We start from the raw sequence: 118,637 nt of genomic DNA on the forward strand, positions 1-118,637 counted from the left end.
TCCCATGACGAACATCAAAAAGTCACATTTCGACTTATGGACAGTCTGGGCTGTAGAAAATAGGCAGAAAACAACACATTGATGTCGTTATAACTAAACTTTAATCAATGATATGCTTAAGGTGTTTAATTCATCAGGTTCAAATAATGTTACCCATGTTAAGCTTTATTTTTTGGTCCAGACAATATTGTCAATTTTCTATTTTCTGCCTGTCTTGGCATAGATCTAACACTTAGCATACATTTCCAAACCTAAGCAGCTGTTCGCCCCTTTGAATCTTTTGTTGAGGCTTTTCTCTGCATTAGCTGGCTGACTATATTCTATACACAGTGTGCTAACTTAAGGTGGGATGAGGCTTGGCATAGTAGACAGAGAGTGTTCTGTTTCCTTTCACAAGCAAACACTTAACATCAGAGCAATGAATACAAATAACACCAGAGAGAGGGAGAGCCTCTTCTTTAATTAGCTAGCTTTGATCATAGAGATCCTCCTCCGTGCCATGGTCCTTCCAACCTGGAGAGATCAATCATAGCTCAAACAGACCACCGGCAGCCAAACAGCATTTTCCTAAAAGCATTTCTCTCTGAACATTGGAAGACAAAGGCTCGTCAACAGTCACAGGACAAAGTTTGTCTTTGAAAAGAAAAGATGGAGTCAGATTAGATGCATATATTTGGCAATTAGATGAAATGTTAGCACATTAACAAAATGTGTGCAGCATAGTAATGAAGAGAAAAGATAATATTTTATACGTTAGTTAGTCTCCATTACGAGAATGAGCTAAGATCCATCCCAGGGAGTTAAGGAGCAATCGAACATCTTAAAAAGATAATGTAAAAATCAGATTCATGAGGACACATGACTCATCTCTGTTGAGTGCAGCATCATTACATGAAGCAGCACAAGGCTTACTGTGCACCTAGTGATCTATACAAACATAAACAGAGGCCATTTGACTCTTCTTGAAAGAAGCAGAGCAGTTTTGTTCTCATCATTCAGAACAGTGCAGAGCAGCTGGAGAGGTTGTAGAGTACACTGCCCACTGAACTAGAATGTGGACAGGGACATAGGATGTGACACTAATTGAGACAAGTGGTCATAAGAGGTCCCTCGTTGACTTAACACACATTCACATACTTTTCTGTACTGCATGCTGTCAGGGCGTTGGACACATTGTGAGTTCATTTGTTTTGTCTCTGCATCCAAATGACTGATTTCATAAACATCTAATTATGTATCCGGATGCATATTATACCGTATGTTCCAGTGTTATGAGCTTTATATGTGATTATAATCAAAAAACCTTAGTGGAGGCCTGGTGACTGTTGTGGTTAACAGTGCTGCTATTAAACTAAGTACCTTTACTTAATGACTAAACAGTTGTGAGCTAATTGAACTGTGTTTAGTTCCTCGATCTCTGCTACACTACAGTTACCACTGACTTTACACATTAATACATTAGTGTATTTACTAAATACATAACATGAAATCAGCTTACAAAATAATAAAATGCTTGAAAATAATGTATAACATACAGTAGTTTACATCCTAAATTAGATCCTAACCATTTGCAACATGAAAACCCTGTTTACACTGACAGGAGCTTCCCTGCCTGCACAATGTGTTCTTTTACTTTCAATACTTGAAGCGTCTGTGGCTTAGTCATTTTATTTTAGTCATAATTTAAATGCAGGAACTTACTTGTGAGGCAGTGTGTTATTTGCCTTTTGCTGTGTCACATCAACAGTCTGAATACATCTTTCACCACTGGGGTAAAATAAGCATTACTGACCTTTTTATGGCTAAAGAGAGTTTACTTATGGAGAATTGTATTGTTGTAAATATTTCTACCATACAGTAATAGGATAGAATGCAATCAGAGTGACCCCACTCTACCAGCATTATTTAAAATATATTTTCTGATTTATGCTTACATTTGCTGCAGGTAAGTTATCGTGCCAGGCAGAGTATGACTCATCAAGCCATAATCAAGATGATCGCTGTCTGGGTGTTAGCCTTTGTCCTGTATGGCCCAGCTATCATTTTCTGGGAGCTGGCTGTGGGTAGGAGCCGCGTGCCAAAGGATGAGTGCTTTGCAGAGTTCTATTACTCTTGGTACTTCCTGCTGAGTGCCTCAATGCTGGAGTTTTTCTCTCCTTTCATCTCGGTGGCTTTCTTCAACCTCAGCATTTACCTCAGCATACGCAGGAGGAGGTTCAACAGCAGGGATGCACAGCTACACCTTCAAATGAGCGAACCTGCCTCTGCCCAGGGGGAAGGTATCCCCCTGTCCCACAACTGGGGGTTTGGGATGAAACTGGCTGTAAGAGGCTCTATCCGCTCCCAGACCTCCTCTCCCAGTTTCGGTAAACTAGATCCCTCAACCAGCAGGGCGGCCCAGCCTAGCCGTCTGTCCAGGGATAAGAAAATTGCTAAGTCCCTGGCCATCATAGTGTGTGTGTTTGCCATCTGCTGGGCACCGTACACCCTACTGATGATCATCCGTGCTGCCTGCAGAGGGCGGTGCATCCAGCATCACTGGTACGAGGTCACCTTCTGGCTCCTGTGGCTCAACTCTGCTATTAACCCATTCCTGTACCCGCTTTGCCACAGTAGCTTCCGCAGGGCCTTTAGTAAGATTCTCTGCCCGAAGCGGCACACAACTCCCCCGTCATCTGTCCTTCGTGCTGGCCAGTGACAAGCGGGTGGATGGTGACAAACAATGTGCCAAAGCCATGGATGGAAGTATTCAAACTCTTTAACACATACATTCCCCAGTGTTAACCAATGAAGCTATAAACTGTGCTACACAGATTGTATTATAGATCACAATCAGTGGCTCTGAAAGGTGTTTGGATGTATAAGGTTGGTTCTATACAGTGTAATGTAACTGACTGTCAGTCAGTTCACTATTAGACATTGGTCATAAGTGTGGAAATGATTATCCTGCCACAAGTACTGTAATCATAATGCCAACAAAAGTATTGTGGTAATTAAGTTAGAATACTTTTCACTTACTGTAAGAACTGGACATGTTCACCAGTGCGCTGCTGGTTTGGATAGGAGAAAATAACAATAAAGCTTGAAACAGATCCAGATGTAATAATGAGACCTGTTAGCTATGTCTTATGTACTGTACTGTGTGCATCTGTTGAAATAAGGTCAAGAAACATTCTTCAGCAGATTAATTGTCCACCAATGATGGTAGATAGATACATAATGATTGCTGGCTTAATAGAAAAGTGTTATGTTTACTTCTTTCTGTTGATCAGCTTGTATTTTAAATTTACTCACACGATTTTGAGCATTTATGTTCAGTGTTCAAATGATGGACCCACTGTGACGTCGATGCTGCAGCTGAGGTAAAACAGATCACTATCACCCTCTGCTGTCAGAAAGTTTACTGCTATTTTCTACTCTTCCTATTTCACAAAAACAGTGATGGAAACACAAAGTGCCATTAAGTATACCTGTATGTACTGTATAATGTAATGTTTTATCAAAGCCAAGCAAGGGGCTGTTTTCCCATGTTTAATTTAAAAATACGCTACATTACATCACATTACATTGAATAGTAAAGGTAGTGCAGGATTGCATTCACCTAATGTATTTATAAATAATTTGTTTTTATAGCAACAATGCAAACAAAACATTATTCACCATACCATACCATACCATACCATACCATAGCATACCATACTCTTCTATACGATTGATTATCAATCATATTGCCACTCCAGAGAAATACCAGCATTTCTTTTTTTTTTTGGTTTTCATTTATTTAGTTAGTTTTACGGTAAATGTTTTGAGAGATGTAACCTGTTTACAAACAATGCCAAAACACCAAGACTGTGAAGAGCAGGTGTGTATATGCTTGTGCCACTAGATGTCACCGTTAACCTTTGCAGCATCCCGTGTGCGCAGTGCTTGTAGGATTGAGCTTCCATTCATCATGGAGTGAAGACAGTCTTTGAGATTTTCTATGGTTTCCATGAACTGTTTCATTTTATTGTTTGTGCTTGAATTGTCAGTTAAATATTGCTGCGCCCTGACTGATTCAGATTGTGATAGGCGAATGTAACCTAATAACCACAGGTCTATAAAATTGGATGGTGCTCTCTTCAGATTTACTCTCAGTGATTCATTTCACTACTTACTGTCGCATAAAAATAAAAGAGACAATAGTCGCAGTATGCCCTGTGTTTTAGCAATTGTTATATATACCCCATACTGTTTTGCTACTAAGCACAGTTTGTGTAAATGATTTACTAGAATAGATTCTTAAATCTTGAAAATTATTGTATGAACGTGTAAATTATTGTTTCATTTCAAGTGATTTCACTGTAGAATTTTCACAAATAAATACATCTCTGTAACTGGCTCCTAGTCTTTAAGACATGAAGTAAAACACCATTTTGTTCATGTGTTGCATTGTAACACATAAATGAAAGCACACAGAAGGCTGCATTATGACCTGTGGTTGCTGTCTACCTGACGGCTAACTGGGTCAGTGCCAAGTGCCGAGTGGCTTTTGTTTGATGTGCAGATGAAAAGCTGAGAGTGCAATTCAATTTTTGTATTGTTCTCCGGTCTGGGTAGGTTTGATTTGATAGATTAAACAAGTTCTTTCCAGATGTAGACTTATTAAACCTGTAATTACGCCATCATGTTAGATAGTGGGGTTACATTTTGCAGGTGCCTGGGTCCCACAGGGGAGTTACATTGCTCAAATTGTTGCTGTTGCCTGTGTGCACATCTGGGCCCCTGGTCAGGTGCTAGGAATAAGGGCACAGCTGCAGGGAACAGGCCACTGCCGCCCACCCCCACCTCTCCTCGCTCCCTCTCCGCCTGTGGCGTGATGGGGGGACAGAAGCACACTTCTGACCAGAGGGATGCAGGCACATTTCCCTTGGGATGACAGAACTGCATTTATCAGCAGAATGGCAAGCCTGGGTTTACTCCCTGTGTATCTAAATGCGACAGCAAGAGCCATATCACTGTGAGGAGTGCTTGCACTGTGCGCAGTTGTATTAGGAGTACTGCTATTGATTTTGTTGATAGATTGAAATGTCATGGCATGCGTGCCAAACTGATTGGCTACTGGCTGCGCATGTATCGGGGATCATGCCAGTTTGTCCACGAGGGGAAACACCATGAAAAACACAGATGAGAAATAATAATATTGTTCTTACATACTGTATGTGTGTGTGTGTGTGTGTGTGTGTGTGTGTGTGTATCTTTGTGATCATATTCTGTGTGTATGTGTGAAAGTGTTTATGGAGGGGTTTGGATTTCTATGACCCTAAGCAATGTATCTAAAAGCTGTGACCCCAAATGGAGTGCACCTGTGCCCCCAAAGTTTATGGAGCCCCATTAGCAGGGACTCAGTCAGTGATCAGAGGGAGGAGAGTGCCTATATAACCTTCCCATGAGAATCCCTGCATAGCTAAAGTCTTAGAGATTCCCCTTTAGCACTTTCTTGGAATGACTTAATGCTGAAATCTCTTGTTTTCAAACCAAATTACACCTCAGTGCCACGCAATAGATAATAAAAGGCGACAGATGTATAATGAAGCCACTGTAATGTTTGGCATAAGAAAGAACACAAAAGATGGCAGCATTCTCACATACCGAGCTCTTAACAACAAAGCAACGACCAATACGCTGACTGCACTTTCATTTTGGAGTGAAGCTGAAACATAAAAGTGAACCTGCGCACAAAACCAAACCACTTTAATCTGCGGATACAGGTCAGAACTCTGACCTCTTTTGAAAATATAGCATCACTTAGTGTACATTTTCCCCTGCGTAGGCTGTTCACTTTCTCAGCTAACTAAATGTACACCACAGTTAATATTTCATGAGGAACATACTCAAAAAGAAAAAAACTGACTATTTCTGCTTGATTTTTGCCTTTTTCCGTTCTTCCGTTTTTTCCCTCTGCTTTTTCCTGCAGTGTACTTCCTGACTAGAGATTAAATAATTCCATTGGAATCCTCTTAGGATGGGTTCCCAGCACTTGGCAATTAAACAATTACATTTAATCAGCATGGGGCGACGCTTCAAGTCACCCTCATTTCAGACGTTGATTAAAAGCAATTCTGCAGTGGTTATTGCCGTCGACTTTAGAAACTGTGGTTCACTTAGGTTTACTGCATCTGTGGGGTCAGGTTGGATAGCAATATGGCAGGTTCAGTGGTGGTCGGGAGCTGTATCTGCCTCTGGTGGGTAAAACAGTAATGACAGAACTCATGGCAGACCATATATTGTCCCTTAAGTCAGAGCTAGTTAGATTACTTAGAGACATCTTGACCCTACAGCGAAGAAGACTCGACGAACAATGGAAAGGAGAGGGGCATTAAGTTATGCATGTGGGAGTCTGAATCCTGTGTGAGTTTTTTTTTTTAATATTACACGTGTATATTTTACTGTGTGTATGCACAGCTGTTTCTTTTTGCATTTGCATTTTAGTGCATTTGACTTGAATGAAATGCACCTTGACACATACAATTTCATCATGCCATGCAATAACATCTCCCTCTGTGATGGCAAACAAGCTGAGAGAGGGCGCACACGGAGGTGGGATGGAGGGGTGGGGGCTTCTATGCGAGTTGTATCTGACATTATGCTTGAGTGAAAGAGTGCTACGTGGCATCGGGCTGAAGCAAACTATAGTCCTCCCAGTGCAACACAGATGAGTTGTGATGGATATCCAGCCCCCCTCTTGTGAAACCCAGGTGCCCCTGTTTCATAAGGCACCCCACCGCCTCTCCAGCCCTCTTAATTAGCAGCTTCCGTCAGCTGGCACCCAGGCCTTCAAGCACCAGTCACTGGCCTCTGCTGCTGAAGGAATCCAGTTCACTCCAGATCTTCATCTTTTCTAACACATGGACACACACATGGGCGGACTGAGCAAGAAGCATTAGTTTTTTTTTTGTTTTTTTTGCAAACCTGGTGTCCAGATTAGATGAAAGCTGGGGGGATGAGAAAATACTGTTGCATGCTTTACCCTGTGTGTTACTCCGTCTTTAATAATGATGGGCATCTGCAAAGAGTTGGCCGTGAGTTATGAGTCTCAGCTGCAGATACGCTGTAAGAAGACATTGATGATTTTTATATGATGAAGTCAAATATAGATAAAAGGTTTCAGCAGGACGAGAATGTAGCCTTTTTCCTGGCGCAGTATCATAGCTGCGCTGTAACAATAGTCTCTTCTAATGACATTCCCCTAGTAACTTCTTGCCTCTACAAATCTCAGGGGGGAAGCGCTACAAAAAGTGATAATTACATGAAATATACATAGAGAATAAAGGGAGCATGTTTACATAACCAGGCCCATAAATATCTGACTGAGAAGACATTGTTCTCCGACTCCTTTTAAGCTGATCTCCCAGGGATGCCATTTTAATGACATGATGGTTTAAAGAGATGCTGCTCCATCTCGTTCCATATTTAATTAACTTTTGCTTTTCTGACGCAGAGGAAAAACAGAATAAAGAAAGCGTGATAGAGACAAACACAAACGATAGCGAGGAGACAATAACAAATAGCTGGGAGAACAGGGAGGGAGGCAGGGGGAACATGAGCAGAGACCTTGTCATGCTTTTGTGAGCTGTTTACAATACAAGAGATGCAATGGGAGAGGAGGGGTGGTGGAAGAGCGAGAGCGAGGGAAGACTGACATGGGTGAGAAAGTGATGAGAGTGAAGGATGAGGAAGAGAGGAAAAAGTGAACGGGAAGCCCCAGATTTAAGGGAAAAAAGAAGAGTGAGATGAAATTAAGAAGAAGGAAAAGAGAAATAGTGGGGAAAGAATACAGGGGGAATGGGGCCCTTGTTTTCCCATGGGGCTCCATTATGGAGCATTTTTTAGTTCATCACCAACAAGCAAACAAGAGGAAATAAATCTGAAACTGACAGCACGAGGCAACATGTTTAACTGATTGTCTAGATTTCACAAAAATACCGGTAGTAAGTAAAATAAACATTAACAAACATACAATGAAAAAAAGAAGCTCCCTTTTTTGTATTCTGCTTCAGTCTCCTTCTCCACATTTGTTTTTGCAAGGCGCACCAATGTTTATCTGCCACGTGTTCATTAAATAAACTAACGGCAGTATTAACATAATGTACAAAAATATACAAAGATTTCTGCCAGTTTTAAAACACGGTTAAAGAGATTTAATACACTACATACTGCAGAAATCTATTTTGACATTTCTGCTCGTGAAGTCACCCAGTGCACTGAAGCATTTGAACTGAGTGCAATAAACTCGAATCATTTAACCAATGAATTCATGCTCTGGCACTTAGAAACAAGGGACTGTCCAGAATTTGGATTGCCCTCCTCTCTCTCAGGCAGTGTGTTTTCCATTTTTCTGTCAGCTGTATACAGTGTATGCTGCATTATTGATACTTTCTTTCCCTTCTTCTCTCCTCTTGTTAGACTCTTCCCTTGTCCTCATCTCATCACAACAGCCACACTGGCTGCGGAGCCTGGAGAGTTGCCGTGAATTTGACCCCACCTGGTCTATATTTTATTGCTTGGTGTTTAATACATTTTTGAAAATCCTCCCCCATCCCATCCAAAAAAAAGAAAGATATAGTGCCTTGTCTATTTCAAGTGTCTGTCTTGCTGAAGCAGAGGGAGATGACTGGAGGGGGATACTCACCTTCAGCTCTCCCAGTTCAGGAGACAGGGGGGATCATTAGGAGGGGCTATAAAGGAGGGATGAGTGTGAATGTGTTTGTTTGTCTATATGTGTGTTAGCTCGGTGATGGACTGACGACTCGTCCTGGTCGTACCCTGCTTCTTGCCCAGTAGTGTGCTGGGATAGGCTGGAGTCCCCAGTGACCCTGTAGAGGATAAATGGTTTTTTAAATGGATGGAGAGATGAAAGATGCATCTCCCCAACACAGATCAACTCCAAATAAATATTTTATTTTAAAATCCACTTTTATTTACATGTGCTGGTTTTGAACTTGTGCAGTTTGAGACAATAAAGATGAGGGTAAAGATTCAGAATCACCAGACCTGAGGGTGACGTTCATATCTCCAGCCATATCCATTCCCTCTTTTTGATCTATTACCTGGCAACTACTGTACTGTATCAGAAAAAAGTAAAGTAACTTTACTCCATAGAGAATAATGCATAACTTTTCTATTTAGTGTTACTATTATTACCCACAATTGCATTATTTCATGACATAGAAATAGGGTGTACACAGAATTACACAGGGAATACACAATAGACAATAACAAAGGCCCTTGTGCTCGACCCATAAACACTGTGGCGGGGCAACATACTTAGGTTGAGGCGTCCATTTTGCTGACACAGTTTTGAAGTGAAAAGATGGCTCTCTGGATGTGGAGTGCCGGTGTGAGAGATTGGGTTACCCCAGACACTCCCAGCGGATCTCCCGGCCAAATGGATCTGGATCTCATGCTTGGGCGCACATATTGAATGCCATAAGAGGTCTCTGAGGTCTCCTTCAGTGGGAGGAATGCACAGCCTAACAATGTGGAGTTTTCACCAAACTAAATTTTGCACCAAAGAAGAGCGACATCAAGGACACAGGAACAAAAGGGACGAGCACCGAATGCATACTTAGTATATAGATTTTCAGCTTCCTGGGTAGCAACATACTGCACAGGTTCAGGAGGATCTCATAATTCTTTAATAAAGTCTTAACATGAGGCTGCCATTTTTTTCCCTCCAGAGGATTATGGGTATTATAGGCTGTCAAATAAAACAAAAAAAACAAAATGCCATTTCGCACATAACCTGGACAAGAACAATGGCATTTCAGCAACTCCCAACATCTGGCCCAGCTGCTCAGTTTCACTGAAGGCTGGCCAGGCTCTTAGCAGCACTCAGTGCCAATTGCATCGAGGTTACGTTCAGGCGACGACACTGTGGAGGATCAGCCAGGCTAAGTTATCTCTGAACAAGCCATCCATTCTGCTGCTTTCTGATGGAAGAATACTTGGGGGCTGTGTAATTATATTGCTTTAAATGAACCCCTGAGAATGCGCCTGCCAAAGCGCCCACAAAGTCTCACACTTGGGCGAGTGTCAGAAACACAACGCTTGTGTATGCACTCATGTGTGTAGCCGTGTGTGTGTGTGTGTGTTTTGCTGCTTAGGCTGGCTTTAAAAGGGAGGCCGCAGTGGTTCTGATACGCCTCACAAGTGAATTTAATTAAATCATAAATATGAGCTGGAGGCCGCCACCCAATTTAATGTAATGGATGATGTGGGCCAGTCTATCTCTGGCAAAGCAAAGTTCTGGACCCGTTCAAATGCCCTTGAAGCTTATTAAAAGTGCCTGGCACAGGGAGATGCTAGCAAAGTTGTTTAATGGATGCCCAGCTAGCATTCAGTATGACAGTTAATGGTGGGCCGTACCATCTCTGATGCGGACGAGGGGTTGAGTCTTCATTGTGGAAGACTGTCACTGCATGAGGCCCTGCCCATTCCTCATCTGATCCTCGTTATAGTAATGCAATAAATGCTAATAGATGACAGACAACATGCACATTTGATGTTATGCTAGAAATGAGAAAATTCAATAAGATAAGCTTCACAAAACCCGATTACACTGCTTTATAAAACACTGTATGTGATCATTTCTTGTGACAAATCAGCTTCAATATTATCATCCGGAGGGATCACATCTATGGATTTATGTATGTTTTGCCCATAATGGATCAAATCTGCATATGCAGGAATACCATTGTGCTTCCTTTATTACTTTTATTTATGTAGAATAGGCATACAATGTGTGGTAAATATGCAGTAAATCTTATATATAGTATATAATGGACTACAGTATCTGCTTTGTATTTCAAATGAACAGTCATTTGTTACTCAGAGTATAACCTAGTTACAGTGCTATCAGATGCAGCACTGAGCCTTTTCAAAACAAAACTGAAAGCTTCAACAAATGTTATGCTGCTCGTGTGTCACCATTGATGAATCATTTGCTGAGACAGACAGATGTTGTTGCATGGGTTTTGTCCCATTCGGCAAAGGCAGAAGAATCTTTTCCTCGGTCTCCCGGAGAGCTGGAGGCTCCCTAAATAGACCTAGCGCAAGGGTGTGTAGAATGGGACCGCACAGGGTGATGGGTAATGGAGTCATTAATAACACAGACCTCCCTTAAGATGCTCAGATGTTCGTTAGTGAGAGCCACGAGGGAGTGAGGAAAAATAGGATGCAATTTGATACAATGAAAAAAAAAGCAGTGTAAGCTTTTGATGATGATTGCGTTTATGCTGTCATAGGTCTTGTCTGATGGGTTAATTGTATACACAGACACACACACATTCACGCACACAAACACGCGCGCCTCCTAGATAGATAATGAAGAAACCTGGAAGCCATTTCCTCATACAGTTTTTAATATTTCCATCACATGTGCAACACAAAAAAACGAGGTCTGCCAAATACAGAACTCCATATTTGTACAATACATTTTAATAACATTGGAGATAACTGTCCTTCTAGCTGCAGGAGATGGTGATTTCCTGTAAACTGTGTACGAACAAGTCTCAATCAAAATGTCAAAACATTAAAGTTTCATACAAAAGTGCATCTCAGGTTCAATGAATGCAAAACATTTACATAACAGAATGGTTTAAAGTTTGGATGATGCCACAATGGCTTCCAGCTTGAGCAGTGAGCAATGGGATACTGCGGAGAAACAAGAAGAGTACTTGGGCACTCTCCAGGAGAGCCAGGGAGTTTTGTCACTACGGTATATCCCCGAGACAGACTGAAATTGCGTTCAGTCTTCATGACCCCAAATCCAAATGGGTTTACTCCCCCCATTGAAAAAAAAACAAAACATATGTAGAGATAACAAAAAAAAGAAAAGAAAAATTCCAGTAATCTCCAGGCTTCAAAGAGCAGTAAACATTAACAACAGAAATGTACAGGTTGAGTCAGTGGGCTGGAGATTTCCCCCTTGCTCTGAGAGCCACATGGGAGCTTCTGTTCACGAGCCAACCAGAGGAACTAGCCTTTTCCAAATCTGTGTCACTGCGTTTGCATATATCAGCATCCTGTCCTGTTTTTCTGTTCTCTGTGTTGTTGTTTTTTTCTTTTTTTTTTCCTCCCTCCTCTTTTCATCTGAACCCCAGCGCAGGCAGTGCAGATTAGTCGCACCGCTGTTCTCAGCTGGTCCTCTGGTAGCCATGTTTACGACAGACATACAGACAAGATCTCAGCCTATGCTGGTGAATCAAGCTTTTCTATCTCATAATGATTGACCATGTCAGGATACAGAGTGACATACTTCGCAGTAGGAGTGGCGCTGATGAAAAGAGTCCTCCTGACAACACTTGCCGGTTCCTACGGTTTCCTACACTCTCAGTGGCACCCTGTTTCTCCTTTACACAACTGGTTGAGTCCCATCTGGTCTGATTGACAATGTCATTGATCTTTTTTTCCCCCTCCTTCTCTTTTTTTGGACAAACATTTTGAACTGTACATTGGCAAATACTGTATAAGATTGCAATATAGCTGTAGTTAAGCAACACATGAAGAATTCTATGTACAAACAAGTTGGCTTTTTCTTATTTTTGAAATAATGGTCAGTAAAGAACTGAGAGGGTTCTTTTATGTTCTTTCCCCCTCTTTCTTTTATTTTTCTTTGCTCTTCTTTTTTCTTGCTGTGGCATGGTTCCTTGTGGTGTGACTGAATTGAATGTTCAGTGCAAGACAGTCAGTGGAAAAACTGCACTGACGGTAATTGGTGGTCAGACATTATTCTCTGCGTCATGTGGTCCTTGTTCTCGGCCACGGAGCTGATCTTTGCCATGTTAGCTGCTGTGCTGAGTCAACGTGTGGTTCTGTGAGGACAAAAAAGAAAACAGGGGAAACATTATGATCACATACAGTATATCCATACTTCGTGCCTGTTATTAAACAGACATTATTCCTGTTGCACCTTACAATTCATTTTAAAAAGCTAGGATAGACGGGCGACTGTCTTTTGATTATCTTGACATTTGAACATCATCATTATTAGACTTTCATTATCCAGATCCAATTAACTTGCACATGAGTCAAATCTGTCTGTGGATCAATAGCAGTTGGCTTTGGGATTACAGACAGTTAAGTCCTGGTCCAACACAAAGGCATGAGACCACTGACAGATAACATCCCGTTCCTCAGAAATCCTGCCTCCCGATCAAAGGCTGTATCCATGGAAACAAATCCATAACAAGGCGGTAACACACCTGATAGAATATCTTCCTAGGAGTCTTGTTTATCTAGTACCTACATGAATTGAATGTGCTGTATACAGTGCAGGAGAAAAAAAAAGTTTGTGGTGGTGCTGCTTTTTTTAATGCTGCGATTGTCCACATTTGTGTGTATATATGTAAGGGTGCGCAATTCGCCATGATGCGATAACAAGCTGACAGCAACGCTCTGTTTTGCTGTATCTCCCAAATTTATGCAGGCACACACACAGACCATTGAGAGTGGTTGTAGTGGGGCAGCTGTGCCAGGTTCTTTAAAGGGAGTGTGGACCAGGGGGTGTGTAACTGGTGTCCCTGGTGGGCTGAATCCAGGTCATCTTTTGAAGTGACTGCTAATCCTTTTAATGCAAACTACATGCCCCACTTGCTGCGCTCTGTTTAAAACACGGCCTTGGACTCTCTAAACTGGCATGGACTAGACACACCTGTCACAGAGTCATCATCACGCATGCATGCACAAATACACACACACCTCAGTGCACACATACATTTTGTCCTGCGCATAGGTGCAAAATTAACCAAACAAGCATATGAAATAACATTTCCACCGCTGTTATAGTATAACTGAGAGATACGGCTGATCTAAAATGATTACTGCAACCTCAGTGAGAAGGTTCAGCAAAGCAGTCACCTTCAGTCCTGTTGGTGCAGAGTCCCTCAGGCAGCGCTAGGAGATGACTATTAGCCCCCGTTGCATTCATTCCTTCCCTCTTTACCCTTTCAGCTGCTTCCATGTAAAGCATTTAAACACCTCGACAGCTTTCCTTTCAGCTAGGGCGATTACTTCTCGACAGGTGGGGTAATAAGCTGTTTGACGGGGAGCAGGAGTGTGACCCCTGTAAGGGTTAGCGTGGCTCGCCTGGGCCCTGCTCTCCCTTTTTTAAAGAGGTGGCCCCGGACAGCTCCTCTGCCTTCCTCTCTCCTCTCTTGCTGAAATAAAGCTCCTTTAAGTGAGTCTGGGAGGAGACTCCCCACGGGACGCTTTCTCTCTCTCTCTCTCTCTCTCTTTCTCTCTCTCTCCCCGGCTCACCTCCTCCCCCCACCTCACACTCCACCAACCCCCTACCCCCCGGTGAAGACATCCTTGGCGTTGCAGAGAAGGGACAGGAGCACGGCAACCTTATTAATGAATGCGGCCCATTACCCGTCAGCCTGGCTCCTCGGCGACTCCCAGAAGCCCCTGCAGTACGTGACTTCAAATGGCAGGATATTGACACGGGGAGAGCAAAGCAGCTAGGACTGAGTGTGTGTGTGTGTGTGTGTGTGTGTGTGTGTGTGTGCCGTGTGTTTTTGTGTGCCTGTGTGTATGTGGAAGAGAGAGAAACAGAGAGAGAAAATTTGTGCTCAACTGAGTGTGCATGCCTTTGTGTGAGTGTGCCAGTGCGTCTAGGTGTGTGTGTGTGTCTGTGGACCCCAAAGGAACGTAGCTCCTTGGATATAATGTAGGGCTCGTAACAGCTATTAGAGGGGAAAATAACCCCTCTGGGGAATGGCTCCCCCCCTCTGCATGTCCCAGCTCTGTCTGACACACACTGCATTCTACCTTTTCCTTAAACATGCCAGGAGTTTTCTCACTGAGGGCTTTCTCAAGGACGGTGTTAAACGACTTCAGTGGCTGTGGCAGCCATGCAGACTAAAGGGAAATAGAGGAAAAGAGGGGGAAAAATGTTAAAAGAAAATGAAACTGATACCTTTATCTCTGTGGATAGTGAACTCCGCAGAGTCGCTATAAACTGTTCTGTGTATGAGTACAGAGGATAGAAGAGAAGGGAAGGAGAAGGGAGGGAGAGTGCAAATGCACTTTCCAATCTTCATCCTTGTCAAGTTCTTCAAGTACCTCTGCACCAGCACTGGATAAGTTAAATAGGCCTAGCTGCGCCCACAAATATCATATTAAATGTGAAACACACAATTAACACCTTATGCACAAAATTGTCCAAAATGTCCTGCGCTACATCTAGGAGGATGTCACTAATGGTGTCACACCAGAATCACTGCAATTTAGGATTAGATGCCCTCCATTAAGCCTTTTAGCTCTCATCCTAACTCCCTCCTTCAATGCCGTCCTATTCCCCCTGAAACTCTGCCATTCCCCTTATCATCCATTTCCTTCCCTTCTATCCAACCCTTAATCTCCTCCTCGATCCTTTCAACCACCTGCTGGCCACACAGGCCTGCTGCAGGGCCCAGTTAGCAGCAGTATTCAGGTAAACCATAGCAGTCAATTCTCCACTAAATTAAATTTTGCTCTGATCAATAATGCGCACCCGCTTCTCCCTTATGAAGACTGGCTGCATTGGCTCGGAGCGAGCCTCTTCCTCCTCTCCTGTTCTCTCACCGGCTCTGTGCCACCATTAAACCACCACTTTCATCTGATTACATCACCCTACTGCAACGCCCTCAGGGGTAGTGGAAGAGGAGGGAGAACACCCGGCAGGGGTCTTGTGTACCCATGCAAACAGGTGCAATATGTCTTAGGAATTTAACGCCGCTGCAGACAGGGAAAGGGTGAGAAAAAATGGGGAACGATTGGGGAAGAGCAGAGAGTGGGAAAGTGCAAGCAGGCTGGGGAGTTGATTTATTAACTAATCATTCTTTATGTTGTTCCCCATTGCTCTGGTCTCCATCGATAGCACCCGGTCTCCAGTGAGGCAACAGAGGTGCATGTCTTACATCAGCCCTACAGAGGAAGACTTGTGGACTAGCAGACACACTCGCTCTTTCATCTGATCTCACTGTATTAAAGACAATCTTCACATTGTCCAACATCACAGAGAGAGGATGTAAAGCTTAATCGCAACGCTAACAATGTTTGATTAGTGCAATGTTAATACCTGCAGTGCACATGCTAAGTACATTGTGTCTGCTCCTGTCTGCACCTGGTGTTATCCAGTATGTAACGTTAAACCCTGGCTTTATTGAGTGGTTAGAGAGCTGAGTGAGCAATAACAGCTTTTTAAGCCATAGTCGTTGCAAGGATTCTCAAAGAAACGGAGCAGTGTGCATTTTAAACAAAAGCAAACCTGACCAGTGAACTGACCACAATCTGTCGCATTATGTCGCCCTTAATTTCCATGTTGTGTACATTAAAATTATGACAATCTATACCTGATTATGTATTACGACTACTGCATAATATTTCCAAATTTATTTTAGTGTAGTAAATTGATACATAAATGCACAAATGTTTACAAAGAAACCAATTCAATTGAAAATGCTGTAATTATGAGTTCTTTTCATGTCAGGATTTTTTGCTCAAAGTAAAAACAGCAAAACACAAAATGGTTCTTAACTGGGGCTCATTATGATTTAGAAGTTATAAACTTTACACAGCGCATCATAAAACTGGCTTTACCCTGAAGTGTAATTAATGTGTTAACAACAAGACAGGAAGAACTGCAACTATGGAGCTGATTATTACACGGTTATTTACAATGCCTCATTCTGTGCTTTTAAATACGAAGAAGGCAACTTGAAATAAAACCTCTGAGTGCAAGCAAAAAAGTCATAATAGCACATGAAGTAGCAAAAACACTGTAAATGTCCCAGTTAAGGACGGTTTTTTGGTATTTTTTGGGAATATTGTACTCATAAATCAGTGCTGAGAAAAGGCAACTCATAACAAAATGTCAAATATAATGGTAATGTCTGTTGACACGTCACCCAGTAGTGCATGAGTGAGTCAAGTGAGTGTTACTTACAGTAAAGATTACTCATTAGTGAAACAATTTAATTAGAAGAGTTAAGCACATTCATTTTAACCCCTGCAGCTAAAAGTGTCTCATTTAGTTTATCTATAATCAAAATGTGAAAGAGCAGTGGAATTATGTAAACATCGCCCTCTAAACTCTGATAAAAGGTCTTATTAGGCAGTCCTGAGTTTTGCTCTTACCCTGCATGGCTGACGTGCACTAAGTCTACATGGCTGCATCTGGAGCACGGGGAGTGTGCACAAAACCACTGAGACCGGCGCATACCCGTAGTCATCACTCAGGAATTTAATTAACACGCCAGAAAACGTCACCTAATGATACTAAAACAAAGAACCTGTGGTCTTTTTCTTTGAAAGCTCCAAACTGCGGGGTGACTTTAAGTGCGGAAATCGGGATATTTAAGCTCATTTATGTTTGCGGAGTGACTGAAAGATGAACAATAGGCTTGAATCGGTAATGACTCCACTGCGGCGGCCTGGTTTATTTTGTGCAAATGCTGCCAACACGCGAAGTGTTTTCTTATCATTCAAAACTGCTGCGGAGAAAGACAAGAGTGCTCCATTCTGCCTTGATTTTTAATGGTGTGTTGAACTCGGTCCAGTATTGACTCAATCCTCCCTTTGTGCATTCCCTACTGTTGACCAGTCCACTGAGGGAGTAATCCTTTCCTGCTTTGACCTCAGGCCAGGCTTACTGCTGGCTAGTTTAGCCAATGAAGAACACAATCAAATAAATAAATAATACAGCAGTTGGCATTCTCCACAGTCATCACTTATCAGGCCGTAGGGAGGGTTGACCCCAAACACTGTTGTGCCACAACCGGCCCTGTCTCCTTGGTAACAGACTGTCTTGTTTGAAGTGCGGTGCCCGGGGAGTCATGGTCATACAGTAACAGCACTGGGCAATGGTGGAGTTGACAACAGCGATACATTTCAATGTCCTCCATGTGTGTCATTTCATGTCTGCTGATATCGACACTGTATGCTTGTGATATATAAATATGAAGTGAAATATATAATAAATCCATATGGCTTGAAATGCTTTGATTACATGTCTAACTACCCCGACCAAGTACTTCTGAGGTGTAACCGGAGATGACGGACCACCCTTTTTGTGGGCTAGTGTTTTGTAGCTCCAAATGATACTCATTACCTTGTCTAAGTAGACAAGTGAATGGTACTAGAAACACACTATGCAGTGATCCCGCTGTTTGACTGAGGTAGCAAAACAACTGCACAACTGCTGTGTTATTATGGGGCCTCATTAAGTGAGGAGAGAGTGGGAGACGGGGGGAGGTGGAGGGAGAGAGGGAAAGCAATAGAGAGAGGGCCAGTGAGAGGGAGAGGAAAGAAAGGAGGAAAAAAAACACAAGAGAGTGATACAAACTGTATTCTGAGGTGATAGCAACACACAGATGCCTTTCCAGCCAAAATGAAGACTATGACTAAAGAACCCAATTAAGGGCTTTCTTTGGGGAGCCATCTTGGGAGGGGGATGGGTCTTCCTGGGACATGAGCCCTGGGCTACATCCTCTAATTAGACAGAGCGAGGGGGGAGGATCTCTGCCTGTCACTGGGAGGGAGATGGGGTCCATGGGGTTCCACATGTCAGTCCCAGAAACAAAACACAATTACTCTCACATTTAACCACTTCAGTCAGGGACAGACTTTGACTAGGGATGCTACAGAGCATCCAGCCACCCCCGCCCCCACCCGCCAGCTCCCCATGCCTCCACCCTTGCGTGTGCCACTTCACAAATGCGGAGGGTAGTTTTGAGGACTAAATTTTCTCCCCTGCATTTCCACCCGTCTGATCTGCACTCTCATGTTTTCCCACTGAAATGGAGGAGCGATTCAGAAAATTAGCTTTTAATTGTCCCGCAATTGGTGTCATTCAGCCGCCTTTTCCAAAACTGAAGAGTTAAATTACTTTGGTGTTGCGATGTGTGAATATAAAATTCGAGAGGGAATAATTGTTCTAATGCTGTTTATTTTGGCCTCTGCTGCATTTTGTTAACATCAACAGCATAAGAGACACTCGAAAATCAAATCACTACATGCAGTAAATTAAACCTGTGGTGAATTTCCCGAGAAGCGCTTAAAATGCCATTTATCAAAGTTGCTGAAAAAGTCAACTAAGAAAAGTAAAGGAGACATGTTTGAGGGAGAGATCCAGTGATGGATTCTAGCACTGTACACCAAGCGTCTCCTCTTTGTTTGGATTTAACTTTCCCCAGTGGTGAAACAGAGGAAAAAGAAAAAAAGAACAGCTCAAAGGCTTCTGGGAGTTTTTGTCATGTCTCCCTCCAGACAATGTGTTTGCATGCACATATCAGACCCTGGGAGAGACAGAGACAAAGACAAATACATACAGCACGCACACAGATGTATACGCACAAACACATTTCCACGCACACAGGCGCGCACAGAGAGACAGAGAGAGAATATCCTCCCAGGATCATTAGGTCTGTCATGCTGTCTAATTCTGATCCACCTACAAAACTAGAACACTACTATTGTGATACATCACTAGTCATCTAAGGGTGTTTATGTCCCCATTTACAGTGCGAAGCAGTGTGTGTACAGTGTTGCACATAATTATAAATAAGCTTAAATATTAATGATGTTGCCTCACAAGCAGCTGTTTTTTCTTTCTTTCTAATTCACTGTTCTTTTATTTTGTAGTGCAACTTTTTGAAATGGTGACAGAAATCTGAGCACCTGGGGTGATGAAGAAAAAAACAAGTTGTCAAATAAAAGGAAATAAATATATATACAACTTTCAAAAGCATGAAGAGCTGTCACACTTGGCACATCAAGATATTCAGAGGAAATGGGGTGTTTGAGAGCCACTTAGGGACAAACACACGAAGCTTTGCTTTAGTGCGACACATTTGGGACACGGGGCAGTTGGGGCGTTTTCGGGGGCATATTTTAAAATTCATAAATTTCTTTTTTAGAAGAGAAAGAAAGGAAAACTTCTGGGGAAGAAGTCTTTATATGGAAGATATAGGATATAACACACTCGAGCAATGCGTTATAATAAGATGATAATAACATCGTAAAATGCATAACACAGATTTCTGTGCATACGTTTCATGCACTTGTTTCCTCTATTGCTGTCTCTCGTCCTCCCTGCTTTCTCTCAGACTGTCCATTCCCCACTATCCTCTGTCTTGGCCCAACGTTATGACATGCATGGCTGTTTACACTGACCTGGTGACCGTGAAGCCTATAAATATGCTTAATTAAAACAGTGGAATTGGTCACAGCTTGGCAATAATGGCTATCACACGGGGAGAGGAGAATCTCATTTGTGTGGGGAAGTAGAACATGATGCAGATGTGCTCTTGTCACTTTCAGCACTCATTAAGGCCAGGGAGCTTTGGATTGTCTTTGAAGGAATCCTTTTAAAAGACACTCCAATTAAGGTACGTGTCCTGCGGGCGTCTGAGGAGAGGGAGAAGTCATACAGTACCCCAGTCCTTCCATTCCTCTGTCGATCGCTGCACGACTTAACACATGACTTACAATCTCGTGTCACTTCCAAGGAATGATAATGAAATTGGAGGATGGAGGGAATAAAAGACAGCCCAGCTTAAAAGGAACAAGGGAATCTCACACAGAAAATGTCATCCTCGCTGTTGTGTAACTTCAATCTCATTGTCTTGTCTTTGGAGGAATTGGGATCATTGGGAGTGGAGCCTCCGACTGCAGCTCTCCAGCACACCGCGTCGCTAGAGGAGCCGAACTTGTGCATTTCCTCACAAATGAACTGCGCTTAGAGAAATGTCAGATTTAAGCTGTGGCTAATACTGTGCATCCATCAGTTAATGAATCTGGTTAATTAATCCAGCCTAGCAGCATTGTCAGCAGCTCAGTTCCTTCTGCAATGTGAAAAGCTACTGTATCTGAAGCCAATGCGAAAGGAAAGAGGAAGTTTATTATCAAGTTTCACATTGAAATGTGGCCTTTGCAAGAACCCTGGGACATTTTTTCCCCTCATAAGGGGGCAGTTGCTTTTAAAATGAGAGGACAGTGGGTTTTATTTGGGGGAGAGTATATAGTGAGGCTTTGCCTTGTAGTTGCTCAAGGGGTGGGCAGCAGCTGAGGGTCAGAGAGAGCACTGCAGAGCCAGCCCACTTGCCCTCCCCATCAGCACCTCATGAAATATCTAGACTTTGCTCCATATTTTAATGGGGTGAGGGAGAGGGATGCGCAGGGTGGAGGCTGTGTGAGTGTGTGTGTACGTGTGATGGTGGTGAGAAGTCCTCTGGAGAGTGTTGAGGGGAATGGTGGTCTATGCATGTCAGTGCTTACTTTTTCTTTTTTTTTGTCTGCGAAAGAAAGGGGAAAGAGAGAAATGGAGGGAGAGAGAGAGGGAGAGCAAGAGAGATTATTCTCCTTTGGAATCTGGATTCTGGGGCACACAGGCCCAGGAGTCAGTCAATCTGGCTGGTCTGAGGGGGGCGGCTGGGCGGGGGGTCCTAGGAGGGCTGATTAGACGGATGCTCTCCCATCATCCATCTCGACAGGCTGGCGAAAATTGGCTAGCCCCTCGCAGGGTAGAGTTCATGGGGGGAGGCGGTGGGGGAGGATGTGGAGCGGTGCACTGGATACCTGTCACAGCCTTTGGTCTGTTTCAGGATCTCAGCAGCAAATTAATAAAATATCGTTCCTGCTTCCCTTTACCTGCCGTGGCAGCTCTCCCTCTCGCCGCTCCTTCTCCCAGCTTGCACTGGCCCTTTGACCCCTCCGACTACTGTGAGAGATGAGGAGCCCAGGCAGCCGGCGAGCAGGCCAGAGTGTCAGGGAGAAATAGGGAGAAACTCCAAACTCAAGACCCAGCAAAGAGAGAGCGCTTCCACTTCTCTCGCTGCTGGAAGACAGCTCCACTTCAGACAGACTGACAAACGACTGCCCCGTGTCAGTGAGACATTTTGAAGTGTGATGCATGGGAAATGGCAACTGCAAACAAACAACAACTAAACACAGGACTCCAACCTGCAATGTTTGTTGAAGACTTAAACTATAGATAGAGAAAAAGGCAAGTCTAACATTGCCAAGTTAAAATAAAGACGGACCTTTGAAACAACCCTAAACCTGAAATGGCTTTGAGCTGGTCATAGTAGAATAAGCTGTGACAACGTGGATCTTTCTGAGAATGTGATAAGAAACACTATACCTGTACTCTACTCTATATGTACTATGAAGTACTAGGAGAGAGTGTGAGCATGAATTCACATGGGACTACCTTTAGAGCATGGCACAGGTTGAGCATAATGATCGTCTTATCCCCCAAGCTCGCTCCTGCTCTCCTTTCATAACCCCCTGTTTCACAACAAAGTGCCATAGGTCTTTCATGTTCGGCTCTTGTCTCTTCACACAGAGTGTAAAACAATATAATCATGCATGAAACAACACCTGCGGGAGGTGGAGATCACTTCATTCCAAAAAATGTCAAACAAAAAAAAGTAGGAAAACATCCCCAGGTTATTTGAGATTGTTTACAGGTACCTGCAACAACCTTTGCTATATAGAGAACACTCGTACCAATGAGGGATGAAAATGTGATAAATACGAGGCCTTGGCATGAATGAAAAGACTCCACGTTGGCAGTCTGGTGGAGTGCGAGGCTTGTTAAATAACCTTCTCTGTGTTGGAGTTGCATGTTGGCGGATCAGGACGTGTTTTATTCATGGTTGCGGTGCTCAAATGACCAGCAGATAATGATCACATTCACCTTCCTCCTGGCAGACACACGCCTCTGTGTTTACAACCTGAATCTCAATATGAAAATCGTTGCCGATCAATAGGCAGCCAAGCCCTGGGTACTTCCTCTGGCTACCTGCTAATACATAGTGCTGCTAATCCAAGTTTCAGATAGCTGTACTTGGAAGACGTGGTCAGGAGCTATTAGTTTCTCTATGCGCTTTAGGCAAATTAAGAATAATTTCAGTGATTGGATTGAACACGATGGTTACAGACTACTCATATTTTAATGATGTAGTTTCAAAAGGTAATAGAAAAAGATCTGGATATGAGAAGTGTGCCATGTGTACGGTAGAGAATCCCCCAAACAAAACAGAGCTGCTTGAAAACACCACCACAGTGAAATAATATAATAAGGTCTGTTTCATTTTTTCAGGTTCTCCAAGGACCGCAGAAAAAGATTGCTAGAAAATGGATTATCTCTCTAACATTGCGAGTTCATAAGTCCAACTACTAACTTTGTTGAAGGGCAGATACGGTCTCCCACAGGACAAAGCTCATATTTAGCCATGAGGCCTCCTCTGTGATTAGGAGGGGAGATGCAGGCATATTGACTCAACCGTGTTTTTGCCTCTGCACTGTATGTAATTACAGCTTCAAAAACGAACATTCCACTAATCCTCTAATTCCAGATATTTTAGTGCTCTGCTGGTCTAATAAGCAAATCAAATCATATCTGCACATCACAAATGAGTTTTGGAAACGGTCTGAAATAATTCCTTCTGAGTCTCTCACCCCAGCCGGGATAGGAGGGGATGGCTAGAGTGAAGCGGTGAGTGTTTAGTGTTAGTTAAGCTGTCATGTGTGATTAGCGGTCGCAGATTCTGCTGGTGGCCCTCTATTTTTATTTATTTAGTTTAGTACTTTTTTCTTTTTTTTTGCTCCACCAATGCCTGAAGCTCACCTGTAACTCTGTCTGGAAGAAGAACTTCTGTGGGCACTGCGAGCAGTCGTAGATCTTATCCTCCTGGCCGTGGGCAGAGAAGATGTGCTGCTGGAGCTTATTGGCCTGGACAAACACTGCTCACATGCAGGAAAGAGGAGACACAGGGACAAAGAGGATATTCATAAATGTTAGTACAAATTTTACAGCCTTTCCAAACGTTGTGTCTAAAAAAAAACTAAAAGAAAGAACTGTAAGATGCCTCTATCCTTTGCCTCTGTGCTACATTAAAGTTAGGCCTTATTGCCTCCATTAAGGGAACAAAGGCATCATTGAAATTACATCTGCTCGAATAAAAATTGACTATTTTAAATGGCAAGGACAATTACTTAATTACAAACAAATGGATGCCTTATCAACAATAGAGAAGAAAAACAATGTTATGAAATGTGTAATTGAAAAAAAAGAGAGAACAATAAAGATGTTAAAAGTGAAACTAGAGTGGTCACATTCATGGCACTAGAGCTAGCGAATGCATAATGTTTTGGGAATAATGATGCTCTTTATTTAGCTCTACTGTGGGGACAACAAGCCGGAAAATAAACAACCACAAAAATTTGGCATGGCTTCAAGTGCAAAACATGGCCTCCATTAGTCTACATCGCTAATTATATTGACAATATAAATATTCATGGTGTTGCACTACTTATTCATGCAGACCCAGACTGCATTCACCATCATATAAACACACAACTCACTGGCACTTAAAACATATACCATACATTTGTGCTTTAATTAAGCCATAGTCCACGCTTGAAAGCTAAGGGGATGCAATTGTGTGCGTCTTGAGTGCATGTGTCTCGCATGTGTGGGTGTCTGTGTGTGTGTGTGCGTGCATCTCTGCACTCTCCAAGGAGCACTTCAAACATGCCGTTTGTTATCCCAGACCCTTGTGCTTTAAGGATGGCTGTCTAATCTCAAAGGTCTGGATGCTCTGGAAAAGTTAGCATGTGGGGGCTTCATTTGAATTTCTTACAGCTCAAAATAACTTTTCCTCTAATGCGTGCACTGAGGGGCCACATGGAGAGGGAGGGGGAGAGAAAAAAAAAGCACAGCCACAAAAGGTGAGGTGTCTGTTGGAGATGGCTTTGGGGTCGCGGCAGCCCCGTGGCGGAGCTCTGCAACATTAACGTGTCCCAATTTGGGCTCACCTGGGAGAGTGGTTATTAATTATTGAGCTGCGTACACTTGAGACGCACTCGGCTTCATTGAATGTCACACTCCTGACCTGGGAAATAAAAGTTTTGATCCAAAGTAGACACACTGTGGCGATGCGCTCAGACTGCTAATGCCTAGGTGACAGCTGTCTCTGGAACATGGCAGCCTGTTAACCAGAAATGAACAAACCTCCTCTAATGAACAAACAACAACTCCATGGTCCATTTCTGAAACTAATGACCACAGCAATGTGAAGACAAACATAATTGCAGATAGATGGCTGGTTTTGCAGTCTGTTACAAAACATTTCAGCTCAAGGTTAAGGCCCCGGCTATCATGCATATTTGTTATGCTCCAAAAACGGTGACAATTTTCCTTGTGGGGAATACATGCTCGGAAAGAGAGAGAGAAAAAAAACACACTGATAAACAATAGCTTTTTTCTGTTAGCTGTGTTTTATCTGCATATACTGTACAGAAGCAGGTCACAGTAGCTGCAGGAAGCCTTCATTATGTCTTTGGCGAGAGGAGAAAAAAGTCAATACAGCAAAAATAAAAATGGATTTGAGACTTGGGGGGCCTTCAAATACTGTACAATAGGGCTAAACACAACTGAGATGTCATGATAGCTGTTTCTCCCTGTTTACATGTGTATCTGGTCCAGTTCCAGTCAGAGACACATTTAATCAGCTGTGCATTTATCAAATTACATTCACAGCCAAAGTGCCTGAGTGCCAGAGCTTAAAATGCATTAATGGCACCTTCAAGCCCTTTTATAAGACCAGTAAATTCTGGCCAGACGAAAGCAAAGATGCTAATGAGAGCTACACAACTTTTTCTTTTTTTTAAAGCAAATTTATGTGGTTCAGTTTTGACATCCATCAAATCTTAGGATTAATAAAGATGATTGCAAAATTCAATTTGCAGATATAAACCGTGGTTATTATGTAATTTAAGTTACAGTTTAAACACTTTGTTTTGTCTCCCTCAACGTTCTTTAAATTAGCATGCAACTAGTAATGAAGGGATAAGCTGAGACGGGCAAAAGGGGGAGGGGGTGGGGGCATTGCATTGGCATTTGGTAGCATGAGTCACATATGAAAAATGCTATTGCAATGCCCATTTAGCAAAGGAGGAGAGACATGTCTTCCTAGAGGGTTAAAATGAGGACAGAGAGAAACAGGGAAGAAATAATCCAAAACCACATCCAAACAGGATCAGTGGCTGGCCATTGTGTCTCTCCCTGCTGAGAATGAGAGAGAGAGAGAGAGAGAGAGAGAGAGAGAGAGAGAGAGAGAGAGAGAGAGAGAGAGAGAGAGGGAACTTTGTGGAGTTTGTTGGCCATGGAGCCAGAGTGGAGCTGAACAGAGCGCTGAGCCGGGTTGAGCGTCAGGGGTGTCAGGGCTGAGGGGGCTGAGGGGCCAAGGTCTCCTCGCTGTGGGGGATATTAAGCCCTCTGATTAGATCTCAGGGGCCGCCCATGGCAGACGTCTCCTTTACTACAGGCCCCAGCTCATCTTTATTTTGGCAGGGTGGTGCTCTCTGCAGGCTGCACTGCACCAATACTAAGCTGTTTGTGCAGGGAGGAAAAAAAAGTTTATCCTTTTTTCCCCCTTTCTCCTTTTCATTTATTTATTCGTCTAGCCTACATGTGTTCGTTTCTGCTTAATCTGAGAGTTCACAATGCAGAGGCTGATCCAAGGTTTCCGAGGCAACACAAACAAGTCGGCTGTGAGTTGATTTGGTGCTATGAGCTGATAACTACTAATTTTTGAATTAAAGCTAAGCCTCTGTCAGTTTTTGGGATGTTAGCTGTCACAATTTGAACATCACACACGAGCATGTGGGCAGCAACTAAAAAAAAACAAAAAACAACTAATTAAACTACTGTATTTGTCAGACTCTTGCAGATTTGAAAGCAGTGCATCCTGTAGTTTTTCAAGTTTATACTTCATGCTGTGACATAAGTAAAAAAAAACAAAAACAAAACCAGGATGCACACACATATGCACACGCATGCACACACACACACACACACACACACACACACACACACACACACACACACACACACACATACAGCAACTTTCATCAGGCACACTTTCTTCTGTTTTGTTTGTCTTAAGCACATATTCCCAATCACAATTTCCACACCAGCCCTCACTACGGCTCCTAAGGGTGCAGGCAGACACTTCTAGCTGCAGGCTCCCCCACTTCTGAAACCTGTCAAATCTGTCCTGAGAGAGTCAGCCTCTCTCTCATCATCCAGGGGCTTATGGACCTCTCTCCATTTACCCTCCCTCCCCTACACAGTTCTCTTTTCCTCCTCCTCTTCCCCACTTTCATCTCACATCCAAACTTGCCAGTTGCAACCTTCTCAGCTTCCTCCAAGTTTTGTCTCCTTTTCTCCTCTATTTTGTCTCCCCCTCATCTGCTGTCTATGACCCCCCCCCCCAAAAAAAGGGTTAAAGGAAAAAAAAAACTTTCCTGTGGTCTGTTTGGTTGTATGATTTCTTCCTCTCTCCGTTCCCTTTGGTACGGATTGAGGATAATCAGGGATGTCAAAGAATGAAAGTCACTTCCTGCCTCCCACTGAGCTTTAGGTCATGGGTGGGCAGATCAAACTAAAACATCATCGTAACCTTGTTAATCACATGAACTCAGTGACCCGACCACTATCACTGCTGCCACCTAGTTTGTTCAAACTTGTTGTTTTATATCTCTGTGAATGAAAATTCTGGCATGTCAGCCACACAGAGTAAACAAAATTGTTCTAAAAAGAAAAGAAAAAAAAACCTGAAGGGAGAACCTCATATAGAGAATGAATGCACAACAACCCAAGAAGTTGTTTGAGCAAGCAGGTTACAATTACATTTTATTGTCAGGTGACCTCCAGCGGTTGAAGTGGTTATGACTAGAGCAGAGGAGGAAGCTGTAGGACACAGGTACTGTATCTCATACAGGAGACCAATTGGTTTCCTGTGTGATACTTGTAGTTTTTATAATAGTTATTATTATGTGGTCATTTAGTTTTGAGGACTTGTTTGGTGAATTACAGGAAATGCAAAAAATCTTAAATTAATATAGAAAATAACAATGTGCATTAACTGAAGTATAGAATAATTTTAATATGCTTTATACTTTGACTCCACTACATCTTACAGAGAAATATTTTAGTCCGTGGAAATATTAATTAGTTTGCATTTTAAGGTAATAATTACGAGCATCTTAAACAATATGATTCACATCTATTGCTTAGTTAAATTAGCGATAAACTACAACATAAACATGCTGCTTATGTGTTAATGCACAATAATCTGATAATATACAACACATACATGTATAAACAGTCAATGTAAATCTACGTATGTAATGAGTATTTCTTTGCACATCTTATTTACTTCTTGATAATTCTTTCCCCCCGGTCCCGTCTCTCAGATGTCATGTTTATATACCACTGATGTGTGTTGCCTATTACACTGTGAGGGAAATCGGGGTCAGGTATAATGAGTTCTGTGTGTGGTTAGGTTTATGCAATTACTGACTGTGGCTTTGGTTGTGTTAACAAAATAATCACGTCTTATCTTGTGCTTTACGTCAGTGTTGACTTCTTCAATAGTTAATAGAGACCACTATCTTTTCCTGACCTTAACCAAGTGCTGTGATTACCTAAAGATGACCATAAAAACTTAATGATACTATTGTTGAAAATATTCTAAACTAATGAATAGCTACGGAACATTCAGTTTTCCCATTATGTGGCTTGCCATATTAGCTAATGAACATTTTGTTATTATCTTGATAAAAACTATAATTTGCACAGTTCATGTTTCCGTCAAAATATATTATTTACTTCTACAGAAAATTTGTGTAATATAATTTCAAAGTCTCTCTCTCTGACTTTGCTGCGTAAAAATCTTGATGAAGATCTTGGTATGGAGTCTTTTAAAATCCTAGTATTAATTTGAAAAAGGAGCCTGCAAACACTGCACACATTTATTAGACAATAGACAGTTAGTTTGTTTATGTTAGGGTGCTAAACTAGTGTCTGTTCTGTAATTTATGCCAGACTCAACTTGAAGAAATATATTCAAGGACAGCTGTCAGCCAATCTCTCAGTTCCTCTTTTTCCTCTGAGTGCTCTGACTTCAGTCTGCCTGTCCCCTGCATCCCCAACAGAGGGAGGCCTTTCTGTCCATCCTAGCCTGCCTTCCCCGCTACCACAGGCCTTAGCCCATCTGTCTGTCTGCTCTGCGACCACTGTCCTGAGGGTGTACTCTGTCTCTCCCTCCTCCCTTCTCCCTCCCAGCATCCCTCTCATGTGCCGTGATCGATATGGACGCGGAGGGAGAGGGGGGACCTGTCTGTCAAAGCCGGCGGTGGAAAATGAAGGCTCAGATGAAGGAGGCATGCTCTGTATATTAAATGCTCAGACCCCTGCGAGGGGTGGAGGTGGGGGGAAGAGAGGGGGGTGGGGGGGTGTCGAGGAGGGGATATATCAATAGGCTTCTGCTAAAAGAGAGATAAGGCCAAAACACCGATGAGGGAAGTAGAAGTCAGTAGAGGGAGGGGGAGGAGAGAGAGAAAGAAAGAGAAAGAGATGAAGAAAATGAATACGGAGCTCAATAGTAAGGTGAGTGAAGAGGTAAAAAATACGAACAAAGATATCTGAGCAAAATGCAAAATGCAAAATGGGAGGTAATGATATTAATTGATATAACAAGTGGAGGAGAGACAAATGAGCTTTTTTTTTAGGGGGGTGATGGGCGGACACGGAGGAGGAGGATGTGGGGGGGGGGGGAGCGCAAGCGAGGGAAATGAGCTGAGGACCCAAAAAGTGCGAGGAAGAGTAAAGAGCTGAGAAGGGAGAAAGAGTGAAGAGCTGAAGTTAACGACTTTGCAGATTTCATTATAGAGATAGTTAACCCTGTTGACACTGAAGGAGGGCACTATCCTCTCAGGAGGAGTCCAGTCCTTCCACCTCCACGCACAGAGACAGATGAGATCATTACAGCTATCAGCACCACTGCCATCCACAATTAGCACATCTCCTTTTCTTTCCCCACTCCTCCACCCCCCCCCATCTCCCCTCTGCTCACACTGTCCCCCCCCACCCCCTCTGCTCTCTCCCCCCTCTCACCTCATGACACTTCTTTGGCCTTGATTTGGAGGCAATTTGACTAAATAAAAAGCCACATGCAGCAAACTACTCTCAGCTTCAGCCGACCTGCTTGTTTGACATTTACCAACTCATTTAGAAATCATTTGCCTTTTCACATTGGGAAAAAAAAAATGCTTGGGATGCAAAGCTTTGCATATTGAGGATGTAAATGTCTCGGGAAAGTTAACATGTACACAAAAGCTAACACTGCCTTTCAGTTGACTGGGTTGCAAATCCATGACACACAAGACACACACTGAACTCATACGCATGCACGATACACACCTGTAAAGCAGACAGGACACTTGAAGGTTCCTCCCATGCCCTCAAAGCTGTGCTCGATCAGGTGGCATTGAAGCTTCGCTGGTGAGTCGAATGACTGACTACAGAGCTTGCATTCATGGTTCAATCCTTCCTCTGTGGAGAAGAAACACACACGCACACGTACGCACACACACACAAACACACAAAAACACAGGAAATCATAAATGGGAAAATAAACAGAGGGTGAATAGCAAAGGTCTCATTCTCACACTTTTCTTTTCTACTTTACTTTTCACAATTTAAATTGAACAAAGTTGCGGTAAAGACTCCTGCCTGCAATTTTCATGACTCAGACAGGAAATAATATGACGTGTGATCTGCTCCCATCAGGCATAAATTGGATGACCAGCCGGGGTCCTAATCGCTGAGACGAGGCCTTTCACTTTGAACATGGTGAGCTTAATCTTTTTGATTAACTAACATGCAAAATAATTTATATTTAGCGTCTTCAAATTAAAGCAGATTTGAAGGAAGTCTAAATGAAGGACCAGTCATTTGTGCTTTGCAGAAGATGAATCAAAAATATGTATCAAGAATGTGCAAAATGCCTCATTTAAAACAGGGCAGAGGGTTATTACTGTTACCACAAAGACAGAAAAATGATGGAAGATACTCTATCCAAATCAAACCATCACTTGCACAGTGTGCATAAACTGACTGTCAAGGCTGCCAAAACACTCTCTCCTTTGCAACATCCTCACATGTCAACATTTTTAATACAGTGATAGGACAGTCATTTCAAGCAAGACAGAGTCCCAGTTTATTTGCTTGGCATTAGAATTCCCCACACATCTATCTTGACATTAAACTACCTCAGCCATGGCCAGAGATAGCTTAAATAAATGTCGTTCAGACTCCGAACCTGCATGCTCATTTGCAGCACAACGATCTGCTGACTCAGACTTCCAGAGAAGTGCCCATCTCCTGTGCGTCAATAAACGGCCTATACACTCTGCCATGGGGCAGAACTAGTGCTCGATCAAGCTCCTGCCAAGCCCCACATTAGGGCCAGCTACTGCAAGGGGAGGGGGGGGGGTATGCAACGGGGACTCATCTAGAGTTTATCCCAGGTCTCTACAGCCCAGTGCCCACCGCATAGGCGCCCTGGGTACCAAAAAAGCACGAAAACACAATCTACCTAACCACCTGTGCCCGGCTCGAGTCTGGGAGGAACCAAAGCAGAGGGTTAATCGAAGGTGCTTTAGGCAAATCTGGCAAAACAAGTGCACTGGAAAGACAGTGCAGTTTTATGTTGTTGTTTTTTTGTAATTACTATTAATGCTTGACTCATAAAAAAGACATTTGACGAACAGTTAAATAAAAACACATATCGAGAATGTGATTTTTTTGCTCATATATACAGAATTTTTCACCTGATGAGAAGTATAAAAAAAACAGGTAGCGCAGTATCTCACTCTCTGCACCTATAGATTGACACTGAGTAACTGTGACACATGGAACCCAGTGACCTCTGATATTCAAGAAGAAAAAGGAATGGAAACATCTCCCGCAGTGCCAAGAGAAACAGGGTGGGCGTATACTTATTGAACTTTTTACAGTAACATATCACCACATGTTCTTTTACAAGCTTTTCTCAATAACATAAACATATGGCATGGTATATCACATAAGGTGGTGTCTCCAGCATGTGAAAACAAACCGCAAGTTGTCGAGCTCACAGACTACCTTCCCTCACGACCGTCTGGCAAAGAGGTAAAGGCCGATCAAAGCAGAGAGAGAAAGACTTGACGGTGCGTTCTGCAGTCATGCATTCGACAGGTGAGCTTTTCTCTAGCCTACATGTGCGTCTGAGTGTAGCAGCAGGCATCAGTGAAAGAGGGGGGAGGAGGAGGAGGATAGCACGAGAGCATCCACATAGCCGTGCAAGAGGATCACTGCCCTCTTTGATCACCATTCTGTTTGCTTATCTGTGCGAGGGTGTACGCTAAGGTCAAGCTTGCTGCAGGGTTCACAGATCTGTTTCTCTGCCATATGTGCAGCCCTCATTTGACCCCAGCGCACAATGCTGTCCCTTTGGAGACTTGGCCTGCTTCATTATGCAGATAACTCTGCACCTGCCTGACTGACCTTGTGTGTGTGTGCGTGTATGTGTTTACGTCTGTGAGCAGGTGCATTGGGGCAAAACAGCAAAAAGATATAAATATGGTATATACTCCACATTTGAAAAATAAGGCTGGTGTTAGTCTATATTTTTCTTAATGTCATCAAATCCCATTAATAGACCAAAAACCAACAATGTCTCATTCTGTTCTCTCCATACTTCCCTATACCCTGCTGCGCCTCATTCCTATTGAAGATGCAAACATTTACAAGCTAATTAAAAAAGGCTCAGTAATGTTTTGTAGTTTTCACCAGACATTACAAAAAACATGCAAATTATATATTTACTGGGACTGTAGGCCATTGATGTGTTTTAGTATTTCTTGGATGGCTGTTGCATACTCTTCAGTTACATTCATTCAGTGTTTGGTCTCTATCATCGACAAAAAATGCACTGGAATATATAGTTGTATAATCCTGTATGAATATACATTGTATATAATTCAATTACACAGTTCATATATTTATATACTACCCTAGGCTGAAAGAGTGCTGCGTAACATATAAATAAATATAAAGGGATGAAAAGAAAACAGAGCTTGAGAGCGGAATAGAGGTTTGAGTCTATTATGAGCAGTCTGTGCAAGGCTGGGTTTCTATTCAGCGGAGTAACAGGGGTTGAATCAGGCTGGCAGCCTGTTTCTTAGTGAGAGCCAAGGGAGGAAGTCAGCTAGCTCACCCCTACAGCTGCCTCACTGGGCTGAGGTCACTTCCTGTCGCTACCCCAGCCCTTCTCCAGGGCTGCCCAATCAGCATGGCCCTGCGTGAGCCCCCACCCCTCTCTATGCACTGAGCAGACTCTGGATATAGTTACAGGGCCACAGGGGACTGTCAGCTCTCTCTCCCTCTATCCTCATCTCTCTCTCTCTCTCTCTCTCTCTCTCCCTCCTCCCACTCTCTGTTTCCGAGTCTCCCGAGTGTTCTCCGCTGCCACCACCCTGTCCCTCTGCACTCCTAAGAAAATCCTTTAGATGAGAACTGCTCCTGTGCCTGCTCCCTCTAAGCATCCCTGACACCAGCAAAGTAAGCCCATCTGCATATCCACAGGGCCTCGCGTTCCTGTGGCTCATGGTTTATGTATTTCACAGCTCCTTAAAACACAAACGCCTAATATCTCTCCCATGTGGAGGACAGGAGAGGGAGAGAGGAAAAAACTACTCTTAGAAAGAATGGTCTTTATTTCTCTGCGCTGTTTACTTCTTCATCCGGGCTGAAGTTCATGTGCTGTTGAAGGTTGTTTGGGACGCTGGGGCCTGCAGGTTTGTCTTGCATAGTTTAGTGAACTCTTTATGTAACATCGACACAGCTGCAGCATATTGAATTCTGTCAGTTTAAGGCGGGGATAAAGGTGTCAGTGAATTTGATAGAGACGTCTTACCTCGCTTGAGAGTGTAAAAGAGTGAAACTAAAGGAACTAAAGACGGTCTAACTTTCTGATAATAGTGTGTAGTTAAGTATAACACAGGGCATTGCTTAATTAAAAACACTCCCTCAGCTTATTCCATTCCAACACCACCGCTCCCCACACCACCACCACTGCCCCTTACTCTATTTAAACAACTCTGCTGAGGAGCAGTTTGAATTGGAGGGGAATTCAGGATCACTTGTAGCATTTGGCTTCGGAAGAGAAAAATCTGATACTTAGATTTACACACCTCTCTGGGGCATAGTGAATGGTTCTCTGAGGCTCACTCCCATGCTGATTGTGTCGCCAAAGCAGCACACTCTAACAAATGATATTAAGGACATCAATCAAGGCTGTTCTTTGCTGAAAGTAATGAGTAAACAAGTGGGAGAACAAATTGAGAATATTTAGCAGGCGGGAATGGGTTGTAGCGGAAGCCACCGACAGGACGACCATAGTAATCAAAGCTGGTCGAGTCAGACTAACAGGTCAATGATATACTGAGTTTCTAAACGGCTTAACTGCGCTATAAAATGGAAATATTTGCTTGTAGTTATCTTCTTTATGATAAATTTCACCTTTAGCAAGAGTTTGCTTTCTGTACCATCTGTCTCATACTATTCCTCCTGATGTTTTAGTTGTATGTTAATAAACCAAGAAGATTTGGTTTTCAGCAGACTCACTGCTGTATATACAACCCACTACGGGATTGTGGATGGTAGCAGAGTAGACAGCTTCAGGCCTGTAAACAGTAGGTGGGTTTACTTCTCTCTTCTCTCCGCGGGAACTATCCATTAACAGATAATGGAGGGAAAATCAGAGTGATTAAGGCCCAGGGAATTATGGGTGAATACAAATTGACTCCACCTCCGTGCGGTGTGCTCTCTTGAGGTAGAAGCACTGCTCATAAGGAACAAACTCATTTCAGAGATACTACAAGGCCCATTAAAGGCCTGGAGAATGCAGAGGATGGGACTGGCAAGGTGGTGGGTGGGAGCGCAAAGGGATGGACTCCCCCTGGACCAGAGCTGATTGGAGAACTGGCGCCTGGGGGGGAACATTACTAATATCTATTTCCTGCCTCTGCAGTTTGAGAAGGACAGAGTGAATCAAGTGCAAAATGTCGAAATTAAAGTACAAGATTTAATCATGGCACCTGGAAAATTCACCCCCATTCTATCAAAGAGTTACTATATTACAGGAACAGTGATTGAAATGTGTTAGACTCCTCGCCAATAAAATCAAAGAGATTGGAAAACTACCACAGCATGAAAGGATAAGCTTTACTGCAGTTTGCCTGTAGGGAAGTGGGCATGTAAAAGACATATACTGTGTGTGAAAGATGAGCTAAGCGAGGTACCAAAGCCCTCATGTCAGGGTCCCAGGTTCGGTGCATGCCTGATGCTGTTTTCCAGCCTCCACAGGGAGAAGGAGGGGTGAGGTGAGATTGTTGGCTGTGACATGTCAGTGGCGACGCCCTCGCACAGCAAGAGCAAAGGATTCTGGGGGAACAACGTCTCTGGGAGAATGTCAGCTCTGATGCATGGCAGCTCGTTGGAGGTGCTAATCAGAGCAGGGCTAGGCTCCTGCTAGGATCAGCCACTCTGTGCCTACATTAACCGCCTCACAGCTCCCCTGGCTGCTGGGCCAGAGGTAGAAACACCAAACTGACAGGTTTTTGTGTCGAGATAAACATGCGTAACGCTTGAATGGATGTTACAAAAGGTTTAGTCGACTAGAACACCTTTTGGAGTTCACAAAACATAGGGGACAAAAACATAAGGACACTTCTCCTTCTCCTTAACATAAACGCACTGAGGAGACATTTCCAGTTGAGCTATTTGCCAAGAGTCCCTGTGCATGTGTTCAGCGATATTCAGATTTTTTTTTTCTCTTTCACTGCATAACAGAAAATGCTGAAGCTAAAGCCAGTAGCCATTATTGGAGAATCAAAGACATAAGAGGAAAAGTAAAATGCATAATTATTACAGGATGTTCAAGAGTTTTAAAAAGAAGACCTGAGGACAGACATATAATTGACAGGCTCACAGTAAATCAGTGCATGTGTCTTCTTCCTGCATGGAGTCTAGTATTTATTAAGAGCCTGCTGTGCTCTGTGTTTGTCTGTGTGATGCTTACATTAAGACTATAAATGCTTTTATGACTCCATCTCATGGCAACATGGCAAACAGCCATGTAATATCAAAATCAAAACTCAATTAGTAAATCTGATCTTTCACATTCGCTGTAGCCTGTTACATCACATTCAATAATATTTCTAAATGATGTGTGGGCTTTTCTGTTTTATAGATAAGTAAATGACTAAGAAAGGCTTTTCTTAGCATTAGTTAAGTGGTTAAGTAACATCAGACATGGCGAGATATGTCCTTTATGAGATTTATTGTCAGATTTTTTTTTTCATGTGGTGTTTCAGCAGGATCTGGTGCTACCGTGTGCTTTGAAGGATAGTCTACCATTTTGTGTTTTCCCTTCACCACTTCACCTGCTATTCTTACAGCTGAAACCCACAATGGCTAAAACTCGGTCAAATGAGCAGCACGTAGGTCACAGAGGCAGAGGAAAAGGAAAAAAAAGAGAAGGTAGAAATCCACAACAACAAAGGCAAAAGCTGAATACTTGTTAACGAATGATGTGTAGGCGCTGCAGCTGCAGGCAGGTATGGAGGTCCATTGGGGACAAACAGTGCAGGCTGCTGAGATGGATTGCATGGGAGCGCCGGACCCCCTGCAGCCACACAAACACCATTCTGCGCTGAAATGCTCTAATTTACTCTATACATGCCTATTCTAAACTGCTGGGCTTTTTCTTGTTCGAAGGAAATAAAGGTCAAGTGCCTACGCCCTGACTTTCGAAGACTCTTGTGTTCGATGAAAGTTGTTGTGCAAAAGTGATTAAAAAAGGAGAAAGAAAACGGAAAGAAACTGTAAAATAGGCAAAGGAAAACTTTTTGGCAACCAAAGAGGAGAGAAAAAATGAGGTGTGAATCTAACCAGAATCTCTTTCAGGTCTCAAAAGAGTGAGTGGCCTGAATGTAAAAAGTTAATTACGGGCACATGCCCGGCTTTTTTCACCAGCCTCACTGTGGCATTGTCAGGCTGAGGTATGTGGCTCTGTGGAGTCTGTGGTCCACACAAAGGAGCAGGGAAAGAGAGCGTTGTGGAGAGGCCCCTTGGCTGGGCTCGCGGCATGGAACACTGTACAATTAGCCAGCCCCTGCGTTCTGCCGGCTTATAATTATCAGTGCTTGCCTTAATTGACTCCCTTAGCCTGCTGCAGAGGGACCCCCCCCCACACACACACCCCATACCCCCTTCCCCCTTGCTCGACGCAGGCCGCCGAGCGCCACGCCGGGCTCTCCAAAGTCATTTAGAAAAGCGCTCATATTTTCGACACAAAAAAGGGGGAACATTTGGTGAGAGAGAATTCATCATCAGGTGTCTAGAGGTTTTCCTTAATAGAAAAGCTGAGTCCCACTGAGCGCGCTCCGTGTAGCGGCCAGCCACGCATGCTCAGGACCAGCAAGCCGTCATTCGCAGCGGGCCACGAGACATTAGCATAATTTTATATAACACAGGCACCCGCACTGGAAATTTAATATATCTCAGCAAATACGAGACAGGCGTTTTGCATAATTTTTTTTCTCATTCTCCACCTAGCTTCATCTCTCCCTTCTATCTCTCTGTCCTCACTCCATGTCTCTCTCTTGTCTTGTCTTCATCTTGCCTCCCCCTCTCTCTCTTGCTACCACTCTCCTTTGCCCCCTCCCCTCCCCACCTGCCCTCCTACACAACCACCCCTCTCTCCTCGCCCCATGGTGCTGCTCTCACTAGGAGAGGGGAAGTTCATTACCTCAGCTAAATCAGAATTAGTCCCTTCATTTTGACGGGGCGAACTTCATTAGAAAGGCCCTTCCTTAATCCAGCAGGGAGAACTGATGAATCTACATGGGGGCAATAATTTGCTTCACACAGCACATTCAGCCACTTCCTCCACACTGTTTTCCCTTTCCTTTTCTCCGTCTATCCGGCTTCATGTATTCACGGTTACATTTTTATAAGATCTACAGCGCAAAACCTGAGAAAGGAAAACACCTGCATATAATTAACTAATGGCAGCAGAGAGGGTGTAAAGAATGAGTTATGCTGTTTGGAATGTCCCGTCTCCCAAACAGGCTTCAGGGCCTCTGGAGCAGCCATAGCTGACTTGGCCGACATTCAAACACAGGCTGAGTGAGCACGGCCGACGAGGCTGGGTCTCTGGGTCTGAGGTAACTATTCATGATTATTTTACAATGCCATGATAATGTTTTAGTGTTTAGGATACAAAAACCTTTCCTGTCCATGTGGTTAGAACAGGCAGGAGTGAAAAACAGACATAAGAATAAGTAATTTGCCGCTACGGCAGTGAGAACGCTGCACCTTTTGTTTTGCTTTTGTTTCCCTGAAACCTGTACAACACAGTTTTGAGAAGATCTCTAAAGACACAGAGCTTCGGCAGTTGTTCAGATTCTTAGAACAAACTAGGAAGCGGAGAGATGTGAATCAGGACAGACAGCCCCTGACTGCCATACCACAGCGCCTGGTGTCAAGCAGATGTGCAGCTTGGCAGCTACGCTCCCCAGAAAACAGAGAGTCCACGGATTCCAGGGTGGTGTTGAGTCGTGCTGCTCTCCCCCGCTCTCGACACTCCACCGTATCCCAACAGTCCCAACTCCCCCACACTCTGCCCCTGCCGTCTCCCTCCCTCATCATCTCCACACAGGGGTCCCCTGACTGGTAATCTTGTCCCTCGAATGTGAAATCTCCGACAGTGATGCCCCGCACTTTTACCCCCTGCCTCTGTGGCTGATGGGTAAATTGGAATGGCGCACCCTGCTGGCGCCGAGAGCTCCGAACAGACAGCAGTACACACATGCTGAGGCACCCCCTCGCACGCTCCCGTCTAATATAGTGGACATGCACACTCTCTCCAAAGCTGCAATACCCATGCACAGACACATGTCCACGCACAGATGCACACGAGGGAAGAAGGAAACACACATACGTACATACAGTCACGCACCCACAAAAGCTTCAGGTGAGACGCATACGCAGCCTCGTGAGCAGCCACACAAACAGATGCAAGGTAAGTGTTCCATGCATGATCTGTTCACCCTCATCTGCATGAAGATTGAATCCATGATAAATAAACAGGTACTAGAGGAACTGAGTCAATATATGTTCAAATTTAAATGTGCATCATCTGGAATGGCTCAGCGTGGCTCCTTTTACAGAAACTGCATTTGACTTCTGCTTTATACACGACACACCTGACAGAGGAGCACTTCCAATTCTGTGTTTTTCAATAAGCATACTGCACAACATTAATAAACACCATCAGAGCAGAGGGCTATCTGGTTTTTTTTTTTATTATTATTATTTTTTTTTAAATGCGACCAGGCATCAGAGAAGGATTTCCCAGAGGGCCGGTTTAGCTGTCCGAGGCTTCCACTCCATCGCTCTGTCTATTTTTCTCCTCAGTCAATGCTCTGAAGCATGCGTGAACGGTTGAGTCCACCCTCAAATCGCAGGGACGTCCTGAAATAGTCAATGGGACCTGAAGGGGCTAAAGATCACTGCAGAAGAAGCCACAGAGGCCTTCCTGTCAAAGGCAGTGCTTTCAGGGGGCCAGGGGTGAGGGGAAGCCAGAGGGAGAGAGCCAGAGACATGACATACATTTCATTACACTTAAACCAACTGTGGGTTCAACTCAGAGCCCTGGATTTCCAATGGCGTCTCAAAGGATGGAGTAAGTGGAGGTATAAGAGAATGGTTTTTACAAAGAACACAATGGGTAGGTGGACAAAGGCAGGCAGCTGGATTAATTGCTTGGGGGCTCGTAGGAATATTTTTCTAAGTACTTCTGTTTAAAGCTCAAATTAGTGGCGTACGTCACTCTGGCGAACATTTAACGCCTAAAATGTATGTAAATCTCCAAACTCCAACTGCAATTAGCACAATTAGTAGAGTATTATGATTAAGATTCATATTTCACAACTTTATATGTCTAATAGATCTTTTAAAGTCTTTCTGTAATTGCAGAGTCTGTCACATTTCTACAGATTGCGTTATTTATGTTAAATACAGCAACAAAGGAAGCTCCTCTCCTCCCTCCTCTTCTGTGTTTGCTGCTGTCTGACAGCTCCGTTTAATTCCTGCCCATAAACACAACCTTAGACAAGAGAGAGAGAGAGAGAGGAGAAAACACTACTTATCCCAGACATGCCCAGAGTGGTCTTTTCAGCGAGAGCTCTCCTGGCCTTGTAGAGAGACTACTTGTCCATTAAGACTGTCAGAGGATGCTCTCAGAAATGAGAGGCCATATCTCTGAAGAGGTCTGCAGGGAGCATGCTCAGACAGGGGCTGGGGTTAAAGGAGAGCGGGGCTGGATGGGTGTAGTGTGGTGGCCAATTCTGCACAGGGTTAAGAGAATCTGCCTCTTGGCGTCCTGGCCGTGCATTCTCCCTGTCACTCTCGGCGACAAACTGTAGACAATTGCTATCATCACTGCAACATTATGGAAAATATAATTTGCAGTCTAACCTACTTTGCTTTACAAAGAAATGTCTATTGAAAATTCCTTAGAGTATTATTAAAAGGGCTATATAATTACAAAACACTATTATTATTGCTCGCTTGGGGGGAGCCCTCGCTCATTAAGCTTCTAACACGTCGTGGGTTTTGATTATTCTATCAGCTTCGTTCTCTTATTATAGTGACAAACTCCTGCTATTTTGTTGCCAATCTCCTTCCAGCTGTCATATCGTTTGAAAGATCACAAAAACCTTCAAACACACTTGTGATATGTCTGCAAATTCACCAGACATTGCTTGATTCCCCTATTGAATTTGCAGGATTAACTTGAGGAAGAAACGTCTCATATTTCTTAACTGGTTGCTGTGTCTGACATCAGAGTGTATGAGATTCTAGCATACTGGTATTGTCCAGGGGAGGGAACCCTCACTCTAACCGTCAGCGCTTCTCCAAGTGGGACAGAGATGATTAAAACACACCATGGCTGTGACTGACAGACTCCCCACTGCTTCTAGAAGATGACATGTCTCCAAGTCACACAGAAAAGCAACTCCTCTAATTTTAACTCCGACTACAACGCCGAGCCCCTCTGTCAAAACCCACAAAAAACAGCCATGCTGAGATTCTTAACCACAATAAAAGTGATAACAACTAAACAGAGAAATAAGTTTAAAAACAACAATAGGGAGGGAGGAGACAAAAGGGCTGAGAAGGCGCCATTTCCCTCTGGTGCACACAAACAGCAGGAACCTGTGAGCTTGTGACAACACCTTCAAACATTTCTGTTACTTTCACAGAAATATCTGATGCTGATGCTCCAATGTGATGCTTCCGCAGCAGTCTTGTCCCAGCGCACATTCGACTTGGCAAGCTCTTGGTTACCAAAAAGAAAAAAAACACCCTCCTAACTGACTGTTTGACATTTGTCATGACAGGAATACAGTGAGAGGAGAAAAGAAAAGAGGAGTGAGAGGTGGGAGGGGAAGAGGAAAATGGAGGAGTGGCAGAGGGTGATCGATGTGTGAAATTGTATGTGTGAAAGAAATAATTTGGTGTTCTCTGGCGTTTGTTGCAATTCTCTCTCTCTCTCTTTTTTCTACGATAAGGAGGACAGAGGGGGGTTTCCTGTTATTGTCATGTTGTGTAGAGAGCTCAGGGTCGCGTACTAAATGATTCACAGAAAACGGAATCTTTTACATTGGCGTCAGCAATTCAGCCGGGCGCCCTTGTGGGGGAATTCTTTTTGTGTGTTTTTATTGAAGTCTGCACTGAGTGCGCCCAAAAGCTCTGACAGGGGGCCCCCGAGGGCGCTTGTCTTCACCTCCAAATCATAAGATGGAGAGACGAGGCTCCCTCTGTGCTCTCAATTATACCCCTCAACACCCCCTCTTGCACACAGACCCGCAACCCTGCCCTCCCCACCCAACAAATAAAACAGGCAGAGAAGAAAAGCCTTCAGTAATACAGTCCCAGTGGAGGGCTCCACGATCGCTCTGCGCTGCTGGAACAGCTGACAGGCTCGATGCGGCGGGTCCATTCCCTGCGGTCTGTCAGAGTTGGTGCTACAGCATGACGGTTAGTACCTCTTCTCTGGGGACGTGCCTCCTATGGCTGCCCCTACGTGCCCCTCACATGACAGGCTCCTCCTCTGACCCATGGAAGCTCTGTGGCGTTGCCCCAATTACTAGCTGCGGGTAGGTGGAACTCTAGGTTACGTGCCCCCTCATGCATCTTTACCTCTCCCCTTCTCCCCAGTGAGTGGGAGACCCATCTGAGACTTCTGGCACATTCAGATGTGGTTGGGGGCGGGTGGGGGCAGTGAAAGGGGCAGGAGGAGTAATTTGATCGGAGGGCACAGCTGCATAAACAGGGGTATCGAGGAATTTCTGTCTGCTTGATGGAATTGACTTTGCATGAATGGCCCCTCTCTTCCCCCTAAAATGGGCCATTTTCCACATGTCTGAATGAATATGACAACCTCTCCAGCAATACGGGCGTAGTAGTGGAACGGCAACACCAGCTCGAGGTAGCCTGACTCTTTTTCTTGAGCTGTGAAATTCTCCCTCTCCCTCTCTGGCTGCCTTTGCTAAAGACCTCATCCAAGTCCTGCTGCCTGACCTGTCAAAAGCAGCCCCATCCTCTCTAAAATGCCCAAACAAAATAAACCAACAACCGCTGGCAGGGTCAGAGGGCAGCTGCTCTGGGTGCCTGGACTCTGGCGGGCCCTCTGATTGGTGGAAAGGGCAGTGAGTAAAAGGGAATCTTTTCAAAGTGAAATCTCCAGCTGATGGCTTAGAGCTCCACACCCCACAGTTTGTTTCTCTTGCTGCTGTCAGGAGTTTTGCCTGAGCCATTTGGAAGGATTAGAAAAAGTGGGGGAAGAAAAAAAAAAGGGAAAAAACTCAACTGGGCAGATCGTGTGTACTGTAGGGTCTGAGTGATGGCTCCAGGACCCCTCGGAGAGTGATAAACCTTTGACCTTGACAGCCCCCTGTGGTGACCCCTGACCTCTGGCTTTGTGCCACAGACACAGTGAGACAGGTGCCGGCAGGAAAGTGACCACACCCCCACTGCCCGGGCTAAAATCTCCCCCATCTGACCTACCTGTCCTTATGGTCTGAACTCAAACTATGTCAGAGAGGTATCTACTGCACGACAAATCATGTTTCTGAGAAAATTAGTATTAGCATGGAAAAAAACGTGAAAAAAAATCTGTATGGCAGAAAACAGTCATGCTGCATTTATGAAAAACCAACTGTGCAAAATCTACATCAATATAAAACAGCTAAAAGGGAAATGGGAGAGACAGGGAGAAGCTCAGGTAGTGGCAGTGAGGCTCTAAATGGAAGCTGGGAGTCAGCAGTCTACAAATGGATTAAGTTCCATTAAAAAAAAAAAAAAAACACTTTGTAAAATGATACACAATGTTGTGAAAGAAATACAAGAGTGGGTAGTGTTAAAGTAGAGGTGTGTGGTGAGTGGAGGCACAATGACACGTCACACGGCCTCGTTTTCTGCTCCGCAGCAGGCACTAGCTCCAAGGTCGCGCCAGTCCGCGCCAGTCTTTCTGCAGATCCATTTCCTCTCCCTAGGCACTTCCCTCATGTTGTTGGCCCAGTGATTCAATGCCTTGCATTAAGAGCAATTCACCTGCCTCCGGCGTCCCAGCGGCACAGGTCCCCTGGGGAAACCAGGTGGAGCATAAAAAAGTTCCACATATGGTAAAGTCAAGCTGCTCGGAGGCTGCCGTGTGTCTGCTGTGGGGATAGAGGCTCCTAAAAGGCCCAGCTGGTACTTGGAAAAGGGCTTCTGCATTACTACACCTCAGTGTCTGTTTGGGCTCCCCTTTGGAAAGTGTTGGCCGGCGCACATGACCAGCCATTTTAGATTTCTCCCTCTACCCCGCCTCATCCCTCGCTCCCTCCCGCCTTCCAACTGGTTCTGTATCCAATTGAACATTTGGTCCTCCACTGCTGGTTAATCAAATTCCTCCATCTGGCCCCCCTATCCCTGTGGAACACAAAAGGTGCAGCCTGAGCCCGGGTCCAAGTGCATATTGGGAGGGAGGAGGGGGATGGAGACAGGGACTGCCTACCTAACTTACACAGCCCAGTCAACTAGATCAGGTAGAGAGCACGAGGCCAGGCCTGATCGTTTTGGGCAAACAGGAACAGCTTGGGACTAAGTATCAGAGCCCTGCTGTTCATATAGAGCTCGGGGACAGCAGTGGGTTCATATGACAGTAGGAGGGTTTTATGAGCTAATACCTCCACATACACTGTAGAATACAGAATAGAGTGAAGCCTAAGAACTACTGGCTACAACAGAAGGGAGGCACGTCCCCGAGACTGAGATGTTATTCAGTCTCCATGGCAGTAGAGGGCACTGCTCTTGAAAAACACTCACCAGGAACAAAGAAAAAGGAAAGAAATGGGGAATAGACATTTCTGTTTAAACTGAAAACTTGCTTGTTGTCTTCCTACACTGCTTCCTTAAGTTCAAAGTAGCAGTGTGTCAGTAACTAAGCAGTGTCTAAGCCTGTACTCTGATCAAAAAGAGCTATCTTAAGATATCACACAAAGCCAGCAGTGATCTTTTAATCCCCCAGAGAGACTGTGGAGCCTTCACAAAATATCTCCTTTAACTACATATTTATTAGAAGAGACCTTTCAAAATGCAGTCCTGCCGCACAAAGTTAAACAGGTTTTAAAGTGCAGTCGCTTTCACAAAACGCTTCCTTTACAGCGATGACATATCCAGCTGATCACGACTGTTCCATGCTCCGCTTCAGCAGGAGATCTGAAGTGAGGTGAAGATGGGGACATAAACTGAGTCACAGATACAGAAACACATGGCATCTCAAGTGCTAGCGCTACCCATCCATAATATCTATTGTATGATTTCTATTCATGTCCAACCATCCCTTCCCCTGCCAGGTGGCAAAACATGTGTCAATAATTAAACTGCTTTTACATAACAGGATACAGGAACACAATGCAATTTGCTCCCCATATTTCATTGGGCCTTTATGAAAACACATGAGAGAGTGTAATTAATCAAACCACTGGAATATGTGAACGGCAATTTCCACTTAATGGCACTTACAGGGATTGGGTCCCTTAAGCACCACGTTCTGTCTACCAAACGAGCGGGATTCATTTTCATCTTCATAGTTCAGACATTAAAATCTGGTGTGGGTGTTAAACAAAACCCATTTGACATTAGGAAGTCTGAAAACAACATCAGATTTGGTCCATGTGGCCTGGTCTCATGGCTTTGGACACCCCATAGCTGTGGTATGAGGTCCAAATGTGTTACGAATGGTACAGTTACATGCGTGTGACATTGTCACGTTTTGGGGCTTAAGAAATAATCATTTTAATGATCTTGCTTTGACCTCAAACCTGAGTGTACGTTCTGTATTCACCTAACCACAGGAGGCTAACCACCTCCTAGCCAGGGACAGGAAGAGGATCATTCACTGCTTTTAGTGGCTTTCTGTGAGAAGATGGTCCTGGTCTAAATGGCACCCATGTCCCTAAAAGTGTTTGTCTCTCCCCCACCTCCCTCTCTCTCTCTCCCTCTCCCTCTCCCTCTTTCTCTCCAAAGACTCCTCTAAGTGCAGCATCTTGTTTCAGTAATTCAGCCAGGGCAGAGACAGTGGAGAGAGGAAAGTAATCGATTTCTCTCTCATTTGGTTCCTCCTAGACTTGCTGTACGGCCTCTTAAGGGAGTTCTGGACTATTGGACAGGACAATGTTATGGGAAAGAGTGTCATTGCGTTTAAGGTCATCGTTACACCAAGGTTTCATTTTGAGCGTATTTTTATTGGTGTACGGAACGAAGCAGACAAACAAACAATGCCGCCGCCATTTCCAGGATGGCAGACATCAAGATGTGCCCTCCCTGTTCATAACGGCATTGCCATCTTGAATGATAGAGGGAAATATCACGCACTACAGCAATATGATCCACTGCGGAGATAGACTTTGAAAACTACTGCTAAGTACCAAGCTTTTAGTAAGTGCCATAGGTAAACCTTGTGTCTATAAAAAGACACAGTAAGTAAATAATTTAGAGGAAATGTATGATTACTATTTCTGCTTCACGCTTCATATCATCTTTCAAAAAGAAGGAATAAAGAAAAAAGGGAGACTGGATCCAGAAGCAGCCAAATGACACGGAATATCAGACACTGCGATATCAGACACCCACCTACTTCTCTCCCATATTCAATACTAGTATTAAGCTTCAGTGCATCATGCATTACTGTTCAGCTTATTACTGTTACATAGCTGCTAATAAAATTACTCATTTTCTAAAGATAGCTTTCTTGTTTTTCAAGTGTTTTCTAATGAATATATCTTGTATTTTAGAATCAGACCGTTGCGTGTGCATATAATCTGAGTACAATACATTACAGGCATGGTGAGTCATCCTGTTGGCATGAGCAGTGTGTCTACACTTAAAATCCCAGGTGTAAAACAGCAGGCAGTCTGCCCCCTAAAGATTTAGCATTATTTGGCAGTGCTGGTGAAGTTGTTCCTCAAGCCTTTCAACCTCACAACCAGGCCTCATCAACAGGTTTGTGGTTGGTTCTGTCTCCAGTTTACATCTCCTCTGTATTCGGGCCCTTTATGGTTTCTAATCATTCATTCTGTGTTTCAGCTCCATGCCAGCCTGCTAAATTCTTAATAACAGTCTGTAACTCTCAGGTTGAGCTTCCATTCATTTACATCTGATTGAGATATTCTTGCACAAACCAATTAAAAATGCAATACAACTACCTGCAGATCTTGGCATGTATTATTTCCAAAATAGACACCAATCTCGTGTGTCATTAAGAGTGCGGCAGCTGCAATACAAACAAGACAAATCTATCTATTGTTTATTACCTCCTCAGGCTTTTTACCCAGAGGGCAGAATAAGAGAGGGAGGGGCAGAGGTCAGCATAATTACCATTCACTCCTTCCTTAGAGTCAGACAGTGCTAAGACATGCATTGGCAAATTCCATGGCAGCATCGTATATCACATTACCATAAAGCCCCAAAGAGCTAACCTTTGTTCAATTCCATTTGATTCTGAGAGAGGAAAACAGTCTTACTGACAGCCTCATCCAGCCTCAGTGTTTCAAGAGTTCAGGTGTTTGTCTTTCAGTCTTGTGACTGCTCTTGCTAAAGATGTGCTATTCCAAAAATAAAGTGTCAGGGGATGTGGGGGATCATTGAATCATCCTGGGTAGAATATCACATCATCTGGAGAGCTTCAAGGTTCAGTATCAAACTATGCCTGAGAAAAACAAAAAAAAAACAAAAACGCAGTCTGTCGTGAAAATAATACACAGCATTTAGCTCTGAGCCACTCCACATACAGAGTTTCATTCAATGATTATGCATTTCTATGGTTACTCTCATTCTGATTAACAATTACATCGATACATATTTTATTTTTCTGTGACACTTAACAGTATGCCCCTGGTATTACAGCTGAGAATTCACCTGGAAGCACTTGCCATTCTGGCTTCTGTTGACAAACAACAAAGTGCTAGCATTTGCAGCATCAGTACACTCTAATATGCCTGTTGACTGAAAATGAGAGCACCAGTGCTGACAGAATGTGAAATACGGTTACAGAGAGAGGAGGCTTAGTGCTGATGTCTTCAGTCATGCTTAAAACCAATGGCTTCAGCTCTCTGTGGCAATCTTTAGGCAGCACGGAAGGACAAATGTTGCCACGGAGGATGAAAGAAACGTAAAGATGAGAAAGGGGGGGTGGGGGATAGAAGGCAGACAGAGAGAGAAAGAGATACAGCAGGAGACAAAAATGCAGACAACATAAACCAAAGAAATAAAAACACAAGAGCGAGCAAAGAGCGCAAAGGAGAGGAAAAGTGGAACGATAGAAAAATAAAGGAAGACAGCACGAAAGCAAGAAAGAAAGAAAGAAAGAAAGAAAGAAAGAAAGAGAGAAAAAGAGATCTGTGAATTTCCCCTTCCTCCCCTGAGACCTCCCTTGATGCCAAGCATTCATCATCCAGCCTCTAATATCAGTTATTCTGTGGCTCCTCTGCTTACAGCAGAATTAATTTCTGCTTTAATTACTCTCATCGGCGGAATGCTGATGAAGGAGAGGGACGAGGCATTCTGGGACTCGGGCCTCATTCCACCACTTTAATTTGAATGAATTCCACCCGGAGACGCTGGCAAACAACTGGCAGCCGAGCCCCGGGAGCCACTCTGGGACTGCGCAGAAGAGCTGCAGCCATGGCCCCCACCAACCTAGCTACCTTGTGTGTGCGTGCCTCTGTGTGCGTGTGTGTGTCTCTCCTAGCTTGTGTGTATTATGTGGAGCATGTTGATTGTGCAGGAGGCTGAGCGTTGAAGTGAAAAGGTAGGGAGAAAGAACACACAAGACGGGGAAAAAAGGGGATTGATGGATTGAGCGATGAGCGTGCGTACAGTACACGAGTGTGTTTACAGTGTTTGTGTGTGAGCGTGCATGTGTCTGAGTCCGCCGTATGTGCGCATGTTTGCTTTCACGTAGATGTACTCAGGGATATGGGGTAAGAAAGTAGAACGTCTATAGAAACAAACTGTAAATGATTCCACAGACAGAGAGAGAACAGATCCATATGGACACAAAATATATGAAATATGAACAGCATCACTGACTGCAGCCCACTGTGTAACACAAGTGTTAGTTTGAGAGCAAAAATCATTAATAGTTAATTTGATTATTCCAGATATGGCACATCATACTCCCCAACAAAACCCCCAGTCCATGTATCATACAAGAACTAGCAGTATAATAAAATGGAAAAATAAGAAATAGCTGTATGAACAGGAAAAGGCTGTATGTGTGAGATACACACGGTCCATGTTTGCATAATGAAAACAACAGCAGAAACAGTATAATATCACAACCCCGGCAGAGGAGCAGGGAGAGGGGCCATAATTGACTTTTCTCCAAGCCAGCTTGGTAGTTACAGAACGTAGCATATTGGATAAGGATTGTGATTGATTATGTGGGTCTGCCATACCGATTTTGATTAAATGTAACCATGGGTTTCTTTTCCAAGCCCTAATGAAGCAGCAATTTGAAACTGAGAGACTGGAGGATGCTGAGCCAGGCTGCCTTCAGCCCCACACCGATGTTGGTGCTTCAGAACAGGAGTCATCACACAACGTCCTGCTGCTGTCCCTCCGCTATGACACAATAATGTATAGATTCAGTAAAAGTCTGTTCTGGACTAATTAACACAATTACAGAAACTAAATAACTGATTTGCAAAAGTCTGATTAAATGCAAAAAAATTAAATAAATAAATAAACAAAGAATAGTATAGTGTGCTGTAGCTACAACATTGAAATTCAGTGAATAATTAGGTGGCATGAATCTCCGCAGGGAAAACATAAACTTCCTCTCACAGCCCAGAAACATAACTATAATTAATATGTATGCTGACATTAGAGAAAGATGCTTACAATCACTTGAATTCATTCAGTAGCGCTTTTTAACTATGCCCCGCAACACATAGCTCAATTTATCTCCTCCAATTTCATGTTCCGAGCCACCCCCTCCTCCAGTTCAGCAGAGGGCAGGGAGGTAGGTAGGTGTGACCTCCACCGACCCTGAAACCTCTGGACAGGTGGGCGGTGGCCTACGTGCACTGTCCATTTTGGCAGCAGCTCTCCTCCCCTCCCCGGCAGGGAACTCAGGCCATGATGAGCAGCTGGGTCGCAAACACTAAGCACATTAATATCTTCTTAATGATAATAATCATTATGGCATAAGCACCTTCCCCAAAGTGGGAAGGCTCACGAAATGTGCCAGAGAAGCATCGTCGTTAAGGTAAAAAAACTGAGATGAAATGACTCTTTTAATGGGCAGCAACTTACAGCCACCAGGATAATGCAGACACTAATGTAATAATGTGATAATGAGATACACCGAAGACGTGAGGGAGACCAAAAACTCAATGAAACCAGTATGAACGAGTAAATAAAACCTGACAGAGTTACCACTGCAAATATGCGTTGTATCACGCATACTGCATGCTAATAAAGACTTAGCGGTATCAAAGAAACCAGACTTTTATTAATGTGTAGACGATGACTACAATTTCTTCATGCTTTTCTGGAGTTAGTGGAGTACTTCACCACCTTGTCTCCCTGTGCCTTTGAGTCCATGAAGTGCTGCCTGCACACGGCATTTCCCATATACTTGCCTCATTTAATATAACTGTCAGTATTCACCTATCATAGGCCATTATCTGTCTCATCCGCATTCATTATTGAAGCTAATGATCTGTTGTCCTCTCTGCTCCCCATTGAAGGAGGACTACATTAAAAGTCTCTTACTAACTTAATTAGTAATTATAAATGTTAAAGATTAATCAGAGAGTGAGTGGCTTAAGGTTTACGTCTCTAGGCAGTGGTGGGACAAATGGAGAGACAAAGAGGCCATGTCGCTTCAGTGTTCACACTCCACTGTCATGCTGGAAATGGAACAAGACGTATGAAAAGAGTAGAAGTGTGACCATTTTACCTCTAATGACTGCCACTTGTGTTCTTTATCAATGTGTTTGCACTGACAGAAACATAAAGGAAAATGTAGCTCAAAATAAAAAATGCATTTGTACGTAGAGTGAGAGTCTGTGTGCTCAATGCTACCTTCCAGCTATATATCGTAGCATGTTGCTTCCATTCTATAATCTACTACCACTACTGTAGTGGATATAATGCTGTTACAGGAAGCAGCATTTAATATAGTAACCTATGATGCATGCAGTACCCACATTATCTCTTTCTAACAAGATGGAAATAGATCCCCTTAATTAAATCCTGGGTGTACACTAATTCCTTACTAAATCTGCACCTCTCTGACAATTCCACATCAGCAGCACCATGCACTCCAGTAAACATATAAGCACTGATATCAACATTAAACCTTAATAACTAATAAAGCTTTCATCCAGGGAGTTCCTGTGTGATTTCCATTAATGTGAGGGGGAATCGCCCAGGACCATCTCCCAGCTTTCCGGAGCACGTTGACGCTCGAGCCGGCGGGGTCGGTACTCTTGGCGCAGGAGGAAAACAAGGAGGAACTTTATCTGTGCTGAGTTGTGGGATGGTAGAGATGCAAATTACATTTCTGCCTCAACTTCAACCACATGTGCGGGAGAGACCGCCACACTTTTATCTCAGCAGCGATTAAATGTCAGTTAAAGGAGACGCTCTGCGTGAACCGACGCAAGAGTAAATAACACTTGTAAAAAATCCAGCAAAGACTTTACGGTAAGAGATGAGTATCCATTTCGTAGCTCTGCCCTCTCTCTTTTAGAGGAGAAATGGTGCTGCTTTGACTGTCGAGCAGGGAGTCCTATCACACAAGACACACAGAGTGGGGTGATGGTGGGGGGCTGGCCGGTGGCCCGCAGCACCTGAAACCTATTAGAGAGCTTTGGAACATTCCACAGGGTTCTTCCACTTTGGCCAGAGGGCATCGTAAAGGTCCTCACAGAGAGGGTCGCTGCGACTCAGACGCACACAAACAGCCAGCAAGGTGAAACACTAAAACTCTAAGTTGGGATATGGAATAGCGTGACATCTGAGTATACTGCAAATGGCAGTGTGGTTTGAATTGTTTGTGAGCAAGAAGCTTCCACCAGATCTCCTAACTGGCCCGTGCTCCCTGCTGACAAGTAAAATGTGGTCTAAAGGCTAAGATTACATTTTCTGCATTTAGTTTGTCTTCATAAAGGAACACTATGATTAAAACATTTACCGTTGGCAAGCCATGCAAAACTTTTATCAACTTTTTATCAAATGGTTTGCCATCTGGACTTAAAACAGTAGGGGCCCAATAGTGCACTGACACTAAAAACAAACATGCATAAACACACACAACCTGCTGCCAAATTTCTTGGAGATAGCCCTATCTTCTCCGCTATGTGTGTGTGTATATATGTGTTTTAGTGGTACCAAGGCCCATCTCTTTGGCTGGATCTGAGTCCATGCCTCAGTGTTATGCTCACTGGGTTTAGCTCTGTGGGTGTCTGTGGCCTCTCCTCTGGCCGCCCGTGTCCATTTGCTCTGCGGGTATGGCAGGCCTGAGCTGACAGATGGCCGCCCCTCTCCATTCCGCTCCAGAGTAACACAGTAACTGGTTTTTCCTCCGCCGTTGACCTTGCCACAGCCAGCCAGCAATCCAGGCTGGCACTCGGCCTGTCGAACAGGAGGGTAATGAAGTCCAGCGCTGCTCACATGATTATTAAGGCTTTGACGCTGGGGGGCCTTTCAGAACCCTATCCCCCTCCCCTCTCCTCCCCTGTCTGCCATTCACACAGCCAAAGTTCGATGAGGATGGTCATTCGTTACATGGTACTTTGGAAAACCACCATTGTGCGCCATAAAGAAAGCTAAAACTTTTTCGCTGTACTCTCTTGGAGTATTCTAACACAACCCTCCCAACACTTATGAAGCGTACTTGACAACAATTTTGAGAACAACACTGAAACTCTTTCCCATTCAGTAGCTTATGGTAGCGACTGCTGTCCCGGCGTGCCTGTCGTTCCAAAAACACACTGAGTCACAGCCACTACACAAAGTTAGATCAGATCTGTCACACAACTATTGGTGCTGACAACCTCTAAAAGCAATGCGGAGCGCTACTTCACTCTCACTGCAATCCTCCCTTACCGCAAGCATCTCTGGGCACGCTTGGAACCCCGGTCCCATCAGAGCCAGACTGGGATTTGAGAGGTGTAGGTTGCAGCTCTGACCTTTACTAAGGCAGGACTGTCTGTTTGCACTTCTCCCAAACCCCCCTCCCCCTAGTCAGACTGCTAAGCAACCCCATCAGACCAGGGGTGCGTGTGCACCTACGGCCTTGGTGACATCTCAGAGACCATGGGGAGGTAGAGTAATGCAGAGGTTAATTCTGATCATCCAGTATTTATGGGATTCACTTCAGAACAAGGGTTGGCATTAACACTCTAAAGGAGACATCCCTCCTGTATATCAATAAAACATAGCCAGAAGCACAGGAAGAGCCTACCTTTATTCAGGTCGCCCAAGTTCCTGACTAGACTTGCATAGGAGGATTGGAAAAGCACACCAGTGAGTTCTCCACCCGATGATGTCTTTAAACTCAAAGAAAATGGGATTTATATAAATCTGAATCCTTGCACTTAGTTTGTAATTTATGCTTCCGAATGATTAACTCGGCAAATGAGCACAGTTCAACCAGTCACCGAGAGGAATTTGCCCTAAATCACCATGGTGACACCAACCTACCCATTGCAATGCAGTAAGGGGCAGCAAGTGCTCGCTCAGAGTTTGTACAAACAGGCTGTATGAACTGAGAGCATCAGATATTTTCTCACATGTTGGCCTAGTCTGTGAGGTGTGGGGAAATGTCAGGAAAATCAATAGATAAGGACCACATCAGACTGAGCTTGTCTGGCCTAGCAACAGAGCATCCCCATGGTGATGTCAATTACCTCTGCTTTACAACAAAAACACCAGGAAGAGCAAAACAGTCTCTGCAATGCTGTAAAACTTTTAATGCAGTCTCCTGGTTACATTGAGGAATTTATAAGAAACTTCTTTTTTTTCTTCTTTTGTTTCCCATCCAGACAGGTAGGTAACACGGTGAATGTGAGAATCTTATTGATAGCTCTTTTTTTCGGCTCACTCTGTTTTCTATTCTCCTCATGGACGCCACATTAGTCAGGGAGAGGTATAATGTAACGAGCAGTAAGGTGCGCATAATTGCATATTAGCAGCAACACACTTGGCTGCACGGGAGGTGACTGCGCTAACGAACAGAGAGGTGTTATTAATCACCAATTAATAAAAGCAGGCAGATATCACACTCGGTATATGGCACGCATGGTTTCCTTTGTTTCCACTGGCTGGTCCAAGCCTGTTCTCTTACTTATTTCATAAGATTGATCCTGTTCCTGTGCCGTGTTGTCTATTGAGTTCTGACTCTGATCCAGCCCCCTAGGAGTCAAATGAGGAGTGTTTGGCCATGTTTGTTAGCAGATTACATGTGTATGTGCTCTATGAATGAGTCCCAGAAACTGAGGGAACACCATCAGACATACCTAATCAAAGAGGATTATAGGAGAAGAAACAAAGAATGAAAATACCATATTCTGCCTGTGCACCAGGAGGAAAAAAAAGCTTAATGGGGTAGTGAATGTGTTGCCACCAGGGCAGAGACAGTGATGGAGACCATGTAATCAACATACACTGGCCAAGTTGCTCTTGGGGCCCAAGACAAGAGGATATGTGTCAAGGATAATTTGCGGCCCTTAGCTTAGAAACAAAACAAGGCTTTCAGCTTCAAATACTGTTTCAGTGTGTCTCCTGTCTGTTCCCCCACTACCAGCCAGCACGGTTTTGCCAGGTTGGAGCTCAGATGATATGAAAATGTGAGCGCTAGATAGCGAGACAGAGGAAAATGGAGAGATAGTGGACAGAGAGGGGGGCAGAAGGAGAAAGAGAGAACAGAGAGGAGGAGGAGAAACTAGGGGAGAGCTAAAGGCCTCTCACTCGCTCTCCTCTCCAGCTCTGTAACGGCCCACAGTGCCTGCTTCACACAGAGCGGCCAGCTGTACAGCAAATGTGCCTTTCCCTCTCCGCCCCCGAACCTTTCCACCCCTCCAGTGCCCCCCTCTGCCTGGGCCGTCCAGGCCACCGGCTCCTCTCTGTGAGAAAAGGCTCCTCCCTGACTTGGCTTCAAGCTCCGTGTTGTCACCAACCCAAAAAATCCGTAGAGGTGACCCCAAAAACACTTTTTCTGGGATGGGGTTTGGTTTGCTTGTTTACAGTTGTCCTTCTGAGCACTGCCACCTTGGCAGTAGCTGCTTGGAATGGACAGGAGTGAGATGAGAATTGGATTGAGAGCAGATTTAACGGGAAAGCAAAAAACCTTCTCACCTTTAAAACCGTTTAAGACTGAGCCTGTGCTTCAAAACATGTCAGGGCTCTGAAAATCCACACAGGGACATTTGAAACAGTGCGATAAATAGGGCAAACGTGCCCCCCATGAGGCTCCAAATGTCATAGTTTACAGTGGGGTCAAAGTGAAGCAATGGGGTGGCATGATGGCATGCTGATAAAACCAAACAGGCTTTTGTGTCAATGAAAGACCTTCAAAGGTCCTCTCAAAAAAACAGACGACTTTGTGAAAGCACTGTGATTTAAAATATTTTTTTCCAATACGATTACTACAGATCAACACGGCGAGTTGAACTGATGGTCAGATTTGTTTTCTAATCTCAAAGAAAAATAGCAGTAAAAGGTTTGATAGTGACTGCAGCAGCTGAAAGCTGTATAAATCTGTGTGTCTCTGGAGAAAAATCGGACACCCTCAATTCTGTAAGTGTGCCATGCCAAAAAAACTCTAAACTAAAGAGTGGCCAGCTGTCTTCTGGCCTGCTATTAAATTGCTCCTTGGATGGTGGCGATATCATTTTTTTCTCCATAGGAGTATCACACCAGGTCCCCAAACAGAGCGACCAGCTGTACAGCAAATGTGTACTGATCCATCTGGGCCCTAGCAGGCTGCGGCCTCCATCTTAAGACACGTGGGGCCGTTCACGGGCTTGGCTGGGGTTGGTCTGCAACACACCCTTCTGCATCCATGGCCACCTCCTTCCCTTTCATTCACCTCCATTATCATAGTAAATGTCGAGTAGCTGTGCACCAGAGCTGCGCTTTATGTCTGAACTAGGACGTCATCATCTGAGTGTAATATCCATGCATCAAAATGTGCTGGCAGTCACACAGAAGAGGCAGCCACGAGCACTTCAGCCCGATGGGAGGAGGTGAGGGTGGAGGCTGAGTGCACTTAGTTTAGGGAGACTATTGTGTTACAAAGGCAGCTAATATGGACTTGTCTGGGTGAGACAGGCTCGGGTTTTGTTGTTCCATACACTTAGCACTATGGTTATGTCACGGCTCACCACTATATATAGAGTTATCAGTGTGAACTGACACCATGGAGCGGGGCATGGATGAAAACAACACCCCTATGAATCCAGCGTCTGCTCCATTACCTACGCTAATAACGCTGACAGCTGAGCGGAGATGACCCCAGCCCCCTGTTTCCCCTCTCCTGTGCAGATGGCCATTAAAAGGAGAAAGTGTCCCTTTTTTCAGTAGAGAAGGTATTTAGAGCTTTTCCAAATGAGTTTTTTTTTTTTCTGTGTTTTTGGCCCAAATTGGCTTTGCCGTGATTACAGGCTGGACTGAATCGAACCCCACTCTTTATTAAAACTGTATTCTTCAGGAAAAGCATTAGATCAACATTAATGGCGTGACGCAACTAAAGAGATGCTATGCTTTTCTCTATAGCCTTTCAGTTCAATGTGTTTTCTTCATCTTTACCTGCTCTATTCACTTCCCTCTTTGTTCGTTTGTTCGTCAAAATGCTGCTGTCACTTCTTGACAACTTCATCTTTCTGCCAAATTTTCATTATGACGACTTCTGTTTTCTCTATATTTTGCAGATCACAAGACAAATGCATCTAACAGAAACCCTTTTGAGGAGCCTGATGAAAACCATGATCATGTTGAATACAAAGCAACAGCATATCAGAGAAGTAAGACATCAGACAATAACCCAATCACCTATCCTCCTGTTATCTTAAGCTGTCTGAATTCCACTATTATGGGGGAACTGTGTGCTTGTGCTGCTGAAAGACATAAAATAACCAGTAGGGGGGTTTGTTTTCTACCCTCCCAGTGTGCTCCGTGCCTGCCTTCGCGAGAGAAAGGACTAATGCTGGCATGGTACTGTATTAGGCACCCCCAGTAGAATAGTGGGTGAGCAGATCGCAAAGATGAATACAAAATACACACCTACACACTCTGAGCTCGTCTCTCTCCTTTGCAAATACACCGCAGCATCAAAATCACAAATCACATGCTTCTGATTGTTTATGCACAAACAGTGGGTCCCTGATAGAATTGCCTACCGGTCCTGATAGAATTGCCCACCGTGTTTAAATTCACCTGCGCCTAGAAGCGTGTCCCAAACAGAGAGGCGGTTTGGTTCCAGATCAATGAGTCTCTCTCCCACTGAAGACAACAGATAATGCAGTGTAATGAAAGAGCCGCCAAACGAGCTGAATAAATGAATGAATAAAGGAACGTGAGACCGGAATTCAGACGCCTACTTACTGCAGGCAAGAAAACCTGTTTTCCAATTGTCTGTTCTCTACAAATTATTCTGCCTGCATACAAATGACAACCAAAAGTAAAGACATGTCGAGAATGTGGAGGTTAGTGTTAGACCAGCACTCTTAGTTTAAGAATCTTGTGAGAGGAAATGCGAAATTTGGAATAATTTTGTGATACACAAAGTGATAAAAATCAAATATCCATTTTTTCAGTTGATTTGACGTCATTAAATGCTGACAGCATGAAAGTATGTTACCACATGTTGTATTCAGATCTCAGTCATCTGAACAGAGTACGTAAGTGAAGAGACACGATAAACAAGCAAAAAAAAAAAAAAAGAAAGAAAGAAAGAAAAAGAACAAGAAAAGGGTACAGCAGCAATGTAAAGATTTTTTGGGGGAAACTGTGGAATAATATTTTGGATTTGAACAGTTAAATTCTGTTTCGGTATTTAAATATTTCAATAATCTGTATATATATTTCCACTACTTCAAACTACCTTCATAACAGAGTGGTTTGAAGTGGAGAGATTGTGCTCCACAAGCATGCACACATAATATATTATACCATTCACATGCATGGGGAAATGAGGATGATGGGCACAACACTGGGGATGCATTTGATGGTCAAAATATTAAAATAATTCCACCTATTTGGTGATGTGATCCAGATACTTGTGAGCCTGAGTGAGACAGGGTCAAATATTTTATTACATATATCACATCAATCCTTGATATGTGATTCATCTTTTTTAATAAAAAATATAAAAATACTATATCTGGAAATGTAATGATCATATATTTGCGGTGATTTTTTTGTGATGAATTTACCCTAATGATTTGTATAATATATAGATGATGATCACACAAAATCACTCCTTCTAACATTTAAATCACAAACATAAAAGCCCCATTTACTAAATTGATTCTACATTGTAGAGAAAACAAATTTACAAAGATACTACACAAGCACTGTTTTTTATGATTTTGTTGTAGGGGGTGCAACAAAGACCATAATGGATGAAGCAAAAAGAGTTTTGTCCTACCCAGCATGTGATTGGCCACATGGACTTGGATGTCCCATTCACTGTAGAACACCATTTGACATTTGATGCACTGGTATGTCTTCTTCTGTAAAGAAGGTTGAGAGGAAACAGGTTATCATAGCCAACGTTGAAACAAAGAATCACTTCCGTTTTACCAATTTAACGTAACAATACAAAACAATTTGTGAAACTCGACATACAACACTAATTAACTATACCTCTTCAGTTTGTGAGGGACTGCTTCTAGGCATGGGGGACACTTGGGGGGTCTTGAGCTGCCCACTGTTGCTATCCCCAGCCTGCTCCCGATGCACCGTCTGGATGTGGTTTTGCAACTCTGCTTCAGACTCAAACTTCACATTGCAGCTTGAGCATCGTGTCTTGGCAGCAGATGAGGATGATATGGAGGAGGATGAAGATGATGAAGAAACGGCTTTGCCTTTCCCATCTCCAGGGCTGAGACTCTCCCCCTGGATCCAAGTGCCTGTAGTTGCTGGAGTGGTGGCTCCACCTTGCTGTTGTTGCCTTCCTCCATTGACTGTGGGGCTGGAGCTCTTAGAGCCAGCTGCCGTCACACAGGATGCACAGAGTCCGTAAGGCAGGCCGTTAATGTCGAGCTTTACAAGGTCTTGTTTGGACCGGAAGTCTTTCAGGCAAGAGGCGCACTTGAAAAATTTCTGAAAATGGTGTTGCTGCTGCTGGTTGTGAGAGATGACATTGTTGCGGACCATGGGTTGGTTGCCAGACATGGTGCCTGTTTTTTGCATGTGGAAGGTACCATGGATCTTGAGCTCCAATGTGGAGGTGACTGTCTGCATGCAGACAACACAGCGGAAACCTGTCAGGGAGTTCCTTAGGTCAGGGTGCATCTGGCAATGCTCCAGGAAGTCTTCCTCACACTGCAGAGGCATCTTACAAATGCGGCAGCTTCCTGTGTCCAGACTCTTGCTATGAGTGACCTTGTGCTCCGTCAGGGTGAGCAGGGAAGGGAAGCGCTCCCCACAGATGGGACACATGTAGTGCTTGACAGGTCCAAGGTGGGTCTGCATATGTTCCCTCAGCCCAGCCTCAGAGAAGAAGGTGCGAGAGCAGACATTGCACTTGTGGTTGCCCTTGATCATTTCAGCTTTCCTTTTTACCATGGCACTTTCACCAGGCCGAATATTGTGGTCTCTCAACTGGTGGTTGGTGAGGAGTGACTCCATGGTGTAAGATGCCCCACAGATGTCACACGAATACATGGGCTCTGCTGTGTCAATCTCTTCCTCACTTCCATCATGGCTGTTCTGGGACTCCACCACAGAACCTGCTGCTGGCCCTGGGCCATGGCTGTTAGTAAGGAGACCTTGTAGCTCAGCATCTTCTTTAGGCTGTCCATCACCGCCACTTAGAGTAGAGCCATTAGCACCACAGTTTTGTGTCTTTCCCTCAAACACACAGTGTTTCTCCCTCAAATGCTTCTCCAAAAGGACAATGGCATGGAAGGCCTTACTGCAGAAGCGGCAATTATACTTCTTGCTGTGGGTGGTGATGTGGCACTGCAGCTCCACCTCTGTGCCGAAGGACTCACCACAGAAAATGCAGCGATGGGCACGGCCCTGGTTTTCCAGGTGACTGTGTTTGACATGTAGCTGTAGGTCAGTTTCATGCCTGAAGTCCCAGTTGCATGAGGTGCAGCGGTACACCTTCTTCTCATTGCTGTGCTTTACAGCCAAATGGAGCTGGGTGGACACCTTTGAGTCAAACACCTCCTGGCACAGAGTGCAACGAAAGAACACGAAGGTGTGCATATCGAGTAGGTGCTTTTGCAGGTCATCCACAGAAGTGAATTGCTTGTCGCAGCTCTCGCAGATGTAATAAGTGGACGTAATAGTGAAGTGAATTGTCACATGCTTTAGCAGGGACTCCTGGTTGGGGAATTCTTTGTTGCACTGTGGGCAGGTCAGTTGAGGCTGCAGGCCATCCAGGTGAGTTTTTAAGTGGGTCTGAAAAAGGTCTAAGCTGGTATACTTGGCCCCACACTGATTACATATGAACTCACTGGCAGTGCGTGAGGCTGAGCTGCCTTGTTTTAGCATGGTTGGTTCCACAGATATTGGAGAAGAGGGGCTGAGAGTGCGCAGGGCTTTCTTTCCATTGTTGATGTAGTTAAGTGCCAGTGGAATGTTCTTGTGATTCTCCTTGATGTGCTTGTTGAGCTTCAGGACACTGTTGAAAATGGGGGAATTGGTGCAGTATGAACAGGAGTACACTTCTACTATAGGCTCCTTGGGAGTTACAGCCAAGGGGGAGTCAAAGCGCAGGCTTCCCCCATCACAGTGAGTCTGACGAACATGCTCCTCCAAGGTAGCCTCTGTCAAGAACCCCATGAAGCACTGGGGGCAGAAGAAGGCATTGCTCTCCTTGGCCACAGGACTAGGAAAGCCGTGGGAACAGCGGATGTGTTCCTGGAGTGCGTTGAGGTCGCTCAACACCTCAGGGCAGAAGTTACACTGAAGGAGGGCATCAGGCAAGCTGGCCAACAGGGCAGCGTGGTCTTCTGCATTGTGGACCTGCTTAAGATGTTCGTTTAAGTTCAGTAAAGAAGGCAGAACCTCCAAACAAAACTGGCAAGTATGGGCCTGCTCTGGCTTGTCCAGGTGCATGGTTCGCAGGTGAATTTGAAGCACAGCCAGACTGGAGAATACTTGCTTGTTGCAGTAGATGCAACTGTAGGAGACTTTGGGCTGTTTGGAGGAACGTCCGCCCATATCTGATGTGTTCTGAGCAGCCCTCTTTCTCCTGCCCCTTGTCTTGGGCACAGGTGGTGCTGTCTCCACCATTGTGGAGCTGTCAACAGAGAGGTTGGAGTCAGGGGTGGTGCTCGATACAGAGGTGTAGCCCACTGTTAGCAAAGAAGGGCTGTTGCTATGGTTACTTGATTCAGGGAGCTGGTGGATGTCCATGTGAGCATAGAGGTCCTCAACGGACAAAAAGTGCTCAGAGCAGATAGCACAGGTGTGGCCCTTCCTGTCTCGGCTGTGGGCCTGGTCAATGTGGGTTAGCAGGGTGCCCTCGTCACTGAAGGGCTCGTGGCAGTAGATGCACTGCAGGGTGGCGCCCAAACCTCCATCCTCTGACGGAGAACACTCCGGGTGGCACTCAGCGATGTGCCTCTGGAGCTCTTCTGGGACATCAAAGCCCTCCTCACATCGGCTGCATTTGCGTGTTTCTTTCAGCTTCCAATCATCACCTCTAGAGAGGCTGGAACTGCTGCCATCTTTGCCCCTTTCGTGAACTTGCATGTGGCCATGGAGAGAGCTGGAGGAAAGGAAGCCTCGGCGGCACACAGGGCACTTGTGGGGTTTGTTGGAGGCGTGAGTTTTCATGTGGATTTTGAGGTGATCACTGCGGGAGAAGGCAGAGTCACACTCTCCACAGTGGTACTTCTTATCGCCGGTGTGGAGCTTCACGTGACGATCTCGGCTGCGCTTGTGCTTGAACAGGCGGCTGCAAAAGGTGCAGCTGAAAGGGAGTTTATCGCCGTGACTCTGTTCGTGGCGCTTGAGGAAACTTAAGCGACTGAAGGACTTGTCACAGAACTGGCATGGATACGGCAGGCCAGGGCCCCCTTCGTCCTCGCCAAAATCATAGTCCTCGCAGTGTCCTGGAGAAGTCTGATCCTTACTGGAAGGAGATGATGCTGGCCAAGAACACGATGGGTCATCCTCAAGATCAACACCGTCTGGAGCAGAAGACAAAAAAAGAGAGAAAAAAGAGGATATCAAGGGCAAGTCAGAGGAAAAAAAGATGGAGAGAGAAAGCGAAGGCTGTGTAAAAGAGTTGTTTTGTAAGACTGTATTAGCAACTCATTTGTCTCACTCTTTGAAATAGAAAAGGTGGGCCACCGTGGTGTTATTTGTCATAGTAATTATTAGGTTGCGGGGTATGAATTTAGAAATCTCTGCAACTTAGACAATTTTTTTCCTCAGTGGAAACAATACCTCTCCTTAGGTGTTATCTAAAAAGTTACATTTAAATATGCACTTTTAGTGTAATTAGAGAACAGAATAAGTGGAAATACCTTTACTACAATTAACCTTGTATGTGGCCATGTAATGGCTTAGCCCACTGTGACTCAAAACACAATCTCTCTGACATTTAAAGCCAACACCAGACAATGGCTGTACTTTAGGATGTAAGCATGGCATGAGGTAAATTAGAACATTTCTATTATTCCTGAACAATTACTAGAATCTTTTTTCTTTCTGAAAAACAAGAATCCTTGAAATGACCTTAAGACAAGGGAGAGAAAAACAGGGAAAAGCAGCTCTCAAGAGTGAAGGAGAAGATTAAATGTGCAATTTAGACTACAGCTATGCATAGCCTTTAGGAACCTTTCACTGGAAAATAGATGATTTTCATGAAACATGGGCCTTTCAGAACATCAGTCAATAGATATCAGATTATAGAATATGCGTTATTATCATATTCGTCTGTGTGGTTTGTGCTAAGCCGTGAGGCAACTGATACTGAATGGATGAATGTGCCATGTGCTGATGCAGGGGGACTGGGTGGGGTGGGGATGGGAAGGGGGGGGCAAGGGTACAGGGAAACGGATAGGGGAAGACGACAACCAAGTGACTAACAATCTCACTCAAGGACAAGCAGGTGCAGGGAATGACCAGGGAAAACCAGTCGACTGACAATGTAGGCTGCGTTCGTTTTACAGTTACTTTAATGTGTCCCTATTCAGATGCCTTGTTGCCGACATTCCTTTCCACTGGTTCACTGTGTGGTGATATGAATGGAAAACACAAAACACCACTTTCCACAAGTTCAAAAGGTTACAGACCACTTCTTCCCGCTGCCGAATTCTAAGTGCTGTGAACTTCCTTACCTAAATAAAACAACGTAATCCCAACCCCTTCAGAAAAAAAAAACTATGTCAAAAGGCCAAAACTTGGAATGGGAAAAACAAGAGGAAACTGCAAAGATTTATGAGAGGGACGAAGGAAAAGCACGAGCTCTTTCCAGGATCTAACCTCTGTACTCTCCTTCAGCTGACAAATCTAAGTCTCTCTTTCTCTCTCTCTCCCCCCTGTCTGTTGTTTTTGCTGGGAGATCTGCCCTTTGTCAGGATATCATGCCCTCTCTGAACACTTACCCCCATCAGGGCCTATCTTCAGGAAACAGATGGGGTCGGAGGCCATTCCCTTGCCCCTCCAAACTGCTGAAAGCGGCACATTGAGAGCCCACCTCCACACCGTGGCCCTCCCGGAAACCTCCCACCCCTGGCAAGGCGCCCACTCTGCACACACATCTCACTCAAGGAGCAAACCTTGCCTGATTTACTTGCTTTATCTCTCATATCGTCTCAATGTTTTGTTTTCTCTCTCTCTCTCTGGTTTGAGGGAGGATGGGTGACTCAGTGCTATGCCCTCCTCCACAGAGGGGGCGGATCTGCCCTCTCTCATACTGCCTCTCAGGGTATAGGAGAAGAAGACAGTGCAAGAAGAATGACCCCAGCCAATGCCTTACAGTCATACATATTGGCTTTGAGACAATAGCATAAAACAAACAAATAAATGGGCCTGTATACAAGGCTAAATGAAATTCTACTGTCTTAAATGAGGATGTCTTTGCCTTGAGACATCACTAAGCTGTCAGGATAAGCTCATTCCATTTTTTTTAATTTTGTTGTTGTTTACTTGATGTATATTATTTATTTAGTGCCTTTACTCAAATACCACACATATATGAAGCCGTATCTGTGGGGGACACGTGGGACTCGCAAACATTGCTCGAATTCAACTCCCAGAATGGATGTTTAGATGGGCAAACAGCTGTGTTAATATTAGGTTTGTGAAATATTAGAGAAGCTGCTGTATGATCAAATGATGCCATAATATTAATAATGTAACTAATAAATTCTTATAGGTATCATCAAACCAGTCTGTTGTATGGGTGCTGTAGTAAAAACTCACAGTTGGTGCTTTGTAAAACACATGGTCTCTAGGTCTTTGTCTCCCTATGTCACATCTGCGCAGCCAGAGTTGGAACTGTACAGTTGTCCCGAGACTTAGTAGTTTTACTCTCTCTCTCTCTCTCACACACACACACACACACACACACACACACACACACACACACACACACACACACACACGCAGTCTCAGTAATATACACACCAGAGAGCATGAGTGCACACACTGCACATCCACCCAGAGTAACAAACATATATATATGAGCACACATACATGTACACATAGAAGACACAGATACAAGCGCAATGGCCAAAACAAGTGTGTGAACAACTGCAGATGAAAGAGCAATCTTCCTCAGGAGACCGCAAGAGGAAAGCAAGAGAGAGGGACTTGTTTTTTTCCTTCTTCACCCAGACAAGAAATGCCCAGGCCTCAGCAGCAGCCTGAGTAAATAAAAGAACGGGCCTTACTTCCCTGTCTCTCGGGCCGGGGGCCTGTGCACGCCAGCACTCTCTGTGCTGCTGCCAAAGGGGATGCTGGGGCCTGAAAAACTACACCCTGCAGCTGAAGGGCTGTCTTTGTTGGTCTGCCAAGGCCTTCCTGAGCATCCTCCAGCCAACAGCCTGTCACGTCCTGGGAGGAAGACCTCCATCTTAAGGCCTGTCCCTCTCTGGGAGTTCTGTCCCTACCCCCGCCTCTTTTCTCTTTTTAATGTCTCCTATATGGAACAAAACAACCTCATCTGAAGCGCTGCTATAGGGGATGCCATAATATGTCTCATAGCTATATATATCAGCACAATATAAATTCAACCCTAAGTTACAGCACACAAAAACTTTTTTTAAAATAATAATAATAAAAAAGCTTAGCCTGACAAGTTCAAGAAATCCATTTATGTAAGGTTAATAAAGACATTTGCAATAGCTCTATATAATTTAGTGTTTCTTTTTTCCCGTGCTGCAAAAGTAACCACTAAAAATTCCCCCTTCACACGCAAGACTCAGTTTCCTCTAAGCCAGTCTGAACTACTCTTTGTGCGCCACTTCCTCTATGTTCATTTATAGCACCCTTTCCCAGAGTAAATACTCCTGTTTAAATAAGACCCTTAATGCTGGGAACAGGTAGGTTTGCTGTTTCTGTACACAGCAGCACAGCTCTCAAGATCCCCTGAAGTATTTTTGTAATTCATACAATTAATGAATTTGAGAATTAGCAAGATATATAAATATATTTTTTAGGAGTGCTAGTCATTAATTTTCCTGACAACGTGGTTTCCCATTGGACTATATAACGCATATGGTGGCAGATATTGTGTCTGTGTTTTTAAATACTAAAATGATATTCATAATTAGAAAAGAATAACTACAATTGAATTATGTGTCAACAGATACTGCTCTGTCATAGTGTGAGTGTGAGTGCAAGATCAGAAGGAAGGCAACACAGCTTTTTGGATTGCTAATACTTGAAATATATTAATAACTGGTGTGCACAGCAGCGGCACGATCAATAAAATATATGTACAAAGTTATACATATTCAAAACCAGCAAAATCCCCTTCCAGTGGTATTTATGAAAGTGCGGTTGGTAGATAAGTTGAAATTTGAGAAAATCTTAATGTTGAAAATGTATAAATTGACAAAAATAAATAATCAGACAAAAAAAGGTATAATCAAGTCTTAGATTAAATGTATTGTGTCTAAAGCTGAGTTTAACATTTGGTAGCGTAAATACTGTAAGAAATCCTTCAAACAGAAACAGCCTGTTGCCATAATACCATAAAATATCCACTTGCACGCTGCTAATGAGAGGTGTTCTGTCTCTCTCAAACCAAGACACACGTGTGTTTAGCCATTTTAAGATGCCGTGAAATGTCTGTTAACAAACGTCATTACTACACGGATCTGTTCTGCCGCAGTTGATTTAGTGCATAGCTTAAAACAGTGAAGATGTTTTGTATTTCAGCTGGGTGAACAAATGTTGACCATCCCTCAACCAAAATGGCCTTTTTTGGAAAACTTTATTTCAACAATATTTTGAAATGCGCAAAAAATGAATCATGATAGTTTTTCTTATGTAATTGCCTACTAGCATTTTTCTTTTAAATCACAGAAGTTGACATTTGATTGCAGACTTTGCCCAAAGCTGACTCTTGGTAAACAGGCATTTGCGATTCTATTGTTTGTTTGTTTTTTCACAGTAATACTCCCTTCTGAAACCTTTCAGGGACCCTGGTTTGGGAATAACTCACTGTTTCGTGTCTGAGGTCCTGGAAGCAGTTCAAAATCGCTTATCGCTGCCTGACAGCAACAGAGAACATCTCTTCTATTTAGGAAGCCAAACTCTTATCCAGGTCCAGGACCTTATCTTATCAGAAAAGTGTTTTTTGCTATCACTCATCTGCCACTTCTATAGAAAGCTAGACTTTGTTCAAAAGCCATTCCAGTGAAGCAAAGCATGCCCGTGCTTTCAGTCGCCAAACCTTGTCTTCCTGTGTGTTGTACCAGAGATCTGTACATAGTGGTTGTCATAAGAGATGTGTTTGTGTGAGTGTATTTGTGGCACATTGGGGATTAGGGATTCATTGAATAAACAAAAAGCTGACAACTTGTCTGATGTAACACCATGACCCCACTTCATATTCAGAGAGGGGATCTTTTTACAGTTACTGGGAAAAGTAGTGAGCCTCTCCCGTGAGACAATGCATGTGTCATCTCAACGCTTTTCCTGTTCTGATGCCCAAATAGCAACGTGTGTCTGAACAACACACTATCATGTACGTCCCTGTTTGTGACACAACCACTTAAGATCTAATAGGGGAGATGGCGAGAGAAATTTTTACATTAGCTAAGACTCCAGTCTCTCCGACTGAGAAAGCGAGGGGAGGGAGGAGGACGTCGAATTTCTGGGACTAATTCCAGTCAGATGAACGAATCACTCAGTTGATTCAGGACTGAGAGCTCAGAGGACACAGAGCTATTGGAAGAGGCCTAGTGCTGGGCTTTACTCACAGTAGTCCTGCTACATCCCCGTTTTAAGACATCAAATCCAGTCAAAATGAAACACTGATAATTCCCAGTAGCTGTCAACAAAAGTGCCAGGTGGCTAGACATGGCTTTTTGCACTGTGCAACTGATTAACACAACAACACACACGCGCGCACACACACACACACAGTACTGTAGAAGTATTTAAAGTAGATGCTATCCATCATTAGATTCTCAGCCTCTTATACAGCATTGCGTGTGTGTGTTGTGTGTATACTCAGCTTGTCTCTCTCTCTTCCTCTTTTTTTTTCCCTTAGCAAACACAATATGTTTTTTACACATCACTGAGAAATGTCAGGTCCCTCTCCCCCCTTGCTACAGATCAATCAAATCCACTATGCTGCAGGATAAGAATGAGGGCTTGTGTGAGACGACCGGAGGAGCAGCGAACAAGGGTGCTATCTTTTACTGGACGAGGTAGAAAAACAGCAGATGAAATGAGGATTCACTTCCCGCGGTTTCATTAGTGCCGTAGCGGCGAGTTACTCCGGCCAAACATCATGTACGCTCACAACAAAACACATATCCACAACACACACTCGGAGGAGAAATCCACACACACACACACACACACACACACACACACACACACACACACACACACACACACACACACACACACACACACACACACACACACATTCAAAGTGCAGTCAATGGGGATTTTTTCACACGGGGGCCCCGACACAAAGAGCTGGAACATCAAGCGCTGTCCTGACTCTGTGGTCTGGGTGTCCATTATTCTGGCCCTCATGGCTCTGTCTCTCAACCATGGGGAAGCGGCAAACTGTCAACTACTTTGTCCACATTACCCACGTCCCCCAGCTCAGACAGGAGCACTTGGTCACTGTCCCAGAAATCACAGTGCCCCAGTGGCGTCCCAGGAAAGTTAGACAAATGGAAGGCCAGAGGAGGAAAAGTAGGGCGGCCAGTCATCCTCTACTAGGCTTTTTCTTTCCATGATAGTAAGACACAATGAAAAGTGGAATTCCGTTACTTATTACAGAGATGTGTCCCCACTACACTGGATGTCTTTCTACACAACACGAACAAACTCAAATCAAATCAATACTAAAGATTATAATCCATCAATAATATTTCTTAAAATAATGACAGGGCTCTGAAATGAAGGAGGATGTTTGTGCTGTGTGTAGGATCTGCCTTATTCTGTTTCCTGCGAAAATTAGCATCGGATAACAATCCATAACCGCAGTGTTTGAACTCTGAAAGCAAAGCAGAGATGACTTAATGCTGGGTAACATATTTCTTAGCCTCCACAAGAGCTGCATGCTATTACATGGAGGTCACTTAGGTCAGCAACACACTTTAACACACACTATAGTGTTACTATCACACAGGGTGGAAGAATTATTCTATATAACTAACTGTTTGACAAATCAACATTTCATTTATACTAAGGAATATAATAAAAACAGCCACTTTTATAGTATATTAAGGAGGAAATTTATTATATGTAGGGGAGGCTGTCTAGTATTATTATGTTTGGCCCTGCCTGTGCGCTGCTGTGTATTTTTCTGTGAGAGAAGCAAGTGTTACATCAGGGCAGGGCAAAGTCACAGAGACAGGGTTAACAAGAAATTAAATTGTCAGGAGCAGTTCCTTTTGCTTCTATCAAAATTAAGTCATTTTTTTCAAATACAGAAAAAAAGAAATTAATGAGATGAGAAAGAACGGGAGACATTTAATTACAACATTATTCAAGAAAGGTGAATTTGGGGTTCATAGTAGATTACTATTCACAGTGCAGTGGCTGGGCTTGTGAGCTAATGTTGATGTTTTATTGTTTCAAGTGAATTTTACTCATGTGCCAATCACTAAACATGAATCACACTTGAACCAAAATACACAGCTTGTGTGTCATTATCTGAAATATACCATAATAGTGTTTTAATTGATGTAGTGTCATTAATACATTTGTATTAACTGCATGGATGCTCCTGCTATGACAAAAACTCATACCAGCAAAGTGGAATAGTTTTGTGTAGAGTATCCATAATTTTTATAAAACAGAGGCCTTATTAGTCTTAGATTAGAAATAAGACCTAAAGGTGCTGCAAAGCAAGATGGTTGGAGTTGTGTTATGTCGGTGGAGCAGTTTGTGTGTGGGAGAAGGATGGTAGCAGTGGTGTCATCATCTCCTGTAGAACGGCTGGTGGTGTGAAGAGGAAGGACAGTTGACCACTTCAGGTAGGCTACAACACAAACAGGAAGGAGGCTGTTCCCCAGGCCTTGGCTGGACCAGCAGCCACAGTGAGCCTCCCAGGGGGAGAAAGGAGGATGACAATCTGTCCCCCAGCATGCCCCTTCACCGCCTGCCTCACTGCACTGGCTCTAAGGGAGTGCTGGGCCAGGCGGGACTGGGCTGGGCTTGAGCTTCAATAGGCAGGGGAGCCTCTGCATGTTATGTGTGTGTGCTGTTCCCTCAACGCTGCAGGCAGGCCAGGCGCAAGACCCAGCGGACAGTCAGCTAGCCAGTCAGCCAGTCAGCCAGCCACTGCGAGCTATGCTGCGGCGATGTGCTGTACAGTACCATGCTACTGTTAATATTTCCACACTGTTCAAGAGTTTACTTGGATGCCCTTTTATTTTTCTCCACTCCTGGTTACTCATGGAAATGTGATTTATGTGATCTCTTGGAAAAAAAAAAATTGTTGTGCATATAGGAATATGCTGAGTTACCGTATGGTTGCTTCATTAAAATAGGGTTTGCTCTGCAAGTTTCAGGAGGCGCTATCCATTACGTAAAACCAAGCACAGCACTCAGTACATTTAGAAAATAGGGTCTAATTCTTTTTAATCAAACTACCTCATCGTGACCCATAAAACTTGGACTAGTCTTCAACTAAGAGTTATTTCACTTTTGAGGATAACTTCAGACACTTGGATCTATGTTTCAGTACATTGGGAATAATTTTAAAAAGGGCAGTCAGTCTGCCAAATGCCCATAAAAAAGTCTTATATCAACACCTCTTTTTTCTGATTCCAAAGGACAAAAAAAAAAAAAAAATCACATGCATATGGACAAACAACCCCAGCAATGGACTCCTGTGTTAGCTTTAGCATTAGCATTTATCAGAAAACCTGACCCTGCCTCTTGACCCATGACCCTCAGTTCCCCTGATTAATACACTGTGGCTCTATTTGATACTTCCTCAACACCATCCCAGCTTGTCAGTGGTAAAACAACTGGAGACAGCCCAGGAGGGAGAAGAAAACATGCATCTCGGAGAGGGGAGCGGGAGGGGAAGAAAAACAAGCATCAACTCAAGCAAGACGATGTATTTTCATGCATCCCTGTCTTAAATGTCAAGATTTCTTAACCCTCAGTGACTGCAGCACTGACACCTCTCCAAGGTTCAACAGAAACCGCATTCATTAATAATTAGCTTAGCTGTGAGGACAGGGAGAGAGACTGTGAATGAGAGAGCGAGCGAGACAGCTAAAACCTAAAGTTCTGTCCTTCCCGAGAGAATCAAATTTCACTACAACTTTTTTTTCATTCTTCTTCATTTCTTGATTTCCTGGTGTGTTGGCCAGAGTCCCGCAGGCGGCCCACGAACGAGCGATGCAGACGTCGCATCAGCCTTACTACTCCCTCCTCTCCTTAATCATGGCTCTAATACCCTCCAGATGAATAAACATCTTCATCCCCTCTCTGTTCAAGCCAGAAGGCTCCTCCACTCTCGAATCCAAGAAAGGGAGAAAGAAAGAGAGAAAGAAATGGAGAGTTGAAGAAGGAGCACAGGAAAAGGATGACAGATGGATGGGTGGATCAATGTCGAACTGAACCAACAGCAAAGTAACAAAGCCACGGCAAGATTTCCTGGTTCTTCCCGTAATGCGTCTGATGTATTTCCCCCTTGACACAATTATCACAGTCCTCCTAATTATTTTTTCTTCTTAAACAGATTTCTAATGGCAGACTGTGTTTTTTATGATCATGTTTGTAAAGCGAGGTTTTGTGAGCTGTTGTGCAACCTTGTCGCCTCAGACTGTGTCCACAGACTGCACAGGAAGGGGGAAGGGGGCGGAGAGGGAGGAGGCGGCGAGGAGGGGGGGCGAGAGGAGAGGAGGAGGTGGGGGGGAGTTGTCTCTGGAGAATGGGCCAGGCCCCAGACCAGCACTTCCCTGGCCCAGTAACTGTGCCAGAATACTCATGACATGTGTGTACAGTATGTGAGCGCAAATGGCAGACAGATTTAGGGTTTTGCTTTGTTTCCCCTTCTATTGCTTTTCTGCTGGTATCCAAGAAGCTCATCATCATATCTTAATACTGCTAAGTATTATGAAAACACACACGTGCACACACTAATACACGCTCGCAAGGGCGCACACGCCTCGCCGAATGAATCCGTTTCTTCGTTGCCCTCAACCTCATCTTCATTTGCAGAACAGGGCAGGAATATGAGGCCTGAATACAACCAGACAAATGACTACAGGGCATTTTACTTATTCATCCATCACTTCACATTGATTTATTCCTGTTTATCTATTTATCAGCTAAAAAAAAAACTTTTTCCCCTGGATTGTTTTGCTCAAAGTTTGCATGTTGACGTACTTAGTGGAAAACTTTCAGGGTCACTGTAGAAAAAATTCCTAAAAGAGATTATTGAGGTTCATCTTACCCTTGAATACCCTCCTCTCACTCCAGCACCTCAACGAATACTTCTTCTTGCCCTATTTACATAGACCCAGCACTCCTTGGCTTAGTAACCATTTACTTAGTTACACACCACCACCTGGGAGGCTATTTATGTCTCTCTCAGGAGAGGAACTCAGTTTGACTGCCAACCAACACCCCAATATGAATTATCATCCCCGTATTACACCTAAATTTGAGGAAAATCAGATGCTCAGTGTGCCTTTACATTAAAATTTGCTTTATAAACAACATAATGTGAATCAGTCAAATACAAGAGATGAGTCATGGCATAACAGAAAAGAGAGTACAGTAAATATTTCGGGTTTTTGTGGCAAGTTTTCTACCTTACATGTGGTTATCTCACATCTAACTGTGAGTGCAGCTCATTGTGATGAACCTATTTCCAGGATCATCATTCAGGAGAGTGAATGTAATAGTCCCCCAATATCAGTTATCACTGACAGTAACATCCATATCAGCTAATTACTTTTCATTGCACTGTTGTAGACGAGAGGACATCAGCTTTTATCGGTATATGGAAGGAGCGGTCATTACTATTATGCTTTCGCTGTGGAAGAGCCAGAGTAACTGTACCAGGGATATAGAAACGGCGTACAATGAGATCTTTCTTGGCTACTTTAAATATCAAGAGAATATTACCAGTGAGGTGACCTTTAATTAAATTTGGCATGCAAATAAGTTGACGAGTCAGGAGGAGAGTGAGAGAAAGCGATGTTCTAAGATTACCATTGGAGTCATGATGACACACACATAACACATAGAGCTCTACCCGCCTGGTAACAGGATCCATGCTGCTTTTTTCTTTAACTAGCATACATCCAGCACAAACAGAGGAAGCCAATAGGTCAGAGCACTGCTTTCTCCCTTCCTTAATTTGTATTTTCCTTGGCGTTCTTGGGTTAGTGAGGTGACTGTCATCTCTGCGGCTGTTCATTGTCTGAGGGAGGAGTTGGCGTTGGGGAATATAATCCCACGCTCTATGCATACAGCAGGGAGGAAATATGGGCACAGAGGTGGTGCATGGCCCCATGGGTAATTTGTAAAACATGAGCCATGGCACCCGAGCGCCATGCTGAAGCTCGGGTCAGGTGACTCAGTCACAGGTGCACCATGGGAGGATCTCTGGTGAGGAGGCACACCTCCCACCACAGAGCATGGTGGGCAAAACAATGTCTCCTAAACATGGAAGTCTAAAAACCGCCTCAGTCTTTTTTTAGTAATGCGTAAAACTCTGAAAATGTAGCAGAGGCGGTAGCTAAAGTGTTCGTGGTGTATTTTAAGAACTCTTTCCTCAGGTGATTGGCCTGTATCTGCAACTGAGGATGGAGGACCAGAGAGAGGTTGTTGCCTTTTCTTCTAAAATGATGTCACCTCTTTTCATCAATAGCCCCCTGAGACACACAGATTTTACAACATAATAGCACAAACATACCACACGTATTACACATGCCTCAGCCCACATGTGTCGCTTCAAGAAGAAGTCTTGATTAGGATTCGGCAGACATAACATCCCGGATGTATGCACGGTCTCTGCTTTGCTAGGCCTCAGATAACCTTTATCCTATAGGGTTTAATTAATGTCAGCCAGTCTACTCTGCCTTTCAGAAGGAAACGACTTATTCCTCTGCCCTCATGAAGCCCAAATCCCTCTGTTTCACTGGTGAGGCCGGCTGCCTTGTTTATCCCAACTACAGGTACTGCTCCCTATTAAGGCCAGCACTTGTTACAGGGAAAAGGTTGAATTATTTACCAACAGTAGAGGGGGAGGAAGAGAGAGGAAGAAAGAAAGCGAGAGAGAGAGGCATTTCATACACAGGATGAGATTTTTATGTTGTTGTTTTTTTTGAGGCTATGAACAAGGCAAGATTAATGATCCATGGACTTTAGATACAGGTGCTGATTACCGAGGAAAAGGGCATCCTGGCATATAGTAAGCAGAAAATAAGGCCATACAGAGGGATGAGTAAATTACCCCCAAAACATTATGCATTAAAATCTCTTTGATGAAAAACACCTCATACCCTGTGCTTAAAAAGTAGAGTTTTATATATTTGGTCATGTGTAAATAGATGAATGTGTTTTGTTAAACAGACACCAAGGGTGCTTGTGCGCACTCTTCACCCAGGGCAAACTGTCTGCATTCTATCTGCATCTCAGTCTCTCTGCACAATACAACAAAACATACAGAAAACAAAAGGGAGCACAGAGGGGGAGAACGAAGAGACAGACCAAACAATAAACTCAACCACAAGAGACAGAGTTTGACTTTGTGTGTGTCTGTGTAGTGTGTGCATGTGCATCGAAGAGCAAGACAGAAAGCGAGGGGAGGACGAGGGAGATGAAGACAAATGCAGAAAGGGAGAGAGACAGAGGGCGGCAGAGAAAACGAAAGACAGAGGGAGAAATCAAATTTGCAAGAACATAACAAAAAGCTGTATCTCTGACAAAAGAGAACACACAAGGGTATTTGTCTAGCTGTCTGCACCAGCAGGATCCTCTGAAAGTTTATTAAACTAGAACCCTTCAAGAGAAGGCAGAGAGTAGTAAACTATACTACTGGGGAGGAAAAGAGAGAGGGAGAGGGAACGGGGGGGTTGAAAAAGAAAAAAGCTAGCTTTTCAGCCTCTGTCTCTCAGAAATTCTTTTATTTCAGCCATGCATTAAGTAACCTCCCCACTGAGTTCTGCTCCCCTTCCTGGTGTGGATAAAGCCGTCCCTCGGGGGAGCCGCTGGTAATTTCCAGCTTCGCCAGAAACTCAGGTATTAGAAAAGACCGCTTGGGGACCTGCCACAATATACCTTCACAATTTCATACGCTCTGAAAAAGAGGGAGCCCCTCCCTCGCAGCCTACCCCCACCCTCCCAGTAAACCCCCTCGAGGGTCCCCAGTTCAAATTTCTGAAGTGCAGACAACGGGTGTATGTGTGGGGGGGTGGGTGGGGGGAGGGAGGGGAGGGTGGTGGTGGGGGGCCCGTGGGACTGAGCACCAGCAATAGAAAATCCACTGCATAGAGGAGAAAAAAGCATTTCCTCTCTGGTCTGGCAGGAGTGCCTTTTTTCCCCTGGCTCCCACCAGAGGCTTTTTACAAAACATGTGTTGCTGACATGTTGACAGATTGCTCAGTGAAGTGTTAGGCGCATGCACACGGCTGGCCATTTAGGGGGACATGGCTTCCTACCCAACATCCTCTACCTGAGGCACCATGTTTTATACATCATCCCCCAAAGAAAAAAAGGAAACAATAAAAGGTAAGGGAGTTGCTTCCTTTGTGAGGAAAGCAGAATATCAGAGAGCAGAGAGAGAGACTGCGTATAATGCTGCCTTAGCTGAACTGCAGCGATTGGGAGGAGCAACGGAAGTGAGAATAAGGGAGGGAAATGGTTTCAGGCAGGAAAGACAGAGATAAAGCAGAAAGGTGGGAAAAGGAGCTTGAGGATGGATGCATGATATGCTTATGTACAGCAGGTGAGCTTGTCAGACCAATAAAAAGCCCACAAGACCTCTTTGTCTTCCTGTGCTGAAGCCACCAATAGCAGGCAGGAGGATGGAATCTGATCAAAGGCCAGCTTCCAGATCCAACTTCTGCTCCTATCAGGGTATCGACAGCACACGTCTTAATCGCCCTGCGGCTCTAAAAGTGCTGCCGTGGCAACAGGATGGAAATGGGGATCATAATGTATTCATGGTGCCGGCGACCTGGGGGCTGCAGAGCGCGCTCTCTGGGGACCGCACTTTACCCAGAGCCAGACGTGTCTGGGCAAAATCACTCCACACAAGACAGCAGCAGAATACTGAGGAGCCATGACAGGATGGAGGGAGGGAGGGAGAGAGAGAGGGAGAGAAAGAAAGAGAAAGAGGGAGGCAGCAGAGAGGGCTATGGATAGAAATGGAAGATGATAATAGAACACAAAGACAGAGAAGGGTTAGGACATCAGGGGTAAACAATGGCTGCTGAGCGGTGTCAGAGAGTACAGTAAGAGACGGAAGAAAGGTGGCATTACTCCAGTCCTGAAACAAAGCTCCAAAACACAAAAGACAAAAGATCTGAGGCTTGCGGAGGAAAAAAACAGGACGTGATTGGTGGGAAGGGGCTTGCTGGGATGAGTGGCTCTACCTTGAGAAGCCTGATGCTGCTTGACCAGGTGGGTGGTTGGCTGGGAAATAAATTGCAGAGGAAATTGGCCCAGATTATCAGGGCCACAAAGAGACATGGCCCTTTGGCCATGGGCGAGGATGGATAAATGGCTGGATGAGTAAATGAACAGAGGGAAAGAGAGGGGGAAGACTGATGGCTGAGCAGATGGATGGTTCAGTTGGACTGAGAGTCCAGTTACCCGCCATCACCGCCCCCTCCTTATACCCGCACATCCTATCTGCTCCTGAAAAATAAATGCTTACATTGGAGATACATCTTCCTTTTTTTTCTTCCCTGGCTGAATGTAATGTGCTCTCTGACCCTTTCCATCCTAATGATCTCCCCCTCCTCCCCATCCACACACACACACACACACACACACACAGTATATACATACAGACACACCTATACACATTTACACACTCATACACCCTTCTCCCGCCCCCACCAAAAAAGCTCACACGCACAAACAAACAAACACAAAACTATAGCCTGACCTGTTTTTCCTCAACAGGAGGGCAGCTACAACAGGCACCATGCCAGGTAAACATCCTCAAGCCTTGTGCACTCACTGCAGAGGGTAAAGCTCAATGCTGGAAACACACTCTAAAATACAAGGAATAGTCAATTATGTTTAAGACTGGGAAGACATTCTTAGAATATATATTCCCTCTTACATGGGCCTCCTGCTGTATTTAGAAATAAAAAAATAAAAAAGACGCAACTTTTGCTGCATTTTATATCAAGGTTCCTTCTGAAACAGAAAGTCATAACACTACCCCCTAGAGGTGATGATTCAAATGCATTAAGTCTCCCAAAATGAGAGGATTCACCTGCAGACTGCGGTGCGTCCTTCTGCACTAACTATCCTCCACACGTAGTACACCCTCAGGCATTCAACCTAAGGCCACAGACTACTCCCCTGTTTGTCTTTCCTTCTTCCCTTCAGCTGACAGGTTCTTCAGCTGCTAAGCTCCAACACGGACCTCTGTGTTTGTGATGACTGTGCACAGCAATCAAGGAAGAGAAGGGGGAAGAAAGAGAAGAATGATGACGAGGGGGCGAGAGAAGGAGTGTGGGCGAAGAAGAGCTAGAGAGAGAAACAAGGACATCAACAACGTGTTCTCACAGAGAGATGACCCCTGGCCATCCCGAGGCATCTGGTTTATCTGGCTGTCTGGGTAAGCCACGCACACACCTAATGACTCCAGCCTGGTCCATGTCCCATAGGTTTTTTTTATCCCGGATTACGGATGGGGAATGACAATGGGCTGGTAAACTACTGTGCCTCACGTCTAAGAGCTCATATCAGACAAGGAGTTTTCCATGATGAAAAGACTGAGGCGAGTTGAGAACAAGGTTCAAAGTTACTGAGAAGTTATGGCAGTATAGTTTTTGAATTATATTCAGAATACGACGCAAGATTAATGGATCATTTCAAAATGTTTGCAATATGCGTTCAAGACACTTAAATGCTGCTCTATTGCTTATTTGTATGCATCATAAACAGCATATTACTTCTCAAGCTGAAGGTCAAATATACCCATAACTCTGTTGGGGGCCAATATGGAGATCTAGTTTGGACTCCAACCTCCCTCTGTTTTTTCCTCATGTTGCATGGAGCTGCTGTACAGACCTCAATCTACTTCTGCGGTGGAGATTAGTAATCATCTAGGGTCTTCATATTGATGGCCAGGCTCAGCTTGTTTGCATATTTACTGGCCTCAGAGCCCAGTCGCCTGAGGTGAGAAGCAAATTACATTTCTGCTTACCCCCACGCGCACAACTCTCTCACACTCTTTTGATTTCTATCCCTGGTTTTCGCCTCCCGTTTTTTTTTTTTTTTTTTCCAAACTCGTTTCTCTTAACATGCTGATCAGTCATCTTGCGGTAAGCATCCTTGCCAGCCCTGGTTGCATCCGAATAGCGGTCTCATTTGGCTAACATCATCACAGCGTAATCTTGTTGGAGAGAGCAATCAGTTTACTTTGGAATTAGGTATTCCGTTGGCGGGCCCGGAGAGAGGGAGGGCTCATAGGGTTTAAAGGATGCAAACGAAAGCATGCTCTCCAGAATACAGTCTTGAGCCTGATTGGGTGATAACAACCCACACAGGCTCCATGTGAGAGTAATGAATGGCCAATGGGAGGCCTGAATAATAATGCAATTGGATTAAAATCCAATCACACGATGGTTTTGTCTGTTGACTTTGTTTGTGGGGTATGTTCTACAAACCAAGTTCATGATGAGAAAGATGCATCATGCTTTGACTGGGGGGCACATAATGTCCTAATATAAAGATTACCACTCTGTTTACTACAGCCCAATCTCTCTTAGCTGTCAGTCAGTCCAGCAGGATTTTGTTGATCTGATTTTAAAGTACATGCATTGCATATAGAACGAGCCGGATAACACGAATGAAGTAATAGTAACAGTACATGTTCTTTGCTGCTTTAAATCAGTGGCTTATCTAGAGAATGGCTACCACAGGTGGCGAGTTACTATTTAATCAGGGATTTTAATGTCTTGGTTTATCGCAGAGACATGTATCAAGCTGGCATGCTCTGCAGCCTTCCGCTGAATCCAAGCTACTTGTTGGGAGGCCATCTCTTAGGAGAGGCTCTCTGATCAAATCGATCGACTCCTCCAGGATGATTGATCAGCCAGGCAGGTTGGAAGTGGAATAGATTAGATGACCTTTACATTCTCAGTGGTGCAGGACCCCCCACCATCCACTGCTCTTAACATTAAGAGGACATCCCTGTATTACCTGCTAGCGTGGCTTTGCTGTCAAAAATCACTGTTTTCTTTCCCGACATTCACTGTTCCCTCCACCAAAGCACAGTCCAGCTGGTGGCCTTGGAGACCTCAAACGACACCCATCCTGCCCATAAAATTAAATTTATGAACCCACCTTCCAGTCTGAAAATGGCAATTAGTAGTGAGGAACAAATGTGTTACTTCACGTGATATTTGAGAATCCCTGTCCTTGTGGGTGGTTGAACTCCTCATATCCTGAAGTATAGGAGTGGCTGTTCCACAGAGCCCCATAGCAGCCCCCACCCAAACACTACCCCCTGGCCAACAAAAACAACCCCTGGGAGGGGTAGAGGAGAGGGGGGAAATGTTGAGTCGGTGATAGTGTAACCCCAAAGTTCCTAAACCACAGTGGCTAGCAGGATGCCGTCACAGCTGGCTCCTCTCCTTCCTGTGGGCCCACTCCACCGAGCTCAGTCTGCAGGGAGACATAAACCTGTCGGACTGGTCACTCTTTCCACCGCCCTCCGTCTCCCTCCTTCCCTTCCTCCCATTACTGGTGAGTTTGGCAAAAGCCATCTAAGGAAAAAGCCCTATGGGGATCAATGTTCAGTACATTTCCATGCAGACATAAGCAAAATCCTATGACCTTTTCAGTAGGGAGTATTAACATGATTTAAAAGCCTGTTCGTGTTTCTTTTAGGTGTCTGCGAATGAGGTATATGTTGATTGGTGAACTTGTCTTCGTCTCAAAGCCATGTTACATCCTGTCAACTGCTGGTGTAAATTACAGTAGATAAACATGCAACAGAAAAGCGCCTTGGCATTTGATATGCTAATACTAGAGTGTTAATTACAAACCAAGTGTTTGTTCACGTTACGCACTTCACGTGATTGTTTATGAAAAATCGAGCCAGAACCACATACCAGACACCTGTTAAAGCACCATCTGAGAAAAAAGGAAATTAAAGAAAAACCTTCTTAGGCTAAATGCATTTATTAACACAAATCTGTGTTTTATCATTAACACTTTTCTTTAAATTAAAGTAAAACTTTGCACAGTTGATTGGACTACGAAGGCCGAGAGAATAGGAAAAAAAAAAAACTTGACATTCCACAGCATTTGTTAGAAAACCGAGCTCAGAAAATGTCCATAAAGTTTTTAAAATACATTTTTGCCTTTTCTTTGTGCCTAGTTATGTTTCTCTGTATCTGCCTCATCATTATTCTGGTGAGCAGTCCCACGTTTGAAAGAGAAAAAAGAAAATCATTTGAATTCTGGGGACCCAGAGGAGAGTGAGCAAAACCCAGAGGTAAGATCCAAGCTCGCTCTCCGTGCCCTTCCGTTGGCTGCCTACCTGGTAAACATCTCCACAAGCTCCTTGCTTTCAAAACACGTCAACCGATGCCTATGTACTTTAGACCGGCCAGCCAAGCAGGAATTGAGACTTTATTTGTTTTTTACTTTTTTCCTGTCTCTCTTCCGAGCCACCGCACATAACCTGTCTGGCATTAATGATGTTGTTAATAAAATGCGGCTGGTCTGTGGGTGGATTTGCCTGGCAGGCCTGGTGCCTGTCCTTCTCAGAGATAAGCCCACTGCTGGCCTTATCTACCTCCCACAGCCCCACCCAGCAGTGCCGTGCACTGGACACACATCCAGTCAACTCATCACTGGCTAATTACCACCTCTGACTGCCTTACAAAGCAGGCCTGGACTCACATCTCTGCTGCTGCTCAGAACGGCTTTCCCTTACCTTGACTGTGTCTCTCTGCACTTCCTTCTACGTATCGTTTTCTCTCTCTCTCTTTAAACTTCCCCTCTGCTTCCTCTGTCCTTCCCGTGTCTTCATATTTCACCCATCACTCCTGGCTAGTTCTGTTCTCTTCTACTCTGCTTTGTCTGTCTCGGCCAACAGGCTATTTTGAAAGAGCGAGTACGTAGTGATTAATGTCTAGCGCATAGAACGAGTTTTATGACAGTGTTTTCCACCCGTAACAAAGAAGGGAATATGCAACAGCCTCATTGTGGGTGGTCAGGTAAATCCTGCATCTACCTTCCATGTATGTCTTTGCATTTGGAGACGGACTAATGTAATTTATGCTACAGTTTCTCAGTAAGGGCTTAAGCCGTTTGCGAGCCGGAGTCGGTTGAGTCTCATAGCTTCAGCAGATCAGCCGAAGTCACTTGTGCTATAGAGGGAGGGAGCGGTTTCTTTTATTCAATTGTTTTCCACTTCCACGAGCGTGTGCCAAGGGGGAGGAAAGCGCCGGCTTAACACGCTCTGCAATTCAACACGGCCAGACGCAGTCCTATTAAGATTTAATGTGCCATTCTTCTGCTTGTGCCGCTGAAAAAGACTTGCAGGCTGAGGAAGAGAGTGAACAAAGAGCAGGCAGAGCCAGGGCCAGGGAGAGATGAAGAGAGCAAGAGAAACCGAGACAACAGCTCCATGGCCAGGTCTTTGTCACATTACTGAAGTCGGTAGTTTCAAAGGCATGCTACAAAGTGGAGGGAGGAAATAACATTGTCGTTGATATAGTGTTTTCACTCAGTGCATGTAGTTCTGGGTGAGTACATGAGATTATCTCTGTTTTGTCCACATGTCATCCCCTCTATTGTGGCTACCTACTTAAGAAAGAGGTCAACTGGATAAAGTCGCAGCATGTGTTCAGCCTCTTGGGCGATGAATTATGTGTCGTCTAAAATGCAAAGTGCAAGCATGCAGGTGCTGCGAGGGAGCACGTGTGCGCGTTAATACGTGTCGGTGTGTGTTTGCATGCCAAAGCAGATGACTGATTGAGCAAGCGAATACATGAGAGACTGAGTGTGGCTGGGGGTGGGGGGGTGGGGGGGTGGGGGGTGGCAGTATGAGGGAGGCAAGGAGTTGCAGTGCTGGCCATTGTCATTTCTACCTTCAACATACACACATGCACGCACACGCACGCACACACACACACACACACACACACACACACAAAAGAAGGCTCCTCTGTTCTTATTTTGATTGTTTTTTTTCTGCAGAAAATGCAGCCCTCGTCTTACAAAGACCAATAAATACTTTATACAGTGCATAATGTGTGCGGTGTGAAGCACAGGGGAGAGAGAAAGAGGGCGTCCTCACGAGGGCATATGCTTTGAATTCCTAATGACACTCCTGTTAACGTTACTGGCACTGTCGCACAGAGAGGAAATGCACAGGGATGCTACGCCGTGGAGTCAAACATCTACTTTAATACTCCCTTTCTCTCCCTTTCTTTCCCTCCCTCTCTCTCTCTTCCTACCTATCTCTCTCTCTCTTTTTCCCATACTCGCACAGAACATGCCCCCCACACAAACGCATACACACAGGAAAGACTCAAGCCCAATTCTGAGAGCTCACTCTAGCATGAGGTCTCTTTTCAGTGGCTGCGTTGTGCCAGAAGTAGCTATTCTCCCCTGACCGCCTCTCCTCTTTTCAAAGCCTTGTAATCAGTGTGCTGCTCTTTGTACCAGGATGTCGCAAGACGCCCGGGCAAAAACACAGCAGAATTTCTGATGAACGGCAGTGGCTCAGAGTTCGGCTAATCAGGTCTTGCTCATGTCGCTTTCCTCTTATGTGAGCCCTTTTGAAGCAAATAAAGTCTTTGCAGTTTGGCACATTCTTCTTGGCAGCCACAAAGCAGCTGTTGGATCAATACACAAAGTTAGTTGAAAAAACAAAAAACAAGAAGAAAAAAAAAGACAGCACCAACCAATAGAAGCCTTTTGGAAACAGTTAGTAGAAAACATGGACTGCCAGGAGCCTGTTCATAGTTGAGGGTATTACTGAATGTTTCCATGCTGCTGACCCAAAGACTTGATGTAAATGAATTCAAACACTTCAAACAAACATGTCGTGGGTTAGGATTAGACGAGGAGGAAAACATACAGTACGTCAGAGAGGGTTTAAAGAATTTGTCTGGCTACCCGATGCCTCATATTAAAAATTTGTCGAAACTATTTCTATCACATTACCGATTCCTCTGGATTGTGTGTGTGGGGGGGATCTTATTGTTTTTCACTGAGTATTAGTATTTCATTTGTATTTTTCTCATAAATCTGAAATGTATTTTATTGAAGCTCAGTGCATTTTGCAATGTCTACAGGGAAGAAGAAAGGGGAAATCTACATAATATAAATCCATATATGGCCCAGTTATCTCTCTCTCTTTCTCTGTTGCACCCTCTCTGATTGATTCCTTTATCTGAGGGAAGCAGAAGACATGCTCTGTTTGCTCGCACAGTGGCCGGCAGGAAAACAGAGAAAGACACTTATTAAAAAGGTCATCTCACAGAGGGTTAAAATAGCAGGGCACGGATCTCTCTGGGGGGAGCAGCCATGCCCCTCCTCTAGTGAAGGACACAAGAAAAGGTGTTGCTCAAGGGAGCTGGACCCGTAATGAAAGAATGGCCACCAGGCTGACAGCCCATGTGTGCACTAGGCTATTCAAATACCTTCAGAGAGACGGAATTGGAGGAGTGACAGTGAAAGGCTTTGTGAAAATGCAATCTTTTGAATTAAATTCTGAGCTAGAGGTGTTATTTTTATTTACAGTGTGGGCTAGCTAGTAAACACAAGTGGAAATGAGCTGAGGAGCAAGGTATTTCTTTGGCGAGGAGGTCTGAAGGCATGTTTCCTTGCCTGCCAGTGCAATCTCATATCTAGCGTATGAGCGCGTCTTGTGCCAACTAAGAACAAAAGTCAAACTACAGACACTGTTTCTTTTTCTCTGTGAAGGATCACTAACAATACAAGGGTGTACAGACAATACAGTGAGACAGTGAGACAAAGCATTTGTGAAGTGTTTTTGGAAAGGCCTATGGAATAGCAGTGCCTCCAGCCTCCTGTCTCCTCCCCTGGGCAGCCTAAAGCCCTGTCGGCAGGATGCTGATCCCCACACGGAAACCTGATCCGCAGCCATCCTGGAGCCGGAGGGGGGACGGGGGAGAGCTCTCCCCCCGCGGAGCCCCTCCACTTCTGCCCCAGAGTTAAAGGGGTGCTCTGGGGGAACATTCCTCTAGCCCTGCCCCAGCCAGCCTCCACTCTCAACTCTCTAGAGAAGCATTCTTCCAGCCCTGCCCTAGCCTTCACTGGGATCTCCTGGGGAGCATTCCTGAAGCCCTGCCCCAGCCCAAGACGGGCTCCCTGGGGACGCATTCCTGCAGCACTCTCTCTTTTTCTCTCTCCCCATCTCCCTCCTTCTCCCTTGCTCCCTTTCTCAGGCTCTCGCCTTCCTCCGCAGTCCAGCATTAGTGCGATCAATAGCACCGATCGCATCGGGGACACGAGGCAATCCATACCCATGCGCTCCCTTAGCGCACTGCAGTGGTCACGGCTTAAGTGCATGGAAAGGTGTTACATCTCTGCCAGACGGGGGGGAGACAATGGCCGCCATTGATCGCAGTGACATGTAACATCTTTCTCTTTCTCTCTGTCCATCGGGCGTGGTCGACACACTGCTAGAATCTGTTTAGACTTTATTCCGTCTGTTTTGTCTCACTCCCGTTGTGAAACTCTGTAGAACATGGACACATAGTATAATGAGGCCCATAATAAAGACGTGAGGTGGTGGTGCGTGTGTGTGTGTGGGCAAATCTGGTTCTGGTAAGAGTCTGTATACGCTTATGGGATATCAGCTGGGGGAAAAAAAACAAGCTCAGTTCTGTTAGGAGGCAGCAAGCAAATCTCCATATGTGGATTGGTTCCAGTCAAGCTCTGCAATTTGTTTACCAAAAATAAAACATTTGAAATTGTAAAAAATGGAGGGTTTAGCAGGTGCTGGTGGTTGATTAGAAAATGGTTCTAATAAAGGATCCATCTGTGAGTAGAGACTTGATGTAAGGCAGATTAATTGGTCATGGATGTCTACATAATGCCACATAGGAAATCTCCTCCCATATTCCAGAGAATACACAAACACGCACAGACACACACACACACACACACACACACACACATACACAAACACACACATTTCTAAGTACTTAGTATGCCATCTAGAAGTTTCTTTTCTCCCACTGTGTTTGAATACTAATAGAGTGTTTCTGCACAATCACAATACCCTAATGGCAATTAGATTCTTTTGTTTGGTTTCCACGGGGGCTCTTATCCAAAGTGTGTTTTTTTTCATCATTGAGCAATTAAGAGTTATTTGTCCGTAAGATTGACATTTATAAAAGCCAGGCTTAATTATAGGAAAAATATGGCTGAGTCAGTCATGACCACATTACAACGTTGCTGAACATAAAAGGCTTGTCCCTGAATCAAACACACAACTCTTTTAACATTACTGACATTTTCTGAATATTACACTATGAAATAAGTATAATTAAAAGAGAATTTTAATTCAAACAGTGTTGATGCATGCCCCCCCATGTCTTAAATAATGCCCTTTCTGTTGTTATCTCCGAGGTTCCCCAAACTGACTCTCTGCAAATGTGTGTTGGCTTGATGGAATTGGGTGTTATATTGAAAAAAAAAAAAAAGGTGACATGAGGTTCTGGACTTAGTTTCCCTCAAACCCAATGAGTGCATTTTTTTGGATGACAGTCATGTGAAAGTGAACAGTGCATTGATTTTCACACCTTTAGTCGACTGAGTGTCACGTTTTTTTTTCTTTTCTTTTTGAATTTGCACACACACGAGTGCACCCGAGGCGCACATACAAATAAACAAGCACACCTGCACACATGAAATCACTCCCACAATGAACATGCATGCATCTCTACTTAGATTAACACCAATGGAGGCATGATAGCATTCTCATGCGTACACTTTACGTACACATGTACACGTACACACACACACACACACGCACGCACACACGTACACACACGTACACACAAACACAAGTACGCACACACACATAAACACACACAACTGTGAAACTGTCTTACAGTTAATGGAAAATCTTTGTAAAACTCATGGGATATCGACCCCATAATTTGTGGTTTGCTGATTGTGGGTTGCAAAATATGAAATCAAACTGTGCTTGAATGTAAACAGAGACTACTCTAGCTTTCTCTTGCACAGCCCTTTGAATTTTCTTTGAAATGGTAAACAGAAGCTTCTGTGCTACATCAGAAGCAGGATCATTACATTTTAGCGTGTACATATTCTGTTACTGAACAAAAGTGGGGAAAGACGAGCTCTGTGCCCAAACATTGGGAAATGTGTGTCAGTTGGTGTTTCTCAACGCGGGCCCATCAGGACGTGTAAAGGAGGACAGCAAGTCCAGGAGAAGCACATGGAAACCTTCAGTTCACATCATTAGTTCTGTCTGCCACCTTGTCAGGATATTTATAGCTCTATTCATCCATCAACAGGTCAATGACACAGTCTGCCAATGGCATCCTTCTCTTTCAGTCCCATTAGGTAGTACTACTGGAGCTAGCTAGCACTGGGACCAGCTGAGGGACTTTCCTGGAGCAAGGATCTGTTTCCAGTTGGTGGTCTGGATACTGTGGGACCTCGTAGCAGCACATTACACTCAAGTGAAATATTAGAATTAGCAGTGCTAGTAATAAAATGTTACACTGAAACAGGGAAGGACACAATGCACATACTATAAATACATACTGTAGCCTACAGTGATCTATTATAAGGACATGTGGAGGCCTGTTTGTATGTCATGCCTGTGGATATTGATGTATAGCAGATATAAACAATGTGATATGTGTGTGAGGCCTGTGTGTGTCTGTGTTGTTGGATATCTACCAAGGAAAGTGGTAGTCTGCTGTTGTGCTCCCCTTGGCGCAGTGTACTAACACACATAGTGTGGCATATTCTCTGGTGAAGCCGTAGAGTGAGAGTGGGAGTGGGAGAAGAGCTGAGTGGCAGAGTGGAGGGGAGGCTCGGTGGGCTGAACGTTGTTTACCTGTCAGCTGGCATTGATTAATCTTGTGTTCGGTGAGATCGCTCAGCGACTCGAACACCTGCCGGCAGCTGTCGCAGCTGTGCAGTGCAGGCTCCTCGTCCTCCTCCTCTCCCTCCTCTCCTTCCTCTGGAGAGAGCAGCCTCTTCCTCAGACGCCCAGTCTCACCATCCTCCGCCGCCCTCTCGAGGGCGCACTCTGGATCTGCCGAGCCACAGGAAATGACAGCACCACATAGTCAGAGGGGTGACCCACACAGTGAAGTACTACAGCTTCCTCTGGGTGACAATAAAATGGATTTCTAGACTCTGGATTTAATAAAAACAATAATAAAAGCTGTAATAAAAATGCAGGTTCAATTTGTGCCCCTGTAACTCAACCACTCGTGCCATAACAGAACTGTTGGGCAGGTGAGGGTGAGAGATATACAGGCACACACACAGACAGGGTGGCACAGTGCTCACACACACACACACACACACACACACACATATACACACACACATACACACACGGAGAAACACACAGCTCTGTTATTAGAAATGGTTTTACGTTGTGTTTGCCCTGCTTCACCCAAGCAAAACTTCAGTATATGAAACTAGACTGATGGGAATATGTGTAGTCAATAAATCCTGGATTGCAGTTTTGGCTGGACCAAAGAAATATGAAATTCCGCCAGTGCGTGCTGAAGTGCATCAGTCGGCGTCTATCAAAGAAGACAGACCTTGCCATATTATCCAGACATCTAAGCCAGAACTGTGGATGTATGGAGCGTAGCACAGTAAGACACACAAATCTGAGATTGGTGTGTGTTAGGCTGTCGTCACGACACACACTTCCCTAAATTATTCAGCCTTGCTCGCAGGCAGCCGCGGGTCGCGCACATCAATATTCTTCAATCCATCTGCAGTTTTGTCTCTTGTTGGCTTTGTGCTGCAGCAGTGCCAGGGGTGGGCGACTGACTACCCTCAACCAGGGCTAGGAATCATCTTTCAAAATACCAGTCTAACCTGAACTTCTCAAAGTGATTCGAAAAATACTCCAACGACAAAATCAATTCCGGCATTGTTCACTCACGGCTCAACATAAACATCTTCATTCAGACGCAGAGAAAAGCCAATCTGGCTTGCAACAGCATCTTATAAATTGGCAGCGTGGCCTGCAGCCCTCTTTCTCCCCTGCTGTGGCCATTAGACTTCACAATAAGACTGATTAAAAAGCCATACTTACAATCAAACAATCATGTCACCCTGGTTAAAGCTTTGTGGGGGGAAACGAGCTCATGCACTTCACTGGCAGCCATTTTAAGTCCCACTGATGCAAGTGTTCCTCAGTTTGTCCTGAAACTCCAGAGGGGGACGTTAGGAAGAAGCTTGTTTTTTTTTTTCACCTAGCACACAGTTAACAGTGCCTGAGGACAAGAAGTGTGTGGCACTGATGTGTACAGGTGTGGGTGTCTATATATATACGTATATACTGTACACACACACCGAGTAGACTATATATGTGTATATACACATTGGCGGCCATTTTAAGTCCTCCGTCTGTAGGGTGCTCTTAAACTGTGAAATTCCTTAAGGAAAGGCGTTCCAGAACTCATCAAGGCCACCCAGGATTTTTCCTTTCCCCCACTTGCGCCAAGTATTGATGTAACATCACACCCTCCATTGTCCTTCCCTCTTGGCGACTGAGGCTCTCGGAACATGCCCTCTAAAAATATCAGCACTGTGGTCCCCAGTGGGACCATGCAGAACAGAACAGAAGGTGTTTCAAGAAAATGAAAATCCCAACCCAATCCTCACAGATGCAGGCCTTTCTTGCTCTGGGGGAAACACTTCTGACGGAGGCCAAAAGCCACACAATATAGACTTATGATTCATCCACACACACAGACACAGAATTCACAATATGTACTGAAATGTGAACACTTCATGTCTTTTTTTACAGGGTGCCTGTGGAGGAGGTTAAGACTTTGATATTTTTTTTCCAACGGCCTTTATGAATCATTAATTTCTCTAATATTACAACTCGGTCCTGTCAGGGAAACAAATGATGGCTACATTTAAGTATTTTATTTTTTTCCGGGTATAAAAACTGAATTCCTCGGTGCAGAATGCAGATGCACTTTATGCTGTTTTTCATATTAAGTTGATATTCTCACAATGCTTCACGGGTAATAGATCTACGATAACGACCAAATGAAAGAACAATCCGGAGCAACTGGGAAATTTATGCGCTTCAAACCCGAAGAGCTTTCTGCATATGTGAGTTTGATTTCGACTCCCTTGTTTTCTCTTGTTTTGAGTGACAACTTTCAGCTGCAACTTCAAGCTTCCGAGTGAATCCAAGCTGGGTCAGCGCTCTGGGCTGAGCCGGGTGACCTCCGGTGCTCCGCTGTGATGCAGTGTTGGAAGTGTAAACTGCTACATGTTTGTTTGTGTGCGTGTGTTTGTGTGTGTGTGTGTTGTTGGGGGAGCATGTGGGGGGTGTGGGCTTGACACGGCAAGGTCACGTCCAACCCTGGGATTAAAGAGCCATGTCAATACTGAGGTTCCTGTGCCTCTGGGCCTCATACAGTAATCCATCAGATCAGGACATCCTCCTCTACCAGTCTCTACAGGCTGGACAGCAGATCAATACCACCATGCTTGGAAAAGCTGACAATCACATGTGGAATACGAAGGGGAAGATGTGTGGCATATTGAGAATTTTTCATCACGCCGAACACCCTTTCTAATTTTGTTAATCAGCTGCACAACGTAAGTGTAGGAGGTAAGGACAAGAGGGAAGCAACATTGACCACTGATCCATATTCTGATAACGTCAGCTCGAAGTAAGACGATCGTAGCTCAGACTGAGAAATTATTCATGAGGAGAATATAATGAAGATCTGACTGGAAGATTTTTAAGAATAAATTTTGCGGTCTTTACGGCTCTAAAAATGAATTAGTGCTACACTAATAAAATGCGGAAATCTGGATGGTGATTGACATCTTTAAAGCCATGTAATATCTGTCGGTGAATTCCAGTCCATCCATCATACACACTCTTGTCTCTTATGGCGTCTAGTGACATTTATCATGCCACAACTTTCATCTTGTAAGTTGAGGAGTCCCCAGGACCCCCCACCCTTATATTATTGAATATTTCTGCTCTTAAATATTTATAACCTTTTAATTGATATTCTCTTCTCTGCTCCATTAGCCTCACCAGGGACCCGTGGTCCCTAGCAGGGAAGCCTACACCACTTGTCCCCCACTGTCTGGCCCACACACTGAGACAGGTGGAGACACTGACCATGGGGAGAGGAGAGAGGGTATGACTGTGCAGGAATACTCAGAGGGGGGTGGGGGGATATGGAGGGGTCTATTGAAGAGTCTGGCTAAGCTACGAAGCATGAACTCCATTTAATTTTCATCTGGAAAGTTAACTTTCACAATGAACCCTGCCTTTAACCTCACTGGAGATTTGATGTCTAACCCTAAGCTTAAAGATTAAATAAAATATAGAAAAGGGGAAAGAGGCACTGAAAAGCTGTTGTTGGGTACTAACCAATTTTTTTAAGCAACATGTGATGGGATGTCAGTGTTTTAAACTGAAATTCATTCAAATCTAGCCCCAAAACACTGAGCTGGAAGAGTAGGAAATCACTGAGGGCTGCGCTCTTACTTGCCTGTAGATACAGTGCGTCTAGCTCCATCAGGGTTTTCGCCTGAGTCTTTCTTTGTGCAATGAAAGACCTTGGTGTTGAAAACATTATTACCAGCTCACCCATCTCCTCATTTCCCCATCATTCCCAGAGACCCTGATCCTATGATGCCCCCTCCCTGGCAGCCCACCCTACAACCACCCACCCCCAAGTTCGAATTAAGAATTTATTTTAACCAGCGAGCAGCTTCTGTCGACACATGTCGGCGGGCCTGATCAAAGGTGAGTACGCTCCTTTATCAGAGTGAGGGAGGCTGTCAGAAATAGGAGGACATTAAGATTGAATAACCTTCACACGGTTGCCGGCACCTCATTATTTAAAAATCTAAAACTTTTGCAGAGCACCCGCCATATATAGGTCACACTACATTCTAATGCCACATGTGCCTCCGAGTGTATCCTCCTCTGTGTGGATGGGATTTGGGGCTCTCCACTTAGGCCGTCACATCCACTGATCCCCCATCATTAAAGAACGTCATGATCTGACGACAAGGCTGTGAGCTCGACACTTGCCAGATTGTTAGCGATTGTCAAGAATTTGCATTGGTTGTGGTAGTGGTGGTGTGGGGGGGGTCTATGTTCATATGGTCGAGACATGCAATTTGATTTATCTGCTTCAAGTCCCCCAGATTCATATTAAGGACTAATTGCTGTTTAACATTTTGATGCATTTGATATTTGAAAGCAGATTAGCAGAGGTGTTTGTCAAAAGCCATCTCTCTTAAAATGCTAAATGCATTACAAGCTCAAAGTGATGCGCTGACAGATAAATGTTTCCCACCTTGTTACATGCAACAACAAAAAAACATGCAGTATATTTATGAAAAGTTTATGATGCATGCTGTGGTAAAAATAAGAGTAGCACGGAGAGAAAGAGAAGATGCCAAACAGTTACAGGAGGACTACGAACAAACAATGAAGAAAACACAGAGAACGATACATGAAGGAAGCAGCACATATAATCACAGGTATACAGACGCCATCATCCACCATTAAAATCTCTGCACCAAAAAAAGATATGAGCTTACAAAGAAGAATGGAAATCAAAGCGGTTGAATGAGAAACAGCATTTGAACATACCAAATGCTCTCTTTCACCCTGTCTCACTCGCTCTCTCACAGGGAGTGATAATATTGAACGGAGCGCCTTGCTATGCCATTAGTGCAGTAAAACATCAAAGGAAATGAATAATAGAGAATATGATTTTCTGAAGTGGTGGAGTGAAAGAGTCCTTTCCTCTTCCTGCTGTAGTGAGCCCTGCAGTACATTGATCTGTGGGCAGCCTCAACCTCAGCCAGAGCCAGAGCTTCGTACGCCGCACCACTACGCTGCACTATTCCACACTACGGCACCTTGCCACTCAGACACCCCTTCAGATCTCTATAGCACTTGCATTTGCCTCAGTCCACTCCACATTGACAGAGCTGACACCCTCCTCCAAAAAAACCCCCCAAAAAAACAGCCTCAATCTGACAAAGCCGAGAGCAAAAAAAAAAAAGAAAGAAAGAAAGAAAGAAAAAAGAAAGAAAGGGATGTATATATAAGAGAGAAGAAAAAGCACAGGGCATGTGGTTATAATTACACACAGGCAGCGCAGTGGTAAAGCCAAGCTGCAGATCTTAAGCCTGCTCGACACTCTCTGGGTAAAAAAGCGCACTGCCTCATTAAATCTCAGATATCACACTGTTCCTGCCCCTCTATACTATGCATAATACTGTCTGTCTCATAGAAGGCCTCTTTTGTTAGCATTTCTCCTTTGCTACATATCAAACATGAATGAGAGACAGGATGCAGGGCCTTCAGAACGCTTGCAGAGTCACAGAAGAGCACGACTGGGGGTCGACTTATGAGCCAGATCTTGACACCATGTCTGATTAAGCCCTTAGCTTGTCAGGAGTCTAATGGCTATTGTGGCCATGTCCGTCACAGTGGCAAATGCATGAATAACAGGTAAGCTTTTCCACTGATTTTTCAGTTTGACGTTGGAAAAAGAGGGCTTGTTTGAGCAGTGGTTTAACCATAAGGGTGATTTACTGCTGCCACGGTAAAAGCCGTGTGATACACAAGCGGTGATGAAGCATGTTTTTAAAAGGAAAAAAAGTTGGGGCTGATGAATTGGCGGCAAGAGAAATCGCACACCATCTTAAAAGTTTACCACCACAAACAACTCTTTTCTCATTGACCATTCGTCAAGCTGAATCCTGAGAGGGGGTTAAAAAATAAATCAGTCAGACGGAGTCAAATGAGGAAAGTGAGAAATTAATTTGTGCGCCCTCCTGATTTCTCCACAGGCAGACATCGATCATGTGGCGGCTGTCTCCCCTCACTCTGGAGATAGAGCTGGTGGAGGGATGGGGAGAGGGGAGATTCGTGTGTCTGAGGGGGTCGTTGTAATCAGGCACACTCATTAGCTCTGCTTTGGCTCTGGATGACAGGAGGTCTCCGAGGCAAGTCTGCCTCTTATGCCCAGTCCTTCATCCCTTGAGCTGGGGTTAGATGGGCTAAGGAGGCAGTTTCTTTCCACAGAACCACCCACCAACACCTATCGATACACATTAACACAGCGGCAGATAGGTGTTGCTCAGCTTTTTCCAGGGATGCGCGAACATGTAAAAAGTTTCTGATCAGTTCCGTGGTAAAGCCTCATTCAGAGACAATGGGGAGAGATAGCCAAAAACACCACGTCAGATACAGAGGTCACAAAAATAAAAAAAAGGAAACATGACACTGTAGTCATGGGCAGCAAAGAAATACTAGGATCTATTGCAGCTACTTTATTTCACACCGGAGCAGTCAGAAAGCTGTGGGTAAATGCTGGACTAATGTGGCAGGCTAAGAGTAGCCAGAGTCCCCAGCCTGCTGGGCAAAACCATCCATATCGGGTTTAAAATAACCACACCTGAGACTTAACCTTTACCAGAGACAAATGAAATGAAAATATACAGTGTGGTGCATCAGGAGCAGGCTTCATTCATAGGGGGCTTTCTGCTAGCCTGACCTGAATTACCGCTCTGTTCCTGGAGGGCCACTGTGAATGGCACACGTGGAGACAGGACACATTCATCTGGGTAGCTCTATTCTACATCATACAGAAGGTTGGGAAACAAAGAGTCTAAAAAAATGTCAGGAACACACAGGAACACAAGGACAGCTATAAGCGCACCTGCATGTACCGTAGGCACGGAACACAAACACGCAAACAAGAGCTTATTGCACGGCTCGGCCCCCTCACTTATAAAAACACATGCAACCTTGCAGTTTACAGTATGAAAAACTAAAAAACAGGAAACACATACTTTCTATCACTCGGAACCCAACAAAGATTTTTACAGGCAGACACGCGCATACACACACACACACACACACACACACAGACACATGATCCACTTTCCAGCCGAAAATGATGAAATATGAAATGGAGCATTACCGCTTGGAATGGCAGTCTGCCCGGGACTGTGCTGGTCCTCTGTCACATTGTCTTCTACTGCCAGAAAAAGAGAAGAGGGGGGGTGGGGGGGTGAGGGGAGGGAGAGGGAAAGAAACAGTTAACAGCGAAAAACAAGTTAGACACATTGAGATTTCCTTCTTTTTTATTATTTACTATTGAGATTTTCTGTATGGAAACTCCAGGAGATTTCAACAGCTTTCGACAGCTCAACCTGTGGTTTGGGAATCCACACAAGCCTTTCATATGTATGAGGTTTGGCAACAAGGCAAACAGCCACCCACGTAAATAACATATTGGACTGGGTAATGACGTGATGAATTATGAACGTCTCCCATGAAACGTCCTCCCGACATCAACAGTGACCAAGTGAAAAACACCTTGATGACTGCATTAGTAAGAAGGTTGTATGATACCTCGCTTAGTGAAATTAGATTGGTATCAAAAAAGAAGATTCACAGACGCGTGTGGATATATGGATCTCCTGAAAACTGCGATCCAAACTGAAATGCACCGAGGAAAACAATCTCAAGATTTATAAGATATGTAATCGCACTATGTGTCATAACAGCGAAAGAAGCTGCAAAGTGCTTTTGCTCAGGATGGCGGACGTGTTGACGGCTTGATCAGCACTCAGGTCTGCTCATTAGGTCCACTTTTGACTTTTTTTTTTCACAACAGCACCGGCCTTGAAAAACATGACTTCTGTTTAGTAAAAGGTAGGAACCTCTTACATTGGAGCCTTTTTGGAACTGGTGAGAATTCCTTGTGGCATGTCAAGGACAAGAAATGAAATGGATTTTAACAGCGGGAAGAGAACAAAAGAGTCTCCCACCTGTTCCATGTAAAATGAGGGTCTCACTGAGGACTTCTTACGCCTCTGCGTTCCACCCCTGCAGTTGAAATGCATTCTCCATTGTGTCTTTTCTTTCTAGCCTTTCATTTTCCTGGGCAAAAAGGAAGGGGGGAGTCTGACAGGACCTCCCAGTAGGGGAGTGTGGCAGTGACTGCCAAAGCAGAAACTGGCGCACTTTTAAAATCACACAAAATATCCTGTACTTTGCATAATTAAGGCAAGATCCTATGGTGGCAGAAGCCTATCCCTCAGGGGAGCATGAGTCAGTGTCAAGCAGGGTGTCAAACCTCAGTGAAAAATGAAGAGGAAAGTGTTGAGCTGTTTCTTATGAAGACGGCAAACGACGGAACAACTGTGTTTTGCTGTCAGGCCTTGTCCAGCCAAAATTGAATTCCTGAGGAATTCCTCACCAAAAAGAAAAAACTAAAAGAAATGTCAATATTCAAATGTGAATGTCTCTGATTGGAAATATTTTTCTTACCAACAATTATAATTGATGTACTGAGGAGGAAAAATGCTAAACACACGGTCATGGGTCTGGTAATTAATTAGCAAAATCAATTAAAAGTGATGGAACGGACATAGTTGGACACCATGGAGGTATATCCCTCAGAGCCGACGAAGAGGACTGCATCAGCCAACACAGAAACCTTGTCCTCTTAAAGGAGGCCTTAGTGACTGACGCCCTGAGAGTTTAATGAGTTTCTCCAGCACCGTTGAGCGCCTTGCAACTAGGATCATTTAAATGGGCTAGGGATAGGGGGTCCTAATAAATCCCCCATGGTTCTATCAGAGATTGGTGGTGGGAGCTGGAGTTTTTGTTTTGATTACCATCCCTGTTGGTGAGATGAGGGAGTTCAGGCAGAAAATTCTATTTTACAATGCTATAAGAACTTAAACATAACGGCAGTTTGTGGTGATTTGTCACCACTGTGAACTTATTAAAAGTTTTGTCATTTAAAGTAAACAACCTCCATCACGGCGCAAATTCTTTTCTCATTTGCACCTGTCTGCTAGATAATTAATAGCTATCTAAGAGTGATCATAGAGGGTGAGCTGTCAGGTAAGGGCACACTCCTGTGATGCTTCATACGAGCCGGACATTTGATCAGCAATCATAACACAGTGCAAATACAAATAGCCGGACAGTTTTAATTAATACACTCTCAGGCTCATGATCGCCCCATAATGACTATAACTTCAGCTCAACACAACTCAGTCCGCACTGTTATTAATGTGTCACTGCTATCAGTTAATTAATGTTTGACAAGGTACAGTCAGTGTATCACTCAGTCGGTGACAAACTGTAATCGTGCTGCTAGGTTTTGTTGATACAATACCAAACACACTTGGGATCATTTCAGCCCTGCTCCTTTGATTTTTCAAAACGTGGAGCAGGAAAAAAAAAAAACATAATCCCACAACAAGTGGCACAGCATTAAAGGCCACTAATTAACACACTGGCCACACACAAAAATGAACGAAGCAACTGTCATTATTATGTGAGTGACAATCCCCAAGACGGGGCATTTCCTTTTTCAGGATGAATTAATTGACTACAGATATGAGAGCAAAACCAAGACGCAAAAACAACACACACAGAGCAAAACCAAATTATAGTAAACATAACAAAACGCAACAAGCAGATTGGTCACCACATGCACAGATGACGAAATATCACAGCCGCAAAAACTAATGATTTAATAGACATGAATAAGCAAAACATGACAAACTCAGCAGCTTGGACCTTTCCTAATCCATCAAATGAATTCCTGCTGTGTAAGAGAACAGAGTGAAGTGTGCGCAGACAGTGCGAGCACAAACAGTGTGTGTGTATACTGTACATCTTTTGTGCTTTTAAAAAGAGGTTTGGCCTCGTATTTGTGTGTGACAGTGTGAGTGTGTCTGCTTGTGTGTATGGATATCTCGCAGCACTTCTCATACATAAAAAAAAGCCCTGAGTGTGTTCTTGGATATGCGTGACTCATCTGCTTGGTTACAGCCAGCTTGGACGATACAGTGCCGAACACAATGGCTGTGTAATCCGCCCTGACTGACCGGGAAGGAGACGCTCGCCACAGGGACTACAACTCAATTTAGCTCGGGTCAAGAGGTCAACCCTCCTCAATTAGGGATGGGAAGGGAGGGAGGAGGACACACACTGCACATGAATAACTTTCTTAATGAGCATTATTTGAACTGGTGATTAGTGTCATAAATAATTTGCAATAGAGGAGCATGTTAATCACGTTGCATAATATTTGTAATCCTTCATATATTGCCACGTACTGTAAGCAAATCATCCCAACACCTATTCTAAAAATCAAAACAAAAAAAACTGCACTCCACTAGTAGCAATATAAAAAAAGATGTCACAAATCAATAATCCCATTATGCAATTATTGCAAATTTAGCTTCCAAAAAAGAGAAAAAATATTAGTGCTATTTATACAGGCACAACGAGACAGATGCAAATAAGCCTGGCGATGTATAATTTCATTTGCAGCAGTGGTGGGAATCAATCATTGTCTCTGAATCAGAACTCTTTCTCCATGTGGCAGACAATCCATGACAACAAGAGAGACACATGCCATGGAATAAGAAGAGATATCGGCCAGCTCCCGCGACACCCAGTCCAACACACTGAGCCGCATGTCAAGAGCACTGACAGCCGTGCTAATGGGATTTTTCTACGGCTCCATCATAATTTCCTTAATGATAATACTAACCATATTTTTGTGTCACATTAGAAAAGTGTTAATGGGTGTTATGCCACAGATCATTAATTGTGAACAGACTGGAATACTGCAGCTAACTATAAACTAGGAATGACGCAACTGTTAGTAGACATTTTAACAGGGGAGAAAAAATAGAGTGGAACAGCACATTCTTGCATTTTTAATTGTTCATATTTAGCAGACGCCTTCATTACATTTAACATAAAACATGCTGAATAAAGTGTGTGTTTGAAATATAGAGCCGAATGACTTTTTGAGTAGTTCTTTCCTCTCAAAAATACTCAAGCTTAAAGGTGCGATGACATTTCTTTTTTTCTCTTTTTTTTACTTGCACAAACCAGGACTGAAAGGGGGAGTGGTTACGCATCTATGAGCTTGACGGATGTGGTCAAGTTTCTTTTCTCCAAAAAGAAAAGCTTCAAATTGTGACAAATGTGGATTTAAAAAAAACAAACACATACTGTATCTGTTTTAGTTTTACTTGACAGGTCAAATTTCAGCTGCAGTTTTATGCAGAGGGAAATAAAAACGTACGTCTGAGCCAAGGAATTTTAACTTAAAACATACAGATTATATTAACTTTTTTTTAATATGCCCTTCGCATATTTCATTAATTATCTGTGGGGTTTATGTTTAAAGTGTAAATATAATATTTCCTTTCATGTACAGCAAAGCTAAACTCCAGAGTTCACTCATATGGCGATAAATTTCAGCTGCGCACAAACATCAAATATTTAGGGTATACATGACACAGCAATGATTTCGTGACAACCGCTGTACTTCAAGTAAATGGCGCAGAAAATATATTTATATATGCAGATGACAAACCTGGAAACTTCAACTTCAGCCAATAAACACATCAGAACTGAAGCTTGAGAGTGTCATTTGTGCTCCAAATGAAAATATCAACCCAGCCTCACATTATTCAGGAAGTGCTGTAGGACAGGCAACGTGGCAGTCATCACAAGCTACATGGAGGATTTGGAGTGAGATCCTCCTTCCTCGCTGCTCACCACTGACTGAGGCAATGTGCTGACCCAAAGCCTCTGCACATCAAAACAAAATTACAATGTGCCTACAGTTGAGAAATGTAGAAGGCTCCGGATTGAGTAAATGTCAGTGGCTGGGGTGAAGTGTTTGCATATAAGCGAATGATGTATGGTCTTGTCCTGTGCCATTTATTCCCCCAAGCAATAACGTAGCCGGATCTGTCTCTCAGACTTAATTGAAACGGGACTTGTAATGTTGCCCTTTTCCTCGATGGGACCAAAAACATAACCTCTGACTCCCACAAGCAGCCAAGGCTGAGGAGGTGCGTGTGTGTGTGTGTGCCTGCGAGTGTATGTGTGTGTTGGGACACACAAGGGAAAAAGAGTGCCAACCGTCACAGCATTATTTTCTCATCTCCACACACACACACACACACACACACACACACACAGTCCATGTCCATACTATCCATACCAGCCCCTCATACGGCACACATGATGCCCGTTCTACCTTCCCCTCTATCTTCCATCGGCACCTCTATTTATTTTTCCTTCCGCAGAACAAAGTGTTCTTTCTGTGCACAGAAAAAAGCACCATCCACATTGACCACTGCTTCAAGTCAGCAGAAGACAACCTATAAAAGTGAAACCTGAACTCTGTAACCCCATTCTGTTCGCGAAAACATACAGTGGATAACAGTGCACGCGGACACAGGCTCACACACGCAAGTGTGCACACGAGGACAAGTATAAAATTTAGAGATAGAGGCACTTTTGTTTTAAGTGATAATTACAAAAAAAAAAGGTCTGCGCATAAAATGACAACTCATGTCTTGTACAAACAAGAGTGAAGAATGCAGTGTCAAGCAACTATTTATTTTTATTTTTTTAATGACAAGGAAAGTTATTGTGGACATCTGTATAAGTGTATCTGTGTCCCCGAGGAAACAGATAGACAAAGAACAATAAATAACATCTGCCTGGCCTTCCTTGGGTCTGATCCAAAACAGGGAAATATCTATGACGTATCTGCATTTCTGCTCCGCTTGAGCAGTCGGAATGAAGACATAAAAGTCTGGATGTTTTGTGCGCTACATTTTTCCAATTTAAATTTTAGAGACAATAACAAAACAAACAATGTCATCACTCTGACTTCATTTGCATACTGATATGCTCACTCTCTATCCCTCTCTGTCGCACACATAGATGTACACAAATCTTAACAGATGTTCTTCTGAACACACACACACACACACACACACACACACACACACACTCTCACTCTCTCGCTCTCTGTCACACACACACTTGTAGCATGTAGGCATGCTGGCAGGAGACGATTATATATAAGTGATGTGTCTTTTGAGAATAGCAAATGTCACACTAACTAACAAAAAAAAACAGTCAATGCCAATCTGCTCTGAGAAAATAGGAAATCTATGTATAGAGCTGTTTACTGTGAATAGAGCAGTGCAGGTCTGGAAACAGAATGTGACAATTCTTAAGATGTGCATGCACTCACATTTTCACCCTCTCCTGGGTATTGATTTAAAATGGTGGCTGCATGAATGTACTACCGCAGACCATGTAATCTTCCTTTGAGATGAAGACTTCCGAGAACGAAAGGGGGAGAGAGAAAGAGGGTCCACAGACCACAAGCTGGGAATGTGAAATTGTGGACAATTATTTGCTGAGCAAAATACAATGCCTGCCAGATGAACTGGAGCTCAACCTCCATAACCCAGCAGCTCCCCCACCAAAAGGCTACAGAGAAAAGTAGTGCATGAATAAGTGTGTGTGAGAGTGTGTGTGCGTGTGCTCTCTCTCTCTCTCTCTCATTCTGTCTCTATTTCTCCCCTCCCTCCCCCTCTCTCACCCGCTCACACATGTGCATGTACACTCAGATACAAATACACGATCATGTTACCACCAATCCAACTGTTTAAAAAAAGAGAGAGAGAGAGAACAGGAAACTAAATAAAGTACAACAAAAATCAAACACACCATCTATGTGTACTATACTCTTGACAAACTGTGGCTATGATAGAGATTTTTCTTTTATGATATAGTTTTTTTTTTAAAAACACTACTCTGTTGCTCTGAGCTGCTGATGACTGATAAATCCAGATGTTTGCAACTTATTAATTAACATGTCCAATTAGCTCTCAACACTTATCCCACCTCTAATTTCATGTTTAAGTGTTGTCAGTGTACACACACGCGCGCACAAGCACACACACACAGAGCATCACAGCCCTCCCTTTCCCCCAACATACGAAATGTTTCCTCCGTTTCTCAGACGAGAAGGGGGGGGAGAGGGGGGGTCATGTGACTCTGCACCCCATTCCATCAGACGGCTTAAGTTCCGACCAGGAGCGTCTTTAACACATCCAGATGTTTGCCGGCGTCGCGCTGCACTGTTGCTCTCTTACTGATTGACTGGTCCAATGCCCTGCCCCTGCACTTTAACTAACATTACAAATACAGTCTGAGCTAAAAGCTGACCAAGCTCTCTTCTTCATTTCTTTCCTTTTTCTTTCTCTCTCTCACTCACTCTTACTGTCTTCCAACCCCAGATGCCAACTCGTACATATACGTGGGCTGTAGCCTACATGTGCAAGTCGATCTCATGCGCAACCATATAAGAGGAAGAACACTTCCAAATGCGTAAAAAAAAAAAAAAAAAAAAAAAATCAAAAAGAGAGTGTGAGACAGTTACATTTCAGGGAGCGGTAAGTTCAGTTTCATGCTCGTCTAGACTTGTCATCACCTTGTAAGAGAAAAAAAAAATCAAAAAATGTTCTCAGAGCCACCAAAACATAGGCTTATCACTTACCTTTCAGTGATCTTGGCTTAGCTTGCTTGCGGCGCGACATCCTACAGAAAACGCTGAAGTTGCTCAGTTTGAGTCTGACAATTTGTGCAAAACGGGATAGTCTAAAGGTGTAGTCTCTCTAAATTCCACTGACCGAAATCGCGGCTGCCTTTTTACCATTACAGAAAGATGCAACTTAGCCCCTTGTGCCGCGCGGTCTCAACACGAGTTTTGCTGTTATTTTGTGATGAGTAGGTGGATGTTATAAAATCCAATTATCCCGATCGGTATATAGGCGACACTATTTACTAGTTGAGCCGGGTATCGGGAAAAGTGTGAGGATATAGTGATCCCGTCATGCGCTTCCATTCTCCGGGAAAACACACACGCGTGCAGGCATGATGTTCGTTTAGAAATAAAAGCGGAATATTTGCTTTTCGCCTCTCATCTCAAATGCATCCGCGTGAGAAAGACATCAGCAAAACGCCTCCTGTGAGAGTGCAAAAAAATTGCAACAAAACAAAAAAAAAAGGCGGAAAAATGATAATTACACTTTTCACTTCATATCCACCTAACAGCATCAAAACTATTATAGACTCTTCCTTTTCTCACTCCAGTCAGCTAATCATGAATTAGGTTCGGAATCTGATCTAAGTCTACGTCTAAATTGTTCTTAAAAGAGGATGAAGAAGCAGAGAGAAGATGGAAGCTCCCTCCTCATCACAAACCTGCAAGGTCTTGGACTGCGCTGTCGCTCCGGTAGTCCACATAATAATGGAAAATGGAAGCAAGGCCCCCAAAGCCATCAGGATGGCTCCAGAGGGGGCCCCTACCCCGCAGGGACTCGCTCTGTACGTAATCACTGAGGAAATCATTGTCAGCCTGCCTGCACTCACACACAGACAGAGAGGCATGATTAAAATCCTAGGGATCATGGCAAGATGCGGATTGCTGGATCTGCTGGTCCCCGGATCCGGAGTCGAACTCTAAACCCAAAGTCGGCTTGCTCACCCTGGCGTCTCCTCTGCCTCAGCTCGCCGTCGGCCACTCTCCGTCTACGGCAGACGGACTGGTCCCCCTTCTGGTAGAAACGGTTAAGCAGAGAGGCATTTTCTGTGTGGCTGTTGACATATATGACATGTAATGGCACGCATAAAAATTTGGGATGATCAGTGTATTAACAGATTATAGCTTTTTTTTTTTTTTTTTTCTTAATGCAAAATCAATCAGAGGAATTCATTCCACTAATTATTTGAATGCCATTTATAAATACAGTACATATCTATTTTCCTCAGGTCTAATGTAAAATTTCTGCTTGTGTCAAAAAGAATAGGCTACATCTACTTTTAATCTGATTCATGTTGAATTAATTTTGTTTTGTAGGCTATATATTTTATAGCCTATTTTATATTCTTATTTTTCATTTTTTCTAGTTTTCACTGCAGGTGCTGTTCAGTATGCAAATGAAAAAAAAAATGTATTTAATTATTTAAATGGACTTATTGTGCAAAAACCTTTCTTTCTTTCTTTCTTTCTTTCTCCCCTCATCAAAATGTTCACATAGGCTATACAGCCTAACCTGCATGTGGATGTCCCCCATACTACCCCTGCCATGTGAAAATGAGATCCAGAGAGGAGTCCTGCAGTGGGCTTCTCACTCCCCCCCCACAACCCTCCACAGCCTGGAGGTAGCCTCTGCCAGGGCCCCCCCCATCTAAAAAAAAATCACAGTCACGCAACTGCTTTTTTTTTTCTTTCCCCCACTTTCGATGCATTTCCATCCTGACACTTTCACAGAGACAGATGTAAGAGGAAAACTGAGATTTTTTTTCTCTTTCCCACTGCAGACCTATAGGGAAGGAGAGAAGCAGTCGATAGGGCAACTCCCAAATACGGGCTGGTGTAGAAGAAGAAAATTAACAACAACCTTTGATAGCCTTTACTGTGGCGGAATCTAAGTTTGTTAAAGAAAATTCACTATAAAAGTTAACTATAACTATAAAAGTTAATGATGTGAGTACATAATAAGGCTGCGCTTATTCTATAGGGTATTCCCACCTTTTACTTTGGAGTTCATAATGAGGCCATATACTGTTACAGACATCTAAGGTAATCACATAGCACAAAGTAATCTAAATGTAATAGGAAATTCAGTGCTACAGATTAGTTGACAGCCATTACCTGACTCTTATAAAAAGAAAAAAAAACTTTGTTATTTTGCATCTCTTGTCCCGAATCAATAGTGGATTAAACATAATAAGTGGGGACACATGACCTACATTTGATGTCAAGGCTGTTTGCTCAATTTCTATCTATGTAATTTAATCCACACCCACCGCTTTTCAAGTAATTTCCCCACACCCACTTGCTGCCATAAAATGTGTGCACAAGATCAATAAAACAGAGTATGACATAGATTGACGTGATGTGCTTTGGTAAATTCAAAGCCCTCCCAAACTACAGTAAAGCAGGTAAACACACACATATGAAACATCTATTTGTAGGTGCTTGGAGTCTGTCAGGAGGTCTCAGCTGCCTTAAAACTTCAATCTTAACAATGCTCCAAAGTTCCCCCCTCTCTCTGTCTCAGCGCTCTGTCAGGCGGCTCTCCCAAAGTTTTACCACCTTGCCTCCACCCCCCTCCACCCCCACCCCCACCCCCGGTACCTCTCGAATGCTCTCTCAAACACAAACAAACAGTGCTCTTCAGTCCTCCAGGGCTCTTTGCTACTTTCATTAGTGACAAAGTAACTGGGAAAAGGCTTGACTTGACTCGGTGCTTGCACTGTTCAGTCTCTAAGTTACAGTACACTCTTGCTCAGAAGTTGTTGTTTTTTTTTATGTCTTCAAGTGGAGGAAACCTCATGTGAGGAAGGTTGCTCATGATGCTCCAAAAACTGTCTGACACGGCTTGTGTCCCTCAGGGGTAACCTTATAAATATGGAAAGGAGAATCAAATATAAATTTTGGGGGAGCAAATAGGCACAATGAAAATCAACAAAAATGTTTTTGTTTCAAGTCTCACCTCGGAGCAGATGGGGGGAGAGAGGGAATAAAACAAAGATATATCAAAAAAAAAAGTGACATGTGTCAGAAAATCATTGCCAGGATGTTTCTATTCAGTGTGTGCTTATATGATACTGAAAAATTAATAATTGATTAATTTCTGATCATATACTGTCCTTCAGAAATTCTGCAATCAGGCTACAAGCCACTGGAATGTGATGAAACACAGAAAGGCCTGCTCTGTTTTCAGATCACCAAAGATTCTTACCACATAGTAAAACTGAGCAGTTCTGTGGAGATTTTTTTTTTCACCGCCCATAGCTTTTAGTTAGACATCGAGACGCCACAGCATGCGTGCGTGCCGCAGCATCAGAGATTTCACTCTGCCTCTCCGCGGGGTGAAACGTTCCCTAGTGGAATCTGTGGCCCTTGGGTGGTGGGATCCTTCAGCAGTTCTTCTTGACCCGTGGCCTCCTCACCCTCTGTCCATTTGGCTCCGACAGCACAATGTCCAAAAAAAAAACAAGTTAAAACTGAACTTTAAAACTCAGAGAAAGTTTTAATCCCAATGAAGTGTCTCCTGTAGAAATAATAACCACTGAAGGCTATTTAGTAGAATACTCTCACAAATGGTGAAAAACGACGGCTTAAAAGCACAGTCGGTCAATTACGCTCGTTAGAAGAGGGCAGATACACAGACATGCATGTACACCAACCACACACACACGCACACACATTTGACTTGCCTCATTAAAACCCATCCAGCTACTAGAACTCAGAGATGTGAATGTTTCCCTTGAGGAGTGGGGCACGTTCATTTTGAGAAAGGCAGAAGATTCAACTTTTTTCTTACTTGCTTATAATTACAGAGATTGCTGGAATGCATGACCCTGAGAATAAGGCTCAGTCCTGGGAGAGTCCACCATAAGCATCACCATCTTCAGTCCTGCTCTCCGCTGTGCGTCTCCCTAGTTGGATGCCACCCACACCAGGCATGAGTGAGGTCGAGACAGTGCCCCCATCACCAGAGGAACGCTCCCCGGGGACTTTACACTCTGCTCCAACAAGCCAAACTCCTGAGGCTGAGAAGAAAAAAAAAGTCAAGAAAGCGAGTGACTGAAAACATTGCCCTCTCTGAGCACTGAGGCATATTCTCACAGTAAACTGATTAAAAAAAGAACAAAAACAACATGGAGAGCTAACAATCAGACGGCTTCAGAGTTGGCAAGCAAGGCGTGAGTGTTGCTTTCCAACTTCACTGTTATCCAAATTGTTGAGCAATTAAACACTGGAGCAAAAAAAGAAAAGAAAGGATGATCACATGTAGTTCACATAAAACAATGTTGTCAGACTATTTCTGATATGCCTGCTAGTAAATACATGCTTGTTTTAGTAGGACAGTGGTCAGTGACAGGCCTCTTCTCTCGTTCCTTCAATCTGAAGGATGTCAACAAAGTAGAGGGAATGTGGAGTGAGTGGTCCTCGTCAACAGTGACCTTCCAGCTGGATATCCACAACTTCCATCTTCCCAAGCCAAGGAGCCCCATGGAGCAACTCCCAAACCGGGTCATTAGCACAGTGGTGTCACCAGACAGCAGATCACGGGCCAGAGAGGGAGCGAGAGGGGGACTCCTGGCACTGCAGCGGCTGCTGTGCGGTTTGACATTCAGGGCTGGCTGATCTATGGGGCTGGGGAGACAGTGCCCTTGCTCTGGGTCTTCATGAGGAGAAGGTCCTGGCAGTTTTCCCCTTACTTACTCCATCATAAAACTGCGGTCACAAGATGTTAGACACACGTAGCCTTCACTTGCAACATCACGACCTGAGCTGCGGGGTGTTGTCATTGCTTTAGTGACAATATTATCACCTGCACTGAAAGCCCTTTTACATCATCGGCTCGCCGATCGGTAGCGTGATAAACTTCCAAGACGGATTAAAACACCTATATTGACTCATCAGCCGGCTGCATTAATATGATATTCACCTATGGATTGTGGATTTATTCCCTACGACCAACTTTAAATGGCGTGCCATGACAATAACCCCCACAAAGATGTTATTGGCACGGAGAACACCATTTAACCACAATGGGACGGTTTCATAGTGTGATCAAAAATCATTCTAGGGGTTTTATGTCCTTCTCAAATGGCTTTGACCTCCACAGCCCGTCTCCAGCAAATGGTGACCACTATGAACATGCCAAGAAAGGGGATCCCCTGGGGGCATTAGCATGAGCCAAGACGGACATAAAAATCTCCCAGTGAAAGATGGACATTTTCCACTTGGCACTGCCACACAAGATGAAAGGAAGATAGGAAAAACCTTTCAACACTTTTTTTTTTCACTGAAATGAGAGTGATTTTTTTTCCCTTGCTCATTACCTCTCTCTCATTGGGAGATCCTCACTTAAAGATGAGATCAAGCCCACTCACCTCTCTATATGCCGCTACTTCACTAAGCTGCAGCGTGCAACGTTGCTACAGAACCCCTTCATTGTTCTGAACATTTTACACAATACGCCAGACTCACCTTAGCGAGGTACCAGTGTCTGATTACAAGCTTCGCTGGTTCTCTAAATTAGTGGAGCATTACTCAAGAACAAGGCATACAACATGTGGCAACTCCTTCTGCACATAATGAGGATTAATCTCTTTGAAAACAGCTCGTATAGCTTTTGTAACCTGGAGAACAAACACAAACATACAGCGCTCTGAATGTAACCTACTGATTAGGCGTCTGTTAGTTCTTACATGTAGCCACAATTGGGTAATCAATGACTAGAGTGCAAATGAAAGGCTCTTCGACTCCCGTGCAGAATAAAGAGCTGTAGTGCAAATTAAGGAGCAGCCATCTTCTCATCAGCCTGTCCAATTTATATCGGGATTGTCCCTGGAAAATAAACAGCTGTGTAGGACGACTGCTGCGTTGTAGTTGTGTGAAGGCATGTGGATAAAGAAGGCTCTGAAGGATTAAGAAGAACCCTCACTCCCAGGCCATGCACGCATTATTCATCCCACCTCCTTCTCCTCCTCCTCACCCTTCTCACCTTCATCACTCCCACCCGCCCACTACCTTTTCTTGCTCCCTAATGACCGCGTCCCCCACCCCCCCACCCCTTCCCTGACAGTTGCATAAGCCCCAAGAACCTCTCTCCGGACCACGGTGGTGGGAGTTGGGAGTTGGGACGGTGTTAATTAAAAGAAAAGGTTAACACACACAGGGCCCAGCAGAAGGTGCGTTCAGGATGCTCCCTTGGTAGAGCAGCTGCTCACTCTTTCCTTCCTCAGAGAGACCCAGGAAGGGCCCAGCAACCAGGGATGGAAGCCAGGTGATTGGGGACACCAGGATGAAGGAGTGACTAGGCCGTAAAGGATGGAGCTGATTTGACCCTCACACTAAGTATCAGCCAGGGGGTGCAGCGAATGGTTCCACTCACCTGTCCAGTGCCTCCCTGCCTAGGCCTTGGTTTGGAGCTGATTAGTGTGTCCCAGAGAAGGTTTCACCTCCCTAAACACCGCCCACACACACATACCTTCGTTAGACAGTGGGATGCATGCCAGACCCATTTAGAGGAGGATGTCAGAGAGAGGTAAGGAGAAACAGACAAAAGGTTGAGATGAAAAAGAAACAAGGCCCGGAGCAGAGCAGAACAGAACAGAAATGGCCTTTTGAGGAGTGAAAAAGAGTGGACAGCGAAGAAGAGGTCAGGGGGTCGAGTGAGACCTGACGTGCAGAGAAGTTGAGTCTGGGAGAATTAGCCCATCAAGATCCTGCACAGCTGTTGTCGCTGACTGCACCATGTGTGATGTACTGTCTGAGGGAGATCATTAAATAATGATAAATTATCACATCAAATTTCCCAAATATGTAGTATTATTTTCAACAAAAGAATATTCATTTGGGAGAATAGTTGGCCTAGTTTAGGAGAGCTAACATTGAAATAGGTGTTTAGCCTCAGCTGGGAATAAATGATGAATGGATCACAGAGCAGCAATATTTTGAAGATTAATTCATTGTAGTAAATGAACAATGCTGAATCTGTTTAATATTCTTGAAAATTATTTTCTCTTTTTTGCTTTAAAAAAAAAGGGAAACACTTTAATCAGTGTATTTTGTTTCACTTTCATTGTGTGGTTTAGTTATCCCTGACACTTCTTTCACAAACCATTTTTAATATTCACTGTCTAAGGTCAATTCATTGCGACAATCAAACATAGCGCGCTGATTGCCACTTAAATTAATTCCAATAAATACACATGAGCTTTTAAGACAAACAAGAGGGAGTGAAACGGTTTTACCTTCCTTTCCCCCCCAAACAAGCAGAGATAATTAAACATCTATCCTCAGAGAAGAAGTGCTCCCACTGGAAGGTTGTTTGGTTTAAGGATTTGCTCAGTGGTTTGACTCGCCAGGGACTCTCCATTTGAGTCTCAAGGTTTTATATCTCTAACAAGGCTTTAATTGCCAAGGTAACAGACCACCTGATTAAGCCTGACAATAAGTCTGTTTTATCTGTGGGGTAGGAGAGAGCTCGGTGGACTGCAGGGATGAGGAGGAATATTCAAATCTGGCTATCAGAGAGTCATGCATTCATGTTCAATTGGCTTGTTATTTTTATATGGCCAACAAGCAGATAAACAGATAGTATGGTCACGCGGCTAAGCAGGGTGAACCTGCCTCAAAAATTCTATTTACTTCACGTCAACTTTGGAAATTCACAGCACTTGCAGGAAAGAGCCTAATTCTACTGAGAGCGAGGAGGAGGCGGCACTCAAAGCCTCAGGTCCCATGCCATGTGCCCTCCTTATTGTAACGAGTGCATTTCTCTCCTCAAACTCTGACTGGTGAGCGAGTCGAGGAGGAGGGGTATTCTTCAGAGGAGATGGAGGGGGGGTGGGGGGTGGGTCTGGTGGTGAAAAACTCTGTGTTAAAGTCCCATCTCTCCTGTCAGAGGGCTGACACGGGGCATCCAGGGACACAGGGCCTTTGGTGCTCTGAGTCTGGACACTGGCCTAGTTTCTCCCCCCCTTCCACTTCTGTCTCTCTCTGTCTCTACTCCCCTCCACCCTTCACCCACACCGCCCCGACAACATCCCACCTACAAAACGCTCCTCAGCCGCCCCATCTCATCTGTTCTTTACTGTCATCCTGACCTCAATGAACCGCCCTCCTCCTTCTCTAACACCACTTCTCCGTCGCTTCATGTCTCCCTGTCTCGCCTTCACTCTTTCCTGGTGATCCCGTTAATGTAGAAAAGAAAAGGTTAAAAAGTTGGAAATAAAACAGATATTCAGTAATGTAAACAACAACTACAGAGCATATATGTGTCTCAATAGTAGGCTACACGGGTTTTGAGCATGTGACAAAATAAAATATGCTCTTAAAGCAGAAGTAAGTGATATATTTGTGTTAATATAAGTCTTAAATAGTTATATCTTCCGACAGCAATCACTTACATAGAGTGTTTGGACCGAAGCACGGGTCTGTCAGTCACTCTGCTCTGCTCTGAGCCGAGGAGAAAACATTTATCGTATCCTACAGTTTTTATCCAATGAGGAGAGAGAACGGCATGCAGGGCTGTGTGTGCAGCCAAGGGACGCCGTGAATGTGGCGACGTAGGGACGAGGACTGTTATGGTGCGTTCAAGGAAACTCGTAGACTCGTGTTTTTCCGTCCTGTGAAGTTGTATCAGTTCGATCTGGTACGAGTTCACGAGTCAGAAGTTACGAGTGGCCGTTATAGTGACTTTCACAGGTAAAACAGGTCGGAAAAACATGAGTGGGTTGCCTGGAACGCTACAAAGTCGTAAGTTGTGACTTGAAGCTGTAATTTACGATTTCAAAAGCCTGCCTCGAACGCAGCATTAGCGAAAACGACCGGATCGATTACTTCTGCTTTAACATTCAGTTCGCTCACTATAAAGTAAACCCCTTGTTTTCTGAGTGCTCTGTTGACGAACAATATCCTCCCACAATGCAATGCATGAAGGGTATAGAAAAGTCACTCAGTTGGAGAAAATGAGAAGTAGTTGTTGATGGCGGTGAAACAGCTCTACACAAAAAGTAATGATTACATTATTTGGAAAACACAAATATGTTGTATTTCAAGTAGCTGAATCAACATAATGTCATTTCCTGTAAGAAGACAATAGGAGAAGTTTATTTCTTATACTAAATAGAAAACACTATATTACACAGATCAGTAAAAATTACAGACTATCTGCTGCTTACAACTGAGATACAGCTCCATAAGATTTCATTTGTATGATATACAGTACCGTATGTGAATCTGCCATCTCTCAAGTCTCAAGCACTACTACAAAACATTACTACAGTGAATGTCTTCTATTGTTATCATTGTAGGAGCTCCCATGGCCTATAGGGAGTGATTGAGTGATCGATCCCTTTTTGTTTCTGGAAAAAATTATGTTTGAATTGGTTAAATTATTTGTAATTTCTTAATCATCATTAAAAGTTAGTCTTATAGTCTTAATGTTAGAACATGAATCACTGGCTCCGATATGAGGAGCATCAAGTAAACAAATGTATACTGCATCTTAAAACATGGACAAAGTGTTGTTTGTAGACTCATGGAGTCAGGACCACAAGAGAAAAGAAGTGACTGCTTTGCAGGTAAGTTTATGTGCTACTGCTAAGCAGATCAGTTAAACCATCGAGCCTGCAAACTGATGTTAGCACTGCACTTTTCCCCGGTGAATCTTTGAGCAAGATGTGTGTCCGTGTTTGTAAGATGGATAAAGATGAGACTTTAGCAGGAAAGCTAGTGTGGGTGGTTGTTCAAACTCTGTGGCTCTCTGCTTTTAAGCAGTTACAGCCGATTCATTCATTGCCAATAAAGAAACAGGGTACAATCATGAAACCACAAAAAAACAAAACACAGACATGTCCTTTTTGGTATCTGATTTTCTTCTTGTTAAAGAAGATCGAGGCAGATGTAGCATCTTTGCTGCAATGCAAAACAGCATGCAGTTCAATTTCAGTTACATTTTAATTCAAGGTCCACTAGAGCGATTGCCTCTTTTACCAAACTGTTGATGCGCTCCCTTTTTTTTCCTGTAACACATCATAGGATTCCCTTTTCAAAGCTTTGCCTGTGTGACATTATAAACTGCTGCTGTATACAAATGACTTATCTTACCATCCCCTAAAAAAAACAACATTCAAAGCACCTCTGTCATGTGAACATGTTGTACATGTCACCTCATGAAATTCAGCCTGACATGAGGCGTCAACTCTTGCACTTCACATCATGCAGTGCCTATGTGCGCCGGTGCTATGAAAAATTTCCATGTCAGGATGGCACTCCCTCTCTCTCCCTCTCTCTCTCTCTGTGGCAGGTGTAAATGGTGCAGGTTTCTGTCTTGTTCAACACCCATGCTATTTTGATGTGTTGGCAATCTCTTTGCCAGACCAATAGCTCCCTCACACCAACACTACTCTTTCATGCCGCCTGCTTTATTCTCATTCTTGGGGGAATCCTCCTGAGATACATAGTGTGCCTCTTAATTTCCCCAGGGATGCACGCAGGAAACATACACTAGTGATTTTCCAGGGATGAAACACAGGGAAAACATTAGAATGGGATATATCATGACATCTGGTGCGGCTGGGTCAGATAACCCGTTAAGTGGGTTCCATAACTTGTCACTAGTCCATGTTTTGCATTTCTCCACTATGCTCGTCTCCCATTCGAGTTTGCTCTTTTGTTTTCCAGGCTGAGGGTGGAATTATTCCGAACAGCGTAGCGTTCAGCAACATGCAGCCAGTCAGGGAGACAGCATAGTAAGGGATAATCCCAGGAGACGTCGTGGCCCGGTGGGTTTGGTTTGTACACCAGTCACACACTTCTGAGGGGTGACGTGCATCACTGCTCCACTGAGGGAGAGCCTCTGCCATGTTTACTGTCATGTTCCAAGGTATGCTACGTGGCTTCAAACACATCAAACACATCTACAGGAATACTGATATTGGGAATGCCATGGGGAGCCACACGAAAGGTACAGACATACTCCTGAAAACACACATGCCCACGTCTGTGCCACGAGCACTCAAATCACACAGACATAAATTCAGATTTTTGAAATGCTTTTTTAAAAATATACTATCAACTTGTCTATGCTAATATGTTATTATATGATATAATACATACAATAACATTGACACGCGGCTGTTAAGTCAGAACAGATTATTGCATCTGTGAGAGACAGCAGTGTATTGGATTGTGTCTCATTCATGCCTCTGCAAGTGTGCCTAATTGGCCAATTGTCTTCATAGCATAGTCTGCATTATAACAATGCCAAAAGCAACACCCATAATGTAAAAGGAGCTGGTATAACAAGGGTTTTTTTTTGTTTGGTTTGTGAGAGCTGATTGGAAACAGTACTGGGTGGTGCTACAACAAACAACAAAGCATCAAATATCACAAAATTCCCAAATTCCACACAGGGATTTCTTGTCCAACAGTTATGTTGTATACAATGCAGTAGATTCCAGCATTATGGAAACACAATGTCAGTAACCTGTTGTATTTCCTTCACAATCACATGCTTTTGGCGGGTGCAGTCACATGGTTGTGCTTGATTTATGAAGAATGGGCAAGACTGATTTGACTAGCAAAGTGCTCCCCTCCCGGCCCGCTGTGTGTAGTGTTGACGAGGTTTGAGTTGTTTGCTGTGCCTCTAGGCGTGAGGATGAGGGGGAACAGCCTGGAGTTCCTGCCTGGCTCAGGGGGAGGTTGGACTGGATTAGACGGCTGACAGCTGGGCCACATCTCTGGAGGCGCAGGGCGGAGAGGCCCCCTGTCTGCCTGCCTCTGCACCAAGTGTCAATTTGAGCATGAAGGAAGGATGGAGTGAGCCAAAGAGTAAGTAAGTGAGCGAAGTGGGGCCACTGGTAGTCCTGTGTGGATTGACATCAGCAGTGCATGGGCCGTGCACACCGTTAGGCATCAGGAAACACACTGTTTATTTAGCGGGTTTTGACTTGGGGGCACAAAACGCGTGCACACTTGGACAGACACACCGACACAAAACAAAGCACTCTTACAAGGTTGTAGCTCTTGACCTCTCTAGTTTGGCCGCCGATGTTCACAGTCAGCACAGCATGGTATCAGACGAGCATATTAAACAGGCTCAGCTATTTGACTTCAAAATGCACAAATGCTGCTATTAATTGCATTTGTTTCATAATCAAAGCACAGTCTTTCCGTCACAAAATCAAAGCTTTTCAATAATGCAGAAATAGCAGTGAAACTAGCTCGCCTCAGGTGGTATCCTGTACAATTATGTGCAATCAAGATTACAAACTACTTCAAAATCAAACACACTCGTATTTTACTTCTATTTTCAATGATAGGATGTGTAATTAAATCTGACTTTTCTAAGTGGTTGCATTATTTGATAGACTGACTTTCAACATTTGCACCAACTTCCAAAAGAGATTCCTTGATAGATTATTTGATTGTAGCGTGCACAACAACTGGCATAATTTACTTCAGCAGCACAGTGTTAATATGAAGACCGCTCCAGTGCCATATGAGAATTTTCTATAATGGGTTTTCTCTAATCCTGAGAGACTGCTTTGTGTATTTCCTGCACTGAGACTTGGCTATCACTGGGATGTGGGATGTGGGCCGGAGTCGAGTTTATTAGCTGGTGATGTTCTAATGTGATTTATTTTTATAAATGAGGGTGGGGTGGGAATGCAAGTGGGGGTGGAGGCCACTATGCAAATGTGGACCCTCATTAAACACCACCACCACCACACAACATTATCTGCTGCTCCTCAGATTGTTTGTGCGCATTAACGAGGTGCAACCATGTCTGCTAACTAATGACAATGTAATGATGAGAGCATTCATGATAAAGTCATCAGAAGGCATGGCATTTACACATCCCATGTATTAGCAGGACCTCTACCACCCATACGCTCAGGTGAACCCCGGGCTCCTTGTCATGAATTCATCAGTCTGAGAAGCTCAGAAGCCATTAAAGATTTTAATTTAGAGTTAATAACAGTGACCCGCAGTGACAACAAACAACTTGTGATATCCTCACATCTTAGATGAAAACTTTTTAGTTTTAGTGAGCAAGTGTAAACAGTTTTCTGGCACCTTGTGCTGATTAATATAGTAAAAGAGCAAAAATATTTCAACAAAACTTACAAATAGAAAGTCTGCTTTTCACAGCTCTAATGTGATATATAATGCACGTTACTGTGAACATTTAAAAACAGTGATAAGAGATATGTGGTTACTATTTCATTTGTAAGCCTAAAACATCAATGTTATAACCACCCCATATTTTGACTGCATTCTGTAGACCTGAATAATGTATGAATACATACTTTAAATATTTATCATTTTACATGTATTTTTTTGTGATATATCATTGGAATATGATGTATGTATATAGTTTTTCTATAATAATGCTGATTTTTACGAGAAATTTTTGGGGTGCTTTGCTTAGTTTCAAGATTTTGCAGAAATGACCACGCCAGACTGCACAGCGATTTTATTTTTGGTCCTTCAAAAACTTTCCTATGAAGTTACGATGCAGTTCTCTGGGGATTTCCATGAGCCCATTTCTGTGTAAAGATGTTTATCTTCACGGCTTTTGCAGAAATGAGGAGATTAACCCCATAACTAGCAGACATCTTTTAGTTGATCTGAGCATCATTAGTCCACATAAATAACCCATGGAAGTGCAAATGGGCTTTTTTTTATCATCTTAATTACATGACATCTGAGCACTCTATCTAAAGATGACTCTCTTTAGAGATGAGACGGGTCTCTGTGACTTCGAGGTACTTGTTTTGTTTTTTTCTGGTGCTGAAGAATGTGCGCACACACACAGACACACACACACGAACGCACACGCACGCAAACACGCGTGCAGATGCTCTAACACACACACACACACGCTCTAACACACACATACACACGCACGCCACCTAAACTAAAAAGGATGCCATTGCCCATTAGAGAGATGGATTGACAGGAGTGCAGAATAAATCTTTGTGGCAGTGAGTCAGAAATATAAATAGAGCACCTAAGATAGATTTGTCTCTGGTGTTGATGAAGTTACCTTTGGGGGTACAGCTCTACCTTTTTAGTAATGAGGACAACCACAAACAGTTTGGTCTCCTAATGAGAAATGATAGTTTTGGAGGAGCCATAGAGAAATGCCATAGAATAAGACTTCACTTACGCATTTCTACTGTGATTCTAAACAAAAGTACCAAAAGTGGGAGTTATTTGTGAAAGAATCAGCCCCACCTGGTGGCTTTGATGTACACTATGCTCTTGTACATGAAGAGGAAAAACTGCTCTCCATCAGTAGAAGTGATCCACAGCACTTCCGTATAACCGCAGTATCTTCAGTGTCATATTTAAGTTGCTTTGCGTGGTTAGAGCATGTTATATCAGCTCAGGAGCAGCATCAGGAGACATTTATTTCAGCATTAACTCTACACATTTAAGCTCTATAATAGAATCAATACAACAAATACAAGAAATCCACCTTTGGATCTGGATCAGCGAAAATGCTCAGGCACATCATCCTCTTAAGTATCTTTAATCAAAACTTTATTTCCATGACAAAAAACTGCCATTAACAGCTGAATTATTTTTAATTGGATCAATAAACGATGCTAAAATCAGGTAGGCAGGGGAGGGAAGGAATGCTCCATTACCCGTTTTATCATCAAAGTGAGTGCTGTGCTAATTATGCTAGCAGCACCCAGTCAGAGCAGCCCACCAGAGACTGATAAGAGGACTGCCCAGGGTTACAGTGATTGCACATACCAACTCCCTCTACGGCATCTCATTGGACAGGTTGCCTTGCTGATTTTCATGCAAAAATAGGATACATAGTGATATAGAACAGCATTACCAAGGTGCAGTATGCAATATTTTTTTTCTTTGTAACCTGAGTTTGAGAGCTGGCATCCCATTAGAGCGCTATCGCTAATCAATGTGAGGCATTATAGGTTGTATAAATCACACTCTGACACCTGCTCTATGGGTTGTTAACAGAGAACTCACCAGGGAGGAATAGCCAGAACAAACATGCAGACACACAGAAAAGAGATGTCTGAAGCTCAGGCTGAAGCATTGATATCAAATCGCTATTATGCTGATGAAGGGGCTGATCAATGGAATGATTTGAAACGACTCAGCGAAGGCCGCACGCGACCATAGACGTTTCTCATTTAGTTAAACAAATGTTGGTTTGGCTTTGCTACAAAGATGCACTCACAGTCTCACCGCTTTCTAATAATGCTATGTAATCTAGGCTCAAATGATTATCTGCAATTTGCGGTTACCAAACAACCACAGACCACCGGAGGTCTTTCTCAAATATTAGGAGGCAAGAAGAGAGAGGTTCCTGTGAAAATTTTTAATTGAGGATGTAGTTATTCTGCCTGAAAAGGCATGCAGGAAAGTGCACACGCAGGCATTTGTAACCTGAGTGTGGTACAGAGGGGGACCATCTGAAGACTCGCAGGCCCTTTGATGTCTTCTGAATACGGGCATAATGCATGTGTAATTAATAAGCCATTTGCATATGATGAACTAGGGCACTTAGTCAATGTTCTCGGGATACAAATACCTGAGGAAAACAATAACAACTGAGAACATTAAAAAAGGGAGTCTACGCAAAAAAAGACAAATCTATGGCCCGCTTCGGATTAGAAATACATTAGCAGCTAATTATGTCCTAATTGCCAATATTTTAGCAGGTGTTTGTACTTAACCAGTGGTAATGCCCTCCTGGAACAAGCTCATCAGGGTTATTCTCAGGTGACTGTCTGTAGTCCTGGGTGATTATGATGCGACAAGATGGACTTGTGGTCAAAAAACAATGGTAATAATGAATGAGACAACAACAACCAGAGTAAAAAACAGCAATAGCTATACTAATAATAATGATAATAATAAGAACAATAATATTGATTTAAAATAATCTAAGAGGAGAAAGTGAATAATTTGGTGCCATCTTAAACAGAATACAAATGTATCCATAACAATTACAAACGGCGTCTAGCTGGGATATTAGTGCTGAGAACACACAGTTCAAAGAGGAGTATTAATTTTTCGGCCAAATATTTTCAAAGCAATCACAGACTCTGGGAGGTTGAATTCTCTTACCTAATCAAACAGCAAATGTAACCCAGCGCTTGATTAAATATTGCACTTAGGAGTTTCAGATATCTTTTTTCATTGGCCTGCTGGCATTTGGCAGCGAGGGAGTGTCAAACTCCCATAAGTCGCAGGAGTTGGTCCACTGTGGAAAAGTGCTGAGCGAGTAGATCGAACCATACAAATGTCATAAAGAGAAAGGAAATGAACCCCAGGCATACGTCACTACAGAGTTCTTATTCACATCTAACATTATAGTTGATGGTGAGGTCCGGATGAGTGATACTGTGGAGAGCGAACTTGGGTCATGCCTGTTGGGTCATCACAGAATTATGATGTGTTAACTGTTGCATGATAAGTTATGGGCCACCAGTAAAAAACAGAACTGGGACTTGCTGTAATAGATCTCAGTAGCACAAGCACAGGTATAAAAAAAAGAATCAAACTAATGATAGTGGACTTCCATTTACCGGTAAGTGCTTCAGTTTCTGTGTCCTGTTATTGTCCATTCTGCCTCACTGTCTCACTGTTGTGGCCTAATGCAAACATTGTAATAATAATAAAAATAAAAAGAAGAAGACTGCCATGCTGCCAAAGCCAATTTCTGATACTGTTTACGGGAGGCATTTTTCAGGAATAATCATTCGGTGTATTTACATTCTGTAATTACCTCTCATTATAGTAGTTTTCATTTTTAGTGGAGCAGTCCACAGTTCTTGTGCTGGATTCAAATTACCACACAGGGGATTCACAGGAAACTATGTCACGTGTAATCCGGTGTCATACTGTTTATAATTCTATCTCATTAATATCAGCCGTGATGTTTCTGTTCACTCTTTCACAGCTGTATCAGCTGTGTTAAGTTACTGTTAATCCAGTTAGAATACCTCCTACTTTCTGCTGCTTTAAAAGCATTCAACCAGGAAAACATGTGGTGTCTTTTTTTTGCGAAGCAGTAACAGGAAATTACATTTACTGGTCCATGATGTGGGCACTAACAATAACAGTTTGTCAAGAGTGAGTCTACAAAACAAAATACAGTTGTTTTTATAATATCTTGACAGATGTTCACTTCAACTTCACTGCATCTTTGTGGAAATCTACTTTTGCCATTGTGTTTGCTTGTACAAAGCAGATGCTTGAGGAGTGTTTTGCTCCATATTAAAATCCATTTGCTGTTACCATTAGCAACCAGAGGTGTCGCCATATCAACCAGGACTGAAATCATCATTGTTATT

At 43.8% G+C, this 118,637-nt stretch overlaps 2 protein-coding genes and 2 long non-coding RNA genes across 13 annotated transcripts in view; 2 read left to right on the forward strand and 2 right to left on the reverse strand.

The window, feature by feature from the left end:
• The window catches only part of LOC146971159 (histamine H3 receptor-like), a 4,312-nt gene extending 1,449 nt beyond the window's left edge, over positions 1-2,863 (forward strand). The window contains exon 3 of the mRNA XM_085804119.1: positions 1,946-2,863. Within this exon, the coding sequence (XP_085660245.1) occupies positions 1,946-2,698 (753 nt within the window). The 3' untranslated portion in view covers positions 2,699-2,863. The remainder of the gene's footprint in view (positions 1-1,945) is intronic.
• Positions 2,864-11,384: 8,521 nt separating this feature from the next.
• On the reverse strand, positions 11,385-102,105 carry znf521 (zinc finger protein 521). Of its 10 annotated transcripts, none has more exons than XM_085805240.1 (9): positions 101,254-102,105; positions 93,817-93,870; positions 86,685-86,885; positions 58,418-61,923; positions 58,200-58,284; positions 57,804-57,836; positions 30,299-30,430; positions 23,657-23,772; positions 11,385-12,854 (listed from the first exon to the last, which is right to left on the reverse strand). In XM_085805240.1, exons 1-9 carry the CDS (start codon positions 101,291-101,293, stop codon positions 12,825-12,827), a joined length of 4,197 nt encoding a protein of 1,398 aa, XP_085661366.1. In that variant the 5' UTR covers positions 101,294-102,105; the 3' UTR covers positions 11,385-12,824. The 10 variants fall into 10 exon arrangements, with proteins under 10 accessions (XP_085661366.1, XP_085661364.1, XP_085661367.1 ...); XM_085805238.1 differs by having other exon boundaries at positions 93,817-93,873; XM_085805241.1 differs by having other exon boundaries at positions 58,200-58,281; positions 93,817-93,873; positions 101,254-102,008.
• Positions 79,208-97,349, forward strand: LOC146971161 (uncharacterized). The gene is made up of 3 exons (XR_015038084.1): positions 79,208-79,345; positions 79,983-80,099; positions 97,252-97,349. It is a non-coding gene; the product is annotated as an uncharacterized LOC146971161 (long non-coding RNA).
• LOC146971162 (uncharacterized) lies at positions 85,444-86,666 on the reverse strand. Its single transcript, XR_015038085.1, has 2 exons — positions 85,644-86,666; positions 85,444-85,581 (listed from the first exon to the last, which is right to left on the reverse strand). It is a non-coding gene; the product is annotated as an uncharacterized LOC146971162 (long non-coding RNA).
• Positions 102,106-118,637: the final 16,532 nt, after the last annotated feature.

The sequence above is a fragment of the Trachurus japonicus genome, chromosome 17 (assembly GCF_045865225.1).
Source record: "Trachurus japonicus isolate A0001 chromosome 17, Traja_1.0".
NCBI lineage: Eukaryota > Metazoa > Chordata > Actinopteri > Carangiformes > Carangidae > Trachurus > Trachurus japonicus.

Bases quoted from the DNA above. Each gene is read 5' to 3' on its own strand.
- znf521 (XM_085805238.1), bottom strand. From the start codon at position 101,293: ATGTCGCGCCGCAAGCAAGCTAAGCCAAGATCACTGAAAG. The intron at 30,431-57,803 runs GTGGAATTATTT...TCTTCTCCACAG, and splicing joins TGGATCACATCACCAAATAG to AGGAAGGATTGAACCATGAA. The intron at 12,855-23,656 runs GTGAGCTTCAGG...TTGTCCTCACAG, and splicing joins TCTTCCAGACAGAGTTACAG to AACCACACGTTGACTCAGCA.